At 54.2% G+C, this 143,046-nt stretch overlaps 2 protein-coding genes across 7 annotated transcripts; one reads left to right on the top strand and one right to left on the bottom strand.

Annotated features, from left to right (window-relative positions):
- The first annotated feature begins 51,161 nt into the window (after nucleotides 1-51,161).
- RPL31 (ribosomal protein L31) lies at nucleotides 51,162-56,285 on the top strand. The gene is made up of 5 exons (XM_084900530.1): nucleotides 51,162-51,244; nucleotides 51,539-51,645; nucleotides 54,421-54,546; nucleotides 56,025-56,137; nucleotides 56,217-56,285. The coding sequence occupies exons 2-5, from the start codon at nucleotides 51,539-51,541 to the stop codon at nucleotides 56,246-56,248; spliced, it is 378 nt and encodes a 125-aa protein (XP_084756656.1). The 5' UTR covers nucleotides 51,162-51,244; the 3' UTR covers nucleotides 56,249-56,285.
- Nucleotides 56,286-57,024: 739 nt separating this feature from the next.
- On the bottom strand, nucleotides 57,025-142,836 carry TBC1D8 (TBC1 domain family member 8). Of its 6 annotated transcripts, none has more exons than XM_084900493.1 (20): nucleotides 142,594-142,836; nucleotides 108,781-108,891; nucleotides 100,488-100,642; nucleotides 95,352-95,580; nucleotides 92,699-92,939; nucleotides 88,468-88,675; nucleotides 87,066-87,260; nucleotides 85,788-85,913; nucleotides 84,727-84,880; nucleotides 82,520-82,734; nucleotides 81,825-81,942; nucleotides 78,961-79,240; nucleotides 78,313-78,442; nucleotides 78,114-78,209; nucleotides 77,253-77,321; nucleotides 71,307-71,547; nucleotides 70,833-70,898; nucleotides 59,166-59,255; nucleotides 58,829-58,926; nucleotides 57,025-58,120 (listed from the first exon to the last, which is right to left on the bottom strand). In XM_084900493.1, exons 1-20 carry the CDS (start codon nucleotides 142,715-142,717, stop codon nucleotides 57,671-57,673), a joined length of 3,396 nt encoding a protein of 1,131 aa, XP_084756619.1. In that variant the 5' UTR covers nucleotides 142,718-142,836; the 3' UTR covers nucleotides 57,025-57,670. The 6 variants fall into 6 exon arrangements, with proteins under 6 accessions (XP_084756619.1, XP_084756618.1, XP_084756620.1 ...); XM_084900492.1 differs by having other exon boundaries at nucleotides 78,114-78,212; nucleotides 142,594-142,835; XM_084900494.1 differs by having other exon boundaries at nucleotides 78,114-78,212; nucleotides 100,524-100,642; nucleotides 142,594-142,835.
- Nucleotides 142,837-143,046: the final 210 nt, after the last annotated feature.

The following is a 143,046-nucleotide window of genomic DNA, read 5'->3' as shown; positions in this document are numbered from 1 at the left end:
TCTTTCTATATTTCAATGGTATTCTGCCTTGTATAACACACTTTTACCACTCTAGTCTCCTTTAAGTAAAGAATATAGGATTCATACACTGTTTCATGTGATCTTAACTCGAAGTAAGGATATCCCGGATCTTAGCTACCTTTTCTACACTAAGAACTGACTTCGGGAATCTCTTTGAGCTGTTCTAAACAAGTTTTCATCTGTTTACAGTCATTTTCTCTGAATTATCCATGTTTTCATGTAGTTTCCTATATTCTGCCGAAGGTCCAAGTATAAGCTTTGCCCACTTTATCAAACAAGTTCCTACACACTGTTATGAACTGTGGCAGCTCGGGAACATTGTCCCTCAACTGTGTTATAGAGTGTAGTACTACATTTCAGTTAAGTGTAAGGATTTCCAAAGCTGCCGAACGTGTTTCTTTCTCTATTTCAATGGTATTCTGCCTTGTATAACACACATTTACCACTCTAGTCTCCTTTAAGTAAAGAATATAGGATTCAAACACTGTTTCATGTGATCTTAACTCGAATTAAGGATTTCCCGGATCTTAGCTACCTTTTCTACACTAAGAACTGACTTGGAGAATCTCTTTGAGCTGTTCTAAACAAGTTCTCGTCTGTTTACAGTCATTTTCTCTGCATTATCCATGTTTTCATGTGGTTTCCTATATTCTGCCTTCTGGTCCAAGTATAAGCTTTGCCCACTTTATCAAACAACTTCCTACACACTGTTATGAACTGAGCCAGCTCGGGAACATTGTCTCTCAACCGTGTTATAGAGTGTAGTACTACATTTCAGTGAAGTGTAAGGCTTTCCAAAGCTGCCGAACGTGTTTCTTTCTCTATTTCAATGGTATTCTGCCTTGTATAACACACATTTACCACTCTAGTCTCCTTTAAGTAAAGAATATTGGATTCATACAGTGTTTCATGTGATCTTAACTCGAATTAAGGATTTCCCGGATCTTAGCTACCTTTTCTACACTAAGAACTGACTTGTAGAATCTCTTTGAGCTGCTCTAAACAAGTTCTCCTCTCTTTATAGTCATTTTCTCTGAATTATCCATGTTTTCATGTAGTTTCCTATATTCTGCCGAAGGTCCAAGTATAAGCTTTGCCCACTTTATCAAACAAGTTCCTACACACTGTTATGAACTGTGGCAGCTCGGGAACATTGTCCCTCAACTGTGTTATAGAGTGTAGTACTACATTTCAGTTAAGTGTAAGGATTTCCAAAGCTGCCGAACGTGTTTCTTTCTCTATTTCAATGGTATTCTGCCTTGTATAACACACATTTACCACTCTAGTCTCCTTTAAGTAAAGAATATAGGATTCATACAGTGTTTCATGTGATATTAATTCAAATAAAGGATTTCCCGGATCTTAGCTACCTTTTCTACACTAAGAACTGACTTCGAGAATCTCTTTGAGCTGTTCTAAACAAGTTTTCATCTGTTTACAGTCATTTTCTCTGAATTATCCATGTTTTCATGTAGTTTCCTATATTCTGCCGAAGGTCCAAGTATAAGCTTTGCCCACTTTATCAAACAAGTTCCTACACACTGTTATGAACTGTGGCAGCTCGGGAACATTGTCCCTCAACTGTGTTATAGAGTGTAGTACTACATTTCAGTTAAGTGTAAGGATTTCCAAAGCTGCCGAACGTGTTTCTTTCTCTATTTCAATGGTATTCTGCCTTGTATAACACACATTTACCACTCTAGTCTCCTTTAAGTAAAGAATATAGGATTCAAACACTGTTTCATGTGATCTTAACTCGAATTAAGGATTTCCCGGATCTTAGCTACCTTTTCTACACTAAGAACTGACTTGGAGAATCTCTTTGAGCTGTTCTAAACAAGTTCTCGTCTGTTTACAGTCATTTTCTCTGCATTATCCATGTTTTCATGTGGTTTCCTATATTCTGCCTTCTGGTCCAAGTATAAGCTTTGCCCACTATATCAAAAAACTTCCTACACACTGTTATGAACTGAGGCAGCTCGGGAACATTGTCTCTCAACTGTGTTATAGAGTGTAGTACTACATTTCAGTGAACTGTAAGGCTTTCCAAAGCTGCCGAACGTGTTTCTTTCTCTATATCAATGGTATTCTGCCTTGTATAACACACTTTTACCACTCTAGTCTCCTTTAAGTAAAGAATAAAGGATTCAAACACTGTTTCATGTGATCTTAACTCGAATTAAGGATTTCTCGGATCTTAGCTACCTTTTCTACACTAAGAACTGACTTGGAGAATCTCTTGGAGCTGTTCTAAACAAGTTCTCATCTGTTTAAAGTCATTTTCTCTGAATTATCCAAGTTTTCATGTAGTTTCCAATATTCTGCCTTCTGGTCCAAGTATAAGCTTTGCCCACTTTATCAAACAAGTTCCTACACACTGTTATGAACTGAGCCAGCTCGGGAACATTGTCTCTCAACTGTGTTATAGAGTGTAGTACTACATTTCAGTGAAGTGTAAGGCTTTCCAAAGCTGCCGAACGTGTTTCTTTCTCTATTTCAATGGTATTCTGCCTTGTATAACACACATTTACCACTCTAGTCTCCTTTAAGTAAAGAATATTGGATTCATACAGTGTTTCATGTGATCTTAACTCGAATTAAGGATTTCCCGGATCTTAGCTACCTTTTCTACACTAAGAACTGACTTGTAGAATCTCTTTGAGCTGCTCTAAACAAGTTCTCCTCTCTTTATAGTCATTTTCTATGAATTATCCATGTTTTCATGTAGTTTCCTATATTCTGCCTTCTGGTCCAAGTATAAGCTTTGCCCAGTTTATCAAACAACTTCCTACACACTGTTATGAACTGAGGCAGCTCGGGAACATTGTCCCTCAACTGTGTTATAGAGTGTAGTACTACATTTCAGTTAAGTGTAAGGATTTCCAAAGCTGCCGAACGTGTTTCTTTCTCTATTTCAATGGTATTCTGCCTTGTATAACACACTTTTACCACTCTAGTCTCCTTTAAGTAAAGAATATACGATTCATACACTGTTTCATGTGATCTTAACTCGAATTAAGGATTTCCCGGATCTTAGCTACCTTTTCTACACTAAGAACTGACTTCGAGAATCTCTTTGAGCTGTTCTAAACAAGTTTTCATCTGTTTACAGTCATTTTCTCTGAATTATCCATGTTTTCATGTAGTTTCCTATATTCTGCCGAAGGTCCAAGTATAAGCTTTGCCCACTTTATCAAACAAGTTCCTACACACTGTTATGAACTGTGGCAGCTCGGGAACATTGTCCCTCAACTGTGTTATAGAGTGTAGTACTACATTTCAGTTAAGTGTAAGGATTTCCAAAGCTGCCGAACGTGTTTCTTTCTCTATTTCAATGGTATTCTGCCTTGTATAACACACATTTACCACTCTAGTCTCCTTTAAGTAAAGAATATAGGATTCAAACACTGTTTCATGTGATCTTAACTCGAATTAAGGATTTCCCGGATCTTAGCTACCTTTTCTACACTAAGAACTGACTTGGAGAATCTCTTTGAGCTGTTCTAAACAAGTTCTCGTCTGTTTACAGTCATTTTCTCTGCATTATCCATGTTTTCATGTGGTTTCCTATATTCTGCCTTCTGGTCCAAGTATAAGCTTTGCCCACTATATCAAACAACTTCCTACACACTGTTATGAACTGAGGCAGCTCGGGAACATTGTCTCTCAACTATGTTATAGAGTGTAGTACTACATTTCAGTGAACTGTAAGGCTTTCCAAAGCTGCCGAACGTGTTTCTTTCTCTATATCAATGGTATTCTGCCTTGTATAACACACTTTTACCACTCTAGTCTCCTTTAAGTAAAGAATAAAGGATTCAAACACTGTTTCATGTGATCTTAACTCGAATTAAGGATTTCTCGGATCTTAGCTACCTTTTCTACACTAAGAACTGGCTTTGAGAATCTCTTTGAGCTGTTCTAAACAAGTTCTCATCTGTTTACAGTCATTTTCTCTGAATTATCCAAGTTTTCATGTAGTTTCCTATATTCTGCCTTCTGGTCCAAGTATAAGCTTTGCCCACTTTATCAAACAACTTCCTACACACTGTTATGAACTGAGCCAGCTCGGGAACATTGTCTCTCAACCGTGTTATAGAGTGTAGTACTACATTTCAGTGAAGTGTAAGGCTTTCCAAAGCTGCCGAACGTGTTTCTTTCTCTATTTCAATGGTATTCTGCCTTGTATAACACACATTTACCACTCTAGTCTCCTTTAAGTAAAGAATATTGGATTCATACAGTGTTTCATGTGATCTTAACTCGAATTAAGGATTTCCCGGATCTTAGCTACCTTTTCTACACTAAGAACTGACTTGTAGAATCTCTTTGAGCTGCTCTAAACAAGTTCTCCTCTCTTTATAGTCATTTTCTATGAATTATCCATGTGTTCATGTAGTTTCCTATATTCTGCCTTCTGTTCCAAGTATAAGCTTTGCCCAGTTTATCAAACAACTTCCTACACACTGTTATGAACTGAGGCAGCTCGGGAACATTGTCCCTCAACTGTGTTATAGAGTGTAGTACTACATTTCAGTTAAGTGTAAGGATTTCCAAAGCTGCCGAACGTGTTTCTTTCTCTATTTCAATGGTATTCTGCCTTGTATAACACACTTTTACCACTCTAGTCTCCTTTAAATAAAGAATATAGGATTCATACACTGTTTCATGTGATCTTAACTCGAATTAAGGATTTCCTGGATCTTAGCTACCTTTTCTACACTAAGAACTGACTTCGAGAATCTCTTTGAGCTGTTCTAAACAAGTTTTCATTTGTTTACAGTCATTTTCTCTGAATTATCCATGTTTTCATGTAGTTTCCTATATTCTGCCGAAGGTCCAAGTATAAGCTTTGCCCACTTTATCAAACAAGTTCCTACACACTGTTATGAACTGTGGCAGCTCGGGAACATTGTCCCTCAACTGTGTTATAGAGTGTAGTACTACATTTCAGTTAAGTGTAAGGATTTCCAAAGCTGCCGAACGTGTTTCTTTCTCTATTTCAATGGTATTCTGCCTTGTATAACACACTTTTACCACTCTAGTCTCCTTTAAGTAAAGAATATAGGATTCAAACACTGTTTCATGTGATCTTAACTCGAATTAAGGATTTCCCGGATCTTAGCTACCTTTTCTACACTAAGAACTCTCTTGGAGAATCTCTTTGAGCTGCTCTAAACAAGTTCTCATCTCTTTACAGTCATTTTCTATGAATTATCCATGTTTTCATGTAGTTTCCTATATTCTGCCTTCTGGTCCATGTATAAGCTTTGCCCAGTTTATCAAACAACTTCCTACACACTGTTATGAACTGAGGCAGCTCGGGAACATTGTCCCTCAACTGTGTTATAGAGTGTAGTACTACATTTCAGTGAAGTGTAAGGATTTCCAAAGCTGCCGAACGTGTTTCTTTCTCTATTTCAATGGTATTCTGCCTTGTATAACACACATTTACCACTCTAGTGTCCTTTAAGTAAAGAATATAGGATTCATACAGTGTTTCATGTGATCTTAACTCGAATTAAGGATTTCCCGGATCTTAGCTACCTTTTCTACACTAAGAACTGACTTGGAGAATCTCTTGGAGCTGTTCTAAACAAGTTCTCATCTGTTTAAAGTCATTTTCTCTGAATTATCCAAATTTTCATGTAGTTTCCAATATTCTGCCTTCGGGTCCAAGTATAAGTTATGTCCACTTTATCAAACAACTTCCTACACACTGTTATGAACTGAGGCAGCTCGGAAACATTGTCTCTCAACTGTGTTATAGAGTGTAGTATACATTTCAGTTAAGTGTAAGGATTTCCAAAGCTGCCGAACGTGTTTCTTTCTCTATTTCAATGGTATTCTGCCTTGTATAACACACTTTTACCACTCTAGTCTCCTTTAAGTAAAGAATATAGGATTCATACACTGTTTCATGTGATCTTAACTCGAAGTAAGGATTTCCCGGATCTTAGCTACCTTTTCTACACTAAGAACTGACTTCGAGAATCTCTTTGAGCTGTTCTAAACAAGTTTTCATCTGTTTACAGTCATTTTCTCTGAATTATCCATGTTTTCATGTAGTTTCCTATATTCTGACGAAGGTCCAAGTATAACCTTTGCCCACTTTATCAAACAAGTTCCTACACACTGTTATGAACTGTGGCAGCTCGGGAACATTGTCCCTCAACTGTGTTATAGAGTGTAGTACTACATTTCAGTTAAGTGTAAGGATTTCCAAAGCTGCCGAACGTGTTTCTTTCTCTATTTCAATGGTATTCTGCCTTGTATAACACACATTTACCACTCTAGTCTCCTTTAAGTAAAGAATATAGGATTCAAACACTGTTTCATGTGATCTTAACTCGAATTAAGGATTTCCCGGATCTTAGCTACCTTTTCTACACTAAGAACTGACTTGGAGAATCTCTTTGAGCTGTTCTAAACAAGTTCTCATCTGTTTACAGTCATTTTCTCTGAATTATCCAAGTTTTCATGTAGTTTCCTATATTCTGCCTTCTGGTCCAAATATAAGCTTTGCCCACTTAATCAAACAACTTCCTACACACTGTAATGAACTTAGGCAGCTCGGGAACATTGTCTCTCAACTGTGTTATAGAGTGTAGTACTACATTTCAGTGAAGTGTAAGGCTTTCCAAAGCTGCCGAACGTGTTTCTTTCTCTGTTTCAATGGTATTCTGCCTTGTATAACACACATTTACCACTCTAGTCTCCTTTAAGTAAAGAATATAGGATTCATACAGTGTTTCATGTGATCTTAACTCGAATGAAGGATTTCCCGGATCTTAACTACCTTTTCTACACTAAGAACTGACTTGTAGAATCTCTTTGAGCTGCTCTAAACAAGTTCTCCTCTCTTTATAGTCATTTTCTATGAATTATCCATGTTTTCATGTAGTTTCCTATATTCTGCCTTCTGGTCCAAGTATAAGCTTTGCCCAGTTTATCAAACAACTTCCTACACACTGTTATGAACTGAGGCAGCTCGGGAACATTGTCCCTCAACTGTGTTATAGAGTGTAGTACTACATTTCAGTTAAGTGTAAGGATTTCCAAAGCTGCCGAACGTGTTTCTTTCTCTATTTCAATGGTATTCTGCCTTGTATAACACACTTTTACCACTCTAGTCTCCTTTAAGTAAAGAATATACGATTCATACACTGTTTCATGTGATCTTAACTCGAATTAAGGATTTCCCGGATCTTAGCTACCTTTTCTACACTAAGAACTGACTTCGAGAATCTCTTTGAGCTGTTCTAAACAAGTTTTCATCTGTTTACAGTCATTTTCTCTGAATTATCCATGTTTTCATGTAGTTTCCTATATTCTGCCGAAGGTCCAAGTATAAGCTTTGCCCACTTTATCAAACAAGTTCCTACACACTGTTATGAACTGTGGCAGCTCGGGAACATTGTCCCTCAACTGTGTTATAGAGTGTAGTACTACATTTCAGTTAAGTGTAAGGATTTCCAAAGCTGCCGAACGTGTTTCTTTCTCTATTTCAATGGTATTCTGCCTTGTATAACACACATTTACCACTCTAGTCTCCTTTAAGTAAAGAATATAGGATTCAAACACTGTTTCATGTGATCTTAACTCGAATTAAGGATTTCCCGGATCTTAGCTACCTTTTCTACACTAAGAACTGACTTGGAGAATCTCTTTGAGCTGTTCTAAACAAGTTCTCGTCTGTTTACAGTCATTTTCTCTGCATTATCCATGTTTTCATGTGGTTTCCTATATTCTGCCTTCTGGTCCAAGTATAAGCTTTGCCCACTATATCAAACAACTTCCTACACACTGTTATGAACTGAGGCAGCTCGGGAACATTGTCTCTCAACTGTGTTATAGAGTGTAGTACTACATTTCAGTGAACTGTAAGGCTTTCCAAAGCTGCCGAACGTGTATCTTTCTCTATATCAATGGTATTCTGCCTTGTATAACACACTTTTACCACTCTAGTCTCCTTTAAGTAAAGAATAAAGGATTCAAACACTGTTTCATGTGATCTTAACTCGAATTAAGGATTTCTCGGATCTTAGCTACCTTTTCTACACTAAGAACTGGCTTTGAGAATCTCTTTGAGCTGTTCTAAACAAGTTCTCATCTGTTTACAGTCATTTTCTCTGAATTATCCAAGTTTTCATGTAGTTTCCTATATTCTGCCTTCTGGTCCAAGTATAAGCTTTGCCCACTTTATCAAACAACTTCCTACACACTGTTATGAACTGAGCCAGCTCGGGAACATTGTCTCTCAACCGTGTTATAGAGTGTAGTACTACATTTCAGTGAAGTGTAAGGCTTTCCAAAGCTGCCGAACGTGTTTCTTTCTCTATTTCAATGGTATTCTGCCTTGTATAACACACATTTACCACTCTAGTCTCCTTTAAGTAAAGAATATTGGATTCATACAGTGTTTCATGTGATCTTAACTCGAATTAAGGATTTCCCGGATCTTAGCTACCTTTTCTACACTAAGAACTGACTTGTAGAATCTCTTTGAGCTGCTCTAAACAAGTTCTCCTCTCTTTATAGTCATTTTCTATGAATTATCCATGTGTTCATGTAGTTTCCTATATTCTGCCTTCTGTTCCAAGTATAAGCTTTGCCCAGTTTATCAAACAACTTCCTACACACTGTTATGAACTGAGGCAGCTCGGGAACATTGTCCCTCAACTGTGTTATAGAGTGTAGTACTACATTTCAGTTAAGTGTAAGGATTTCCAAAGCTGCCGAACGTGTTTCTTTCTCTATTTCAATGGTATTCTGCCTTGTATAACACACTTTTACCACTCTAGTCTCCTTTAAATAAAGAATATAGGATTCATACACTGTTTCATGTGATCTTAACTCGAATTAAGGATTTCCTGGATCTTAGCTACCTTTTCTACACTAAGAACTGACTTCGAGAATCTCTTTGAGCTGTTCTAAACAAGTTTTCATTTGTTTACAGTCATTTTCTCTGAATTATCCATGTTTTCATGTAGTTTCCTATATTCTGCCGAAGGTCCAAGTATAAGCTTTGCCCACTTTATCAAACAAGTTCCTACACACTGTTATGAACTGTGGCAGCTCGGGAACATTGTCCCTCAACTGTGTTATAGAGTGTAGTACTACATTTCAGTTAAGTGTAAGGATTTCCAAAGCTGCCGAACGTGTTTCTTTCTCTATTTCAATGGTATTCTGCCTTGTATAACACACTTTTACCACTCTAGTCTCCTTTAAGTAAAGAATATAGGATTCAAACACTGTTTCATGTGATCTTAACTCGAATTAAGGATTTCCCGGATCTTAGCTACCTTTTCTACACTAAGAACTCTCTTGGAGAATCTCTTTGAGCTGCTCTAAACAAGTTCTCATCTCTTTACAGTCATTTTCTATGAATTATCCATGTTTTCATGTAGTTTCCTATATTCTGCCTTCTGGTCCATGTATAAGCTTTGCCCAGTTTATCAAACAACTTCCTACACACTGTTATGAACTGAGGCAGCTCGGGAACATTGTCCCTCAACTGTGTTATAGAGTGTAGTACTACATTTCAGTGAAGTGTAAGGATTTCCAAAGCTGCCGAACGTGTTTCTTTCTCTATTTCAATGGTATTCTGCCTTGTATAACACACATTTACCACTCTAGTGTCCTTTAAGTAAAGAATATAGGATTCATACAGTGTTTCATGTGATCTTAACTCGAATTAAGGATTTCCCGGATCTTAGCTACCTTTTCTACACTAAGAACTGACTTGGAGAATCTCTTGGAGCTGTTCTAAACAAGTTCTCATCTGTTTAAAGTCATTTTCTCTGAATTATCCAAATTTTCATGTAGTTTCCAATATTCTGCCTTCGGGTCCAAGTATAAGTTATGTCCACTTTATCAAACAACTTCCTACACACTGTTATGAACTGAGGCAGCTCGGAAACATTGTCTCTCAACTGTGTTATAGAGTGTAGTATACATTTCAGTTAAGTGTAAGGATTTCCAAAGCTGCCGAACGTGTTTCTTTCTCTATTTCAATGGTATTCTGCCTTGTATAACACACTTTTACCACTCTAGTCTCCTTTAAGTAAAGAATATAGGATTCATACACTGTTTCATGTGATCTTAACTCGAAGTAAGGATTTCCCGGATCTTAGCTACCTTTTCTACACTAAGAACTGACTTCGAGAATCTCTTTGAGCTGTTCTAAACAAGTTTTCATCTGTTTACAGTCATTTTCTCTGAATTATCCATGTTTTCATGTAGTTTCCTATATTCTGACGAAGGTCCAAGTATAACCTTTGCCCACTTTATCAAACAAGTTCCTACACACTGTTATGAACTGTGGCAGCTCGGGAACATTGTCCCTCAACTGTGTTATAGAGTGTAGTACTACATTTCAGTTAAGTGTAAGGATTTCCAAAGCTGCCGAACGTGTTTCTTTCTCTATTTCAATGGTATTCTGCCTTGTATAACACACATTTACCACTCTAGTCTCCTTTAAGTAAAGAATATAGGATTCAAACACTGTTTCATGTGATCTTAACTCGAATTAAGGATTTCCCGGATCTTAGCTACCTTTTCTACACTAAGAACTGACTTGGAGAATCTCTTTGAGCTGTTCTAAACAAGTTCTCATCTGTTTACAGTCATTTTCTCTGAATTATCCAAGTTTTCATGTAGTTTCCTATATTCTGCCTTCTGGTCCAAATATAAGCTTTGCCCACTTAATCAAACAACTTCCTACACACTGTAATGAACTTAGGCAGCTCGGGAACATTGTCTCTCAACTGTGTTATAGAGTGTAGTACTACATTTCAGTGAAGTGTAAGGCTTTCCAAAGCTGCCGAACGTGTTTCTTTCTCTGTTTCAATGGTATTCTGCCTTGTATAACACACATTTACCACTCTAGTCTCCTTTAAGTAAAGAATATAGGATTCATACAGTGTTTCATGTGATCTTAACTCGAATGAAGGATTTCCCGGATCTTAGCTACCTTTTCTACACTAAGAACTGACTTGGAGAATCTCTTGGAGCTGTTCTAAACAAGTTCTCATCTGTTTAAAGACATTTTCTCTGAATTATCCAAGTTTTCATGTAGTTTCCAATATTCTGCCTTCTGGTCCAAGTATAAGCTTTGCCCACTTTATCAAACAACTTCCTACACACTGTTATGAACTGAGGCAGCTCGGGAACATTGTCTCTCAACTGTGTTATAGAGTGTAGTACTACATTTCAGTTAAGTATAAGTCTTTCCAAAGCTACCGAACGTGTTTCTTTCTCTATTTCAATGGTATTCTGCCTTGTATAACACACATTTACCACTCTAGTCTCCTTTAAGTAAAGAATATAGGATTCATACAGTGTTTCATGTGATATTAACTCGAATAAAGGATGTCCCGGATCTTAGCTACCTTTTCTACACTAAGAACTGGCTTTGAGAATCTCTTTGAGCTGTTCTAAACAAGTTCTTATCTGTTTACAGTCATTTTCTCTGAATTATCCAAGTTTTCATGTAGTTTCCTATATTCTGCCTTCTGGTCCAAGTATAAGCTTTGCCCACTTTATCAAACAACTTCCTACACACTGTTATGAACTGAGGCAGCTCGGGAACATTGTCTCTCAACTGTGTTATAGATTGTAGTACTACATTTCAGTGAAGTGTAAGGCTTTCCAAATCTGCCGAACGTGTTTCTTTCTCTATTTCAATGGTATTCTGCCTTGTATAACACACATTTACCACTCTAGTCTCCTTTAAGTAAAGAATATTGGATTCATACAGTGTTTCATGTGATCTTAACTCGAATTAAGGATTTCCCGGATCTTAGCTACCTTTTCTACACTAAGAACTGACTTGTAGAATCTCTTTGAGCTGCTCTAAACAAGTTCTCCTCTCTTTATAGTCATTTTCTATGAATTATCCATGTTTTCATGTAGTTTCTTATATTCTGCCGTCTGGTCAGAATATATAAGTATAAGCTTTGCCCACTTTATCAAACAAGTTCCTACACACCGTTATGAACTGTGGCAGCTCGGGAACATTGTCTCTCAACTGTGTTAAAGAGTGTAGTACTACATTTCAGTGAAGTGTAAGGCTTTCCAAAACTGCCAAACGTGTTTCTTTCTCTATTTCAATGGTATTCTGCCTTGTATAACACACATTTACCACTCTAGTCTCCTTTAAGTAAAGAATATAGGATTCAAACACGGTTTTATGTGATCTGAACTAGAATTAAGGATTTCCCGGTTCTTAGCTACCTTTTCTACACTAAGAACTGACTTCGAGAATCTCTTTGAGCTGTTCTAAACAAGTTTTCATCTGTTTACAGTCATTTTCTCTGAATTATCCATGTTTTCATGTAGTTTCCTATATTCTGCCGAAGGTCCAAGTATAAGCTTTGCCCACTTTATCAAACAAGTTCCTACACACTGTTATGAACTGTGGCAGCTCGGGAACATTGTCCCTCAACTGTGATATAGAGTGTAGTACTACATTTCAGTTAAGTGTAAGGATTTCCAAAGCTGCCGAACGTGTTTCTTTCTCTATTTCAATGGTATTCTGCCTTGTATAACACACTTTTACCACTCTAGTCTCCTTTAAGTAAAGAATATAGGATTCATACACTGTTTCATGTGATCTTAACTCGAAGTATGGATTTCCCGGATCTTAGCTACCTTTTCTACACTAAGAACTGACTTCGAGAATCTCTTTGAGCAGTTCTAAACAAGTTTTCATCTGTTTACAGTCATTTTCTCTGAATTATCCATGTTTTCATGTAGTTTCCTATATTCTGCCGAAGGTCCAAGTATAAGCTTTGCCCACTTTATCAAACAAGTTCCTACACACTGTTATGAACTGTGGCAGCTCGGGAACATTGTCCCTCAACTGTGTTATAGAGTGTAGTACTACATTTCAGTTAAGTGTAAGGATTTCCAAAGCTGCCGAACGTGTTTCTTTCTCTATTTCAATGGTATTCTGCCTTGTATAACACACATTTACCATTCTAGTCTCCTTTAAATAAAGAATATAGGATTCATACAGTGTTTCATGTGATCTTAACTCGAATTAAGGATTTCCCAGATCTTAGCTACCTTTTCTACACTAAGAACTGACTTTGAGAATCTCTTTGAGCTGTTCTAAACAAGTTCTCATCTGTTTACAGTCATTTTCTCTGAATTATCCATGTTTTCATGTAGTTTCTTATATTCTGCCGTCTGGTCAGAATATATAAGTATAAGCTTTGCCCACTTTATCAAACAAGTTCCTACACACCGTTATGAACTGTGGCAGCTCGGGAACATTGTCTCTCAACTGTGTTATAGAGTGTAGTACTACATTTCAGTGAAGTGTAAGGCTTTCCAAAGCTGCCAAACGTGTTTCTTTCTCTATTTCAATGGTATTCTGCCTTGTATAACACACATTTACCACTCTAGTCTCCTTTAAGTAAAGAATATAGGATTCAAACACGGTTTTATGTGATCTGAACTAGAATTAAGGATTTCCCGGTTCTTAGCTACCTTTTCTACACTAAGAACTGACTTCGAGAATCTCTTTGAGCTGTTCTAAACAAGTTTTCATCTGTTTACAGTCATTTTCTCTGAATTATCCATGTTTTCATGTAGTTTCCTATATTCTGCCGAAGGTCCAAGTATAAGCTTTGCCCACTTTATCAAACAAGTTCCTACACACTGTTATGAACTGTGGCAGCTCGGGAACATTGTCCCTCAACTGTGTTATAGAGTGTAGTACTACATTTCAGTTAAGTGTAAGGATTTCCAAAGCTGCCGAACGTGTTTCTTTCTCTATTTCAATGGTATTCTGCCTTGTATAACACACATTTACCACTCTAGTCTCCTTTAAGTAAAGAATATAGGTTTCAAACACTGTTTCATGTGATCTTAACTCGAATTAAGGATTTCCCGGATCTTAGCTACCTTTTCTACACTAAGAACTGACTTGGAGAATCTCTTTGAGCTGTTCTAAACAAGTTCTCATCTGTTTACAGTCATTTTCTCTGAATTATCCAAGTTTTCATGTAGTTTCCTATATTTTGCCTTCTGGTCCAAATATAAGCTTTGCCCACTTAATCAAACAACTTCCTACACACTGTAATGAACTTAGGCAGCTCGGGAACATTGTCTCTCAACTGTGTTATAGAGTGTAGTACTACATTTCAGTGAAGTGTAAGGATTTCCAAAGCTGCCGAATGTGTTTCTTTCTCTGTTTCAATGGTATTCTGCCTTGTATAACACACATTTATCACTCTAGTCTCCTTTAAGTAAAGAATATAGGATTCATACAGTGTTTCATGTGATCTTAACTCGAATGAAGGATTTCCCGGATCTTAGCTACCTTTTCTACACTAAGAACTGGCTTTGAGAATCTCTTTGAGCTGTTCTAAACAAGTTCTCATCTGTTTACAGTCATTTTCTCTGAATTATCCAAGTTTTCATGTTGTTTCCTATATTCTGCCTTCTGGTCCAAGTATAAGCTTTGCCCACTTTATCAAACAACTTCCTACACACTGTTATGAACTGAGCCAGCTCGGGAACATTGTCTCTCAACTGTGTTATAGAGTGTAGTACTACATTTCAGTGAAGTGTAAGGCTTTCCAAAGCTGCAGAACGTGTTTCTTTCTCTATTTCAATGGTATTCTGCCTTGTATAACACACATTTACCACTCTAGTCTCCTTTAAGTAAAGAATATTGGATTCATACAGTGTTTCATGTGATCTTAACACGAATTAAGGATTTCCCGGATCTTAGCTACCTTTTCTACACTAAGAACTAACTTGTAGAATCTCTTTGAGCTGCTCTAAACAAGTTCTCCTCTCTTTATAGTCATTTTCTATGAATTATCCATGTTTTCATGTAGTTTCCTATATTCTGCCTTCTGGTCCAAGTATAAGCTTTGCCCAGTTTATCAAACAACTTCCTACACACTGTTATGAACTGAGGCAGCTCGGGAACATTGTCCCTCAACTGTGTTATAGAGTGTAGTACTACATTTCAGTTAAGTGTAAGGATTTCCAAAGCTGCCGAACGTGTTTCTTTCTCTATTTCAATGGTATTCTGCCTTGTATAACACACTTTTACCACTCTAGTCTCCTTTAAGTAAAGAATATAGGATTCATACACTGTTTCATGTGATCTTAACTCGAAGTAAGGATTTCCCGGATCTTAGCTACCTTTTCTACACTAAGAACTGACTTCGAGAATCTCTTTGAGCAGTTCTAAACAAGTTTTCATCTGTTTACAGTCATTTTCTCTGAATTATCCATGTTTTCATGTAGTTTCCTATATTCTGCCGAAGGTCCAAGTATAAGCTTTGCCCACTTTATCAAACAAGTTCCTACACACTGTTATGAACTGTGGCAGCTCGGGAACATTGTCCCTCAACTGTGTTATAGAGTGTAGTACTACATTTCAGTTAAGTGTAAGGATTTCCAAAGCTGCCGAACGTGTTTCTTTCTCTATTTCAATGGTATTCTGCCTTGTATAACACACATTTACCACTCTAGTCTCCTTTAAGTAAAGAATATAGGATTCAAACACTGTTTCATGTGATCTTAACTCGAATTAAGGATTTCCCGGATCTTAGCTACCTTTTCTACACTAAAAACTGACTTGGAGAATCTCTTTGAGCTGTTCTAAACAAGTTCTCATCTGTTTACAGTCATTTTCTCTGAATTATCCATGTTTTCATGTAGTTTCCTATATTCTGCCTTCTGGTCCAAATATAAGCTTTGCCCACTTAATCAAACAATTTCCTACACACTGTAATGAACTTAGGCAGCTCGGGAACATTGTCTCTCAACTGTGTTATAGAGTGTAGTACTACATTTCAGTGAAGTGTAAGGCTTTCCAAAGCTGCCGAACGTGTTTCTTTCTCTGTTTCAATGGTATTCTGCCTTGTATAACACACATTTACCACTCTAGTCTCCTTTAAGTAAAGAATATAGGATTCATACAGTGTTTCATGTGATCTTAACTCGAATGAAGGATTTCCCGGATCTTAGCTACCTTTTCTACACTAAGAACTGACTTGTAGAATCTCTTTGAGCTGCTCTAAACAAGTTCTCATCTCTTTACAGTCATTTTCTATGAAATATCCATGTTTTCATGTAGTTTCCTATATTCTGCCTTCTGGTCCATGTATAAGCTTTGCCCAGTTTATCAAACAACTTCCTACACACTGTTATGAACTGAGGCAGCTCGGGAACATTTTCCCTCAACTGTGTTATAGAGTGTAGTACTACATTTCAGTGAAGTGTAAGGATTTCCAAAGCTGCCGAACGTGTGTCTTTCTCTATTTCAATGGTATTCTGCCTTGTATAACACACATTTACCACTCTAGTGTCCTTTAAGTAAAGAATATAGGATTCATACAGTGTTTCATGTGATCTTAACTCGAATTAAGGATTTCCCGGATTTTAGCTACCTTTTCTACACTAAGAACTGACTTGGAAAATCTCTTGGAGCTGTTCTAAACAAGTTCTCATCTGTTTAAAGTCATTTTGTCTGAATTATCCAAATTTTCATGTAGTTTCCAATATTCTGCCTTCTGGTCCAAATATAAGTTATGTCCACTTTATCATACAACTTCCTACACACTTTTATGAACTGAGGCAACTCGGAAACATTGTCTCTCAACTGTGTTATAGAGTGTAGTACTACATTTCAGTTAAGTGTAAGGATTTCCAAAGCTGCCGAACGTGTTTCTTTCTCTATTTCAATGGTATTCTGCCTTGTATAACACACATTTACCACTCTAGTCTCCTTTAAGTAAAGAATATTGGATTCATACAGTGTTTCATGTGATCTTAACTCGAATTAAGGATTTCCCGGATCTTAACTACCTTTTCTACACTAAGAACTGACTTGTAGAATCTCTTTGAGCTGCTCTAAACAAGTTCTCCTCTCTTTATAGTCATTTTCTATGAATTATCCATGTTTTCATGTAGTTTCCTATATTCTGCCTTCTGGTCCAAGTATAAGCTTTGCCCAGTTTATCAAACAACTTCCTACACACTGTTATGAACTGAGGCAGCTCGGGAACATTGTCCCTCAACTGTGTTATAGAGTGTAGTACTACATTTCAGTTAAGTGTAAGGATTTCCAAAGCTGCCGAACGTGTTTCTTTCTCTATTTCAATGGTATTCTGCCTTGTATAACACACTTTTACCACTCTAGTCTCCTTTAAGTAAAGAATATAGGATTCATACACTGTTTCATGTGATCTTAACTCGAAGTAAGGATTTCCCGGATCTTAGCTACCTTTTCTACACTAAGAACTGACTTCGAGAATCTCTTTGAGCAGTTCTAAACAAGTTTTCATCTGTTTACAGTCATTTTCTCTGAATTATCCATGTTTTCATGTAGTTTCCTATATTCTGCCGAAGGTCCAAGTATAAGCTTTGCCCACTTTATCAAACAAGTTCCTACACACTGTTATGAACTGTGGCAGCTCGGGAACATTGTCCCTCAACTGTGTTATAGAGTGTAGTACTACATTTCAGTTAAGTGTAAGGATTTCCAAAGCTGCCGAACGTGTTTCTTTCTCTATTTCAATGGTATTCTGCCTTGTATAACACACATTTACCACTCTAGTCTCCTTTAAGTAAAGCATATTGGATTCATACAGTGTTTCATGTGATCTTAACTCGAATTAAGGATTTCCCGGATCTTAGCTACCTTTTCTACACTAAGAACTGACTTGTAGAATCTCTTTGAGCTGCTCTAAACAAGTTCTCCTCTCTTTATAGTCATTTTCTATGAATTATCCATATTTTCATGTAGTTTCCTATATTCTGCCTTCTGGTCCAAGTATAAGCTTTGCCCAGTTTATCAAACAACTTCCTACACACTGTTATGAACTGAGGCAGCTCGGGAACATTGTCCCTCAACTGTGTTATAGAGTGTAGTACTACATTTCAGTTAAGTGTAAGCATTTCCAAAGCTGCCGAACGTGTTTCTTTCTCTATTTCAATGGTATTCTGCCTTGTATAACACACTTTTACCACTCTAGTCTCCTTTAAGTAAAGAATATAGGATTCATACACTGTTTCATGTGATCTTAACTCGAAGTAAGGATTTCCCGGATCTTAGCTACCTTTTCTACACTAAGAACTGACTTTGAGAATCTCTTTGAGCAGTTCTAAACAAGTTTTCATCTGTTTACAGTCATTTTCTCTGAATTATCCATGTTTTCATGTAGTTTCCTATATTCTGCCGAAGGTCCAAGTATAAGCTTTGCCCACTTTATCAAACAAGTTCCTACACACTGTTATGAACTGTGGCAGCTCGGGAACATTGTCCCTCAACTGTGTTATAGAGTGTAGTACTACATTTCAGTGAAGTGTAAGGATTTCCAAAGCTACCGAACGTGTTTCTTGCTCTATTTCAATGGTATTCTGCCTTGTATAACACACATTTACCACTCTAGTCTCCTTTAAGTAAAGAATATAGGATTCATACAGTGTTTCATGTGATCTTAACTCGAATTAAGGATTTCCCGGATCTTAGCTACCTTTTCTACACTAAGAACTGACTTGGAGAATCTCTTGGAGCTGTTCCAAACAAGTTCTCATCTGTTTAAAGTCATATTCTCTGAATTATCCAAGTTTTCATGTAGTTTCCAATATTCTGCCTTCTGGTCCATGTATAAGCTTTGCCCAGTTTATCAAACAACTTCCTACACACTGTTATGAACTGAGGCAGCTCGGGAACATTGTCCCTCAACTGTGTTATAGAGTGTAGTACTACATTTCAGTTAAGTGTAAGGATTTCCAAAGCTGCCGAACGTGTTTCTTTCTCTATTTCAATGGTATTCTGCCTTGTATAACACACATTTACCACTCTAGTCTCCTTTAAGTAAAGAATATAGGATTCAAACACTGTTTCATGTGATCTTAACTCGAATTAAGGATTTCCCGGATCTTAGCTACCTTTTCTACACTAAAAACTGACTTGGAGAATCTCTTTGAGCTGTTCTAAACAAGTTCTCATCTGTTTACAGTCATTTTCTCTGAATTATCCATGTTTTCATGTAGTTTCCTATATTCTGCCTTCTGGTCCAAATATAAGCTTTGCCCACTTAATCAAACAACTTCCTACACACTGTAATGAACTTAGGCAGCTCGGGAACATTGTCTCTCAACTGTGGTATAGAGTGTAGTACTACATTTCAGTGAAGTGTAAGGCTTTCCAAAGCTGCCGAACGTGTTTCTTTCTCTGTTTCAATGGTATTCTGCCTTGTATAACACACATTTACCACTCTAGTCTCCTTTAAGTAAAGAATATATGATTCATACAGTGTTTCCTGTGATCTTAACTCGAATTAAGGATTTTCCGAATCTTAGATACCTTTGCTACACTAAGAACTGACTTGGAGAATCTCTTTGAGCTGTTCTAAACAAGTTCTCATCTCTTTACAGTCATTTTCTCTGAAGTATCCAAGTTTTCATGTAGTTTCCTATATTCTGCCTTCTGGTCCAAATATAAGCTTTGCCCACTTAATCAAACAACTTCCTACACACTGTAATGAACTTAGGCAGCTCGGGAACATTGTCCCTCAACTGTGTTATAGAGTGTAGTACTACATTTCAGTTAAGTGTAAGGATTTCCAAAGCTGCCGAACGTGTTTCTTTCTCTATTTCAATGGTATTCTGCCTTGTATAACACACATTTACCATTCTAGTCTCCTTTAAGTAAAGAATATAGGATTCATACAGTGTTTCATGTGATCTTAACTCGAATTAAGGATTTCCCGGATCTTAGCTACCTTTTCTACACTAAGAACTGACTTTGAGAATCTCTTTGAGCTGTTCTAAACAAGTTCTCATCTGTTTACAGTCATTTTCTCTGATTTATTCATGTTTTCATGTAGTTTCCTATATTCTGCCGTCTGGTCCAAGTATAAGCTTTGCCCACTTTATCAAACAAGTTCCTACACACTGTTATAAACTGTGGCAGCTCGGGAACATTGTCTCTCAACTGTGTTATAGAGTGTAGTACTACATTTCAGTGAAGTGTAAGGGTTTCCAAAGCTGCCAAACGTGTTTCTTTCTCTATTTCAATGGTATTCTGCCTTGTATAACACATATTTACCACTCTAGTCTCCTTTAAGTAAAGAATATAGGATTCAAACACTGTTTCATGTGATCTTAACTCGAATTAAGGATTTCCCGGTTCTTAGCTACCTTTTCTACACTAAGAACTGACTTGGAGAATCTCTTTGAGCTGTTCTAAACAAGTTCTCATCTGTTTACAGTCATTTTCTCTGAATTATCCAAGTTTTCATGTAGTTTCCTATATTCTGCCTTCTGGTCCAAGTATAAGCTTTGCCCACTTTATCAAACAACTTCCTACTCACTGTAATGAACTGAGGCAGCTCGGGAACATTGTCCCTCAACTGTGTTATAGAGTGTAGTACTACATTTCAGTGAAGTGTAAGGCTTTCCAAAGCTGCCGAACGTGTTTCTTTCTCTATTTCAATGGTATTCTGCCTTGTATAACACACATTTACCACTCTAGTCTCCTTTAAGTAAAGAATATAGGATTCATACAGTGTTTCATGTGATCTTAACTCGGATGAAGGATTTCCCGGATCTTAGCTACCTTTTCTACACTAAGAACTGACTTGTCGAATCTGTTGAGCTGCTCTAAACAAGTTCTCATCTCTTTACAGTCATTTTCTATGAATTATCCATGTTTTCATGTAGTTTCCTATATTCTGCCTTCTGGTCCAAGTATAAGCTTTGCCCAGTTTATCAAACAACTTCCTACACACTGTTATGAACTGAGGCAGCTCGGGAACATTGTCCCTCAACTGTGTTATAGAGTGTAGTACTACATTTCAGTTAAGTGTAAGGATTTCCAAAGCTGCCGAACGTGTTTCTTTCTCTATTTCAATGGTATTCTGCCTTGTATAACACACATTTACCACTCTAGTGTCCTTTAAGTAAAGAATATAGGATTCATACAGTGTTTCATGTGATCTTAACTCGAATTAAGGATTTCCGGGATCTTAGCTACATTTTCTACACTAAGTACTGACTTGGAGAATCTCTTTGAGCTGCTCTAAACAAGTTCTAATCTCTTTACAGTCATTTTCTCTGAATTATCCATGTTTTCATGTAGTTTCCTATATTCTCCTTCTGGTCCAAGTATAAGCTTTTCCCAGTTTATCAAACAACTTCCTACACACTGTTATGAACTGAGGCAGCTCCGGAACATTGTCCCTCAACTGTGTTATAGAGTGTAGTACTACATTTCAGTGAAGTGTAAGGATTTCCAAAGCTGCCGAACGTGTTTCTTTCTCTATTTCAATGGTATTCTGCCTTGTATAACACACATTTACCACTCTAGTCTCCTTTAAGTAAAAAATATAGGATTCATACAATGTTTCATGTGATCTTAACTCGAATTAAGGATATTCCGGATCTTAGCTACCTTTTCTACAGGAAGAACTGACTTGGAGAATCTCTTTGAGCTGTTCTAAACAAGTTGTAATCTCTTTACAGTCATTTTCTCTGAATTTGCCATGTTTTCATGTAGTTTCCTATATTCTGCCTTCTGGTCCAAGTATAAGCTTTGCCCACTTTATCAAACAATTTCCTACACACTGTTATGAACTGAGGCAGCTCGGGAACATTGTCTCTCAACTGTGTTATAGCGTGTAGTACTACATTTCAGTGAAGTGTATGGCTTTCCAAAGCTGCCGATCGTGTTTCTTTCTCTATTTCAATGGTATTTTGCCTTGTATAACACACTTTTACCACTCAAGTCTCCTTTAACTTACCTGCAGACCCCTCAGGGCTTTGGACCCCCAGCCTACCTGCACACCCCCCCCACCCCCCCACCCCCCCCACCCCCCCCACCACTCCCCCCCACACACACACCGCCCCAGCCCCCCACAAACACTCCAACTTTTCCAACTCAGCTTTCCCCGACGGCACGGGACTGCTCCCCGTCCTCGCCACCAGGGTCCCGGCGTTCAGGAGAGAGCAGAGTTGGACCTGTGTCTGCCTGATGGGCTGAGTGTCCTGGCAAAGCCATTGTGTCCTCCTGGGCCTTCCCGGGGACCCTACGGACACACGAGGGAGGGATGATGCGAGAAACCATTTTCTGGAGACCTGGGCAGGCGTCTCTGACTGACAACCCGCCAGCCCTGCGGGCGGTGGGACGTGTGCCTGATGGGATGCAGACGCTGGGAGGCGACCAAAGTCCAAGACGGGCTTGGCTGCGGCCTGAACGGCCACTTCAAACAGACAGGCCCGGCTCTCAGCACCCACCGCGATCCTGGCCCTGTCCCAGCGCTCTGGGCCCCCTTGAGAAGTGTCCACCCGTACCCTTCGTAGGTCCATAGGTCCGAGGGAGAAACCAAGGCAAGGGAGAGGTGTGAGCGCCGGTCCGAGCCACCTGACCTTCCGCGGTCTCCCGGGACATGTGGCATCAGGCCTCGGGCTTGCCCTGGGCCTCCGCGGTGGGCGGCCTCCGCCGGCACCGGCCCTGGCCCCTGCCTTGGCACGTGCCCTTGTTTGGGCCACCACTAAGCCTTTCCCCACTGACTGGCTTCCCCACAAGCAGAGGCTGCCCTGGGGATGTGAAGAGGAGGAGGAACCCCTAGGGGAGCCCGGTTGGGGAGGGCACCCCCTGCCGGCTACCCGGCACATCGCACCCCCACGGGCGGAGGGCGCTGGGCGGGCGGGCGGGCGCGCGCTGCCCTCTGCCACCTCGCCTCTCCCTGAAGGTCAGAAGGGAGGCGGGCGGGCGGGCGGCAGCTGAGGGCTCAGCAGGGAGAGATGTGGTCCCTGCGAGAGGGCGGGCAGGGCGGAGGGTGGAGGGCGCTGAGGGCGCTGAGGGCGCTGAGGGCGCTGAGGGAGCTGAGCCCCAGGCCAGCCTGGGGGTGGCCCCGGCGTGAGCTCTTGAGGCTCCCGGAGGCCGGCTCCCACGTCTACGGCCATACCACCCTGAACGCGCCCGATCTCGTCTGATCTCGGAAGCTAAGCAGGGTCGGGCCTGGTTAGTACTTGGATGGGAGACCGCCTGGGAATACCGGGTGCTGTAGGCTTTTGCTGTGGCTTTTGCTTTGGCTCGGGGGAGCAGCCGCACTTTTGCAGCCAGCCCCAGCCTCCCTTCGGCGGCCTGCGTGGCTGGGTCGGGGGAACCCCCCTTCGGAACTCAGCCCCCCGCCCCGGGACTGGGCGCGCGCACGCGCTCGCGCACACACACACACACACACACACACACACACACACACACACCCCGCGCCCCGTCCGCCCTCCAAAGTTAGGAAAAGGGCGCTCGCTCGCTCGCTCGCTCGCTCGCTCCCGCCTTCCACGCCGCAGCACCCCGCCATCGCAGGCTCGCGTGTGCCCCATTCTCCCGCACAGCTGGAAGCCCCCGGCGCTCCTGGGGACTGGGGGGTGCGGTGGGGAGCAACAGGGATGAGTCTGACACACTGACAGGGGCTGAACGGGCTCCAGCGGGTTTGGCGCAGTGGACCGAGCGCAGGCCTGTGGAGGGAAGGGTCGCGGCTTCCATTGGGCTCAAGGGCACTTACCGCCCTTGCAGGCTGGATCCCTCCCTGCCCCCCTCAGGGCGCCTGCGGGAGGCAACCAATCCAAGTGTCTCCCTCACATCCATGTTTCTCTCTGCCTCTCCGGGGCCTCTTCCACAAGCCCTGAGAATCAATGGAAATAAACCCTGCCAGAGGATTCAGATAGATGATTGAATGAATGAATGAATGAATGAATGAGGAACAGCTGCACACTCTAGTGGAAATCTGACAGACATCTGGCTCTCCTTGGTCATCTTCATCCCATGGGCACACAGCGCCCTCCGTACCCACCCTCAACTCTGGGCCCACTCTGACTGCCCGGGTCCGGTCTCTAGGAAGAAGTTGGACTGGTCCAGCTGAGTCTCCCCGGGGGGAGCTCTGAGAGGCAACGCCTGGAGTCCGGGCCCTTAGCCAAAACTGCCTGGGTCTGCCCCCGGCAGGAAAACCCCCCGTAAAGCCATTTCCCCTCATCTGGTGGCGCACAGGGTTGTCTGAATAGACTTGCAGCCACGAAGGAATGAAATGAGCCGGGGACGCCTAGGATTTCCACAGGGTAGGGGCGCTTGGGCCCCAGCACTCACTTCCCCTTGTGCCCACCAGGACCTCCCCTAGCAAACCAGCCCTCCTGCAGTCTCTTCCACTCCAGCACACACTGCCACACGCACACGCACACGCACACGCACACGCACGCACACAGTGGCAAGGACGGATCGGATGCCCCCAAGTGCTCCTGGCTGCGGCCTCCCTGGGATTGGCCTGCGCTAGGCTGGCATAGGTTACCTGAGGCTACTCACTGCTGAGTGACAGCAGGCCTCAGAGGGGAGACCAGAGCCACTGTGTGCGGTGAGCGAGACAGCTTCTGCGGTAAGCTCTTCCACAGACACCCCCTGACACCACCTGAGGACCAGAGGAGGACGCGCTGCTGTCTCCCAGGTCTGCGGCCAAGTGAGGGGAGAGGGGCCTGTGTCCGGAACGCGGGTGCCCGGTGACCAGAGTTCTAGATTCCGTTCTGTCCTGTGACTGAGCAAGTGACATCAAGTGTGCAAGGTGCCGAGGCCTGTATGCTTTCCTTTAGGCAGGCTTACCTGCAGACCCCTCAGGGCTTTGGACCCCCAGCCTACCTGCACACCCCCCCCACCCCCCCACCCCCCCCACCCCCCCCACCACTCCCCCCCACACACACACCGCCCCAGCCCCCCACAAACACTCCAACTTTTCCAACTCAGCTTTCCCCGACGGCACGGGACTGCTCCCCGTCCTCGCCACCAGGGTCCCGGCGTTCAGGAGAGAGCAGAGTTGGACCTGTGTCTGCCTGATGGGCTGAGTGTCCTGGCAAAGCCATTGTGTCCTCCTGGGCCTTCCCGGGGACCCTACGGACACACGAGGGAGGGATGATGCGAGAAACCATTTTCTGGAGACCTGGGCAGGCGTCTCTGACTGACAACCCGCCAGCCCTGCGGGCGGTGGGACGTGTGCCTGATGGGATGCAGACGCTGGGAGGCGACCAAAGTCCAAGACGGGCTTGGCTGCGGCCTGAACGGCCACTTCAAACAGACAGGCCCGGCTCTCAGCACCCACCGCGATCCTGGCCCTGTCCCAGCGCTCTGGGCCCCCTTGAGAAGTGTCCACCCGTACCCTTCGTAGGTCCATAGGTCCGAGGGAGAAACCAAGGCAAGGGAGAGGTGTGAGCGCCGGTCCGAGCCACCTGACCTTCCGCGGTCTCCCGGGACATGTGGCATCAGGCCTCGGGCTTGCCCTGGGCCTCCGCGGTGGGCGGCCTCCGCCGGCACCGGCCCTGGCCCCTGCCTTGGCACGTGCCCTTGTTTGGGCCACCACTAAGCCTTTCCCCACTGACTGGCTTCCCCACAAGCAGAGGCTGCCCTGGGGATGTGAAGAGGAGGAGGAACCCCTAGGGGAGCCCGGTTGGGGAGGGCACCCCCTGCCGGCTACCCGGCACATCGCACCCCCACGGGCGGAGGGCGCTGGGCGGGCGGGCGGGCGCGCGCTGCCCTCTGCCACCTCGCCTCTCCCTGAAGGTCAGAAGGGAGGCGGGCGGGCGGGCGGCAGCTGAGGGCTCAGCAGGGAGAGATGTGGTCCCTGCGAGAGGGCGGGCAGGGCGGAGGGTGGAGGGCGCTGAGGGCGCTGAGGGCGCTGAGGGCGCTGAGGGAGCTGAGCCCCAGGCCAGCCTGGGGGTGGCCCCGGCGTGAGCTCTTGAGGCTCCCGGAGGCCGGCTCCCACGTCTACGGCCATACCACCCTGAACGCGCCCGATCTCGTCTGATCTCGGAAGCTAAGCAGGGTCGGGCCTGGTTAGTACTTGGATGGGAGACCGCCTGGGAATACCGGGTGCTGTAGGCTTTTGCTGTGGCTTTTGCTTTGGCTCGGGGGAGCAGCCGCACTTTTGCAGCCAGCCCCAGCCTCCCTTCGGCGGCCTGCGTGGCTGGGTCGGGGGAACCCCCCTTCGGAACTCAGCCCCCCGCCCCGGGACTGGGCGCGCGCACGCGCTCGCGCACACACACACACACACACACACACACACACACACACACACCCCGCGCCCCGTCCGCCCTCCAAAGTTAGGAAAAGGGCGCTCGCTCGCTCGCTCGCTCGCTCGCTCCCGCCTTCCACGCCGCAGCACCCCGCCATCGCAGGCTCGCGTGTGCCCCATTCTCCCGCACAGCTGGAAGCCCCCGGCGCTCCTGGGGACTGGGGGGTGCGGTGGGGAGCAACAGGGATGAGTCTGACACACTGACAGGGGCTGAACGGGCTCCAGCGGGTTTGGCGCAGTGGACCGAGCGCAGGCCTGTGGAGGGAAGGGTCGCGGCTTCCATTGGGCTCAAGGGCACTTACCGCCCTTGCAGGCTGGATCCCTCCCTGCCCCCCTCAGGGCGCCTGCGGGAGGCAACCAATCCAAGTGTCTCCCTCACATCCATGTTTCTCTCTGCCTCTCCGGGGCCTCTTCCACAAGCCCTGAGAATCAATGGAAATAAACCCTGCCAGAGGATTCAGATAGATGATTGAATGAATGAATGAATGAATGAATGAGGAACAGCTGCACACTCTAGTGGAAATCTGACAGACATCTGGCTCTCCTTGGTCATCTTCATCCCATGGGCACACAGCGCCCTCCGTACCCACCCTCAACTCTGGGCCCACTCTGACTGCCCGGGTCCGGTCTCTAGGAAGAAGTTGGACTGGTCCAGCTGAGTCTCCCCGGGGGGAGCTCTGAGAGGCAACGCCTGGAGTCCGGGCCCTTAGCCAAAACTGCCTGGGTCTGCCCCCGGCAGGAAAACCCCCCGTAAAGCCATTTCCCCTCATCTGGTGGCGCACAGGGTTGTCTGAATAGACTTGCAGCCACGAAGGAATGAAATGAGCCGGGGACGCCTAGGATTTCCACAGGGTAGGGGCGCTTGGGCCCCAGCACTCACTTCCCCTTGTGCCCACCAGGACCTCCCCTAGCAAACCAGCCCTCCTGCAGTCTCTTCCACTCCAGCACACACTGCCACACGCACACGCACACGCACACGCACACGCACGCACACAGTGGCAAGGACGGATCGGATGCCCCCAAGTGCTCCTGGCTGCGGCCTCCCTGGGATTGGCCTGCGCTAGGCTGGCATAGGTTACCTGAGGCTACTCACTGCTGAGTGACAGCAGGCCTCAGAGGGGAGACCAGAGCCACTGTGTGCGGTGAGCGAGACAGCTTCTGCGGTAAGCTCTTCCACAGACACCCCCTGACACCACCTGAGGACCAGAGGAGGACGCGCTGCTGTCTCCCAGGTCTGCGGCCAAGTGAGGGGAGAGGGGCCTGTGTCCGGAACGCGGGTGCCCGGTGACCAGAGTTCTAGATTCCGTTCTGTCCTGTGACTGAGCAAGTGACATCAAGTGTGCAAGGTGCCGAGGCCTGTATGCTTTCCTTTAGGCAGGCTTACCTGCAGACCCCTCAGGGCTTTGGACCCCCAGCCTACCTGCACACCCCCCCCACCCCCCCACCCCCCCCACCCCCCCCACCACTCCCCCCCACACACACACCGCCCCAGCCCCCCACAAACACTCCAACTTTTCCAACTCAGCTTTCCCCGACGGCACGGGACTGCTCCCCGTCCTCGCCACCAGGGTCCCGGCGTTCAGGAGAGAGCAGAGTTGGACCTGTGTCTGCCTGATGGGCTGAGTGTCCTGGCAAAGCCATTGTGTCCTCCTGGGCCTTCCCGGGGACCCTACGGACACACGAGGGAGGGATGATGCGAGAAACCATTTTCTGGAGACCTGGGCAGGCGTCTCTGACTGACAACCCGCCAGCCCTGCGGGCGGTGGGACGTGTGCCTGATGGGATGCAGACGCTGGGAGGCGACCAAAGTCCAAGACGGGCTTGGCTGCGGCCTGAACGGCCACTTCAAACAGACAGGCCCGGCTCTCAGCACCCACCGCGATCCTGGCCCTGTCCCAGCGCTCTGGGCCCCCTTGAGAAGTGTCCACCCGTACCCTTCGTAGGTCCATAGGTCCGAGGGAGAAACCAAGGCAAGGGAGAGGTGTGAGCGCCGGTCCGAGCCACCTGACCTTCCGCGGTCTCCCGGGACATGTGGCATCAGGCCTCGGGCTTGCCCTGGGCCTCCGCGGTGGGCGGCCTCCGCCGGCACCGGCCCTGGCCCCTGCCTTGGCACGTGCCCTTGTTTGGGCCACCACTAAGCCTTTCCCCACTGACTGGCTTCCCCACAAGCAGAGGCTGCCCTGGGGATGTGAAGAGGAGGAGGAACCCCTAGGGGAGCCCGGTTGGGGAGGGCACCCCCTGCCGGCTACCCGGCACATCGCACCCCCACGGGCGGAGGGCGCTGGGCGGGCGGGCGGGCGCGCGCTGCCCTCTGCCACCTCGCCTCTCCCTGAAGGTCAGAAGGGAGGCGGGCGGGCGGGCGGCAGCTGAGGGCTCAGCAGGGAGAGATGTGGTCCCTGCGAGAGGGCGGGCAGGGCGGAGGGTGGAGGGCGCTGAGGGCGCTGAGGGCGCTGAGGGCGCTGAGGGAGCTGAGCCCCAGGCCAGCCTGGGGGTGGCCCCGGCGTGAGCTCTTGAGGCTCCCGGAGGCCGGCTCCCACGTCTACGGCCATACCACCCTGAACGCGCCCGATCTCGTCTGATCTCGGAAGCTAAGCAGGGTCGGGCCTGGTTAGTACTTGGATGGGAGACCGCCTGGGAATACCGGGTGCTGTAGGCTTTTGCTGTGGCTTTTGCTTTGGCTCGGGGGAGCAGCCGCACTTTTGCAGCCAGCCCCAGCCTCCCTTCGGCGGCCTGCGTGGCTGGGTCGGGGGAACCCCCCTTCGGAACTCAGCCCCCCGCCCCGGGACTGGGCGCGCGCACGCGCTCGCGCACACACACACACACACACACACACACACACACACACACACCCCGCGCCCCGTCCGCCCTCCAAAGTTAGGAAAAGGGCGCTCGCTCGCTCGCTCGCTCGCTCGCTCCCGCCTTCCACGCCGCAGCACCCCGCCATCGCAGGCTCGCGTGTGCCCCATTCTCCCGCACAGCTGGAAGCCCCCGGCGCTCCTGGGGACTGGGGGGTGCGGTGGGGAGCAACAGGGATGAGTCTGACACACTGACAGGGGCTGAACGGGCTCCAGCGGGTTTGGCGCAGTGGACCGAGCGCAGGCCTGTGGAGGGAAGGGTCGCGGCTTCCATTGGGCTCAAGGGCACTTACCGCCCTTGCAGGCTGGATCCCTCCCTGCCCCCCTCAGGGCGCCTGCGGGAGGCAACCAATCCAAGTGTCTCCCTCACATCCATGTTTCTCTCTGCCTCTCCGGGGCCTCTTCCACAAGCCCTGAGAATCAATGGAAATAAACCCTGCCAGAGGATTCAGATAGATGATTGAATGAATGAATGAATGAATGAATGAGGAACAGCTGCACACTCTAGTGGAAATCTGACAGACATCTGGCTCTCCTTGGTCATCTTCATCCCATGGGCACACAGCGCCCTCCGTACCCACCCTCAACTCTGGGCCCACTCTGACTGCCCGGGTCCGGTCTCTAGGAAGAAGTTGGACTGGTCCAGCTGAGTCTCCCCGGGGGGAGCTCTGAGAGGCAACGCCTGGAGTCCGGGCCCTTAGCCAAAACTGCCTGGGTCTGCCCCCGGCAGGAAAACCCCCCGTAAAGCCATTTCCCCTCATCTGGTGGCGCACAGGGTTGTCTGAATAGACTTGCAGCCACGAAGGAATGAAATGAGCCGGGGACGCCTAGGATTTCCACAGGGTAGGGGCGCTTGGGCCCCAGCACTCACTTCCCCTTGTGCCCACCAGGACCTCCCCTAGCAAACCAGCCCTCCTGCAGTCTCTTCCACTCCAGCACACACTGCCACACGCACACGCACACGCACACGCACACGCACGCACACAGTGGCAAGGACGGATCGGATGCCCCCAAGTGCTCCTGGCTGCGGCCTCCCTGGGATTGGCCTGCGCTAGGCTGGCATAGGTTACCTGAGGCTACTCACTGCTGAGTGACAGCAGGCCTCAGAGGGGAGACCAGAGCCACTGTGTGCGGTGAGCGAGACAGCTTCTGCGGTAAGCTCTTCCACAGACACCCCCTGACACCACCTGAGGACCAGAGGAGGACGCGCTGCTGTCTCCCAGGTCTGCGGCCAAGTGAGGGGAGAGGGGCCTGTGTCCGGAACGCGGGTGCCCGGTGACCAGAGTTCTAGATTCCGTTCTGTCCTGTGACTGAGCAAGTGACATCAAGTGTGCAAGGTGCCGAGGCCTGTATGCTTTCCTTTAGGCAGGCTTACCTGCAGACCCCTCAGGGCTTTGGACCCCCAGCCTACCTGCACACCCCCCCCACCCCCCCACCCCCCCCACCCCCCCCACCACTCCCCCCCACACACACACCGCCCCAGCCCCCCACAAACACTCCAACTTTTCCAACTCAGCTTTCCCCGACGGCACGGGACTGCTCCCCGTCCTCGCCACCAGGGTCCCGGCGTTCAGGAGAGAGCAGAGTTGGACCTGTGTCTGCCTGATGGGCTGAGTGTCCTGGCAAAGCCATTGTGTCCTCCTGGGCCTTCCCGGGGACCCTACGGACACACGAGGGAGGGATGATGCGAGAAACCATTTTCTGGAGACCTGGGCAGGCGTCTCTGACTGACAACCCGCCAGCCCTGCGGGCGGTGGGACGTGTGCCTGATGGGATGCAGACGCTGGGAGGCGACCAAAGTCCAAGACGGGCTTGGCTGCGGCCTGAACGGCCACTTCAAACAGACAGGCCCGGCTCTCAGCACCCACCGCGATCCTGGCCCTGTCCCAGCGCTCTGGGCCCCCTTGAGAAGTGTCCACCCGTACCCTTCGTAGGTCCATAGGTCCGAGGGAGAAACCAAGGCAAGGGAGAGGTGTGAGCGCCGGTCCGAGCCACCTGACCTTCCGCGGTCTCCCGGGACATGTGGCATCAGGCCTCGGGCTTGCCCTGGGCCTCCGCGGTGGGCGGCCTCCGCCGGCACCGGCCCTGGCCCCTGCCTTGGCACGTGCCCTTGTTTGGGCCACCACTAAGCCTTTCCCCACTGACTGGCTTCCCCACAAGCAGAGGCTGCCCTGGGGATGTGAAGAGGAGGAGGAACCCCTAGGGGAGCCCGGTTGGGGAGGGCACCCCCTGCCGGCTACCCGGCACATCGCACCCCCACGGGCGGAGGGCGCTGGGCGGGCGGGCGGGCGCGCGCTGCCCTCTGCCACCTCGCCTCTCCCTGAAGGTCAGAAGGGAGGCGGGCGGGCGGGCGGCAGCTGAGGGCTCAGCAGGGAGAGATGTGGTCCCTGCGAGAGGGCGGGCAGGGCGGAGGGTGGAGGGCGCTGAGGGCGCTGAGGGCGCTGAGGGCGCTGAGGGAGCTGAGCCCCAGGCCAGCCTGGGGGTGGCCCCGGCGTGAGCTCTTGAGGCTCCCGGAGGCCGGCTCCCACGTCTACGGCCATACCACCCTGAACGCGCCCGATCTCGTCTGATCTCGGAAGCTAAGCAGGGTCGGGCCTGGTTAGTACTTGGATGGGAGACCGCCTGGGAATACCGGGTGCTGTAGGCTTTTGCTGTGGCTTTTGCTTTGGCTCGGGGGAGCAGCCGCACTTTTGCAGCCAGCCCCAGCCTCCCTTCGGCGGCCTGCGTGGCTGGGTCGGGGGAACCCCCCTTCGGAACTCAGCCCCCCGCCCCGGGACTGGGCGCGCGCACGCGCTCGCGCACACACACACACACACACACACACACACACACACACACACACCCGCGCCCCGTCCGCCCTCCAAAGTTAGGAAAAGGGCGCTCGCTCGCTCGCTCGCTCGCTCGCTCCCGCCTTCCACGCCGCAGCACCCCGCCATCGCAGGCTCGCGTGTGCCCCATTCTCCCGCACAGCTGGAAGCCCCCGGCGCTCCTGGGGACTGGGGGGTGCGGTGGGGAGCAACAGGGATGAGTCTGACACACTGACAGGGGCTGAACGGGCTCCAGCGGGTTTGGCGCAGTGGACCGAGCGCAGGCCTGTGGAGGGAAGGGTCGCGGCTTCCATTGGGCTCAAGGGCACTTACCGCCCTTGCAGGCTGGATCCCTCCCTGCCCCCCTCAGGGCGCCTGCGGGAGGCAACCAATCCAAGTGTCTCCCTCACATCCATGTTTCTCTCTGCCTCTCCGGGGCCTCTTCCACAAGCCCTGAGAATCAATGGAAATAAACCCTGCCAGAGGATTCAGATAGATGATTGAATGAATGAATGAATGAATGAATGAGGAACAGCTGCACACTCTAGTGGAAATCTGACAGACATCTGGCTCTCCTTGGTCATCTTCATCCCATGGGCACACAGCGCCCTCCGTACCCACCCTCAACTCTGGGCCCACTCTGACTGCCCGGGTCCGGTCTCTAGGAAGAAGTTGGACTGGTCCAGCTGAGTCTCCCCGGGGGGAGCTCTGAGAGGCAACGCCTGGAGTCCGGGCCCTTAGCCAAAACTGCCTGGGTCTGCCCCCGGCAGGAAAACCCCCCGTAAAGCCATTTCCCCTCATCTGGTGGCGCACAGGGTTGTCTGAATAGACTTGCAGCCACGAAGGAATGAAATGAGCCGGGGACGCCTAGGATTTCCACAGGGTAGGGGCGCTTGGGCCCCAGCACTCACTTCCCCTTGTGCCCACCAGGACCTCCCCTAGCAAACCAGCCCTCCTGCAGTCTCTTCCACTCCAGCACACACTGCCACACGCACACGCACACGCACACGCACACGCACGCACACAGTGGCAAGGACGGATCGGATGCCCCCAAGTGCTCCTGGCTGCGGCCTCCCTGGGATTGGCCTGCGCTAGGCTGGCATAGGTTACCTGAGGCTACTCACTGCTGAGTGACAGCAGGCCTCAGAGGGGAGACCAGAGCCACTGTGTGCGGTGAGCGAGACAGCTTCTGCGGTAAGCTCTTCCACAGACACCCCCTGACACCACCTGAGGACCAGAGGAGGACGCGCTGCTGTCTCCCAGGTCTGCGGCCAAGTGAGGGGAGAGGGGCCTGTGTCCGGAACGCGGGTGCCCGGTGACCAGAGTTCTAGATTCCGTTCTGTCCTGTGACTGAGCAAGTGACATCAAGTGTGCAAGGTGCCGAGGCCTGTATGCTTTCCTTTAGGCAGGCTTACCTGCAGACCCCTCAGGGCTTTGGACCCCCAGCCTACCTGCACACCCCCCCCACCCCCCCACCCCCCCCACCCCCCCCACCACTCCCCCCCACACACACACCGCCCCAGCCCCCCACAAACACTCCAACTTTTCCAACTCAGCTTTCCCCGACGGCACGGGACTGCTCCCCGTCCTCGCCACCAGGGTCCCGGCGTTCAGGAGAGAGCAGAGTTGGACCTGTGTCTGCCTGATGGGCTGAGTGTCCTGGCAAAGCCATTGTGTCCTCCTGGGCCTTCCCGGGGACCCTACGGACACACGAGGGAGGGATGATGCGAGAAACCATTTTCTGGAGACCTGGGCAGGCGTCTCTGACTGACAACCCGCCAGCCCTGCGGGCGGTGGGACGTGTGCCTGATGGGATGCAGACGCTGGGAGGCGACCAAAGTCCAAGACGGGCTTGGCTGCGGCCTGAACGGCCACTTCAAACAGACAGGCCCGGCTCTCAGCACCCACCGCGATCCTGGCCCTGTCCCAGCGCTCTGGGCCCCCTTGAGAAGTGTCCACCCGTACCCTTCGTAGGTCCATAGGTCCGAGGGAGAAACCAAGGCAAGGGAGAGGTGTGAGCGCCGGTCCGAGCCACCTGACCTTCCGCGGTCTCCCGGGACATGTGGCATCAGGCCTCGGGCTTGCCCTGGGCCTCCGCGGTGGGCGGCCTCCGCCGGCACCGGCCCTGGCCCCTGCCTTGGCACGTGCCCTTGTTTGGGCCACCACTAAGCCTTTCCCCACTGACTGGCTTCCCCACAAGCAGAGGCTGCCCTGGGGATGTGAAGAGGAGGAGGAACCCCTAGGGGAGCCCGGTTGGGGAGGGCACCCCCTGCCGGCTACCCGGCACATCGCACCCCCACGGGCGGAGGGCGCTGGGCGGGCGGGCGGGCGCGCGCTGCCCTCTGCCACCTCGCCTCTCCCTGAAGGTCAGAAGGGAGGCGGGCGGGCGGGCGGCAGCTGAGGGCTCAGCAGGGAGAGATGTGGTCCCTGCGAGAGGGCGGGCAGGGCGGAGGGTGGAGGGCGCTGAGGGCGCTGAGGGCGCTGAGGGCGCTGAGGGAGCTGAGCCCCAGGCCAGCCTGGGGGTGGCCCCGGCGTGAGCTCTTGAGGCTCCCGGAGGCCGGCTCCCACGTCTACGGCCATACCACCCTGAACGCGCCCGATCTCGTCTGATCTCGGAAGCTAAGCAGGGTCGGGCCTGGTTAGTACTTGGATGGGAGACCGCCTGGGAATACCGGGTGCTGTAGGCTTTTGCTGTGGCTTTTGCTTTGGCTCGGGGGAGCAGCCGCACTTTTGCAGCCAGCCCCAGCCTCCCTTCGGCGGCCTGCGTGGCTGGGTCGGGGGAACCCCCCTTCGGAACTCAGCCCCCCGCCCCGGGACTGGGCGCGCGCACGCGCTCGCGCACACACACACACACACACACACACACACAGACACACACACCCCGCGCCCCGTCCGCCCTCCAAAGTTAGGAAAAGGGCGCTCGCTCGCTCGCTCGCTCGCTCGCTCCCGCCTTCCACGCCGCAGCACCCCGCCATCGCAGGCTCGCGTGTGCCCCATTCTCCCGCACAGCTGGAAGCCCCCGGCGCTCCTGGGGACTGGGGGGTGCGGTGGGGAGCAACAGGGATGAGTCTGACACACTGACAGGGGCTGAACGGGCTCCAGCGGGTTTGGCGCAGTGGACCGAGCGCAGGCCTGTGGAGGGAAGGGTCGCGGCTTCCATTGGGCTCAAGGGCACTTACCGCCCTTGCAGGCTGGATCCCTCCCTGCCCCCCTCAGGGCGCCTGCGGGAGGCAACCAATCCAAGTGTCTCCCTCACATCCATGTTTCTCTCTGCCTCTCCGGGGCCTCTTCCACAAGCCCTGAGAATCAATGGAAATAAACCCTGCCAGAGGATTCAGATAGATGATTGAATGAATGAATGAATGAATGAATGAGGAACAGCTGCACACTCTAGTGGAAATCTGACAGACATCTGGCTCTCCTTGGTCATCTTCATCCCATGGGCACACAGCGCCCTCCGTACCCACCCTCAACTCTGGGCCCACTCTGACTGCCCGGGTCCGGTCTCTAGGAAGAAGTTGGACTGGTCCAGCTGAGTCTCCCCGGGGGGAGCTCTGAGAGGCAACGCCTGGAGTCCGGGCCCTTAGCCAAAACTGCCTGGGTCTGCCCCCGGCAGGAAAACCCCCCGTAAAGCCATTTCCCCTCATCTGGTGGCGCACAGGGTTGTCTGAATAGACTTGCAGCCACGAAGGAATGAAATGAGCCGGGGACGCCTAGGATTTCCACAGGGTAGGGGCGCTTGGGCCCCAGCACTCACTTCCCCTTGTGCCCACCAGGACCTCCCCTAGCAAACCAGCCCTCCTGCAGTCTCTTCCACTCCAGCACACACTGCCACACGCACACGCACACGCACACGCACACGCACGCACACAGTGGCAAGGACGGATCGGATGCCCCCAAGTGCTCCTGGCTGCGGCCTCCCTGGGATTGGCCTGCGCTAGGCTGGCATAGGTTACCTGAGGCTACTCACTGCTGAGTGACAGCAGGCCTCAGAGGGGAGACCAGAGCCACTGTGTGCGGTGAGCGAGACAGCTTCTGCGGTAAGCTCTTCCACAGACACCCCCTGACACCACCTGAGGACCAGAGGAGGACGCGCTGCTGTCTCCCAGGTCTGCGGCCAAGTGAGGGGAGAGGGGCCTGTGTCCGGAACGCGGGTGCCCGGTGACCAGAGTTCTAGATTCCGTTCTGTCCTGTGACTGAGCAAGTGACATCAAGTGTGCAAGGTGCCGAGGCCTGTATGCTTTCCTTTAGGCAGGCTTACCTGCAGACCCCTCAGGGCTTTGGACCCCCAGCCTACCTGCACACCCCCCCCACCCCCCCACCCCCCCCACCCCCCCCACCACTCCCCCCCACACACACACCGCCCCAGCCCCCCACAAACACTCCAACTTTTCCAACTCAGCTTTCCCCGACGGCACGGGACTGCTCCCCGTCCTCGCCACCAGGGTCCCGGCGTTCAGGAGAGAGCAGAGTTGGACCTGTGTCTGCCTGATGGGCTGAGTGTCCTGGCAAAGCCATTGTGTCCTCCTGGGCCTTCCCGGGGACCCTACGGACACACGAGGGAGGGATGATGCGAGAAACCATTTTCTGGAGACCTGGGCAGGCGTCTCTGACTGACAACCCGCCAGCCCTGCGGGCGGTGGGACGTGTGCCTGATGGGATGCAGACGCTGGGAGGCGACCAAAGTCCAAGACGGGCTTGGCTGCGGCCTGAACGGCCACTTCAAACAGACAGGCCCGGCTCTCAGCACCCACCGCGATCCTGGCCCTGTCCCAGCGCTCTGGGCCCCCTTGAGAAGTGTCCACCCGTACCCTTCGTAGGTCCATAGGTCCGAGGGAGAAACCAAGGCAAGGGAGAGGTGTGAGCGCCGGTCCGAGCCACCTGACCTTCCGCGGTCTCCCGGGACATGTGGCATCAGGCCTCGGGCTTGCCCTGGGCCTCCGCGGTGGGCGGCCTCCGCCGGCACCGGCCCTGGCCCCTGCCTTGGCACGTGCCCTTGTTTGGGCCACCACTAAGCCTTTCCCCACTGACTGGCTTCCCCACAAGCAGAGGCTGCCCTGGGGATGTGAAGAGGAGGAGGAACCCCTAGGGGAGCCCGGTTGGGGAGGGCACCCCCTGCCGGCTACCCGGCACATCGCACCCCCACGGGCGGAGGGCGCTGGGCGGGCGGGCGGGCGCGCGCTGCCCTCTGCCACCTCGCCTCTCCCTGAAGGTCAGAAGGGAGGCGGGCGGGCGGGCGGCAGCTGAGGGCTCAGCAGGGAGAGATGTGGTCCCTGCGAGAGGGCGGGCAGGGCGGAGGGTGGAGGGCGCTGAGGGCGCTGAGGGCGCTGAGGGCGCTGAGGGAGCTGAGCCCCAGGCCAGCCTGGGGGTGGCCCCGGCGTGAGCTCTTGAGGCTCCCGGAGGCCGGCTCCCACGTCTACGGCCATACCACCCTGAACGCGCCCGATCTCGTCTGATCTCGGAAGCTAAGCAGGGTCGGGCCTGGTTAGTACTTGGATGGGAGACCGCCTGGGAATACCGGGTGCTGTAGGCTTTTGCTGTGGCTTTTGCTTTGGCTCGGGGGAGCAGCCGCACTTTTGCAGCCAGCCCCAGCCTCCCTTCGGCGGCCTGCGTGGCTGGGTCGGGGGAACCCCCCTTCGGAACTCAGCCCCCCGCCCCGGGACTGGGCGCGCGCACGCGCTCGCGCACACACACACACACACACACACACACACACACACACACACCCCGCGCCCCGTCCGCCCTCCAAAGTTAGGAAAAGGGCGCTCGCTCGCTCGCTCGCTCGCTCGCTCCCGCCTTCCACGCCGCAGCACCCCGCCATCGCAGGCTCGCGTGTGCCCCATTCTCCCGCACAGCTGGAAGCCCCCGGCGCTCCTGGGGACTGGGGGGTGCGGTGGGGAGCAACAGGGATGAGTCTGACACACTGACAGGGGCTGAACGGGCTCCAGCGGGTTTGGCGCAGTGGACCGAGCGCAGGCCTGTGGAGGGAAGGGTCGCGGCTTCCATTGGGCTCAAGGGCACTTACCGCCCTTGCAGGCTGGATCCCTCCCTGCCCCCCTCAGGGCGCCTGCGGGAGGCAACCAATCCAAGTGTCTCCCTCACATCCATGTTTCTCTCTGCCTCTCCGGGGCCTCTTCCACAAGCCCTGAGAATCAATGGAAATAAACCCTGCCAGAGGATTCAGATAGATGATTGAATGAATGAATGAATGAATGAATGAGGAACAGCTGCACACTCTAGTGGAAATCTGACAGACATCTGGCTCTCCTTGGTCATCTTCATCCCATGGGCACACAGCGCCCTCCGTACCCACCCTCAACTCTGGGCCCACTCTGACTGCCCGGGTCCGGTCTCTAGGAAGAAGTTGGACTGGTCCAGCTGAGTCTCCCCGGGGGGAGCTCTGAGAGGCAACGCCTGGAGTCCGGGCCCTTAGCCAAAACTGCCTGGGTCTGCCCCCGGCAGGAAAACCCCCCGTAAAGCCATTTCCCCTCATCTGGTGGCGCACAGGGTTGTCTGAATAGACTTGCAGCCACGAAGGAATGAAATGAGCCGGGGACGCCTAGGATTTCCACAGGGTAGGGGCGCTTGGGCCCCAGCACTCACTTCCCCTTGTGCCCACCAGGACCTCCCCTAGCAAACCAGCCCTCCTGCAGTCTCTTCCACTCCAGCACACACTGCCACACGCACACGCACACGCACACGCACACGCACGCACACAGTGGCAAGGACGGATCGGATGCCCCCAAGTGCTCCTGGCTGCGGCCTCCCTGGGATTGGCCTGCGCTAGGCTGGCATAGGTTACCTGAGGCTACTCACTGCTGAGTGACAGCAGGCCTCAGAGGGGAGACCAGAGCCACTGTGTGCGGTGAGCGAGACAGCTTCTGCGGTAAGCTCTTCCACAGACACCCCCTGACACCACCTGAGGACCAGAGGAGGACGCGCTGCTGTCTCCCAGGTCTGCGGCCAAGTGAGGGGAGAGGGGCCTGTGTCCGGAACGCGGGTGCCCGGTGACCAGAGTTCTAGATTCCGTTCTGTCCTGTGACTGAGCAAGTGACATCAAGTGTGCAAGGTGCCGAGGCCTGTATGCTTTCCTTTAGGCAGGCTTACCTGCAGACCCCTCAGGGCTTTGGACCCCCAGCCTACCTGCACACCCCCCCCACCCCCCCACCCCCCCCACCCCCCCCACCACTCCCCCCCACACACACACCGCCCCAGCCCCCCACAAACACTCCAACTTTTCCAACTCAGCTTTCCCCGACGGCACGGGACTGCTCCCCGTCCTCGCCACCAGGGTCCCGGCGTTCAGGAGAGAGCAGAGTTGGACCTGTGTCTGCCTGATGGGCTGAGTGTCCTGGCAAAGCCATTGTGTCCTCCTGGGCCTTCCCGGGGACCCTACGGACACACGAGGGAGGGATGATGCGAGAAACCATTTTCTGGAGACCTGGGCAGGCGTCTCTGACTGACAACCCGCCAGCCCTGCGGGCGGTGGGACGTGTGCCTGATGGGATGCAGACGCTGGGAGGCGACCAAAGTCCAAGACGGGCTTGGCTGCGGCCTGAACGGCCACTTCAAACAGACAGGCCCGGCTCTCAGCACCCACCGCGATCCTGGCCCTGTCCCAGCGCTCTGGGCCCCCTTGAGAAGTGTCCACCCGTACCCTTCGTAGGTCCATAGGTCCGAGGGAGAAACCAAGGCAAGGGAGAGGTGTGAGCGCCGGTCCGAGCCACCTGACCTTCCGCGGTCTCCCGGGACATGTGGCATCAGGCCTCGGGCTTGCCCTGGGCCTCCGCGGTGGGCGGCCTCCGCCGGCACCGGCCCTGGCCCCTGCCTTGGCACGTGCCCTTGTTTGGGCCACCACTAAGCCTTTCCCCACTGACTGGCTTCCCCACAAGCAGAGGCTGCCCTGGGGATGTGAAGAGGAGGAGGAACCCCTAGGGGAGCCCGGTTGGGGAGGGCACCCCCTGCCGGCTACCCGGCACATCGCACCCCCACGGGCGGAGGGCGCTGGGCGGGCGGGCGGGCGCGCGCTGCCCTCTGCCACCTCGCCTCTCCCTGAAGGTCAGAAGGGAGGCGGGCGGGCGGGCGGCAGCTGAGGGCTCAGCAGGGAGAGATGTGGTCCCTGCGAGAGGGCGGGCAGGGCGGAGGGTGGAGGGCGCTGAGGGCGCTGAGGGCGCTGAGGGCGCTGAGGGAGCTGAGCCCCAGGCCAGCCTGGGGGTGGCCCCGGCGTGAGCTCTTGAGGCTCCCGGAGGCCGGCTCCCACGTCTACGGCCATACCACCCTGAACGCGCCCGATCTCGTCTGATCTCGGAAGCTAAGCAGGGTCGGGCCTGGTTAGTACTTGGATGGGAGACCGCCTGGGAATACCGGGTGCTGTAGGCTTTTGCTGTGGCTTTTGCTTTGGCTCGGGGGAGCAGCCGCACTTTTGCAGCCAGCCCCAGCCTCCCTTCGGCGGCCTGCGTGGCTGGGTCGGGGGAACCCCCCTTCGGAACTCAGCCCCCCGCCCCGGGACTGGGCGCGCGCACGCGCTCGCGCACACACACACACACACACACACACACACACACACACACACCCCGCGCCCCGTCCGCCCTCCAAAGTTAGGAAAAGGGCGCTCGCTCGCTCGCTCGCTCGCTCGCTCCCGCCTTCCACGCCGCAGCACCCCGCCATCGCAGGCTCGCGTGTGCCCCATTCTCCCGCACAGCTGGAAGCCCCCGGCGCTCCTGGGGACTGGGGGGTGCGGTGGGGAGCAACAGGGATGAGTCTGACACACTGACAGGGGCTGAACGGGCTCCAGCGGGTTTGGCGCAGTGGACCGAGCGCAGGCCTGTGGAGGGAAGGGTCGCGGCTTCCATTGGGCTCAAGGGCACTTACCGCCCTTGCAGGCTGGATCCCTCCCTGCCCCCCTCAGGGCGCCTGCGGGAGGCAACCAATCCAAGTGTCTCCCTCACATCCATGTTTCTCTCTGCCTCTCCGGGGCCTCTTCCACAAGCCCTGAGAATCAATGGAAATAAACCCTGCCAGAGGATTCAGATAGATGATTGAATGAATGAATGAATGAATGAATGAGGAACAGCTGCACACTCTAGTGGAAATCTGACAGACATCTGGCTCTCCTTGGTCATCTTCATCCCATGGGCACACAGCGCCCTCCGTACCCACCCTCAACTCTGGGCCCACTCTGACTGCCCGGGTCCGGTCTCTAGGAAGAAGTTGGACTGGTCCAGCTGAGTCTCCCCGGGGGGAGCTCTGAGAGGCAACGCCTGGAGTCCGGGCCCTTAGCCAAAACTGCCTGGGTCTGCCCCCGGCAGGAAAACCCCCCGTAAAGCCATTTCCCCTCATCTGGTGGCGCACAGGGTTGTCTGAATAGACTTGCAGCCACGAAGGAATGAAATGAGCCGGGGACGCCTAGGATTTCCACAGGGTAGGGGCGCTTGGGCCCCAGCACTCACTTCCCCTTGTGCCCACCAGGACCTCCCCTAGCAAACCAGCCCTCCTGCAGTCTCTTCCACTCCAGCACACACTGCCACACGCACACGCACACGCACACGCACACGCACGCACACAGTGGCAAGGACGGATCGGATGCCCCCAAGTGCTCCTGGCTGCGGCCTCCCTGGGATTGGCCTGCGCTAGGCTGGCATAGGTTACCTGAGGCTACTCACTGCTGAGTGACAGCAGGCCTCAGAGGGGAGACCAGAGCCACTGTGTGCGGTGAGCGAGACAGCTTCTGCGGTAAGCTCTTCCACAGACACCCCCTGACACCACCTGAGGACCAGAGGAGGACGCGCTGCTGTCTCCCAGGTCTGCGGCCAAGTGAGGGGAGAGGGGCCTGTGTCCGGAACGCGGGTGCCCGGTGACCAGAGTTCTAGATTCCGTTCTGTCCTGTGACTGAGCAAGTGACATCAAGTGTGCAAGGTGCCGAGGCCTGTATGCTTTCCTTTAGGCAGGCTTACCTGCAGACCCCTCAGGGCTTTGGACCCCCAGCCTACCTGCACACCCCCCCCACCCCCCCACCCCCCCCACCCCCCCCACCACTCCCCCCCACACACACACCGCCCCAGCCCCCCACAAACACTCCAACTTTTCCAACTCAGCTTTCCCCGACGGCACGGGACTGCTCCCCGTCCTCGCCACCAGGGTCCCGGCGTTCAGGAGAGAGCAGAGTTGGACCTGTGTCTGCCTGATGGGCTGAGTGTCCTGGCAAAGCCATTGTGTCCTCCTGGGCCTTCCCGGGGACCCTACGGACACACGAGGGAGGGATGATGCGAGAAACCATTTTCTGGAGACCTGGGCAGGCGTCTCTGACTGACAACCCGCCAGCCCTGCGGGCGGTGGGACGTGTGCCTGATGGGATGCAGACGCTGGGAGGCGACCAAAGTCCAAGACGGGCTTGGCTGCGGCCTGAACGGCCACTTCAAACAGACAGGCCCGGCTCTCAGCACCCACCGCGATCCTGGCCCTGTCCCAGCGCTCTGGGCCCCCTTGAGAAGTGTCCACCCGTACCCTTCGTAGGTCCATAGGTCCGAGGGAGAAACCAAGGCAAGGGAGAGGTGTGAGCGCCGGTCCGAGCCACCTGACCTTCCGCGGTCTCCCGGGACATGTGGCATCAGGCCTCGGGCTTGCCCTGGGCCTCCGCGGTGGGCGGCCTCCGCCGGCACCGGCCCTGGCCCCTGCCTTGGCACGTGCCCTTGTTTGGGCCACCACTAAGCCTTTCCCCACTGACTGGCTTCCCCACAAGCAGAGGCTGCCCTGGGGATGTGAAGAGGAGGAGGAACCCCTAGGGGAGCCCGGTTGGGGAGGGCACCCCCTGCCGGCTACCCGGCACATCGCACCCCCACGGGCGGAGGGCGCTGGGCGGGCGGGCGGGCGCGCGCTGCCCTCTGCCACCTCGCCTCTCCCTGAAGGTCAGAAGGGAGGCGGGCGGGCGGGCGGCAGCTGAGGGCTCAGCAGGGAGAGATGTGGTCCCTGCGAGAGGGCGGGCAGGGCGGAGGGTGGAGGGCGCTGAGGGCGCTGAGGGCGCTGAGGGCGCTGAGGGAGCTGAGCCCCAGGCCAGCCTGGGGGTGGCCCCGGCGTGAGCTCTTGAGGCTCCCGGAGGCCGGCTCCCACGTCTACGGCCATACCACCCTGAACGCGCCCGATCTCGTCTGATCTCGGAAGCTAAGCAGGGTCGGGCCTGGTTAGTACTTGGATGGGAGACCGCCTGGGAATACCGGGTGCTGTAGGCTTTTGCTGTGGCTTTTGCTTTGGCTCGGGGGAGCAGCCGCACTTTTGCAGCCAGCCCCAGCCTCCCTTCGGCGGCCTGCGTGGCTGGGTCGGGGGAACCCCCCTTCGGAACTCAGCCCCCCGCCCCGGGACTGGGCGCGCGCACGCGCTCGCGCACACACACACACACACACACACACACACACACACACACACACCCCGCGCCCCGTCCGCCCTCCAAAGTTAGGAAAAGGGCGCTCGCTCGCTCGCTCGCTCGCTCGCTCCCGCCTTCCACGCCGCAGCACCCCGCCATCGCAGGCTCGCGTGTGCCCCATTCTCCCGCACAGCTGGAAGCCCCCGGCGCTCCTGGGGACTGGGGGGTGCGGTGGGGAGCAACAGGGATGAGTCTGACACACTGACAGGGGCTGAACGGGCTCCAGCGGGTTTGGCGCAGTGGACCGAGCGCAGGCCTGTGGAGGGAAGGGTCGCGGCTTCCATTGGGCTCAAGGGCACTTACCGCCCTTGCAGGCTGGATCCCTCCCTGCCCCCCTCAGGGCGCCTGCGGGAGGCAACCAATCCAAGTGTCTCCCTCACATCCATGTTTCTCTCTGCCTCTCCGGGGCCTCTTCCACAAGCCCTGAGAATCAATGGAAATAAACCCTGCCAGAGGATTCAGATAGATGATTGAATGAATGAATGAATGAATGAATGAGGAACAGCTGCACACTCTAGTGGAAATCTGACAGACATCTGGCTCTCCTTGGTCATCTTCATCCCATGGGCACACAGCGCCCTCCGTACCCACCCTCAACTCTGGGCCCACTCTGACTGCCCGGGTCCGGTCTCTAGGAAGAAGTTGGACTGGTCCAGCTGAGTCTCCCCGGGGGGAGCTCTGAGAGGCAACGCCTGGAGTCCGGGCCCTTAGCCAAAACTGCCTGGGTCTGCCCCCGGCAGGAAAACCCCCCGTAAAGCCATTTCCCCTCATCTGGTGGCGCACAGGGTTGTCTGAATAGACTTGCAGCCACGAAGGAATGAAATGAGCCGGGGACGCCTAGGATTTCCACAGGGTAGGGGCGCTTGGGCCCCAGCACTCACTTCCCCTTGTGCCCACCAGGACCTCCCCTAGCAAACCAGCCCTCCTGCAGTCTCTTCCACTCCAGCACACACTGCCACACGCACACGCACACGCACACGCACACGCACACGCACACGCACGCACACAGTGGCAAGGACGGATCGGATGCCCCCAAGTGCTCCTGGCTGCGGCCTCCCTGGGATTGGCCTGCGCTAGGCTGGCATAGGTTACCTGAGGCTACTCACTGCTGAGTGACAGCAGGCCTCAGAGGGGAGACCAGAGCCACTGTGTGCGGTGAGCGAGACAGCTTCTGCGGTAAGCTCTTCCACAGACACCCCCTGACACCACCTGAGGACCAGAGGAGGACGCGCTGCTGTCTCCCAGGTCTGCGGCCAAGTGAGGGGAGAGGGGCCTGTGTCCGGAACGCGGGTGCCCGGTGACCAGAGTTCTAGATTCCGTTCTGTCCTGTGACTGAGCAAGTGACATCAAGTGTGCAAGGTGCCGAGGCCTGTATGCTTTCCTTTAGGCAGGCTTACCTGCAGACCCCTCAGGGCTTTGGACCCCCAGCCTACCTGCACACCCCCCCCACCCCCCCCACCACTCCCCCACACACACACACCGCCCCAGCCCCCCACAAACACTCCAACTTTTCCAACTCAGCTTTCCCCGACGGCACGGGACTGCTCCCCGTCCTCGCCACCAGGGTCCCGGCGTTCAGGAGAGAGCAGAGTTGGACCTGTGTCTGCCTGATGGGCTGAGTGTCCTGGCAAAGCCATTGTGTCCTCCTGGGCCTTCCCGGGGACCCTACGGACACACGAGGGAGGGATGATGCGAGAAACCATTTTCTGGAGACCTGGGCAGGCGTCTCTGACTGACAACCCGCCAGCCCTGCGGGCGGTGGGACGTGTGCCTGATGGGATGCAGACGCTGGGAGGCGACCAAAGTCCAAGACGGGCTTGGCTGCGGCCTGAACGGCCACTTCAAACAGACAGGCCCGGCTCTCAGCACCCACCGCGATCCTGGCCCTGTCCCAGCGCTCTGGGCCCCCTTGAGAAGTGTCCACCCGTACCCTTCGTAGGTCCATAGGTCCGAGGGAGAAACCAAGGCAAGGGAGAGGTGTGAGCGCCGGTCCGAGCCACCTGACCTTCCGCGGTCTCCCGGGACATGTGGCATCAGGCCTCGGGCTTGCCCTGGGCCTCCGCGGTGGGCGGCCTCCGCCGGCACCGGCCCTGGCCCCTGCCTTGGCACGTGCCCTTGTTTGGGCCACCACTAAGCCTTTCCCCACTGACTGGCTTCCCCACAAGCAGAGGCTGCCCTGGGGATGTGAAGAGGAGGAGGAACCCCTAGGGGAGCCCGGTTGGGGAGGGCACCCCCTGCCGGCTACCCGGCACATCGCACCCCCACGGGCGGAGGGCGCTGGGCGGGCGGGCGGGCGCGCGCTGCCCTCTGCCACCTCGCCTCTCCCTGAAGGTCAGAAGGGAGGCGGGCGGGCGGGCGGCAGCTGAGGGCTCAGCAGGGAGAGATGTGGTCCCTGCGAGAGGGCGGGCAGGGCGGAGGGTGGAGGGCGCTGAGGGCGCTGAGGGCGCTGAGGGCGCTGAGGGAGCTGAGCCCCAGGCCAGCCTGGGGGTGGCCCCGGCGTGAGCTCTTGAGGCTCCCGGAGGCCGGCTCCCACGTCTACGGCCATACCACCCTGAACGCGCCCGATCTCGTCTGATCTCGGAAGCTAAGCAGGGTCGGGCCTGGTTAGTACTTGGATGGGAGACCGCCTGGGAATACCGGGTGCTGTAGGCTTTTGCTGTGGCTTTTGCTTTGGCTCGGGGGAGCAGCCGCACTTTTGCAGCCAGCCCCAGCCTCCCTTCGGCGGCCTGCGTGGCTGGGTCGGGGGAACCCCCCTTCGGAACTCAGCCCCCCGCCCCGGGACTGGGCGCGCGCACGCGCTCGCGCACACACACACACACACACACACACACACACACACACACACACCCCGCGCCCCGTCCGCCCTCCAAAGTTAGGAAAAGGGCGCTCGCTCGCTCGCTCGCTCGCTCGCTCCCGCCTTCCACGCCGCAGCACCCCGCCATCGCAGGCTCGCGTGTGCCCCATTCTCCCGCACAGCTGGAAGCCCCCGGCGCTCCTGGGGACTGGGGGGTGCGGTGGGGAGCAACAGGGATGAGTCTGACACACTGACAGGGGCTGAACGGGCTCCAGCGGGTTTGGCGCAGTGGACCGAGCGCAGGCCTGTGGAGGGAAGGGTCGCGGCTTCCATTGGGCTCAAGGGCACTTACCGCCCTTGCAGGCTGGATCCCTCCCTGCCCCCCTCAGGGCGCCTGCGGGAGGCAACCAATCCAAGTGTCTCCCTCACATCCATGTTTCTCTCTGCCTCTCCGGGGCCTCTTCCACAAGCCCTGAGAATCAATGGAAATAAACCCTGCCAGAGGATTCAGATAGATGATTGAATGAATGAATGAATGAATGAATGAGGAACAGCTGCACACTCTAGTGGAAATCTGACAGACATCTGGCTCTCCTTGGTCATCTTCATCCCATGGGCACACAGCGCCCTCCGTACCCACCCTCAACTCTGGGCCCACTCTGACTGCCCGGGTCCGGTCTCTAGGAAGAAGTTGGACTGGTCCAGCTGAGTCTCCCCGGGGGGAGCTCTGAGAGGCAACGCCTGGAGTCCGGGCCCTTAGCCAAAACTGCCTGGGTCTGCCCCCGGCAGGAAAACCCCCCGTAAAGCCATTTCCCCTCATCTGGTGGCGCACAGGGTTGTCTGAATAGACTTGCAGCCACGAAGGAATGAAATGAGCCGGGGACGCCTAGGATTTCCACAGGGTAGGGGCGCTTGGGCCCCAGCACTCACTTCCCCTTGTGCCCACCAGGACCTCCCCTAGCAAACCAGCCCTCCTGCAGTCTCTTCCACTCCAGCACACACTGCCACACGCACACGCACACGCACACGCACACGCACACGCACACGCACGCACACAGTGGCAAGGACGGATCGGATGCCCCCAAGTGCTCCTGGCTGCGGCCTCCCTGGGATTGGCCTGCGCTAGGCTGGCATAGGTTACCTGAGGCTACTCACTGCTGAGTGACAGCAGGCCTCAGAGGGGAGACCAGAGCCACTGTGTGCGGTGAGCGAGACAGCTTCTGCGGTAAGCTCTTCCACAGACACCCCCTGACACCACCTGAGGACCAGAGGAGGACGCGCTGCTGTCTCCCAGGTCTGCGGCCAAGTGAGGGGAGAGGGGCCTGTGTCCGGAACGCGGGTGCCCGGTGACCAGAGTTCTAGATTCCGTTCTGTCCTGTGACTGAGCAAGTGACATCAAGTGTGCAAGGTGCCGAGGCCTGTATGCTTTCCTTTAGGCAGGCTTACCTGCAGACCCCTCAGGGCTTTGGACCCCCAGCCTACCTGCACACCCCCCCCACCCCCCCCACCACTCCCCCACACACACACACCGCCCCAGCCCCCCACAAACACTCCAACTTTTCCAACTCAGCTTTCCCCGACGGCACGGGACTGCTCCCCGTCCTCGCCACCAGGGTCCCGGCGTTCAGGAGAGAGCAGAGTTGGACCTGTGTCTGCCTGATGGGCTGAGTGTCCTGGCAAAGCCATTGTGTCCTCCTGGGCCTTCCCGGGGACCCTACGGACACACGAGGGAGGGATGATGCGAGAAACCATTTTCTGGAGACCTGGGCAGGCGTCTCTGACTGACAACCCGCCAGCCCTGCGGGCGGTGGGACGTGTGCCTGATGGGATGCAGACGCTGGGAGGCGACCAAAGTCCAAGACCGGCTTGGCTGCGGCCTGAACGGCCACTTCAAACAGACAGGCCCGGCTCTCAGCACCCACCGCGATCCTGGCCCTGTCCCAGCGCTCTGGGCCCCCTTGAGAAGTGTCCACCCGTACCCTTCGTAGGTCCATAGGTCCGAGGGAGAAACCAAGGCAAGGGAGAGGTGTGAGCGCCGGTCCGAGCCACCTGACCTTCCGCGGTCTCCCGGGACATGTGGCATCAGGCCTCGGGCTTGCCCTGGGCCTCCGCGGTGGGCGGCCTCCGCCGGCACCGGCCCTGGCCCCTGCCTTGGCACGTGCCCTTGTTTGGGCCACCACTAAGCCTTTCCCCACTGACTGGCTTCCCCACAAGCAGAGGCTGCCCTGGGGATGTGAAGAGGAGGAGGAACCCCTAGGGGAGCCCGGTTGGGGAGGGCACCCCCTGCCGGCTACCCGGCACATCGCACCCCCACGGGCGGAGGGCGCTGGGCGGGCGGGCGGGCGGGCGCGCGCTGCCCTCTGCCACCTCGCCTCTCCCTGAAGGTCAGAAGGGAGGCGGGCGGGCGGGCGGCAGCTGAGGGCTCAGCAGGGAGAGATGTGGTCCCTGCGAGAGGGCGGGCAGGGCGGAGGGTGGAGGGCGCTGAGGGCGCTGAGGGCGCTGAGGGAGCTGAGCCCCAGGCCAGCCTGGGGGTGGCCCCGGCGTGAGCTCTTGAGGCTCCCGGAGGCCGGCTCCCACGTCTACGGCCATACCACCCTGAACGCGCCCGATCTCGTCTGATCTCGGAAGCTAAGCAGGGTCGGGCCTGGTTAGTACTTGGATGGGAGACCGCCTGGGAATACCGGGTGCTGCAGGCTTTTGCTGTGGCTTTTGCTTTGGCTCGGGGGAGCAGCCGCACTTTTGCAGCCAGCCCCAGCCTCCCTTCGGCGGCCTGCGTGGCTGGGTCGGGGGAACCCCCCTTCGGAACTCAGCCCCCCGCCCCGGGTCTGGGCGCGCGCACGCGCTCGCGCACACACACACACACACACACACACACACACACACACACACACCCCGCGCCCCGTCCGCCCTCCAAAGTTAGGAAAAGGGCGCTCGCTCGCTCGCTCGCTCGCTCGCTCCCGCCTTCCACGCCGCAGCACCCCGCCATCGCAGGCTCGCGTGTGCCCCATTCTCCCGCACAGCTGGAAGCCCCCGGCGCTCCTGGGGACTGGGGGGTGCGGTGGGGAGCAACAGGGATGAGTCTGACACACTGACAGGGGCTGAACGGGCTCCAGCGGGTTTGGCGCAGTGGACCGAGCGCAGGCCTGTGGAGGGAAGGGTCGCGGCTTCCATTGGGCTCAAGGGCACTTACCGCCCTTGCAGGCTGGATCCCTCCCTGACCCCCTCAGGGCGCCTGCGGGAGGCAACCAATCCAAGTGTCTCCCTCACATCCATGTTTCTCTCTGCCTCTCCGGGGCCTCTTCCACAAGCCCTGAGAATCAATGGAAATAAACCCTGCCAGAGGATTCAGATAGATGATTGAATGAATGAATGAATGAATGAATGAGGAACAGCTGCACACTCTAGTGGAAATCTGACAGACATCTGGCTCTCCTTGGTCATCTTCATCCCATGGGCACACAGCGCCCTCCGTACCCACCCTCAACTCTGGGCCCACTCTGACTGCCCGGGTCCGGTCTCTAGGAAGAAGTTGGACTGGTCCAGCTGAGTCTCCCCGGGGGGAGCTCTGAGAGGCAACGCCTGGAGTCCGGGCCCTTAGCCAAAACTGCCTGGGTCTGCCCCCGGCAGGAAAACCCCCCGTAAAGCCATTCCCCCTCATCTGGTGGCGCACAGGGGTGTCTGAGTAGACTGGCAGCTCCGAAGGGTAGCTAAGATCTCTCATGGCATAGTGATGGTTGAAAGCCGTGGTTCGGTTTTGTGTTGGTGTCATCTGCCACAGCAGCTGCCTTGGAGGGTCTGGAAAGTTCTGACATTTTAGCAGTATGCTACCCTGGATGCCAGACAACTAGAGCTAGGGTCTTGCCATGTCAGGCTGTGCTCGCTAAGGAAGCAATGACCACCTAGGCCTTCTTGGCCAGCCCTCCGGCAGTGGCCCTGAGCTAGTTGGTCTACCAGGTCCCCCCTTTTTGTTCACATTCAAGCATCAGGCTGGGCACAACCCTCCTTGGCCCCACAGTCCAGGACAACAGTGTTATAGCTGGTGAGAGGGCACCAGTGTCTGACCTGTTGGGTCACACCGGACCTGGGCTCAGCAACCTCGGTGTCCGTTTCTGGCTGGGAGAGAATTCCGAGCCAAGACTCTGACTGTAGGAAAAACATTTATTTGGAAAATCAGCGACCAAAGCAATTCCTAAAGGAAATGGGCTCAGGAAACAAGCTGTGGAGGTAAAAGACAGGCCCTTGGGGCTGGGGAGTGAGGAGGACATGGGAGCTCACCTTGGGGTCAGGGGAGGGAGGTAGAGGAAGAGGCAGGGTTCTGCTCCCTGGAGGGAGGCGCTGTGTCCTAAGAGCTGTAGGGGGCAGACTTTGGGGAGGTCCCAGGGAAGATCTCAGTAGGACAGTCCGCAGCTTTCCTAGTGTGTCCTTTCAGGGTCACGGTCTCCACCATGGTCAGCACCAGGGCGGGGGTCATCACCAGGGCAGGTCAGCACCAGGGCAGGGTTAGCACCAGGGCAGGGTCATCACAGGGCAGTGTCAGCACCAGGGCAGGGCTCAGCACCTGGGCAGGGGTCAGCACCAGGGCAGGGTCAGCACGAGGGCAGGGGTCACTTGTCTGGTTTTGCTGCTCTTCTGGGCCTGGAGCTGAACTACAACTGAGGCCCAGATGTTATCTCTGGGAGGAAGGTCAGGGGTCCAAACCACAGGACCAGCCACCTGCTGGGGAGGAAAGGTGGGGGGGGGGGGGTCCCTACAATTGATTGCTGATTCCCAGGACCTGAGCTTTCCCGCCCCGGTGACCAGTAGCTACCCATGTCCTGGCTCCGTTCACGCCCGTTCTGCTGTGCCCTTAGCCCTACCCCACTCCCTAGCCCATCCGCTGAGCGTCTGAGGGCCCCCCTCCGCCCCGCAGCCCCTCGGCGGGCCGCAGCCCGCACGCGGCCAGGAGGACGGTGCACAGGGAGCGCCTCCCGAGCCTGCCCGCCTCGGGGCCCAGGCAGGTGCGGCAGCCTTTCCTTGCCGCAACCTCGTCAGGAAGCCAGGTCCGCTACCGACAACTCCTCCCGGACGGCCACCCGCGGCACCCCCACCGGATGCGCCCGCCCGGAAGCCGCCCAGGCCGGCTCTCTTTGCCCGGCACGCACAGACGTCACTGCCCTGACTCTGGCTCCGCCTCTTCCCGACGACCCGGAAGTTGTACTTGCGATCCGGAGTTTCCTCTCCCACAATACCCTGCGGTCTTTCTTTCCATCTTGCAGGGCACGGTGCGTTTGTTCGCTCCTTGGTCTCCTCAATCGGGCTCCATCCTCACCCACGGCGGCGCCGCCCTGGCCGGCGGGCTCTCCTAGGCTGGGCCCGGGCATCGGAGTCCCGGAGGGGACCCCGCCCGGTGGGAGGGCTCGCAGCCTGGAAGAGGGGGCCTTGGGCCGGCGCGGGCTCTCGGTCGGGGGCGCGGTTGGGTGGAGGCTCAGCTCTGCCCGGCCTCGGGCTTCGGGCGCGCGGGGCGGGCGGACGTGGCCGTGCGCGCCCTCTGCTCAGCTTCCCTGTCCCCGCTGTAGATGGCTCCCGCAAAGAAGGGTGGCGAGAAGAAGAAGGGCCGCTCCGCCATCAACGAGGTGGTGACCAGGGAGTACACCATCAACATCCACAAGCGCATCCACGGCGTGTGAGTCCCCCCGCGGCGGGAAGGCCGGCTGGACCGGAGCTTTTCTTTAAAACTCGGTCTGCTCCAAGGGCCGCTTTGCGGCGCGAGGGTTAGGGTGTCCCGCCGGAGGGACGGCGGAGACGCGAGGTTGAGGACGGGTCCTGCGGGCGCCTTCGGGGAGCAGTGCTAATCGCCGCCTCCGACAGGCGCGGGCGGGCGGTGCGGTGCGAGAGAGGGAGTTTTTTAGAGCCTCGGATTCGGGGAAGTGGGCCGGCCGGGCGTGTGCGTCCGGAGCAGGGACCCTTGGCCGCGCCGTGCTGGTTCTGGCCCGCACACGGACGGGAATTGCTGCGCGAGGTGAGGGGAGGGAGCCGGGAGACGCGTGGCGGGACCTGCAGGACCGTGTCGGCGGGAGGACTCCTGCATTGTGGACTGGCCGTGTACTGGAATGTCGGGAGCGGTTTTTAATGTTTGACTTTATCCCCTGGGGGTTGGTTTAGTTCTCAGATTAGGAGGTTTTCCGCCTCCTGCTTACCGCTGGCAGTGGAGAGCAGGCTTGCATGCTGTTCCGGAGTGGATCTAAAAGCAGTTACAGGGCAGACAGAGGACTCGGGCACCAGCCTGTGGCGCAGGATTTCTTGCACTTGTCTGGGCAGCCTCGCTGGGAGAACGCATTTTTCCAGGGTCTCTCTCAGATGTGCGGCCTCGTGGGCACAGGGCAGCTGTCAGCACTGCACTCTCAGCCTAGGGGCACCCTGGCCTCTGTTCCCGGTCTCTAGATGGCTTCCCTGCCTTCTTGTGCATTGATGTTGCCTCTGAGTAACCGCGGGCCCGGCCCACCACCCCTTCACTCATTTTGAGCTTTATTCTTGCCAGGCTCTTGTGTGCTGGGCACTGCCAGCGGCCCTTGCAGGTTTAGCAGGGGACCCAAAGGCCCTACTTTCGCAGTCCCTTACAGAGGCTAGGCACTAATATTTGGGTGTAAATGGTGAAATGTGCAGAGTGAGAAGGGCTTTGCTCTGCAGGCCACCCCCGTAGGAGGACATTAGAAAAGTAAGGTGACCATTGCAGGTGAGCGAGTTTTTCAGGCATTTTGTGCTTTGTTACAAAAGTGGTACTAAACCCTTTCCTTCTCTAGCTGCTCCTCGGTCATTGTTGAGTCCCAGGACTCAGTCAGTCCCTCCGTCTGTACGTGGGTGTTGACATCGCAGACGCCATAGCCCAGCCCTCCCTGTTTCCCTGGCGGAGGCACATGCCTCCTGTGCTCTCCCTCCCCCTGACCCAGGGCCTGGGTCCGGCCACTCCTCTGTTCCTTGGTTTGCAGCGCCCTCTCCTGGTTCCCTTCACTGCCCTGGTGTGTCCTCACCTCCATTGACTCCCATCGGCCTCAGTGGAGTCCAAAGTGTTTGCTGTGGTTCCCTGTAGACTGCCACTTAGTTTCCTGGTCACACAGGTTGGGGGGCTGGCTTGTGTCGCCCCAGCCCATCCCAGCACTCTGCCTTTCCCTCGTCTACTTTCCTGTCACGCTTGACATCAGCAGGTGCACTGGAGGGTCAACCAAGTACATGATGTGGAGAAGGATTCTGCCGCTCGCTGATGGTTCTGGTGGTTAGGTTTGTAAGGGGGTGGGGCGAGCTTGCTTGTAGAAATAACCAGGAGCTGGTGAGCATGGAGGAAGGAGCGGAGACAGGGTCAAGCGGCTGTGGGGTGAGTGGGGAGCCGGGTTTTTTGTGGGTCACGGAGCTTACTGAAGGCTCCGTTTGCTGCTCTCACCCCATCCGGGACGTTTGCCTCATCTGCCAGGAAGGAGCGCCTCTCAGGCCGATGGGTTAGAGGCTAGCCATTGACAGGCCCCTCTGAGGGTCACGAAATGTTATTATTTCAGAGGGCCAGGGGGAGAGACAGAAACATCAGCAACTCTTACTGTTCCCTCTGCACCCCACTTGGAATGGCCCACACGTGTGTGACCACTTCTGCCTGTCGTAAAGTGTTGCTTTTTTCACGTCTTCAAGTAAAAGCATAACATTTAAATGGGTGCCTGCATCCTTATCTAAACAGCACCTGAAGGTGCCCAGGAGATGATGGTGCTGGCCCCTCCCGGGAGCTCCGCAGCATTGGTTCGCCTCAGGCACTTGGTAGGGCCCCTGCCCTGCAGGCCTCTGCTCGGCACAGACCAGGTCAGGGGAACTACATTCGTGGTGAGTGGGCTCCAAAAACATGCTCTGTGAAGGTGTGGCAATCTACTTACCATGTCCTGTGGTGTACAGTGTTATGTTTTATGTTCAAGTATGTTCCAATGGCATTCTTGGATTATAGTCTCCAGAAGGATGGAGTTTGGAGGTGCTTTTGCTTATCGGGAACGGGCTGGCCATTGTGATGTTAGTTAGCATTGTCCGGGTCCCGTGCAGAGCCCTCAGCCCGTCACTGAGGGGGCAGTTCCTGTTCCCCAGCCGCTGGGCACGAACGCTGGTGGGAAAGGATCTGCCTTGTTAAAGTTTGGTTTAGTTTTTTTGTTTTTTAATTGATTTTTTACAGAGAGGAAGGGAGAGAGAAAGTTAGAAACATCCATGAGAGAGTCATCGATCAGCTGCCTCCTGCACACCTCCCACTGGGGATGTGCCTGCAACCAAGGTACATGCCCTTGACCGGAATCGAACCCGGAACCCTTCAATCCGCAGACCACGCTCTGAGCTAAACCGGCCTCGGCAAAAGTTTGGTTTAGTTTTTATGAAGCTAGGACATGCGGTTTCATTTTGTGCCCCTTTAATTCACTTTTTACTTGTGTTTGAACCTAAGGGGCTTCAAGAAGCGTGCCCCCCGGGCCCTCAAGGAGATCCGGAAGTTCGCCATGAAGGAGATGGGAACCCCCGACGTGCGCATTGACACCAGGCTCAACAAAGCCGTGTGGGCCAAAGGAGTAAGGTGTGTCTCACCAGCTTAACCCACTCGCTCCACTCAGATCGCTGATCATATCCAATGTGGTGAGAGGGTCGTACGCAAATTGACCCTAATGGCTGAACGACCGCCTGACCAGTCACTGAGGCGCACTGACCACCTCAGTCCCTTTTCCCAGCCACAGGCTCCCATTACCTGGTGGCGGAAGGGAACCGGGGTCGGGGGTGGGCGGCGCCAGGGCGCCCTGCACAGAGGCAGGGCTGGCCAGCAGGCAGGAACAGCCCACCTCCTGGTTTCTCCCGCCAGCAGGCTCAGCTCCCAGTGGCCATCGGAGAGGCGTGGGGTCGGCTCCAGGCAGCTGGGGGAGATGGCCCTGGTCACAGGCCAAGCACGGATTTCGTGGCTGGGCCTCTAGTGGAATTACAAAGAAAGAGCGTGGCAGCAATTCAGGAGGGCGGTTACTGCAGAGAAGCCTTAGGATGTGGCATTTGTAATGAGACCCATGGGCGGCAGTGCGGGTGGTCAGAGCATCGCACAGATGTGTGATCTGGGAACAGGCTGATGGAGGTAGAAGTCAGACGGGCAGGAGGCGGATCAGGGGAGTCTTGTGGGTCATGGCAAAGGGTGGCTTTGTCTCTAGAACCCACTGGAGCCCTGGTCTTCAACCCTGGTCTCCCCGTCCCGGGCACATAGTTGGTATCACTGGTGGGGCTGCCATAGGCCAAGGGTTCTGGAAACACCCTAAAATGCACACTGCAGCCCCCACAAGTCACCCAGCCCCCACGTCAGGAGATCTTAGGTTGAGAAACCCTGCTTATAAGCAGGAGGACGTTTCGCTGTGAAGGAGGATGGAGGTGCCAGTGTGGGATGGGACCAGCCAAAGTCAGTGAAGTGGCAGGGGCTGGTCTGTGCTAGGAGTTGGTGGAGGACGGGGTGGCGTCTGGGTTGCGTTTGAGTGGGTGACAACCCCTGAGAGCAGCCTGCAGGGGGCGCAGTTAATAGTTCAGCAGAAATGTATCTACCCGTGTTTCCCTGAAAATAAGACCTAGCGCATGGAAAGATAAGACATCCCCTGAAAATAAGACCTAGTGCAACTTTGGGAGAAAAAATTAATATAAGACACTTATTTTCGTGGAAACAGGGTAACAGGAGCTGCCAATGACGGCTCCTTTGAGATAAGTGCGGAGTAATGTCTTAGCAGCAAGGGAGTCCCAGGTTTGAGGACCCTCACATCCCCAGAACAGTGAGAGGAGGGACTGCATGCCCGAGCAGGCAACGCACATTTGCAACCCTCCTGTGTCAGTGCAGACCGCGGGGGGTGGTGTTCTCCAGATTTACGTCTTAGACAAAGCCCGTCACTGCGCCGTCTGTGCTGGTGGCCGAGGACCTGGCAGGCTGGCTCATTTCCGCGTTGGTCTGGTGTCCCTGCCGGCTCCCTGTCAGATTGGAAGCATGTTACAGAAATGTCATGACAGCGTTGACCTGACCAACATGTTTCTTATTAGGAATGTCCCATATCGTATCCGGGTACGTTTGTCTAGAAAACGTAATGAGGATGAAGATTCACCAAACAAGCTGTATACATTGGTCACCTATGTGCCTGTCACCACTTTCAAAAGTAAGTCTCGCGCCAAGCGACCACGCTGCCCGTGGGGAAGCCTGGGAGGTGGAAGGTGACCTCTTCTCTCCTTTTGCAGATCTACAGACCGTTAATGTGGACGAGAACTAGTGCTGATGGTCGAATAAAGTTATACAACTGCCTTGGAGGTTGGCTTTCTGTTTCTGACGGCAACGCGATGTTTGTAATCATAAAGTGGTCCCCAGTGACCGGGTCTTTGGATAGTTTCTTTAATGCTGTCTCTGCCCCTTTCCCAGCCCTGGAGTTTACGAGTGTTCAGACAGGCCTACACAGGGTTTTCTAGGTATTCTGCCGTGTAGCCTGGCTTTAGGACCCTGCAGGTAGTTGGACATTGGAGGTGCAATGGTTAGTGCTTTTATGGGCATGTTTCATTGATTCTAAAAGAAACATTTTCCCAGAAACTGGCATGTAGAAGAACTCAATTGCCATTGGCCACTTTTCAACAAACTGAAATGATGCAATTCATAGCCTCTTAGGTATAATAATGTGTATTGATAAGATATAATTGTCAAGAAGTACAGAATTGTCTTCTAGAATGATATTCTGATGGGGTCAGGTTTATGTTTAATTTAATGTTCAATTAATGTTTTTGCTCACTTGTAACGGCCCCAGGAGATGTTTTTAGTTCCAGTTTACATGGGCTAAAGCTCACCCAGCCCCAAATCTGAATTTGGCTGAGAGCAGTGTTGCAGGGATGATACTGCATTACTGTGTGTAGCACTGCAAGGGTTAAAGACCCCACTGTGGTGCACGGCTTAGACCACCAGGTGTTGGGGGCAGGAGGGGCGCGCCATCTGCCTGTCTCTAGCCTCTGTTCACTGCACGACCCAGACCAGAACTCACAAGTGCGAGGTATAAACAAGGAGCAAAGTTGATACAAAAATTTATTTAAAAACTTGGAGGCCAACATTAATAGCATGGTTTGTACACATTTTTGTAAGCAAAGGGAATACAACCAAATGTATTAAATGGTTTCAATTACCAGCATTGAAACATTTGTGCAAAGAAAAAGCCAAATGCAATTGTAGACAGTGGCTCTTAGATCTTAAAAGTGAGTTTGACTGTAGACGTCCCACTATCTACGTGAAAAAAGAGCATGGGCGTTTCTAGTCTGGGGTAGCATAGTGCATTGGACCCGGGTCCTGTCAATGAGAGCATCGCAGCAGCAGTAAATCTTACGGTCGAACAGCCTGGCCTGGCCGCTCCGCTCGGTCGGAGCGGCACCCTGCGCTCCGGAAGGCTGCAGGTTTGATTCCCAATCCGGGCACACGACTTAGGGCGCAGGTCCCATCCCCGGCCACGCTGTGTATGGGAGGCAGCCGGCATCGGTGTCGCTCCCTCTTAAAAAAGAACACAGTGATGTTGAGGATTGCATCAGTTCTCCGGGCCACAGTTGGCGGTCAGGTTGCTCACCTGCACGCCCAGACTGTAGGCTGTCCTCAGGCTGAAGGACTCGGAGCTGGGCTCATGGGCTGACAGCCCACATGGTGGTACTGCTCTGTCATGGCCAGCTCATCCCACCAAGTCACTGTCTGGCTGAAGTTCAGGCACTAACTGGCTGCTCATCTCAGAAGTTCTGAGGCTATACTGATTGACCTTGGCATTTTCAAGTTTGGATTTAACGTCCAGTGGCTTTTCAAAAAAGTTTACTAATGACTGTTCAGTCAGAAGTGAAGCTAAAATGTGTTCAAAGGAGACTGTCCAGTCGCCTTCAGCCTCTTGGGGAAATGCCCGGGGAGCCATCGCAGCGTCTGTGTCCGCAGACACAGAGTCCCGCTCGGGAGGAGGGGCTGAGGCCCCCGGCCCCGCCCCGCTGTCCGGGGAGCAGCTCCCGCGCTGCCCCACCTCCCCGATCTGCAGCAGCAGCGTGGTCACCGTGGCGATGGCTTGGTACAGGGCGTTCTCCTCGGGGTCTTCGTGGAACATGCTGTACAGAGTCTTACAGAACTGGATGAATTCTCTCTGCAATACAGAAAAAGTGCATAGCAGCACAACCAGGATGGAAATATAATGCATTCTTAAAAGAATTTTATACTTTGTAGTACTCAGAGAAAGTGAAATAAAACCTTTTTGAAGTAAAATAGGAGAAAAAGCATTCTCTGCCCTTTGCCTCCAGGGAATTTCAGCACTCAGAAGCGTGTGCACACCTTTCAACCCACAAGTGCTGGAACGCGGTATAAGAACAGTGCTGTCTGCTACAGGTGTTGAAGCACCTGGAGCATACTAATTTTCCAGGGAAGACAATGACTCATCACCACCTGGGTAAATGGGTGATAGAAGAACCTTTTAAAGACATGAACCAGCCCTAGCTGGTTTGCCTCAGTGGATAGAGCCTTAGCTTGTGGGCTGAAGTGTCCTGGGTTTAATAACGGTCAATGGCACATGCCTGGGTTGTGGGTAAGGGGTGTGCAGGAGGCAGCTGGTCCGTGATTCCCTCATTGATGTTTCCTTTGAAATCAAGAAAAATATTTAAAAAGATGAAGCAGTGCCTGTTTTTAAGACCTTTGAATATATAAATGGACCACATTTTCCCATTTAATTGCCACAATGTCCAGCTCCCGGAAGTATAAAACCCTTTGATTATGGCTTTGGTGGTAAAGGGGCTCAGCTTAATTATTAGCTTCTGAACAGATTGACAAAAGTTAATTCTTCACACAATACAGTCCATACCTGGCTCATTTGGGGCAACTCAGTCTCAGATTTAGCTTTTTCTTTGGCTAAATCCTTAATCATCTGCTTTAGCTGTTTCTGATAATCAGAGGCATCATCTGAGACAAAGGAAACAATATGTAGTTTAAATAGTTCCAGTAAAAGTAAATATACAGAAGGGGAGATGAGCCCAGGAAACGGGAGAGCAGCTGACCAGGAGGGGTATGTGCTGCTGGGGGCCTTGCTGGTAGAGGACTGCGGGGTCCTGGTCTTGGGAAGCGGGGCGCTCTGCTGATTCTTGGGGGGTGGGGGGTAACGAGAGCCACTGTCCTGGCTCCTGACAGTGAAAGGTACGTACCATTTGGTTTCCCAAAAACCAGGGGTCTGGATGTGGACAGCAGAGGGTTCTTCAGTGGTGACTGGCTGTCTTGGTCATCCTCAGTGAGGGCTGAAAAAGAGATTGAACAAGTTATTTCAACCAAAATCCAAGCTTTTTAGGTAAAGAAACTAATAGGCAAGTGAGCTAAGCCAGCAGCCTCACCCTCGGCTGTACATTGTAGGGTCTGCGGAGCCTGGTGTGCACCTGCACTGGGTCCACAGCACAGTGATCCTGTCCCTGGTGCGACTCCCGCCACCATTAACGGCATGCCCGTTCACAGACCAACAGGCACTGGACAGAGCATGTGGACTAAGATCCATTGAGTTCATGTACTACGTACAAATTTTACACAAAATCTTTTTTTCTTTTACATTTTTTATTAAATTATTACCTGTGTACATATTTTAACATTGCCCCCCCCCCCCCATACATACCCTCCCTCTCCAGAGTTTTGTGTCCATTGGTTGTACTTATATGCATGTATACAAGTCCTTCGGTTGATCTCTTATCTCCCCCAGATCTCCCTACCCTCCCCGCTGTAATTTAACAGTCAGCTTGTTGCTTTACTGTCTCTCTATCTTTTGGTTCATCAGTCTATAATGCTCTTTATCATCCATAAATGAGTGAGGTCATGTGGTGTTTCTCCTTCATTGACTGGCTCATTTCACTCAGCATGATGTTTTCCAATTCCATCCAGGTTGCTGCAAATGATGAGAATTCCTTCTTTTTTATGGCAGCATAGTATTCCATTGTGTACATGTACCATAGTTTTTGGATCCAATCATCTGCTGACGGGCACCTAGGCTGTTTCCAAATTCTAGCTATTGTAGATTGTGCTGCTATGAACATAGGGGTGCATATATCCTTTCGGATTGGTGTTTCTAGTTTCTTGGGCTATATTCCTAGGAGTGGGATTACTGGGTCAAATGGGAGTTCCATTTTCAGTTTTTTGAGAAAACTCCACACTGTTCTCCACTGTGGTTGCACCAGTCTGCATTTCCACCAGCCGTGCATGAGGGTTCCTTTTTCTCCGCAACCTTGCCAACACTTGTTGATTGTTGATTTGTTGATGTTGGCCATTCTGACAGGTGTGAGATGGTACCGCATTGTTGTTTTGATTTGCATCTCACAAAATCTTGAGATGGGACAATTAAACTCCCCATGTTATTTTTCTCTGAGCACATAATGCTATATAGTTCCTAACAAATTGCAAAAAGCTTTATTACGAGTTTTGAATTGCACAAAGGTCCAGTTATATCAGAACCCTAATGCACTGATGATGGAATAGAAGGTGTTACTGCCCTTTGAGAAAGAGACAATTCCTTAAAAAGTTAAATTACTATTCAACTTTCCCAAAATTCCAGTAGGCAGGTAGGTATACACCAAATGGGAATGGAAAAGTCAACTCAAAAACGTGTACACTGATGTCTGGAACAACGTTGTCCCCAAGAATTGGTAAACGGACCACTGATGGCATGCCCGTGAACCTGAGGACCACATTCAGCCACACGCTACCACACTGGTGAGCCGTGAAAGCAGCCAGGCAAAAAGCAAACTGCATGAGTCCCTTCCTATGAAATACTGGACAAGGCAAGTCTAGAGACACCAGAGGACAATGGATGGACTGGGGTAAAGCTGCACGGTCTGGGCTTCTTGGGGTGATGACGTTCTAAATACACTAAAAGCTACTGGCTGCACACTTCACATGAGTTATAGATTAATAAAGCTTGTCGGGATTATGGACAAAGGATCCTCATTTTGAAGGTTGAAGCTTACTACCATGTTTCCCCGAAAATAAGGCCTAGCGCAACTTTGGGAGAAAAAATATAAGACACTCTTATTTTCGGGTAAACGGTAGTAAACCATTCACTGAGAAATCACTCAGTTGTGATGGAACAAATGTCCATAAGATAGTACCAAAGCCTTGATAAGCTACCTTCTTGAAAGATAGGTTTCTGTTTTTTTTTTTTTTTTTAAATCAATCTTTATTATTCATATTATTACAAAGGTTCCTCATTTCTTCCCCCCTCCACCAGGTTCCCACCCCACCCTCTGCCCCCTCCCCATCCCCCATTGTCCTCATCCATAGGTGCACAGTTTATGTTCAGTCTCTTCCTCCCTTTCCCCGATAGTAAATCCCTTTTCAGATAGTAAATCTGTTACTTAGCATTTTCTCATATCAATAATACCTCCACATGCCCAATGATACATTTCACACAAAAGACATTTCCAAATAGGTCAACCAGCCTCATCCAGGCCCCACCCAAGGCACTCACAGATCAACACCCCAGCGCTATACTAACTCAACACATCCAGATCTAAGCCTTCATCACTTGATTCAGCAGACCCTCAAGTTCCCGCAAAAGTTTCCAGCCATGTCTGAGAGGCAGCCGTGGGCAGGGACAGGCGAGGAGCGAGCTGTTTCGGGCCTGGCTGCTCCGGGCCTGGCCTCTGTTGCTCTGGTTCGTTCCACAACCAGCTGCTCCGGGTCTGGTCACTGCCGCTCCCGACCTAGTTGCTCTGGACTTGGCTGTTGCTGCTACAGGCCTGGCCGCACCCAACCCAGCTGCTCTGGGCCCGGTTGCTCCGGTCCCGGCCGCTCCCAGCCTGGCAGCCGCTTCTCCGGGCCTGGCCACACCAGACCCGGCTGCTCCGGGCCTGGCCACTCCCAGCCTGGCAGCCGCTGCTCCGGGCCAGGCCACACCAGACCCAGCTGCTCCGGGCCTGGCCGCTCCCAGCCTGGCAGCTGCTGCTCCGGGCCTGGCCACACCAGACCCGGTTGCTCCGGGCCTGGCCGCTCCCAGCCTGGCAGCTGTTGCTCTGGGCCTGGCTGTTCCCAGCCTGGCAGCCGCTGCTCCTGGCCTGGCCGCACACGACCCGGTTGCTCCGGGCCTGGCCGCTCCCAGCCTGGCAGCCGCTTCTCCAGGCCTGGCCACTCCCAGCCTGGCAGCCACTGCTCCGGGCCTGGCCGCACCAGACCTGGCTGCTCCGGGCCTGGCCGCTCCCAGCCTGGATGCTCCGTGCTTGGCTACTGCTGTTCTGGGCCTGGCTGCTCCCAACCCGGCTGCTCTGGGCCCGGCTTCTCCAGGCCCGGCCACTCCGTGTCTGGGTGTTCCTGGACTGGCCACCCTGGGCTTGGCCGCCTCTGCCTCAGGCCTGGCTGCCACTGCCCCAGGTCTGGCTGCTCCAGTGCTGGCCGTTGATGCTCTTGTTCTGGCTGCTGCTGCTCTGGGGCCTGGCCACTGCTGCTCCGGGCCCAGCTGCCACTGCCTTGTGCCTGGCCACTCTAGGCCTGGTCGCCGCTGTTCCAACATTCTGTCCCTTTTTTTTTTTTTCTTTTTTTAAAAAAAAACAAAAAACAACGCATTTATGTTGCCATGTTGGCTGGTGCGTTGAGTTCTGACTTAGTCTTTGATTTTTCAAGATCTTCTTTGTATTCTTTCTTAAGTAATTTTACTATCATTTGCTCTCACTTGATTTCTTCACATTGAGAACTTCTTTGGTTTCTTCCTCCTTGTCCTGGGAGCTCAGCAGGTTGGCCTGTGGCACCCCTTTGTTCTCCGCAGGCTCCTGCGCTGCTTCAGCCTGTTACCGGGGTCGGCGCCCGCCCAGGAAGCAGCCCCCGTCCTTGGCTCCGTTGCCCGCGCTCAGCAGTCGAAGGCTCAGGGGCACCCCCCCGCTGGGGGCCCTGTCGCCCGGCTCCTTGCTGGCGCCGGGCTGGCCGGTGTCCGGCAGGGGCTCCTGCTCGTCGCGTTCCTCCAGTCTGGAACTTTCTTTCTCCCTCCCATTAGGGGAGTCCAGGATCAGAGTCAACAGACTGTCCTCTGCGCGCAGTGTGCGCGACTCCGGGGGCTTGGCCTTTCGCCGCGCTCCCAGGACTCCACCTCACAGCCCAGTCTCCCCCTGCCCGAGCCTGGGTCCCCAGGGACTGGCCCAGACCTGGAGTTCCGGGCGGTCTGGACTGAGGCTCAGAGCTGCCGCCGGAGGCTTTGTTTCTTCCCGCTAGGGTAATCCAGCATCAGAGTCAACATTCAGTCCTCTGCGCGCCATGTGCGCGAGACTCCAGGAGCCCCGCCTTTCGCCATCCCCCGGAATTCCGCCTCACAGCCCCGTCTCCCCCTGCCGGAGCCTGGGTCCCCAGGGTCTGGCCCATAACTTGGGGCTCAGCGCTGCCGGTTCGGGGGTTCAGCCCAGGCTGGGGGTTCTATTTCCTTCCTGCTAGGGAACGCCAGGCAGCACCCAGCCCTCTCCTCCTCTCCGGCTGCGACCTCTCCGCGCGCGCGTACGTGCGAGCGCGCAGCATGTCTCGGTACCTTAGGCTTTTTTTCAGCTCCTCTGATTTTCCTTCTGGTTTTCTCCCTCCTTCCTATTGTAGAGTTTTCAGTCAGTCGACTACCTGTAGCTCTGGGCAATGTCCACTCTACATTTTAGTTGTATTCCATTGAAATTGTTGTGAGCTGCTGCGGCTAGGTGTCTACCCGAGCAGCCATCTTGGATCCTCCGATAGGTTTCTGTTTTTTCCCCCCCTTAATTTCTTCTCTTACAAAGTTACAGACATTCTCTCCCAACTTTGCCTAAGACAAATTTTACACTACACAGCGAGAAGCCACTCAGACTGAAGAGGAAAATGGTTAACAACACATGGGGTGGCTCTAGGGCTAGCATGATGAAAGTGGGCTTCCTGGGACAGTCACTGAGGGCAATGGGACACGGCCCCTGTCCTCAGAGCTTGGTATATGAGACGAGCCCATTCACAAGTCACAACTGCCTCAACGCAAGAACCAGTGAACACAAATGTCATGGGAGCCTAGAGCAGGAAGATTCAAGTGGTGGGCAGTGTCCAGAAAAGGCAATAGTGACCTGGAACCAGAAAGGCAGCAACCACAGAGCAGGGCTTCTAACCTCTCCAGTCTTGGCACAGGCACTAGGACATGATACTTTAGGGAAGAGAGGCAACACTGAGCTTATGTACAATCCTTGTGTACTTGCAGCCTTTTAATGAACTTCCATTATAAATGTAACCTTATTTTTGTAATCCATTCCTATCTAATAAAGAGAATATGCTAATTGACCATCATTCTATCAAAAGATGGCTGCACCCACAGCGGAGGCCACGTTCCCACAAGGAGCCTTAACCAGCAATCAGCAGGGACCTGAGGCTACGCCCTCCCCTGCCCTGTGGGGCTTGACAGGGGACCTCAGGCCACACCCCCACCTGGCGGGGCTTGACAGGGGACCTCAGGCTGTGCCTCCCGCCCCAGTGCCAGGCTGGGGTACCTCAGACCGCACCCCCTACCTGGTAGAGTTTGACAAGGGACCTCAGGCTGTGTCTGCCACCCGGTGTGGCTTGACGGGACTTCAAGGTTCACCCTGAGTGCTGAGTCAGAGGAACTCCAGCCATGTCCCCGCTCAGCTGGGCTTGATGGGGGACCTGAGTCTGCACCCCTCTCCTGGTGCTGGTCCGGGGAACTGAGGCTGCACCCCCCTGAGACGCATGTGGGTGGGCAGGGACTTGACTCTGGGTCCCGTGGTGTGCCCCAGACTCTGATAGTAAGAAGGTTTTCATGCCGAAACTGGTTTGGCTCAGTGGTAGAGCATCAGTCTGTGGACTGAAGGGTCCCAGGTTCGATTCCGGTCAGGGGCAGGTACATTGGTTGTGGGCACATCCCCGGTGGGGGGGGTGCAAGAGGCAGCTGGTCGATGTTTCTCTCTTATCGACATTTCTAGCTCTCTATCTCTCTCCCTTCCTCTCTGTAAAAAATCAATAAAATATATATATATAAAAGATTTTCATTTACATTTTACTAAGTTTCTTTCATCTCTGACACTTCTATTATAGAAAAAGGGCAAATAGCAATACTAAATTACTTCTAATTAATTCCCTTTTAATGTGCATGAATTTCGTGCACCGGGCCACTAGTTTGTTTATATATATATATATATATATATATATATATATATATATATATATATATATATATATATATATATATATATTTCATAATTTAAGACTATAAAGGAAGTAAACATTTAAGGTTTTCATTGTCTCACTTCAAGGACTGCACAAGTTAAAATCTGGTGAATGATTTACATTTGGTTATCTGAATCTCCTTTATCTCTTATATCTGCTTTCAATACAATTTTGCCTCCAGATGCATTTGCAATATTAGTCATCAAAATACCATTCTCTGCCCTAACCGTTTTGGTAGCCTGTGGACTGAAAGGGGTCCCTGCCTGATTGAAGAAGGTGCAGGCTGGGCTGAGGGAACCCCCCTCCGTGCATGAATTTTGTGCACTGGCCCACTAGTTTAGTGATAAACTATGTATGTGTGCCTTTGCGTCAGTCCTGGTTTTTTTGTTTGGGACTCTGGGAGCTTCTTGGAATTGTGTGACTGTTTTCTTCCCTATATCATTGAACTTTTCTGTCATTATTTCTTCAAACAGGTTTTCCATTCCTTGCTCAGTTTCCTCCTGTTCTGGGACCTAATTACTCGAATTTTGTTTTGTTTTTTGTTGTCCCATAGTTCCCTTAGGATCTCCTCCTGCTTTTAAATTTTTTTTTTTTCTAGATGCTGCTCTGCTTCAGTGTTTTTTCCTACCCTGTCTTCTAGCTTACTGATGCAGACCTCCACTTTTAGTCTACTGTTCATGCTTTCTATTGAGCTATTTATTGCAGTGATGTCATTTTTCATTTCTTCTTGGTTCTTCTTCATTTCCTCTTGGTTCTTACACATATTTTTAAATTTGTTTTTCAAACTTTTTAGCGACCTTATTTCCATTTCTATAAATTCTTTCTCTGACATATTGCTTTCCTCCATTTAGTTTACTTTCTTTTCTGGTGATGCCTCCTTTTCTTTTGTATGCAGGCTGTTTCTTTTTTTCCCCATGATCGATCTTCTCAGGGTGTCTGACTATGTAGCTCTCTCCTGCATTTACTAAAGGCACAGAATACAACACAACAAGGCACACATACAAAGCATTGAACACAAATGTATTCACAATACTAATAACCACCAATAAAGGTGACCACCAGAAAAAAGAGAATTAGTAAAGGTGACCACCAGAAAAAAGAGAATTAGAGGGTTTAAAATAAAGAAGAGTGCAAAAATGATATTTAGGAAATGAAAAAAAGTAAGAGAAAAGAGAGAATAAAAAAGAAGGGGAAAACTATTTATATGGGGAGAAAACTTCAGTAGAACAACTAATCCAAAAACAACTAACACCCAGATTTGAATGCAAACTACAAACAACTAATAACAAGAATGTAGAGGAAAATCAGAAGAAAAAAAGAGAGAAACAAACACAAACAAAAAAACCAATCTAATCAACAAACAACAATAGGGGAGAGAATGAGGGGAAAATAAAACAAGAAAATTAAAAAAAAAAAAAAATGGAAGAGAAAAAATTTTGGATAGTGAAGTGAGAAAAGTGTGAATAGACTTGAAGCAGGGGATTGGAAATTAGATATATAAGTAGGATGAATTTTTAATAGGGTAAAAAGAAGAAATAGAGAAAATCTAAAGCAGGAGTAGATAAGAGAAACAGGACAACAAAAGCAGAAAAGGAAGGAAGGGTGTTGGCTAAAGGTAAAGTTGAGATAGAGTAAAATGATGCTAAAAGAGCCGAAACCGATTTGGCTCAATGGATAGAGCTTCGGCTTGGGGACTGAAGGGACCCGGGTTCGATTCCGGCCAAGGGCATGTACCTTGGTTGTGGGCATATCCCCAGTGGGGGGTGTGCAAGAGGCAGCTGATCGATGACTCTCTCTCATTGATGTTTCTAGCTCTCTATCTCTCTCCCTTCCTCTCTGTTATTTAAAAAAAAAAATGATGCTAAAAGAAAAATGAAAATAGAGCATAGAACGCAAATACCATAATAGAGAAAATGAAATTAAAAAGGTAAAATACTAATAGTAATAATACTGATTAAAAATAATTAAAGCCGGGACCGGTTTGGCTCAATGGCTAGAGCGTCGGCTTGGGGACTGAAAGGTCCGGGTTCGATTCCGGTCAAGGGCATGTACCTTGGTTGCGGGCATATCCCCAGTAGGGGGTGTGCAAGAGGCAGCTGATCGATGACTCTCTCTCATTGATGTTTCTGACTCTCTATCTCTCTCCCTTCCTCTCTGTACAAAATCAATAAAATATATATTTTTTAAAAATAAATAATTAAAAAGGTAAAATTAAGTGAGAAACAAATTCAGTTTCTTAAAAGATAAAAAATAAAAATAGGTAGTGGTGAAGGTCATTCACTTCCCTAATGCTCAGTTTGGCATGCCTGTTTCCTGTCAGGTAGTCAGGACAGAACTGACCTTCCCTGTGTTCCACAGCTCCTCAGTGTCTTAAGCCACAATCCTGTTTCAAGCAGGCAGTATTTCTTTGTTTCTCAGCCTGCCTGTAGTTGTATTTACATGAGTCAATCTGTGATTCAAGCCCTGGGTGGCAGTGTTTCTGTATTGACATCTGGGGCTATAATTCCTCTCTATCCAGTATTTGGATTTTGTTTTCCCTGCCACATTCAATACTGGGTGTGGATTGCCCCACAGCCAGTCCTTTGATCGCCTCTTCCTGCTCCGATCCCCAGGTTCCACAAAAACAATTTCCCTGAAGCCTCTGGGAGAGTCCCGCTTTGGGTGATCCCATGTACTGGGCTTAGTAATCACACGAAAGGATTTAAAGAGAAAAAAGAAGCATGCCAACTTGCAACTTTTTTGCCCTGGCACTGCACACGACTCTGCGTGTCTTTTCCCCCTGGCACAGTGTAGCCGATATACTGGCAAAACTAATGGCTGCCTTTCCGTGTCCAGCCCAGCCACGGGTCAACCTCTAGAGTTCCCTTGTGCCAGCAGCTCTGTGAACCCCTTCCACATTCTCAGACTTTGCTGGTTCACCTCGGATTTTGTGGGGTGCAGACTTCCTCTGAACCTCTCAATCCTGCTGCACACGTTTCTCCCTCCAGCCTGGATCGCAGACCTCACCTATCTCTGGGCAAAATCCGACCTTTCCGTGAGAAGGTGCAGAGCTCGTCTGAGTCCGTATATTCCTGCTGCTCGAGACCCGGTGTTCATGGGTTCGCAGCTAGTCCCTGGGTGCTGTGGTTGTGGGATCCTGGGAAGTATCCAATTCTTCCTGGTTGAAAGTAAAGCCACTCTCCCCTTCAAGATGGCGTGGTCGCTCGGGAGAGATTTCAGCAGCAGTGGAGGCTGCCCAGTCAGGGGGCCTGGTCCGGCAGTCCCCAACAGTCCCCTGGAGTGTAGCTGTCCCTCACCCACAAATAGCCACTCCCTGTACGTACACACACTCCCCTTTCCTCTCTCATGCACACTCTGACTTGTAGCCTGCCTTCCCATCGGCAGTCATCTTCTCTCTCAAAAATTAAATCTGTTTAAATGAGAATACTTAAATGTATTGTGAAAAAAAAAAAAGAAAAAAAAATGTATTGTGGATCTTCATGGCCTTAGCAAATTGATGTGTTTAAATGCAGTTTTAGGGTCTGCATTCTTAAGACTTAAAAACTGCATAAAAATTAAAATATTAAATATAGCTAAATCAAATCTATTTAACAATTTAAACTCAGAGTCACACAGTAAAAGTTTTACAACCATATATATTCAGAACATTTTTCAAAATTTGATTTCCTGAAGCCATAAAGGTCTTAAATGGAGTAAGGTAGTTAAAATATGTCTTTTAGAAATAAAGTTGTAATTTGGAAATAATAATTCAATATGAAGTTGTATTGAGAAGCAAATATCAATCTCAAATGATAATTTCAAAAAACTAATAAATTTAAAGCTATATCAAGAATGAGATCTATATGCTCTTTGTACTTTTCTATAAAGCTAAAATTATCACAAGATAGTTATTTAAAACTCAAGATGAAATAATTGAATAAAATTAAGTCAATCGTGTCCTATTTAGCAATATCAGATAGAATGATTATGAAAAGATGGTAGTGACAATCTACATGAATAAAAGAGAAAGATACAAATTGACCGTTCCTTCATGACACCCACCAGCCTATCAGGAGTGAGTATGCAAAATAACATTCCGGAGCCCTAGCCGCTCAAGGCCTCTGGGCAGCGTGGAAAGGCGGGGCTGGGGCTGAAAGGTGGTGCTGGCTGCCAGGGAAAGGAGGCCCATTCTTTTTATTTTATTTTAATTTTATTGATTTTTTTTTACAGAGAGGAAGGGAGAGAGATAGAGAGCTAGAAACATCCATGAGAGAGAAACATCGACCAGCTGCCTCCTGCAAACCTACTGGGGATGTGCCCGCAACCAAGGTATATGCCCTTGACTGGAATCGAACCCGGAACCCCTCAGTCTGTAGGCTGATGCTCTATACACAGAGCCAAACCGGCAGCAAGGCCTATTCTTGCACGAATCTTCGTGCATCGGGCTTCTAATGATGATAATAAAGGTATAACTATGAGTGTCTTCTAAGGAAACATTTTGAAAAATAAGGGCAAATTATGTTGGCATAAATGGCAAAGAATTTCACTGATTCTGTTCACAGAGAAGCAGCAGTGAAGTGCCACAGGTGGCCGAGTGGTGGAGCGACGGCCACCGCGCAGCCTGGAGGTTAATGTACACGATGTCATACCTCAGCCCAGCAATGCCAACCTCAAGACATGGCCCGAGCCCACAGCGACACGGCGTTTCCCATGCTGTACAGGCGTCAGTGCCGAGAGCACCCGTCTGGCGGGCCGGGAGGCCCCCACGGCACCTGGGCCTGGTGTGGAGGCCGGAGACCGAGTTCCTAACCCGCCCCCGACTGCAGAGGCCAGGCAGCACCTGGAGGTTACCGCCACGTCTGACCCCGGGGATTTCAATCGCTTCCTCTGTTCCTGGCTACCTCTGCTTTGACTTACAGGAAGCGAGGCCTCACACGTTGGAAAACTGGAGTGGTCCTTCAGAAGCAGTAGCATAGGAGCCACCTGCTGCGGCCACCAGGCCTGGCTTCCCCACACGTCTCCCGGCCAGCAGTTCCACAGTGTGGTCCTCGGACCAGCGGGCCAGAAGCCAGGCGTCGGGCAGGGGTGCTGGCCAATCCTGAAGGCTTCTGCTGCCCACTCGAGTCAGAGCCACGGCCATCGGCCACAGCGTGGCACTCAAAATTACCGTCAGAAACCCTAAGTCAGAAACATCATGCCTGGCCAGTGTGGCTCAGTGGCTGAGCATCAGCCTAAGCCAGAAGGTCATGGTCGGATTCCCAGTCGGGACACATGCCCGAGTTGTGGGCTCAATCCCCAGTGTGGGGCATGAAGGAAGACTGCTGATCAATGATTCTCATCAGTGATGTTTCTCTCTCTCCTCCCTTCCTCTCTGAAATCAATAAAAATATGTTTTCTAAAAAAGAAATATTGGTTGCTTCCAGGCTAAATGAAATTCAAAACGAACTCGAGGCCCTGACCATGTGGCTCAGTTGGTAGAGTACCATCCCCTCCACAGAAAGGTCACAGAGTAAGTTCCCGGTCAGGGTGCCTACCAGCTAGGGTGCCTACGGCAGACAACCACTGATGTCTTTCTCTCAAACAGATGTTTCTCTCCCTCTCTCTAAATCAATAAAATAAAAAGAACTTGTGTGTTGTGCACAAAGTTGGTCAATGTCAAGGCAGAGCAGAGCCCAGTGTGTCTCAGGGTTTCTCACCTGGAGGAATATGAAGCCTGTAGAGCAGTTTGATCTTCTCATTCATTTCTCCATTGCACATCGTGTCTGGGGAAAGAGCGATGCCAACGTTCAGGCACCCCGTCCTGAGCAGCGTCCTTCCCGCTCCCAGGCCCTGGCGCGCGAGCGGCGGAGGGTGGTGGCAAAGGGACGCCTCGGAGGTGGCTGCCGAGCTGCGACAGCCTCTGCCTTCCGGGGAGGAGGGCTCTCTTGTACGTGGACGCATCAGGGACAGGCTCTAGCAGGCCCCCCCCTGCCGGGGCTGTTCCCACGGAGAACAGCTCAGTGACCTGGTGCCGAGAGCTCGCCCTCTCCCCTTCCGAAAGCATGCTGACCTCCTGGGAGGAGTGATGCCGAGAATCACAAACTGTCAGACAGTCACAGGACAGTCTGCGCGCAGCGCCCGCGCACTGTGCTCCGTCACCCCCAAAGCAACGCGCCGCGGCCGCGTCCTACCGAGGCAGGCGGCAAACGCTCGGAACGCGATGAGGTGGTCCATGCTGTCGTCCAGCAGCCGGAAGGTCCTCTCGGCAAGGATCCCCGTGTGCTCCCCGCAGGTCCATGGCGAGACCAGCTGAAACAGGCGTGCAAACTGCCGGCTGTCGATGCGGTACTGCTCGGCGTAGGGCCGGCTGGGGTCGTGGCGGGCGGGCCCGGGTTGGGGCTGCTCCCAGTAGCAGCTCATCATGTGCTCCCGCTGGAAGAGAGGCCGCAGGCCGCTCACATGGCTGCGGCTGCTCCGCACACCTGCCTTGTCAATCATTGCTGCTGAATACGCAGCATCATAACCAGCAGGTGGAAAAGTTAAGCCACAGTCTCGCCATCTAACCAGACATGTGGAGTTTTCCGTTGCTATCACATGAAAATGTAATTTGGACACCCTTTTTTATTAAGTTTTTTTTCTTGGAAGTAAACATATTTGATAAAATTTATCATTTTAACCATTTTAAAATGTACAGTTCAGCTACTATAGTTTTAACTATAGAGGACATGCAGTGTTTAATTTGGTGTTTATGTAGCCAAAGCTACAGGATACAGGAGCCAGCAGCACTTGGTTACCTGCCGGAGGGAAGATGGGGGTGGGGAACCAGATGTGGGAAGAAGTCGTCTTACTGCGTACTTGTTTTATATGTTCTTAATTTTCAGTCACATGAATAATGAACAGTTCAAAAGTTCAAAGCAAGAAACAGCAGTATGCAAGTCTTGTTAACAGATTAAAACTAAAGCAGTCAGACTGGCCCAGGCATGGACCCCCTCCTCCCAGCTACGGCCCTCCTGGACATCTCAGCTCACAGTGGGCCCCAAACGTGCCAGCACCACACTGCCAGCCTACTCCATTTGGATAGAACCCAAACTGCCATTTACCATGTGGCTGTCACATCCACTGCGACCGTGTTCCTTCAGCAACCTTTGCAGAATCTCGGCAAGTAGCTCGAAGGTCTAATCCAGTTCCACCCCTGAAAGCCCTGGGCACACCGAGCAGCCGCTCTGCCCGCGGAGCCTGCCCGGAGAGCACGCTATGGGAGCCCAGGACTAGCCCGCCTGCCGGCACAGAACCCACGGAGCCGGCTACAAAAGCGGCCAGGGGATGGGAGCACCCGAGCCGCCCTGCTGAGCACACAGGTGCCCGCGGAGAAAGTGCGGTTCCTGCGGACGGCCGTGCTCAGCCTGCGCAGCAGTGAGTGCGGAGGGGCGGCCGCAGGAGTGGGCACGCCAGACCTGGGGTGGACTTGGCGTCCCAGCTCAAAGCCCTGCCGCTGCCTGGCCTGGGGCCTGAGCCCTGTGGGCGGCGTCTGGGCGTGTCCCCGGCAGCCTGCACAGAGCAGCAAACATGAGACAAACGTCCTGAGCGAGGTCCGTCCGCCCTGCAGTGAAGGGTGCAGCCATCTTAAAAACAAGGAGGAAGAGCTGTAGCTAGTGATTCAGAACAATGTTCGTGACTGCCGGCCGGTGTGCCTCAGTGGTCGAGCGCCAACCTATGAACCAGGTCTTGGTTTGATTTTTGGTCAGGGCACAGGCCCGGGTTGTGGGCTCGATCCCCAGTGTGGGGTGTGCAGGAGGCAGCCAATCAGTGATTCTCTCTCATCATTGATGTTTCTATCTCTCCCTCTCTGAAATTAGTTATATATATATATATATATATATGAAAAATATTCATGACAAAAAATTGCAGGCCATAATGTGCCCATAATCTTGCTTTTGTGTGGAAAAGGAAGAGCCTGTGTGTTTGCAGAGTGATGGTCTGAGGCTAAAACCAGGAAGGGACTGGCCGAATCCCGAAGAGTCCTTCCTGGACAGGCCCAGACTGCAGGTGCAGATAGGGTAAACCCTTTTTTTTTCCCCCTGAAAACTTTTATTTATGTTTTGTCAATGGTGAAAGTAGGTATACCTTTACTGCCTTTATTTTAGTTTTTATTGAATTTTGAAAAGTTTACCAGAACATGATTTAAAAGACTAACTGCTCTCTTGGGCCTAATAATTCAGCAACAGTGAACGGATGGAACTGATGTTAAGAGGAGCAGGGGGAGGGGGCCAAGGCCTGTCAGGTCGCGGGCTCCCAGGAGCGGCCCAGGACACCAAGCGTGTCTGACGTGGCCACACGTGCCAGGGGAGACGAGACTCCCGGAGCAGTTCTCTGCCCGAAAGGACTGGAGGCGCATGTCAGACCCGAACGTGTGTGACTGGAAAGACTGCTTCACCCAGCGAGGGGCCGAGACGGCATGGTGCCAAGTGAAGTAAGTCGGACAGAGAAAGACAAATACCATGTGATCTCACTCATATGTGAATCTAAAAAACAAAAGCAGCAATGAACAACAGAAACATAGTCACAGAAAAAGAGTGCAGGTTGTGATACTGGTGGGGTCAGTGGAGCAATTGGTGAGGGGTCAAAGGGCACACTGTCAGTTACAAGTGAACACTGGGAGGTAATTACTGTTTAGAGACTGTATAGCACTCTGTGAGGTATATTTGAAAGTTGCTAAAAGAATAGATCCTAAAAGTTCTCATCATAAGGGAAAACATAGTTTTCTTGCACGCGTGTGTGTGTATGTATATGTGTTCCTATGAGAAAGTGTTAACTAAACTTACTTTGGTGATCCCTTCCCAGTACGTGTAAGTCAAGTCCTTCTGCTGTATGCCTGTTCATGTCAATCTAGAAGTGTCCCTCCAACCATACAACCGATCGCTATGATGTGCACTGACCACCAGGGGGCAGATGCTCAAGCAGGAGCTGCCGTGACATGCACTGGCCATCACCACAGACCTGGCACCAACAAAGCAACACTCTGCTTCCCCCAGGTGGGACACAGTTCCCGCCACCAACCCAATCGCAGCCGACGCTGCCAAGACCACATGGTGCAGAATGCCCAGGCCGGAAACAGGCACTGTGGGTGCCAGGTAATGACATCATGTAGCAACACCTGGCTTCCTCTCCTTAGCAGTTTCTTCAGCCCAGAAACCCAACTGCAAACATTTTACTGTTTAACCAAATGTTTGTGAAGCATTTTCATCTACCTCATCTCATTTGATGCTCACAGAAACCCTGAAGTAGGTAGATAGGAGACTGGGTAGAATCCTATTTTCTTCTCATTAGCCAGAAAACCAAGATTTAGAAAGTTTAGAAAGTTGACCCGACTGAAAAGAAAAAATGGTGGACTTTGAAAATGACTTCAGGTTTTGTCACTGTGTAGAATATAGTCAAACACTGCTGTAGTTAAATATTTTACCCTTTGTTCTCCCTGCATGATTACAATAACCAGTTTCGTGTTGATATTTATGGCTGTGTTGCTGACAATTACCTGAAAGGGAAGTTGGGGTGCTTCACTGGGCTGGAAGAAGTTTAGCTACATCAGAAAGTAAATTTATTCTATATACCAGAGGCCCAATGCACAAAATTTGTGCACGGGAGGGGGGTGTCCCTCAGCCCAGCCTGTACCCTAAGTGGGATCGGACCTAAATGGGCAATTGGACACCCCTCTCACAATCCAGGACTGCTGGCTCCCAACCACTCTCCTACCTCTGCCTGATTGCCCCTAACCTCTTCTGCCTGCCACCCTGATCACCCCCTGATCACTCCCCTGCCAGCCTGATCAACGCCTAACTGACCTCCCTGCTGGCCTGATTGCCCACAACTGCTCTCCCTGCAGGCCTGGTCTTCCCCCAACTTCCCTCCCCTGCTGGCCTAGTCTCCCCCAACTGCTATCCTCTGCTGGGCCAGTCACCCCTAACTGCCCTCCCTGCTGGCCTGGTCCCCCACAATTGTCCTCTCCTGCAGGCCTGGACCCCTAAACTGCCCTCCCCTGCAGGCCTGCCCCCCAACTGCTCTCCCCTGCAGGCCTGGACCCCCCAGCTGCCCTCCCCTGATAGCCTGGTCACCTCTAACTGCCCTCCACTGCTGGCCTGATTGCTCACAGCTGCCCTCCCATGCAGGCCATCTTGTGGTGGCCATCTTGTGTCCACATGGGGGCAGCCATTTTTGACCACATGGGGGAGGCCATCTTGTGTCTTGGAGTGACAGTCCATTTGCATGTTACTCTTTTATTAGATAGGATATAAAAGTTGACTTGCGCATGCACGATACATATAAAGCTTACACTGGTACCAATAGCACATGTGTGTTTCGATCTGTCATTGTCAATTGTGAATTTGGTTGACACTTCTATTATTGAGAAAGGGCGAATACTTATATTAAGATATTTCTTCTAATTAATTTCCTTTCAATGTGCACGAATCTGTGCACTGGACCACTAGTATCTCAATAAAAATGAAAGGAAGAACCAGACTTGCCTAAGGGGATAAAAAGATTGCTTCAAATTAACAATAAAAATAGATTTCATTAAGTACCAATCACACTGCTCAACTTTAATAGGAAACAGTACGTAAGGATGTCACACAATGGTCGCACGAGCACCTCCCAGGCTCAGGGAGGGGGCCGTCCATGATGCCGGGCAAGGGCTCCTGACCCTCTCCTCAAGGCCTTTCCCTCAACAAAAGAAAAGTCTGACTCACAGACAAGAGGGGCATGCAAAATCCAACCACAGGACAAGCACTGACACATGAGAAGTCTGCGAAAGCCAAGGATATTCAGGTCAGACGAGGGGAGAGCAACGCTGAGGGCTGCGATGAGGAGCGGATGCTGCCCGGGGTGGCCGGAGGCTGGAGGGAAATAGGAGGCACCAGGTTGTGCCTGTGACAGGACGCTTTCATTGGCATTTCCTTCGGAGGCACATTTCCAAAATTATTTTAAGTTTCTATTTGTAATTAGTCTTACAAAAATGAAAGACTTTTAGGGCTAATATGAAAATGAATTTCATTAAATACCAATCACATCATTCACAGGAAATACGGAAAGAGGAAACAAGAAATAGTCAGCTCTATCTCCTTTAAAAACTCTTTAAAGATGAATGACATTAGTACTTAGTGAAATGTAAGTTTAGAGCAATCTTTTACATTACATAAATCTGGACCTGTGGTCTCACATGTTCTCTCACATTGAGAATAGCTGACCCTGAATAGATGGAAGACTGGATACGCTAAACTGCACAGTTGCTTCCTGCTTTTTAAAAATATATATATATGTTATTGATTTTTTTTACAGAGAGGAAGAGAGAGGGATAGAGAGTTAGGGACACTGATGAGAGAAACATAGGTCAGCTGCGTCTGCACCCCCACAACTGGGGATGTGCCCGCAACCAAGGTGGTACCGTGCGGGCCAGAGGCGGCGGCACAGACACCCTTGCCCTGGCCTGCGAGCCCCTAGACCAGTGGTCAGCAAACTGCGGTGCAAACTGTGGCTCGCGAGCCACATGCAGCTCTTTGGCCCCTTGAGTGTGGCTCTTCCACAAAACACCACGGCCTGGATGAGCCTGTGTTGAAGAAGTGGCGTTAGAAATGTGGCTCTCCAAAGACATTTACTCTCTCCTCCCCCCCTCCCCCCACCTCTCAAATAAATAAAAAACATATTTAACAACAAAAAATACGTTCTTTGTAGCATAAGTAGCAACACCTGAGAATCTACCTAAATAACCAAATATTAGAAACATAGTTTAGCATATTATTACAAATACGATAGGTTATAAAGTTATTAAAAACATTAAGACTATGTGGCATGCATACCAGCTACATAAACACAGGAAGAGGTGCAGATGTAGGAACATGTGAGGTGAGGTGTGCGTAATGGGATCCTGTACGAAGCAGTGGTTTCTGTGGATGCCTGCTCTGTCAGGTGGGACGGGGAACCGGTGTAGAGGAGTGGGGCAGGCGAGGGGGGCAGGGAGGTGGGCAGCAGGCAGGTGGCCACAGCCTCTGCTGTCCCAGGTCAGCTCCCACAGGCCACCCGGGCAGGCTGAGCACAGAGGCGGCCTGGCTCGGGCCTGTCCCTCCCACCCCTTCCCGGACCTGCACCTTGAACAAGTCGTAGAGCTCCTCCAGGTCGCCAAGGGGGAAGGAGACTTCAGGGCTGACCACGCGGAGCTGCAGGAGAGCAGACAGCAAAGGGTGAGCAGGCCTGCACCCCCCACCCCTTCCAGACACAGACCCTGAGGGCGGCGACCCCCCACCAAGGTGACCTCGTGGAGTCCCATCCTGGCCCGGCCGGACGGCGGGGCAGACGGCCTCCGTCCGTGGTCAGCAAAGTCAGCAGTCCACAGAGCCAAATATCAACAGTACAACGATGGAGAGCCAAATTTTTCAAACTTAAACTTCTTCTAATGCCACTTCTTAACATAGACTCGCCCAGGCCGTGGTGTTTTGTGGAAGAGCCACACTCGAGGGGCCAAAGAGCCGCATGCGGCTCGTGAGCCGCGGTTTGCCGACCACGGGGCTAGGGGCACGCAGGCCAGGGCAGGGATGTCTGTGCCGCCTCCTCCGGCCCCCACGGTGCCCGCTCCAGGGACTGAGGCTCCAGCGGGCCCTCTGCTCCCGTCCGTCTGACCGACACCCACACCGGCTCAGCACGCCCCTCCACGAAGGGGAAGAGCTGGCACCTTTTTTTAAATCCTTACTCAAAACATGGTTATTGATCTGAGAGAGAGAGAAACACCAATGTGAAGTTTCTGATTGATCAGGTGCCTCCGCTAAGCACCCCAATAGGGACTGAACCATTAACCTGATACGTGCCCTGATGGTATCGAAGCGGGCACCTTTCGGTTCATAGGCCGATGGCTCCAACCAGCCGACACGGGCCAGGGCAGAGAGCTGGGGTTCTTGCTGGAGGCCAACAGGGAGCCGAGGGCACCCCCCTGCGCCCCAGGCGGCCTCACTCACCACGTTCTGCTTGGTGGTGCCCTCGTGGCCCTGCAGGACCCGGATCCTGTGCCTGCAGCGCATGCGCTCGATCTGCTCCACAGACTGGGGCCCGAACTTCTGTGGGGAGACGTCCCTCCTGGGCACGGGGCACAGCCTGCCGCCGGGCCGGCCCGTCCCAGCCCCAGTGACGCCCGAGGGGGGACGGGTAGGGCCGTACCTCGTAGGAGTCCCGGATCAGGTCCCCGATGTCCATCACCGGAGGGGGCTCCTGGCCGTCGGAGAGAAGGGCGTGGTGGCCGCCGGCGGGGAGCCCGGGGCTGTCCTCGCTCTGGATGTGATCTAGGAACCTGAGCACCCAGCGTGAGCAGCTGCCTCGCCCGTCTGCACCGCACCGGCTCCTTCCCGGTGGGAAGAGGCAGGCGGCTCCGGAGCCGCTCCGGTTGCAGGGCTCTGCACTCCGGTGACGGTCAGGCTGACACTTTCCGAAGGGGATCTGCCAGCTGTGCCCCTCAGCTCCGGGGAGCCCCTGCCCGCGGCCCAGCCAGGCCACGAGGGTCCCAGCCGCACTCAGACCTGAATCTCCTGGGGAAGCAGTGGGCCCTTTCCCCGCCCGACCCCCCTGGGCCACGGAGAGGGAGGGGAGACACCCCGTCACACGGTCCACAGTGCCACCAGGGGCCTGGGTGGCAAAGGGCCGAGGGCACAGCCTCCAGGCGTAGCCCTTGCCCACAGCGGTGCCCGCCGCCCCACGCAGCGGTGCCCGCCGCCCCGCACAGCCCGCAGCGGTGCCCGCCGCCCCGCGCAGCGGTGCCCGCCTCCCCGTGCAGCGGTGCCCACCGCCCCACACAGCCCGCAGCGGGCGCACCTGCTGAGGAGCATGAGGGCCTGGCCGTCGTCCCGGCTGCTGCTCAGGGCGCGGGCGTTGGCGGCCAGCACGGCCAGCCCCAGCTGGAGGACGGCCGCGATGCCGTCGAAGAAGAAGCAGTCGAGCACGCGCACGGCGCTGCCCAGGGGCATGGCGCTGAGGAAGAGCGTCAGGAACCAGGACAGCGACAGCGACGCCAGGGCCGACGGGAGGCGCTCGGCCAGCTCGGGCAGCCGCTCGCGGAGCAGCTCCTCGAACACGGACTGGTCCACCTGGGCGCCTGGAGGGCGGGCGGGAGGCCTGTCAGCCTGAGCCGGCCTCCGGGCGCCCCGGGCTGACTGGGCGTCGCACTCGCCCCGGACGGGGTGCCCTGGGCGTGAGCTGCGGGGAACACTGTGCGGCCTCCGGGCGGGAAGGCTTCCACGAGCTCAACCCGCCGCAGACAACAGGCGGGCAGGCCTGGGCGTGGGAGTGGGTGGAGGGAGCCCATGGGGGCAGGAACGTCGGTAATACTTTCAACAATAAAGATAAATTAAAAAAAAAGAAAATAAGGAAAAAGACAAAATTTCTTAGCACACACAAGTGTTAGTCATAGAAAAGTTATAAGTTGGACTCAACATGAGAGATGTTCTTCAAAAGATGGCACGGAAACAAACTGCAAACGCGGAGGGAGCCATGCGCAGTGCTCCTGCGCGGACAGCCGCCCGCTCTTAGGACAGGCGCTCCGGAGACGCTCGGCAACGGCCGGCGAGACAGACCCGTGTGCTCACACCACTCACCGCCAGGGAAACGCGAGCTCAAGCCGGGGCACACCACCCGCACACGCACGGCCGAGGGACAGGCTGCTCCAGTGCCGGCGGGCCGGGGCGGGACCGCCTGCACCGCACACGCGGAGAAACGAGCGCTGCTTATAAGTGAAACCACCACTAACCTAGGACCCGGCACTGCCACTCCTGGAAAACCGACAACGGAGTATCCACACAAAAGCTGAATGCTCATACAACTTTATTCGGTTTAAAAACTGGAAACAACTCCAGTATCCACCAGGCTGAGGCAGACAAATGGCCGCAGGCGCTCAGCGAGGACAGGCCCGCTGCGCCGCGGGCGGGGAGCCAGGGCTGGGGTCCCCCAGAGCAGCCCCTCCGCTGGGCGATGCCCGGGGTGCGAGGCCGTGCGGCGGGGAGCCTCCACCTGCCCAGCCTGGCCGGGGCGCGGGGCGGCTGCCGGGAGCCGGCTAGCAGGTGCGGCCCAGCCGTCCGGAGGACACCGAAGACTGACGGCCTCCTGGACGCCAGGACTCTACCAGTGCTGCTCCGCCAGGCCACGCGGCCTCCCCAGTGCCGAGTGCGAGGGGGCCGGCCAGGGAGCGGCCGGCACAGGAAGGACCGCCGGGCCCTCCCCGCTGCCTCCCTCTCCGGGGTGTCCGCAGCCGTTCCTCCCCCGCCCGCCCTCTGTCACGGCCGCCTCGCTGTCGCCTGCCCCCTCTGCACAGGACTCTGCCCCGCCACCTCCACCGGCGTGACTGGGAGGTGCCCTAGGGCGTGACCAAAGGCAGCTTTGGCGTCATGCTCTCCACCGGACAGACAGTGCACTCTGCCGGCTCCGGTGCTCAGGCAGAGCGTGCGAGCTCCCCCCCGCCAGGAAGGGGGCTCCAGGCCGCCCCAGGCCGGGCTTATGGGCGGCTTCCCTGCATTCTTCCTTGCCTCCTCCTCTCCTGCTCCCGCCCCACACTATGGGAGACACCTCTCTGCTTTCCATCCTTCAACTGTTTCCATGTTTTTTATTCATGATCTGTGCTTGTAGGTGACCTTATTCCACCCTTTTGCCAAAACTGCAGGGAATCACCCCAGTGAGCCACAACCGTGAGCCACACCAGTTACACCAGTGAGCCACACCAGTTACACCAGTTACACCAGTGAACCACACCAGTTACACCCGTGAGCCACACCAGTGACACCAGTGAGCCACACCAGTTACACCCGTGAGCCACACCAGTGAGCCACACCAGTTACACCCGTGAGACACACCAGTGAGCCACACCAGTTACACCAGTTACACCAGTGAGCCACACCAGTTACACCCGTGAGCCACACCAGTGAGCCACACCAGTTACACCAGTTACACCAGTGAGCCACACCAGTTACACCCATGAGCCACACCAGTGACACCGGTGAGCCACACCAGTTACACCAGTGAGCCACACCAGTGACACCGGTGAGCCACACCAGTTACACCAGTTACACCAGTGAGCCACACCAGTGAGCCACACCAGTTACACCCGTGAGACACACCAGTGAGCCACACCAGTTACACCAGTTACACCAGTGAGCCACACCAGTTACACCCGTGAGCCACACCAGTGAGCCACACCAGTTACACCAGTTACACCCATGAGCCACACCAGTGACACCGGTGAGCCACACCAGTTACACCAGTGAGCCACACCAGTTACACCCGTGAGCCACACCAGTGACACCGGTGAGCCACACCAGTTACACCAGTTACACCAGTGAGCCACACCAGTTACACCCGTGAGCCACACCAGTGAGCCACACCAGTTACACCCGTGAGCCACACCAGTGACACCGGTGAGCCACACCAGTGACACCGGTGAGCCACACCAGTTACACCAGTTACACCAGTGAGCCACACCAGTTACACCCGTGAGCCACACCAGTGAGCCACACCAGTTACACCAGTTACACCAGTGAGCCACACCAGTTACACCCGTGAGCCACACCCATGAACCACACCTGTGAGCTTTGCAAACCCAGGAGCCCTACGGTGGGTGCAGAGGGCTGAGGTTCAGACCCTGGGCCAGGACTGGGAGAGCTGCGAGGCACCGGCGAGGGGGGGGGGCTTACCCAGCACGCGGTGGTTGAAGTAGTCGGGGAGCATGCGCTCGCATACCGCCACCAGCAGCCAGAAGGCGTCCTCCTCGGGGGCGTAGAGCAGCAGCACGGAGGCCAGGATGTTCATGGACTGCGGCCACAGGGGCGGCACTGAGCGGCCATGGCCTCAGGCACTGAAGCTCACGTGTCCACACCCACAGCTCAGGCCAGCCCCATGCCCGGCGGTGGGGTGCCCGCGTGGCTGTCAGTGTGGTCAGCCACCGTCTCACCCCTCCACAGTGGGACGCCTCTCGGTCCCCACAGTGGTCAGCCGCCCTCTCGGTCCCCCAGCATTGCGGGACCCGCTGTGGTGCCCCTCAGGTTCACACAGGCACACACATTGCAGCCATGTCTTGCTTATTCCCAGGAAAACAATGTTTAAGATCTCGTATCTGAGTGTCAGGAGCTTCCCTAGTCCTGCGGGGGGTCTGTGCGTCTGCACATGGAAGGCCACCCAGCCGAGTCCTCGGGCAGCCGGCACTGCCCACCGCATGAGGACGTGACCCCCACCATCTCCTCCCCGAAGCACCGTCACGTGGCGCTGCCCCTGCCGTTCCAGGGGAAGGCCTCGCTGCCGAGGGCTGCCCGGCGCCTGCCTGCCTCTGTCACGCCCGGGGCTGCCCGGCGCCTGCCTGCCTCCGTCACGCCCGGGGCTGCCCGCGCCTCACCTGGCAGTAGCCGATCCGGGGGTTGTGGTGGGCGTAGGCCGTCAGGACCCTCCGCAGGGCGGCGATGCCCGTCTCCGTCTGAAAGGCTGGGTGCTCCGGCAGGGACCGGTGCAGGTCCCGCTCGATCTCCTCCGTGGCCAGGCAGCACCTCCCCAGGGACTCCTGCACCAGGCGCCCGTAGTAGCCCGGGTGCGAGGCGAGGTCGGTCATGGCATCTGGCGATGAAAGGCGTTTCGCGGAGGCGGGTTCCCAGGACAGGGCCCGCGGGCATCAGACTTGCCTGTCGGAGAACCTCAGCGGGGTCTCCTGAAACATTCTGAGACTACACACAACCCAAACGACTCATTTCTGCCCCAAACAGAAAACAGCGAGGCCTTTCTTAGAATAACCACACAGAAAGGGGAAAAGTTCCTACAATAAGTGCTTATTAACGTGCTCCTCCAAGTTATATTCCCTAGCGACAGAAAGAGTGAATGTGTGCGTGCACACACACACACGCATACTTACACACACACACACACCTCTCATGCGTTAACTCAACAAGAGAGAACTGAGTGCCCACATGTCGACAGGAGAAGGTGTGACTATAGTGAAGCAACAGCAACAACTATCAAGGGAGCCACTGCTGCACACACAGACAATGCACATGACACGCACACGGACATTACACATGACAATAACACAGACAATGCACCGGCACGCACACGAACAATGCACCGGCATGCACACGGACAATGCACTGGCACCCACATGGACAATACATATGACAATCACACAAACAATGCACCGGCATGTACACGGACAATGCACCGGCATGCACACGAACAGCTGCACTCACTGAGAACAGCATCAACACCTCAGCAGCCCTTTTGACTGCTGAGGTCACAGCCCTCGTGAACTGGCTGGCAGTCGGTTCTTTAACACGGTGATTGTGTGAACAGTCCCAGGACCCTACAACCACCACAGCCCATGCTGTTCAAGGCCCAGGCCTGCACAGGACCGAGGCCGCATGGGACTACGGCAGGGTCGGCTGCTATCTCCAGGCCCTGGGGTGGGCGCCGAGCTGGGCAGGGGACAACGTCAAACATCCCCACCCCCCCGCCCGAATGTTTTCAATGTGCTGGTTGAATCCACACATGGAGCCCCAGAGACAGGGGAGAGAGCCACACAGGTGTGTCCCAGGCCCGCTGCCCGGCAGCGGAGCGGCCTGTGCCCCGAAGGCGGCCCGTCTGGGAGGCGACCGACCATGTCCCCGCTCCTGTCTCTCCCAACCAATACACACGTCCTCAGTGTGTATTGGTTGGGATGGACACAACATTGAAATTAGGTAAAATGAAAAAATAAAAATAGAAATAAATTTCTTCATTAAAACACCTGGACGACCATTCACCTAGACCGCTTCAGAGGACCAGAGGAAAAGTAACACTCCCTTCTTTGCAACATGAATATAGACTGTTTCTATTAAATATAAAAACACAGAAGGCATTTTTAATTTTAAAAGAAATTTAGGCAGGAGCACAGAGACATCATGACAGGCCTGGGAAGTGCACCTAGAGTGGCCCTGTCCCCGGCCCTGCCCTCGGCCCTGCCCCCCCCCCCCCCAAGGTTCTGGCAGGGGCGTGGCTGGGGGAGTGGCTGCCGGGAGAGGGAGAAGTGAGCAGTGAGGGGGAGTGCACACCCATCTCGGCACTGGCTGCCCAGAGCACAGCAGGCCTGGCTCCCATGGCCTCCCACCGAGCCTGGCCTCCTTGGGGGGAAGAACGGCTCCTGTCAACCTGGCCACGAGGCATCCTGCTGGGGAGTCCCAGCCCAGCCCCCACCATGAGTCCCAGCACCCACAGCAGCTGTGGGGGGGGGGGGGGGGGGCCTGGGTCTGCGCCAGCGCCGGGCGCGCAGGCAGGGGAGCAGGCAGAGGCCCAGGCGGAGCCCAGGAGCCAGCACTCAGGGTGATGGCAGCGCCGCCAGCAGCCGCCTGGGCACTGGGGGCAGCCCGCTGAGGGCTCAACCCTGAAAGGCCCTTTGCTGCGGGCGGCCCCTCACAGGCCCCAGGACAGGACGGACTCCAGCCCCTACAGCCTCGCTGCCGTCCCATCATGCCAGCCCCACACGGGGCCACGGAGGAGGCCCACCCTGCCCCTCACACCCACGCCCAGCCTGCCGTCACGCCGTCACTCGCCCCTGAGGCCCAGGCCGGAGCCGGCGCTCACCTGAGAAGAGCAGCCAGAGCCGGCCGCGCAGGCTCCAGGGGAGGCCCGTGGCCACCAGACGCCGGGTCGTGTCCGTGCGGAACATGCACACGGTCCTGCCGTGCTCCCCGAGGTGGTCCCTCCACAGGCGCATCTTCTCCTCCTCCCCCCGGGGCTGGAACGGGAGCACGTCAGCTACAGAGAAGCCCCCCCTCCCCTCCCTCCCTCCGGCCTCCCCCCTTCCCTCCCCAGGCCTCCCCCAGCCAGGCGCCGCTTCTGGCAAACTGGCCAACTGGCCGGAAGAAAATGCCTGTCCCAACACCCACGTGACCAGCGCAGACGGAGGGGGAGGGGGAAGGGAGGGGTAGAGGTAGGGGGGCAGGGTGGAGGGCAAAAGGGAGGGGTCGATCCCACCCTGCCCTGAGCCCCTGCCGCTGAGCAGACACCGCGTGGCTCCAGCCTGAGCTACCGAGGCCGGCAGCCCTCTTTCCACGGAGACGCGGATGGATGCCCTAACCCTCAGCCCCATGCGGGAGCTCTCACACACACGTGCACACATGCACACCGCACACACACCACGAGCGCGCGCGCACACACATACAGGTGCACGTACACGCACGCACACACACACCAGTACACACAGTGCACTTGGGCGCGCGCACACACTATTTCCCCCGCTTCGTGCACCAGTGGCCGAGGCCTCCGTGTGCAGCCCAGGGACGCCATGTGGGCGGGCGAGCGGGCGGCACAGCTGGAGGAGCCGTGGCCGCAGAGCCGCCAGGGACGCCTCAGAGCTCGGCCTCCTGCACCTCACCCCGCGTCGCTCCCCTCCGGCTCTCCGGCTCTCCCCGCTGGAAGACACTGCTGAGGCAGCACCTGCTGCCGCTCCAAACCAGCCCCGGAGCCAGGGGAGCGGTGCTGGGCCCACAGGCTGCCAGGCCAGAGGAAGGCGTGTGGGGAGCCCCAGGGCACTGCGCCCTGCCCCAGGCCGGGCGGGCAGGCAGCCTCCTCCGTGGGCCGCCCTGCACGCCCCGAGGCTGCTCCGTGCCCCCGGGAGCGCCCGCCAGCGAGCCTGCACCCACCGCGGGCGGGACGGCGCCCGGAGCCTCGGGACGCGGGCTCTCCTCGCTGCTCAGAGACGACACCATTCCCAGGTCCCCAAACGTGTGGCCACTGCACGTGCTGGTGGCCCGGAGTGCCGGCGGCGTCTGCGTGGGAGGAGGGAGCATCACCGCCTGGCACAGGGTGCCCGGGTGCCCGGGTGAGCGCGCGAACTCAGACCTGCGGGCGGACCCCAGGAGCACACGCCCCAGGCCCCGGGCCGGCACTCAGGGGAGGGGTCCCCGGGCTGCCTGGGGCCTGCTGTGGCCTCCAGAGCGCTGAGCACTGGCTCCGGCCCTCCCTCTGCTGGGGGGACGGAGACCAGACTCTGTCTGCAGCCCACGCTCAGGGCCATGAGGTGACACGCCCCCGCATGCCCCCACCCTCCACCTGAGGACACGGCCCAGGACCCAGAGACAGCGACAGCCACAGGCCGAGCCCGAGAGGCCCATGGGTGCTCCCTCCGGACACCCCCACCCTCCGGACACACCTCCCTCCGGACACCCCCACCCTCCGACACACCTCCCTCCGGACACCCCCACCCTCCGGACACACCTCCCTCCGGACACCCCCCCCTCCGGACACACCTCCCTCCGGACACCCCCACCCTCCGGACACACCTCCCTCCGGACACCCCCACCCTCCGGACACACCTCCCTCCGGACACCCCCACCCTCCGGACACACCTCCCTCCGGACACCCCCACCCTCCGGACACACCTCCCTCCGGACACCCCCACCCTCCGGACACACCTCCCTCCGGACACACCTCCCTCCGGACACCCCCACCCTCCGGACACACCTCCCTCCGGACACCCCCACCCTCCGGACACACCTCCCTCCGGACACACCTCCCTCCGGACACCCCCACCCTCCGGACACACCTCCCTCTGGACACCCCCACCCTCCGGACACACCTCCCTCCGGACACCCCCACCCTCCGGACACACCTCCCTCTCTCCGGACACACCTCCCTCCCTCCGGACACACCCTCCCTCCCTCCGGACACACCTCCCTCCGGACACACCCTCCCTCCCTCCGGACACACCTCCCTCCAGACACACCTCCCTCCGGACACACCCTCCCTCCGGACACACCTCCCTCCGGACACACCCTCCCTCCCTCCGGACACACCCTCTCTCCCTCCGGACACACCCTCCCTCCCTCCGGACACACCTCCCTCCCTCTGGGTACTCCCTCCCTCTGGACACCGTGGCCCGACGGGGGACCAGAGGTGCGCGGACCCTGCGGCGGGCGCACCCTGTCGTGGGCCCGCGAGGCACTGGGGTGCGTGGGGCGGTTGGCCTGCACCCGCCGCAGCTGGCCCAGCAGCACCTCCACCAGCGCGTCCCTGTCCTTCAGCTCGATGAACTGGAAGGCCATCTGGCCCCGGACGCTGACGAGGACCGGGCTGGGCAGCAGGCTCGTGTCCTCCATCCTCTCGATGCTCAGCACCTGCATGAAGGGGAGGAGCGTTCACACCTTTCGGAATGTCCCAGGACCAGACGCACCTTCTCCACAGCAGGCAGGGCAGCCAGCGCGGCCGCACACAGGTGCATGCTGGCACAGGCGGGCGGACGGGCCCGACACCGCGGAGAGCAATGGGCGTCGCCAAGGGAAGCTGGGACGAGGAGGAGGTGGCGGTGGTGGTGCCGGGGCTGCGGGGTGTGTGTGTGTTGCTCGAGGAGCCGAAAGGAGAGCTCTGCAGGCGGCAGCAAACAGCAGGAATTCTCCGTGGAGACAAGCAGCTGCTGTGCACAGACTCATCCCTGAGCCCACACATGCACAGGCAACCACAGCTTCCTGCTCCCGCCTGGCGGGGAGGGCACTTGTAAAATGAAGGACTGCAAGGGGCAGACGGGGGGACGTGGGGGTCTGAGGGGGCAGACGGGGGGACGTGGGGGTTTGAGGGGTGAAGACGGGGGGACGTGGGGGTCTGAGGTGTAAAGACAGGCTGAGCCCCTGGGAAGCGGGCTCAGGGGCCCCGCAGGCCGGCCTACCTCACAAGGGATCAGCAGACATCACCTCTGCAGTGGGAGGGGACTGGCCCTTGTGCCAGGAAGCGATTTTCAAGTTTAACTAAAGTGCCAGGAGGTTATATAGCCATTCGACTGTACCCACCTCAGGCCAGCTCCCTGGGGGCCCAGCTCCCTCTGCTCCGTCCCCCTGGAGGCCCAGCTCCCTCTGCTCCATCCCCCTGGAGGCCCAGCTCCCTCTGCTCCATCCCCCTGGGGCCCAGCTCCCTCTGCTCCATCCCCCTGGGGCCCAGCTCCCTCTGCTCCGTCCCCCTGAGGGCCCAGCTCCCTCTGCTCCATCCCCCTGGGGGCCCAGCTCCCTCTGCTCCATCCCCCTGGGGCCCAGCTCCCTCTGCTCCGTCCCCCTGGGGGCCCAGCTCCCTCTGCTCCATCCCCCTGGGGCCCAGCTCCCTCTGCTCCATCCCCCTGGGGCCCAGCTCCCTCTGCTCCATCCCCCTGGGGCCCAGCTCCCTCTGCTCCGTCCCCCTGGGGGCCCAGCTCCCTCTGCTCCGTCCCCCTGGGGGCCCAGCTCCCTCTGCTCCATCCCCCTGGGGCCCAGCTCCCTCTGCTCCATCCCCCTGGGGGCCCAGCTCCCTCTGCTCCGTCCCCCTGGGGGCCCAGCTCCCCGCTCCATCCCGCGGGCCCACCTCTCGCAGCGGGATGATGACGCGGCAGCAGCCCTCCTCTGTGCTTGTGAAGCAGACGTAGCGGTCGGAGGTGAACAGGCGCCCGGCGGTGTGGCGGCGGCTGAAGGGCGTCCACAGGGAGCAGTCCCGCACGGTGTGCAGCCTCTCCCGCCGCGGCAGCCTGAAGGCGGCCCGGAACAGCTCGCTCTGCGCTCGGGCTTCCAGGTCCCTAGGGAAGCAGAGGGATGACGGAGGCAGGAGCGGTGCCCGAGCCTCAACCACACGGAGCACGCGCAGCACGCCAGCCCGGCCGGTAGCGGGTACAGAAAGGGGCCGCCGCCCGCAGGCTCAGCCACGCTTCGCCGAGCGGGCGCCTCTGCCCAGCCTCAGGAAAGGACCCCAGACCACGCGCTCCTGTCCGGGCTGACAACATGGGATTTCACAGCCACTGGGGCAGCCAGTCCCCAAGCCCGCCTCGCAGGCCGCGCCGTGCCCGCGGAAGTGACCTGCGGCCCCTCCGAGGGTCGGGCCGAGTCCAGTGGCCCAGCAACCGCCCTCGGGCTGAACGGAACGCGTACGTCACGGGAGCGACGTTATCCGCCGCAGCCCGCGCCGCGAGCAACCACCTGCCACCCGCCGAGCCCGGCAAAGGGCCGCCCCTCACCATGAGCGAGCCCCGACAACTGCGCTAAGGCGAAGAGCCCAGGCACAAAAGACCACACGGGCCTGACTCCCTTTTACGAAATTTCCAGAATAAGCAGATCTCTAAAGACAGAAGCTAGCCTGGTGACTGTGTAGGCAGCATGGGGCTTGGTTTGCGGCTGCTTCCGGTGGCGGCAATGTTCCCACGCTAATTGTGTGGCCACGGCAGGTCTCTGATAAACTGAAACCCTTCAGTGTGCGCTCTGAAGGGCAAGCTGGGTCCTCCCCCACAGGAGCTTGTCCTGCACCCCCACACCCCACAGGGCTCGCCCAGGGAGCAGCGGGCAGCTCCTCCACTCACCCCCAGCTTGTCCCCGAGGCCCTCCTCTGACTTCCCCGCGAGCCGAGCAGCCCGCAGCCCGCAGGCCTCTGCCTCCAGGCCTCCCTGCCTCCTTGTCCGGATGAGGCTCTGCCGCGGCCAGTGCCAGTGCGCCCTCGCTTGCTTTTCCAGGACAAACACACAACGACAGAGGTGCCTGCACGGTCCCTGCACTCACCCTCAAAAACTCCGAGCGGTGTGTGACCTTGGGCCCAAGCCAGGGCAGGGCGCCCACACGGCCTGGTACGGCCCGGCCTGGGCACAGCCCAGCACGGCCCGGCCTGGGCACAGCCCAGCACGGCCCGGCCTGGGCACAGCACGGCCCGGCCTGGGCACAGCACGGCCCGGCACGGCCTGGGCACAGCACAGCCCGGCACGGCCTGGGCACAGCACGGCCCGGCCTGGCCCAGCACGGCCTGGCACGGCCTGGCACGGCCCGGCACGGGGAAGGTGCAGGTCAGCCTCCCTCGCACTTGCCCCCTGTGAATGGGCTGCTCCTCAGAAGCTGGAGCAGGAACCACCCGTGTGCTGAGCTGACATACGTGGGCAGTCACACCTGACAACACGCAGTGAGCGCTAGGCGATGCGCACACACTTCAAATCAGGGGACCCCAAACCCAGGGGTGGGCAGTGCTGTTTCTCCACAAGCCCAGCACTAGTGCCTCGTCCACATTAGGTGAGGAGGAATCAAAGCCAGGCTCCCGCGCTCTCCCCGCCCCAGGCGCAGGGAGGATGTCGGGCTCGCCCTGAGGGACGGAGAGTGGGTGCTGGGACTGACGAGGGACGCGTGGAGCCAGGCGGGCACAGGCAGCTCTTCCCTCACCCGGGCGGGGTCGCTTCGGTGCTGGCTGGAGCCTGGCCCCACGCCCGCCCTGGGGTGGCTAAGTCCCTGCAGCCAGTTCACCTCGTTAGCACACACACCACGCTCTGGCTGCTGTGGCTCCGAGGACAGAGCGTCTCCTGCGGACTGAAGGGTCCCGGGTTCGATTCTCGATCGGGGCACAGGCCCGGGCTGCGGGCTCCATCCCCAGTGGGGGGTGCAGGAGGCAGCCGATCAATGGTTCTCTCTCTTCACTGACGTTTCTCTCTCTCCCTGCCTCTCTGAAATCAATAAAAACATATTTTAAAAATTAAAAGTAAATAAACACACACAGATTTCCAGTCTCTTGTCAGGCGCCCGCCAGGCACAAGCAGGAGGGCTAGATGCGTTTCCTAAAAGCCCCGTGTGCACATGGAGCCCTCCCGCGCCCGCTCCCAGCTTCCTCTGCGCGGGCTCCACCGAGGCAGCGGGCGGCAGCGGGTGGCAGCACCAAGGTGCCCGCAGGCCCCGCCGCCTTTGGAAACCCGCCCAGAGCCCGAGGGAGCAGAGGGGGCAGCAGGACACGTTCACCCACAGGCTCTCCTCCTCCGTCCTCGCGCCGGCCGCCCGGAGAGCGAGGCCCCGGGCACGCCGCAGGCGGAGGCTGCCCTGCGAGGCGGGCGGGGCACAGGGGCCGCAGGAGCCTGGACCCCCGTGGGCGCAGCCGCGGGCCGGGCGAGAGGCTGAGGATGGCCTGAAACGCAGGAGCTGCTTAGTCCCCTGCTTCCTTTCTTTTTAAAAATGGTTTTGATTATTCTATATCATGGTACACAGCTTGAGGCTAGTGAAACACACTATTTCTAGATGAGCATCTGCGAAGGACCATGAAGCTGTTTGGAGCGAGTGAACGCGGACACGGGAGCACGCACCGCTGAGACACATGGCCGCAGACGCCAGTGCAGACGAGGCCCTGGCAGCGAGACCCGTCGCAGGACAGCAATCCGGGCACTTGGGCCCACTCCTAAGTGAGGTCAGCTGCAAGGCTGGCACCAAAGCAACAGGGAAGGGACCCCACTGGCCACGCCCTGCCCGCAGGCTGCCCGCTGGCACCTTGGCACCGGGAGGGGAGCAAACGGCACCCAGGCCGCACCCTCCCGGCCGCCCACGGCCCAGTCCTGCAGCCGCTTGCTGGGCTACAGTGCGTGTTTCGTGTTCTGAGGCCGCGTGAGCTCTGGCTGGCTGGGAGCTTCCCTTTGTCCCTGGGACGGGCCAGGGCGGTTCTGGGCCAAGGCCACGCGGCCCACTTGCTCACTGCCTGTGTGCGTGCTTTTTCAGAAAGAAAGAAAGAAAGAGAGAGAGAGAGAGAGAGAGAGAGAGAGAGAGAGAGAGAGAGAGAAAGCTCACAAAAAAAGGAAGTAGATAGTGCTGCCACTGAGCTCCTGGCTAGGCTGCCAGGAGCAGCCCCCTCCCCCCGACCTCTGCAGCAGCAGGTGAGGGACTTAGTGGAGCTGGGCCGCCTTCCCCGCCCTCTCAGAGGTCTCACATTCTGGCGAGGAGAGCACAGAGCATCGGGCTGGAGGTTCAGGTGCTCGGCCAGGAGTGGGACGCCATTCCAGAGGAAGAGCCACGAAAATGGCTCTTCACTTAAGCCCATTCCTGCCCCCGCTGAGGAGTGACCTGAGGCTCCTGTCCCCGCTGAGGAGTGACCTGAGGTCACGAGATGTGGAGCTTCTTTAATGGGACAAGTACCTCAAGCAACCACCTCACAAGGCTCCCTGACAAAGATCAATTTGGGGCAACAAATCAGAGGGTGCAGACACTCTTAGCACATTTCTAATAAGTTGGTGAGAACATAACCCTGCTGTCCTGAAAACGTTTTCTACAAAGTAATTTAATATGAAAATGTAAATTTTCTTAATGTTCATTAATAAAGCCCAATGCTGAATAGAATTCTAGCTTGAGGCTACATATTACATTTTCTGGAAGTATTTTTTTAAATATATTTTATTGATTTTTCAGAGAGGAAGAGAGAGGGATAGAGTTAGAAACAACGATGAGAGAGGATCATCGACCAGCTGCCTCTTGCACACCCCCCATTGGGTATGTGCCTGCAACCAAGGTACATGCCCTTGCCCGGAATTGAACCTGGGACCTTTCAGTCCGCAGCCCAACACTCTATCCACTGAGCCAAACCAGTCCCGGCTGGAAGTATTTTTTATGAAAATCAATTTTGAAATAACATCTGAACAAAGGAGCTGAACCCGGAAATCCAGCCTATGGCATAAAGGACATGAATGACCGTTGCTATCAGTGACTGCGCTCTGGTGATTGACAGCTCGGCGGTGGGCTCTGCTGAGGGCAGGGAGGCTCACACCGCTGGGCCAGGCCGCGTGCACGTGGCGGCTGGCGGCTGGCGGCCGGCCGGAGCTCACCTCTTGGTGATCTGGCTCGGCTCCTGCAGCGGGGGGTCCAGGTCGAAGCCCTCGTTGTCCAGCAGCCTGCGCAGCGTCACGTCGGCCAGCTGCTCCATGACCCGCAGCGCCTCCTCCAGGTCCAGGAACATGGAGAAGTCCCGCTCCTTGCCGGGCGTGCTGACGCGGACGGCGGCCGTCAAGAAGGCGTTGGACGTCTTCTCTAACTTCTGGATGTCCACCCACGGGATCACGAGTTTGACTGGAAGAAAACACAGCAAACACACATTTCACCCACAGCATGCCCCAACGTGCCCGTGCTGGCCTCGCGCCGGAGGCGCAGGGAGGGCGGCCAGGACAGCCTGCGGCAGCGGCTGCCGGACCGGCTCCGTGGGCGGTGCTCGCTAGGGTGCAAGTGGGACGACCCGAGGTGCTGGCCAACACTGGGGCGAGGAACACATTCTGAAACAGCAAGTGAACATTCTCTCAAGAATATTTCAACTTCAATTTTTGCAAAAGATGCAGCAATTTTTCAATCCGCATAAATGCTGGTTTCGAGCGCTGCAGGAGCTACGGAAGCGCGCACAGGGTTCTTGGTGACCTCGGCGAGGGGAACGGCTGGCTCAGACTGTGTCCAGGACAGCGGACAGCCTTCGAGGAGGGCGCAGCCGTGCCTGAGCCTGGCACAGCGATCGGCTCCGCCCGCCTCAGGACAGTGTCTGTCCGTCTCGGAGCCGGGCGAGGCGTGCTGCCGAGCACGGGGACACACAGTCACAACTTAAAGTAACAACTCTCACCAATACGGGAGCCTTTACTTCCTCCAAATCTCATCTCCCTAACAGTCTCAGAGCTAGTGACAAGGACGGGTCAGTACTGGGAAGGACTCGTTCTCCTTTCCAATGAAGAGGGGATGGTTAAGTGTTTTCCTCTCTACTAGCTCCTTCCTTTTAGTTTGCAATAATGCCTTCCATGCATTAATAATTCCAAAGGCTGCATTTCCACATGAGGCTGGAGCAGCGAATTCGCCTTTTCTACCTCATGGCACACACACAGTGATTCCCAAAGTTCTGTAGCAAACCCTGAACTACAGATTTCTGCCGATCTGACCACAAAACCAGGGGTAGTTCTGGTTCCCTCACCAGGCAGCGGGGTTGGCTGGTGTGTCTGTTTTACTGTTACAGTCTAAGGGAGAAGAGCACAGTGCCCGCTGAGGGGCGGACGGGGCATGTTTCAGAAGTGCCGGCGGCCACGGAGGACCGCGGGGAGGAGGGCTCTTCAGCGGCTTCCTTCCCTGTCTGCGCCGCCCCCTCGCCCAGCTGCTGCGGGAAAGGCCCTCCTGCAGGAGCTCGTCGGCGGGGACGGACGTGCGAGCAGGTGAGCTCCAGGGAGTGGCAGAGCCCAGGGAACCGCAGACTGGGTTCGGGTGCCCAGGCCCAGGGCGGCCCCTGGAGGGTCTTGAAGGATGACAGGCGTTTGCACACGGACACGAGAGCGGGAAGACGGCTAACTGACAGCCGTCCAGCGGAAGAACAGCCAGGCCAGGCCAGAGCACATCGCAGGAGGGGCTGAGGCTGCGCCGACGGGGCACGTGGACCAGGCGGGGCTTTTCCCACCAATTTGGTTTGTTTGTTTTGGGTAATTTAACATCACTCGCTGGCCACACAGAAGTATCAGCTTAAGCATCAGCCGCTCTATTTTGTCGAACATTTAATGAACTCACCCCAACGCCTGGGCAGGGCCAGCCCACACGAATCCCCAGGCCTCACATGGACAGCGGCCAGAGCCCGCCCCGGACCACGGCGTGGGGGTGGAGGCTGCCGTGGGGGATGGAGTGACGGCAGATGCAGGACCCAAGAGGCACCCTCCACCCCCAGGTTCAAGTTGAAACATAGACCGAAACGCAGGAATAAAAAGGAATATAGAACAACACAGACTGATGAACAAGAACAGACCCAGAGATAAGGAGGCATGGATCAGACTGAGGGACTCAAAGGGAGGGTGGGGATAAAAGGAAGAGGTCAACCAAAGGACTTATGTGCATCCATATGAGCCTAACCAGGGGTCAGGGACAATAGGGGGGTGGGGGCATGAGTGGGGGGAGTAGGGGATTGGAATGGGGGGTTGAGGACTAATATGTGATACCTTAATCAATAAAGAAATTAATAAAACTAAAAAAGAGAGGAATGTTTTCGTGTGCAGGTACACACACACACACACACACACACACACACGACACTGCCTGGCACATGGAGCAATGTTTGGTTCCAGAAGTTCCAAGGAGAATAACTTATATACGACTGATGTCTGTGGGCCGTGGCTCCAGCTGGTGGGGACGTGGGCGGAGCCGCACCTGAACCCCAAGCCAGGGCAGAGCCACCGGCTGACCGGCCCAGCTTCCGAGGGCTGGCAGCGGGCCACGCCCCTCAGGCCAGCAAGCTGAGCTGCACAGAAACGTCCCGAAGGCGGAGGACACGGCTCCCGAAGGCGAATCCCTTAGTGGGACCACGTGATTAAACAGCAAATGTAAGCAAATGTCCCCCTTTTTGCAAAAGTTATCAGGGGGACATAGATCAAATATCACCTGTTATCATCTCACGGCTGCCTAAGCCCGCTGTGGGGACTCCTCTCGCTAACGACCCAGGGGTCCTGGCCGCCGGGCGCAGCCCCCACTTACGCTCCCTGCCCAGGAGGAAGGAGTAGAAGCAGAGGTGGTTGGCGCTGAGGTAGAGCCAGCCCTGGCGGGGCACGCGGCCCTTCCAGCAGCAGCACGAGTAGTAGGTGACAAGCTTCTCCGCCTCCGGGAAGTTGAACCTGGACGCAAACTTGACCCAGGCCTCTCGGAACTTCTCGGGCTCCTCCTCCTGCTCCGCCAGCCGGCTGCTGGTCTCCTCTGCGATCAGGGCCTGACAGGGACACAACACTCCTTTAGGGAGAAGCGGGCGGGCGGGGAGCCCTGGTGCTCAGCCTCAGACCCCCTCCCTCTCCCGAAACCCTCTCCCTTCCTCCAGACACTCTCCCCTCCCCCAGACGCCCGCCTCCCCCAGACGCCCCCCTTCCCCAGACATCCCCCCTTCCCCAGACACCCCCTTCCCCCAGACATCCCCCCTTCCCCAGACGCCCCCCGCCCCCCTTCCCCAGACACCTCCCCTCCCCCAGACACCCCCTTCCCCAGACACCCCCTTCCCCCAGACATCCCCCCTCCCCCAGACACCCCCTTCCCCCAGACATCCCCCCTCCCCCAGACGCCCCCCTTCCTCAGACGCCCCCCTCCCCCAGACACCCCCTTCCCCCAGACATCCCCCCTCCCCCAGACGCCCCCCTTCCCCAGACGCCCCCCTTCCCCAGACACCTCCCCTCCCCCAGACATCCCCCCTCCCCCAGACGCCCCCCTTCCCCAGACGCCCCCCTTCCCCAGACATCCCCCTTCCCCAGACGCCCGCCTCCCCCAGACGCCCCCCTTCCCCAGACGCCCGCCCTCCCCCAGACGCCCCCCTTCCCCAGACACCTCCCCTCCCCCAGACATCCCCCTTCCCCAGACGCCCGCCTCCCCCAGACGCCCCCCTTCCCCAGACATCCCCCCTTCCCCAGACGCCCCCCTTCCCCAGACACCTCCCCTCCCCCAGACGCCCGCCTCCCCCAGACGCCCCCCTTCCCCAGACATCCCCCCTTCCCCAGACACCTCCCCTCCCCCAGACGCCCCCCTTCCCCAGACGCCCCCCTTCCCCAGACGCCCCCCTTCCCCAGACACCTCCCCTCCCCCAGACATCCCCCCTTCCCCAGACGCCCCCCCTTCCCCAGACACCTCCCCTCCCCCAGACGCCCCCCTTCCCCAGACGCCCCCCTCCCCCAGACGCCCCCCTTCCCCAGACACCTCCCCTCCCCCAGACGCCCCCCTCCCCCAGACGCCCCCCCTTCCCCAGACGCCCCCCTTCCCCAGACGCCCTCTCCCTCCTGGTCAAGGGCCCAATGTCATCTACAGGCTGGGTCCTGGGCCACATGCAGGAGGCAGCCAATCAGTGTGTCCCTCTCATCGATGTTTCTCCCTGTCTCTCCCTCTCCCCCCCCTCCCCCAAAATAAAAATCAATGGAAGTGTAAAGCTGTGACTGCTAACTGTGTGCTGCGAGCACGCTGCATACATGTTCTAGTCTCCAAAGCAGAAGGGAGCGTGACGGCTGAGGCTCCTGTGGTCCAAACACCCCCAAAGCCGCCGGGAGCAGCTCAGACTGCCCGCCCCAGACAGCTGAGCCCCCCCCCCCCGGCTTCCTGCCGTGGGTCCCTCCCCACATCGGCCCCTCATGCAGACACCCCTGTGCCGGCCCCACCCTGCGGCTAGATGCCCCAGCCCCGCTCCTGCACCCCTCTGAGTTCCTGGCCCTGCGCCCCGTGTGCCGTGTGAGGCCCCGTGTGATGGCCCTGTGTGCCGTGTGACAACCCCCGCATGCCGTGTGCCGGCCCCGTGTGCCGTGTGAGGCCCCATGTGCCGTGTGCCGGCCCCCGTGTGCCGGCCCCCGTGTGCCGTGTGCCAGCCCCCGCGTGCCGTGTGAGGCCCCATGTGCTGTGTGCCGGCCCCCGTGTGCCGTGCGAGGCCCCGTGTGCCGTGTGAGGCCCCATGTGCCGTGTGCTGGCCCCCATGTGCTGTCTGCCGGTCCTGTGTGCCATGTGAGGCCCCGTGTGATGGCCCTGTGTGCCGTGTGACGACCCCCGCGTGCCGTGTGAGGCCCCGTGTGCCATGTGAGGCCCCATGTGCCGTGTGACAGCCCCCGTGTGCCGGCCCCATGTGCCGTGTGCCAGCCCCCGCGTGCCATGTGAGGCCCCATGTGCCGTGTGCCGGCCCCCATGTGCTGTCTGCCGGCCCTGTGTGCCATGTGAGGCCCCGTGTGCCGTGTGCCAGCCCCGTGTGCCGTGTGAGGCCCCGTGTGCCATGTGAGGACCCATGTGCCGTGTGCCGGCCCCGTGTGCCGTGTGAGGCCCCGTGTGCCATGTCAGGCCCCATGTGCCATGTGCCGGCCCCCGTGTGCCGTGTGCCGGCCCCCATGTGCCGTCTGCCGGCCCTGTGTGCCGTGTGAGGCCCCGTGTGCCGTGTGCCGGCCCCCGTGTGCCGGCCCCCGTGTGCCGTGTGCCAGCCCCCGCGTGCCGTGTGAGGCCCCATGTGCTGTGTGCCGGCCCCCGTGTGCCGTGCGAGGCCCCGTGTGCCGTGTGAGGCCCCATGTGCCGTGTGCCGGCCCCCATGTGCTGTCTGCCGGCCCTGTGTGCCATGTGAGGCCCCGTGTGCCGTGTGCCGGCCCCGTGTGCCGTGTGAGGCCCCGTGTGCCATGTGAGGACCCATGTGCCGTGTGCCGGCCCCGTGTGCCGTGTGAGGCCCCGTGTGCCATGTAAGGCCCCATGTGCCATGTGCCGGCCCCCGTGTGCCGTGTGCCGGCCCCCATGTGCCATCTGCCGGCCCTGTGTGCCGTGTGAGGCCCCATGTGCCGGCCCCTGTGTGCCGTGTGAGGCCCCGTGTGCCGTGTGCCGGCCCCTGTGTGTCGTGTGCCATGTGCCGGCCCTGTGTGCCGTGTGAGGCCCCGTGTGCCGTCTGCCGGCCCTGCGTGCCGTGTGAGGCCCCGTGTGCCGTGTGCCGGCCCCTGTGTGTCGTGTGCCACGTGCCGGCCCCGTGTGCCGTGTGATGGCGCTGGGACAGTTTCTCCCGTTCCTCTGACTGTCGGTGTAACTTCTGGGGCCGCCGCAGAGCCGAGAAGGGCAGAGGCCGGTCTCCTCCCTCAGAACCCCACAGCCACAGGCCCGAGGCTAGCGCCCTCCGCACCGAGCAGGAAACCGGCACAGCCGTCAGACCAGGAAGAAGGGGAAGACGGCGGGAAGCGGCCTTCCTGCAGCTGAGCCTCACTGCGCTGCTGGTCCCCAGGTCAGTCTTTACCGGCCAGGCTGAGTGCAGCCTGCTGGCACCACCACCGCCTCCTGCCTGCTCGCCCGGCGGCCACCAGCCGCACAGCACCTCCCGCTGGATCGGATCTGTTTCCGACCCGACCCCACAGGCAGCCCCGCCCCTGTCCTGTCCCTTTAACTCACACTTCACTCAGCACCCCCGGGAGCTGGGAGCCGGAGCTGGTCTGTGGGAAAACCACCGGCAGAATCCCTGGTCTGAGGGCTCCCCCTAATGGAGGTGCCGGTCCTGCTGCGACTGAGCAGCCTTTAACAGGGGGACATGTGGCCCTCGCCAGTGCGGCTCAGGGGATAGAGCGTCGCCTGTGGACTGAAAGGTCCTGGGTTCGATTCTGGTCAAGGGCACATGCCCAGTTTGTGGGCTTAATCCCCAGTAGGGGCGAGCAGGAGGCAGCCGATCCCTGATTCTCTCTCATCACTGATGTTTCTATCTCCCTCTCCCTTCCTCTCTGAAATCAATAAAAACGTACTTTCTAAAAAAGAGTAGAATTTTGAATAAGAAGCAGCATCTGTCTGCTGGCGGGTCATTACACAGTGGCTGCCGGCCGCGTCGTGCGGGCAGAGGCTGAGGACCCGTGGGAGACAGGACGGAGCGCCCCCAGCAGGCCCATCCTCTGCTCCGCAGTTTTCAGAGTGAGTGTCCATTTTAAAAGGAGGGCAATGTGAGGGCCAACAAAACAGTCACAAGATGTCACAACTACAAAAACGTTGGGAATAACTAATTTTAAAAGTGAAATAACATTGCTGTTCTGCAAAAACAAATATGACTATTTTCTTTTCTAGGACAAAAAAGGCTGCGCGTCTGTTCAGGACAGCAAACACTCAGGCCCGAGAATGAGCTCTTTCTACGTTTTACATGTATTTCCCCGAGCCGAACAGTGACAAGCCGGCAGGGCCTCCCCGTGTTCGGCCAGGTGAGCAGTCCCAGCGAGAGAACCAGAGGAAATTCAATGCGTGTGCACACTGCACGGAGGCACTGGGCGTGGGGGTCAGCCCACACCTCCTCCCTTCCCGCAGGAAGCTGAGGGGGGGGCAGTCAGCACGCACCTCCCTTCCCGTAGGAAGCTGAGGGGGGCGGTCAGCACGCACCTCCCTTCCCACAGGAAGCTGAGGGGGGGGGGTCAGAACGCACCTCCCTTCCCGCAGGAAGCTGAGGGGGGCGGTCAGCACGCACCTCCCTTCCCGCAAGAAGCTGAGGGGGGGAGGTCAGAACGCACCTCCCTTCCCGCAAGAAGCTGAGGGGGGGGGGGTCAGCACGCACCTCCCTTCCCGCAGGAAGCTGAGGGAGGGGTCCAGCACGCACCTCCCTTCCCGCAGGAAGCTGAGGGGGGGGTCAGCACGCACCTCCCTTCCCGCAGGAAGGGGGGGGGGGTCAGCACTCACCTCCCTTCCCACCGGAAGCTGGGGGGGGGGGTCAGAACGCACCTCCCTTCCCGCAGGAAGCTGAGGGAGGGGTCCAGCACACACCTCCCTTCCCGCAGGAAGGGGGGGGGTCAGCACGCACCTCCCTTCCCGCAGGAAGCTGAGGGGGGGGTCAGCACTCACCTCCCTTCCCGCAGGAAGCTGAGGGGGGGGTCAGCACACACCTCCCTTCCCGCAGGAAGGGGGGGGGTCAGCACGCACCTCCCTTCCCGCAGGAAGCTGGGGGGGGGGGTCAGCACGCACCTCCCTTCCCGCAGGAAGCTGGGGGGGGGGTCCAGCACGCACCTCCCTTCCCGCAGGAAGCTGGGGGGGGGGGTCCAGCACGCACCTCCCTTCCCGCAGGAAGGGGGGGGGTCAGCACGCACCTCCCTTCCCGCAGGAAGCTGGGGGGGGGGGTCAGCACGCACCTCCCTTCCCGCAGGAAGCTGGGGGGGGGGGTCCAGCACGCACCTCCCTTCCCGCAGGAAGCGGGTCAGCAGCACCCACCTTCACCTTCCCGGTGACGAAGCTGGCCAGGTCGTCGGCGCTGTCGAAGACAGCCAGGGAGGGCAGCAGGTTCTGCTCCAGCCAGGCCCAGTGCCGCTCCGCCTCCTCCAGCGTGGCCCCTGGGCGGGACGGGGAGGAAGAGTCACCCCAACGAGGACGCGGGCCCCTCCGTGTGCACGGAGCTCCTCCATCCCGGGCCCCCGGCCTGACCCTCTGCCGTGCCTCCCTCACACGGGCGTGCCGGCTCACACGGTGACAGGAACATCGAGGCACCGCACTGGCCAGGCGGCCGAACGCGCCCGCTCCCAGCCTCCCCCCGCACACCGAGCCGCAGCCCGCCGAGCCCGGCCAGGGCACCTGCACGGCCGCTCCCTGCCGAGGCCCGAGCGGGAGGCAGCGGTCACGTCCTCTCCCTCACCGCCTATTTCTTTCTGAAAGCACCGGGAAATCCTCAGAGAGGGTTCACAACAAAACAGAGGCTTCCTAGCACATGTTAAAGCAAAGACACTGCAGTGTGTGAGTTAATTTCTTCCAAAGGCGGCAACAGCAAACCATGCTGTTTGCGAGGCATGAAGCAAGGCTGCTTCCCAGAAGCTTAGTCGTGTTGGCTGTGAGCTGTGTGAGCCCGTGTTAGCTGTGTGAGCCGTGTCGGCCGTGTGATCCATGTCAGCCGTGTCAGCAGTGTGATCCATGTCAGCTGTGTGAGCCCATGTTAGCTGTGTGAGCCGTGTCAGCTGTGTGAGCCATGTGAGCCATGTGGGCCGTGTGAGCCGCGTAAGCCATGTCAGCCATGTGCACCGTGAGAGCCGTGTGCACCGTGTCAGCCGTGTGAACTGTGTGGGCCATGTGCGCTGTGTCAGCCATGTGAACCATGTGGGCCGTGTGAGCCGTGTGAGCCGTGTGAGCCGTGTAAGCCATGTCAGCAGTGTGAGCCGAGCGAGCCGTGTCAGTTGTCTGTATTCCCTCTCAGGGAGCGTCCTCATCCTCGTTGCTGGACAGTGACCTGGGCTGTGCCCGCACCATGGAGGCTGGCAGGAGCAGAGGCTCAGCGACGTCCTGGGCATGGAGGCCGGTGCTGGACGGGAGAGGCTGGGGCACCGCTGTGTCCAGGGCGGATACAGGCGGATGTAGAGCCGGAGCTCCAGCCATCCAGGAGCGATGGGCACCAGGCAAACCACAGGGAAGGGAAGCAGAGGCAGGAGGCATGAACAACAGGCCCCACCCATCAACACGGCTCCGCCCACTAAGGCCACACCCAACACGGCCCCACCCACTAACAGGCCCTGCCCACCAACACAGGCCACACTCAATTACACAGGGCCACATGCCACTAACACCACACCCAACTAACACAGGTCACATGACACTAACACAGGCCACGCCCCCTATTAGGTCACACCCCACTAACACACACCACACCCCATTAACAGCCAGGTCCTCATTCTAACCCTGAATCTTCCCCCCAGAGTTCCAGGCACGGGAGACCTTATAACACCCACTCATATAGGCCCCAAGGTGGCCTCTCCCCAAGGTGGCCTCTCCCCACGGTGGCCTCTCCCCACGGTGACCTCCCCACGGTGGCCTCTCCCCAAGGTGGCCTCTCCCCACGGTGGCCTCTCCCCACGGTGGCCTCTCCCCACGGTGGCCTCTCACTAGGTGGCCTCTCCCCACGGTGGCCTCTCCCCACGGTGGCCTCTCCCCACGGTGGCCTCTCCCCATGGTGACCTCTCCCCACGGTGGCCTCTCCCCACGGTGGCCTCTCACTAGGTGGCCTCTCCCCACGGTGGCCTCTCCCCACGGTGGCCTCTCCCCACGGTGGCCTCTCCCCATGGTGACCTCTCCCCACGGTGGCCTCTCCCCACGGTGACCTCTCCCCACGGTGGCCTCTCCCCACGGTGGGCCTGTGATGGAACTTTCCACCGCACTATCTCCGTTTCCTATGAAAGCCGCCGAACGGCAGGGACCTTCCTCACTCTGATCCTCTGCAGGGGAGTCTCACAATGACGTCACAAACACCGCGGGGAAGGGCAGCCGACCGCGACCCTGCCGCCGGGACAGGCCCGTCCATGTGCGCGACGCCGGGCGTGTCCCCAGCCGCGAGGCGGCCTCGGACCCGCTCTGAGGACACAGACCGAGGAGGAGGCGATGCCCACACTCCCAGGTGCCGCTGGCCGTGCCCTGCCCTCCGCCGTCTGCCACGTGGATGTGCTGTCTGTGGCCGTGGTCAAAGCCAAGTCACGTGACGCGGCGGGAGATGGGAGGGAAGAGGAGAAAGACAGCGTCTGTCACACACTGCGGAGGCAGGAGGAGAACAAGGCTGCAGATGAACTCGACTCAAGTGCAGCTCCCCAGCGGGACCCCAAGACCAGGCTGCTGCCGGGCACAGGGTGGAGCCGGGCCAGGAGGATGGTGTCCTCGTGACAGGTGGCACCACATCAGGACAACGAGTGCCCTCCCGCCGCCCAGCCCGGCGGAAGCGTCTCTGCGCGGCCGCGGCTGCGGCCGCGGCGCTGGGCCTGGAGGCCAGCAGCTCTGAGTCAGCACTGCGGTGCGCCGTGGGGTCCACATGTCAGAATCGCACTTGGTTTTATGAAGACCCCTAATTTTGCAGAACAAGACTTTTCTATTTTCTAAGAAATTAAAGTTCAGTCATCTTAAACATGACCCATGCAGGAGTAAACGTCAGATTTATAAATCTCTAGGCAAAACTAAAACAGCCTGAGAAACCTAAGTCCACAGTCACACACTGATCATCTGGACGAGACTCGCGAAGCCAGCGGAGCCGGAGCGGAGGTGCCTCTGCTGCGGCCCCGGTCCCCTGCGGGGAGTGTCCCATTGGCCCTGGGGACAGCCGCGCAGACGCCCTGCCAGCCGGGCCTTCTGGTTCCTCTGTGATCTCTGTGGAGACCACGCACACACACACACACATACACACACACAGCACCTGAGTTGCTTAGAAACTCACACAAATATTTATTCTCTTCGCTTCTCCCAGAGGTCCTTTCAGGAAATAAAACAAACACCATATTAGCCACACCTACAGCTTCTGCACAGCCATAGTCTGATCCAAGCGTCACTTTCAAAAAGCAAGTCTCTGCACGTCCGATTGAACGGAACACCTCTCCGGCACTGAGATCCGGGTCCACAGCAACGGCACCACATCTCCTCCTCAGACCGGCTCCTTCGCGATACAGGAGCATTTCTGTCCAACACCAACAGCCAGTGTCTGATGCGGCGAATTAAAGGTGTGACCAGTCCTGCCGGTGTGGCTCAGTGGGTAGAGCGTCGCCCTGTGCACTGAAGGATCTGGATTCGATTCCAGTCAAGGGCACGGACCTCAGTTGCAGACTTGATCCCCAGGCCTGGTCGGGGTGTGTGTGGGAGGCAACAAATCAGTGTATCTTTCACACTGATGTTTCTCTCTGTGTGTCTTTCCCTCTCTCTTCCACTCTCTCTAGAAAGTCAATGGGAAAATACCCTCGGAGAGGATTAACAATTAATTAATAAAATACACCATGCTTTCTAAAAAAAATAAAAACTAACGTGTAAGTAACTGTCAAGGCCCTGTCACTCCTAAATGCCACTCGACCCTCCTCACAGTTACTCAGAGGCTGTGGCAGCGACGGTGAAGGGCCGGGCCAGGCCACGTCCAAGGCCCCACCCGCCTGAAGGAACTCGGGGCACAGCCTCCTCGGTGACAGTCTCCTCGGGGAACAGCCTCCTCGGGGGACAGCCTCCTCGGGAACAGTCTCCTCAGTGACAGTCTCCTCGGGGAACAGCCTCCTCAGTGACAGTCTCCTCGGGGAACAGCCTCCTCGGGGGACAGCCTCCTCGGGAACAGTCTCCTCAGTGACAGCCTCCTCGGGGACAGCCTCCTCGGGGAACAGCCTCCTCGGGGACAGCCTCCTCGGGGAACAGCCTCCTCGGGGGACAGCCTCCTCGGGAACAGCCTCCTCAGTGACAGTCTCCTCGGGAACAGCCTCCTCAGTGACAGCCTCCTCGGGGCACAGCCTCCTCGGGGACAGCCTCCTCGGGGAACAGCCTCCTCGGGGACAGCCTCCTCGGGGCACAGCCTCCTCGGGGACAGCCTCCTCGGGGAACAGCCTCCTCGGGGACAGCCTCCTCAGTGACAGCCTCCTCGGGGACAGCCTCCTCGGGGAACAGCCTCCTCGGGGACAGCCTCCTCGGGGACAGCCTCCTCGGGGACAGCCTCCTCGGGGACAGCCTCCTCGGGGACAGCCTCCTCGGGGAACAGCCTCCTCAGTGACAGCCTCCTCGGGGACGGCCTCCTCGGGGACAGCCTCCTCGGGGACAGCCTCCTCGGGGACAGTCTCCTCGGGAAACAGCCTCCTCGGGGCACAGCCTCCTCGGGGCACAGCCTCCTCGGGGACAGTCTCCTCGGGGACAGCCTCCTCGGGGACGGCCTCCTCGGGGACAGTCTCCTCGGGGACAGTCTCCTCGGGGACAGCCTCCTCGGGAACAGCCTCCTCGGGGACAGCCTCCTCGGGGACAGCCTCCTCGGGGAACAGCCTCCTCGGGGACAGCCTCCTCGGGGACAGTCTCCTCAGTGACAGTCTCCTCGGGGACAGCCTCCTCGGGGACAGCCTCCTCGGGGAACAGCCTCCTCGGGGGACAGCCTCCTCGGGAACAGCCTCCTCAGTGACAGTCTCCTCGGGAACAGCCTCCTCAGTGACAGCCTCCTCGGGGCACAGCCTCCTCGGGGACAGCCTCCTCGGGGACAGCCTCCTCGGGGACAGTCTCCTCGGGGACAGCCTCCTCGGGGACAGCCTCCTTGGGGACAGCCTCCTCAGTGACAGTCTCCTCGGGGACAGCCTCCTCGGGGACAGCCTCCTCGGGGACAGCCTCCTCAGTGACAGTCTCCTCGGGGACAGCCTCCTCGGGGACAGCCTCCTCGGGGACAGCCTCCTTGGGGACAGCCTCCTCAGTGACAGTCTCCTCGGGGACAGCCTCCTCGGGGACAGCCTCCTCGGGGACAGCCTCCTCAGTGACAGTCTCCTCGGGGACAGCCTCCTCGGGGACAGCCTCCTCGGGGACAGCCTCCTCGGGGACAGTCTCCTCGGGGGACAGCCTCCTCGGGGACAGCCTCCTCGGGGACAGTCTCCTCGGGGAACAGCCTTCTCGGGGAACAGCCTCCTCGGGGACAGCCTCCTCGGGGACAGCCTCCTCGGGGCCGGCAGCCTAATGTTAAATCTTCCTTTTTACATAATGGCCTGGCCTTGTGCCTTCAAGTATTAAAATGAGTCCTCCAAGTATTTACATAAGTGAAAACAGATAAACAACCTCCGTAACACTGAAAGGGAAATAGATTTTCCATTTCTAATTGAAACAGTCACTTAAATGCCCGTGTCTTGGTGCCGTTAGCTACACTTCTCAGAAACAGAAGCAGGGAGAGGAGCAAAGGTGCAGAGACTCGGATTTTCTCACCAGAAGAAACACCAGTCAATAGAAACAGGCCCAGAAATAGCAAGGACACAAAACGGCCACTCTGAGTGCACTCCCGGGTTCGAGAAGCAGCACAGCGAGACCGGAGCTGGCCTGAGGGCAGAGGGCAGGCCTGGAGTCGGTGTCCGGGTTAAAGGCCAGACGGCGAGGGGCAAGAGCAGAGGACTGGAGGCCACGGTGTAAAAACCACCCACAGCGGAAACAGGGCCAGGACGAACAGGAGCACCGAGCAGCACCCGGCACCGCACCGCGCCCTCACTGCTGGGCCCCGCAGCCCTTCCGTCCCCGCCGGGCCCACAGGCCGGGCCCACCTCCCCTCCGCGGGCACACGCCGCGGGCAAAGGCGGGAACGCACACACACCCACACACACACACACCACACACACACCACACACTCACACCACACACCACACACACACACACACACATTCACACCACACACCACACACCACACACACACTCACACACACCCACACACACACGACACACACACCACACACCACACACCACACTCACACCACACACTCACACACTCACTCACACACACACACACACACACCACACACACCACACACCACAGACACTCACACACACACCACACACTCACACACATCACACCACACAACACACACACACTCACACACATTCACACCACACACACATTCACACCACACACCACACACCACACACACACTCACACACTAACACTCACACACACACACCACACACACACCACACACTAACAAACTCACACACTCACACACACTCACACCACACACCACACACCACTCACACCACACACTCACACCACACACACACTCACACCACACACCACACACACACTCACACACACACCACACGCTCACACCACACACCACACACACACTCACACACTCACACCACACACACACTCACACCACACACCACACACTCACACACATTCACACCACACACCACACACACACTCACACACTCACACCACACACACATTCACACCACACACACACTCACACACTCACACCACACACACACTCACACCACACACCACGCACTCACACCACACACCACACACACAAAAACACCACACACTCACTCGCACACACACCGCACACACACCACACACACACCACACACACACACACACATTCACACCACACACCACACACACACCACACACTCACACCACACACCACACACTCACACCACACACACACTCACACCACACACCACACACACACACACACACCACACGCACACCACACACACACCACACACCACACACACACTCACACACACCACACACTCACACCACACACCACACACACACTCACACACATTCACACCACACACCACACACACTCACACACTCACATCACACACACACTCACACCACACACCACACACACACACACACACACCACACGCACACCACACACACCACACACCACACACACACTCACACACACACACACCACACACACACCACACACTCACACCACACACCACACACACACTCACACCACACACGCACTCACACCACACACCACACACACACTCACACACACACCACACACCACACACACACTCACACACACACCACACACTCACCACACACCACACACACACTCACACACATTCACACCACACACCACACACACACTCACACACTCACACCACACACACACTCACACCACACACCACACACACACACACCACACGCACACCACACACACCACACACACACTCACACACACACACACCACACACACACCACACTCACACCACACACCACACACACACACACATTCACACCACACACCACACACACACACACCACACACCACACGCACACCACACACACCACACACACACACACCACACACTCACACCACACACCACACACAAACTCACACAACACACCACACACACACACCACACACACCACACACACACACACACCACACAAACACACACCACACCACACACACACACACACCACATACACCACACCACACACACACACCACACACGAACATACCACACACATCACATACACACCACACACACTGACACCACACAATCACTCCACACACTGACACCACACACACCACACACACACACACACCACACACACACACACACACACACACACACAGATACCACACACACCACGCACTCACACACACACCACACAAACACACACCACACCACACACACACACACACCACATACACCACACCACACACACACACCACACACGAACATACCACACACATCACATACACACCACACACACTCACTGACACCACACAATCACTCCACACACTGACACCACACACACCACACACACCACACACACACACACTAACACACACAGATACCACACACACCCTCACACACACACCACGCACTCACACACACACCACGCACTCACACACACCACACACGAACACACTCACACACCACATACACACACTCACACACACACACACACACACACACACTCACACTGTATCACGCACACACACCTCTGCGTTTGGGTTTCAGACGTGAGGACGCCCGCCGGCGCTGGCCCGGGGCGGCACGGGCCTCGGACGGGACGGGAGGTGAGCCCGCGGCAGCAGCCGCCGCCCACGCGATCGCCCTCCGCGTTCGATGTGTGAAGACCCTTCGGAGGGCAGAGCAGGTGGGCCAGGCGCCTTCCCGCACACGCAGTGCTCGGCTGGGCCTGAGGTTGGACGGCCCGATGGAACAGACTCGCCCGGCCGGCCCAGCGAACATGGCCCCAACTCACCGCTGGCGATCTGGGAGCAGACCTGGGAGCCGGGCACCTGGAACAGGATCCGGAACGGGGCCACCCGTGCGCTGGAGTCCAGCACCGCGTCCAGCGCGCCCACCAGGCGGCCTGCGGAGACAGAACGGCGGCTGAGCAGGGGCCCGCCCGCTGCTGGGCCGGCGCGCAGGGAGGAGCCGCCCCTGCCGCGGGGCAGCGTCCATGCGCTGGGCCATTCCTGCTCACTGGCATGCCCAGGATGCAGGTTCAAGCCTGATTGATCGGGCGATTACCCAAATCAACCGACCGAAGTTTCTCACGTTGATGTTTCCTTCTTTCTTTCTTGCTCTCTCTCTCCCCACTTTGTTCTCTCTAAAATCAATTTTAAAAGATGTCCTTGGGTGAGGAATTAAAAAGTCGAAGCTCCTTTACCCCACACACAGCTTTCAAAAGCCCTTAATAATCTGCAATTCAAGAGCGAACCAGTAAGGAGGCAAAAACTAAGCAGCTAAGGAATCCCATCTAATAAAGAGCAGTATGCAAATTAACCATCATTCCACTACACCCACAAAGCTATGCCCACCAGCCAATTAGGAGCAACTATGCAAATTAACCCCAACCAAGATGGCTGCAGCCACAGATCAAGCAGGAGGGAGGCTTGGGTTTCCCCAGTGATGGAGAAAGCCAATCTTTACACACACCCTGGCGGGTCAGGCCTCCACTCAAGGTTACAAAGTTTCAATTATAGAAGATAAATAAATCCCAACAAAAATGGCGGCAGTCATGGAGCTGGAGAGAACAGGAGTCTTGGCTCTGCTCCAGGCTACAAAGTTTCAATTGTAGAAGGTAAATAAATTCCACATACCAGGGCCTCCGCTTGGATCGCCGGGGAGCATGGCAGGCCCCTTGCTTAGGCCGCCCCATGCCCCCAAGGGAACCCCCACCCTGATCCAGGACACCCTTCAGGGCAAACCAACTGGCCCCCACCCTCTATCCTATCTAATAAAAGAGTAATATGCAGATTGACCATCACTCCAACATACAAGATGGCTGCCCCCATGTGGTCAAAGATCCTGCCCCCATGTGGACAGAAGATGGCCACCTGTTGGGAGCCGAGTCCCCTGCCGACCTGAGAATCGGGGGATGGAGCAAGGGTAGGCAGCCCTGCCTGCTCTCCCCCAGGAGTCGGGTCACTTGGGGACGTGGCAAGCAACATTGTCCTTCGTTCTGCTGTGCGTGCAAAACTGGAATCTGCAAACATGTCCTTGAATTAACATAGCAGAGTACAGCTAGACGAAATATCCCAGGCAGCTATCTCCCTGCGTAGGTCTTAAGGAACTGGCACGTAGCCATCATGCCCTGAGAGAAGGCCATTTGGAGGAATGCCCAGCTTCAGTGTATAACAGAGTTTGTACCTTTAATAAACTTGCTGCAGTGCCATCCAGCATTCCAGCCCTCCTGAAGCCCTTCTCTCTCTTGTCTTTTATTTCTAAGCCTCCTAGCCTGATCTTCAGGACCTGCAGTACCGGCTGGATCCGGTAACCACCACAGCCGAAACTAGTTTGGCTCAGTGGATAGAGCGTCGGTCTGTGGACTGAAAGGTCCCAGGTCCGATTCCGGTCAAGGGCATGTACATTGGTTGCAGGCACATCCCCGGTAGGGGGTGTGCAAGAGGCAGTTGGTCAATGTTTCTAGCTCTCTATCCCTCATCAATGTTTCTAGCTCTCTATCCCTCTTCCTTCCTCTCTGTGGAAAATCAATAAAATATATATTTAAAAAAAAAAGATGGCCACCACAAGATGGCCAGCAGAGGAGGGCAGTTGGGAGGGACCAGGCCTGCAAGGGAGGGCAGTTGGGGGCAAACAGGCTAGCAGGGGAGCAGTTAGGTATTAAGCAGGCTGACAGGAGAGTGGTGTGTGTGTGTGGAGTAACTGTGTGGTGTCAGTGAGTGTGTGTGATGTGTGTGTGGTGTGTGTGTGTTCGTATGTGGTGTGTGTGTGTGAGTGTGTGAGTGTGTGGTGTGTGTGTGTGTGAGTTTGTATGTGTGGTTAGGGAGTGATCAGGCTGATAAGTAGAAGCGGTTAGGGACAATCAGGTAGGCAGGCAGGCGAGCAGTTGGGAGCTAGCAATCCTAGATTGTGACAGGGATGTCCGACTGTCCATTTAGGCCTGATCCCACCTAAACGGGCAGTCGGACATCTCTCGAGGGGTCCCAGATTGGAGAGGGTGCAGGCTGGGCTGTGGGACATCCCTTCCCCCGTGCACAAATTTCGTGCACCAGGCCCCTAGTAACTGTTATAAAAACCCACACCCCCTTCTTCTTGCTTTCCCTAAAGCCATGGATTGGACAGGGGGAAGGTGCTTCAGGCAGGGGCGTTAGGCCATGGGAGACGGGCAGCGAGGACGGACCTGCTGGGAGCTGTGCAGCCGCAGCAGAACAGGCCAGGTTCTCAGCAGGAGAGCAGGGAGAGGCGACCTGGGAAGAAGACTGGGGGGTTGGACAGTGGGGGACATACTGGGCACAGTGGGAGGCTCGCTCACTGTCATGTAGTAGAAGTGTACAAAAAGAAATGTGGACGTGTCCATGAACATGCCTGTCACTGACATGTACTAGTAAACATATGTGTGTACATGTGCACAGGCAGAGTGCCCAGCTCCGTCCACTGCGCGGTATCAGGAAAATAAACAAAAACTATGAACAACTTCATGCCCACAAATTTGATAACTTACATGGAATGGAATTGCCAAAATTCACACAGGAGAAATAAATCATTTGAATAAGCCTGTATCTATAAAGAAATCGAGTCAATGAATAACCTGCCAAAGAGGAAAGCACCAGGTCCAGATGGTTCACTGGTGAATTCTACTCAATGTTAAGGACTCATGAATATAATCTCCACAATCCCTTTAAAAAAAAAAAAAAAAGGCAGAGGAAACATGTCCTACTTTGTTCAATAAGACTACCATTATCCTAATACCAAAACCGGATAAAGATATTACAATAAAGGAACACTACAAACAAATATCAACCATGTAAAAATCCTCAACAAAATATTAGCAATGTGAATCCAACAACATACAAAATGAATGATACACCAGGAGAAATGTATTCTTTATTTCTGGTTGATCCCTTATTATTTCTTGTTGATCCCTTATTATTACTAGTTGATCCCTTTTCATACTTACTTGCATACTTTCATATCCCTTGCATACTTACTCCAGGTATGCAAGGCTGGTTCAATATCTGAAAATCACCCAATGTAATACACCACTTCAAGAGAATAAAGAAGAAAAAATCATATAACCACATCAACTGATGCAGAAAAAGCATTTAATAAAATCCAACATCTATACATACTTTTTAAAGAAAACTCTCCATAAACAAGGAATCAAGAACTTCTTTTTAAAAAAAATAAATCTTTATTGTTCATATTATTACAAATGTTCCTCATTTCCCGCCCCCCTCCATTGCTCCCTTCCACCAGGTTCCCACCCCACCCCCTGCCCTTTCCCCTCTCCCCATTGTCCTCATCCATAGGTGCACAGTTTATGTTCAGTCTCTTCCCACGCCCCCCTCTCCCCTTTTCCCCAAGAATCGTCAGTTCACTCCCCTTCCATACCTCTGATTCTACTATATTCACCAGTTAATATTGTTCAGCAGATTTTTTTAATTTCCTTGGTTTTTAGATTCACTTGTTGATAATTTTACGTATTTGTTGTTCATAATTTTTATCTTTGTTTACTTTCTCTTCTGAAAGAACCCCCTTCAGCAATTCATATAATTCTGGTTTGGTGGTGATGAACTCCTTTAGCTTTTTTTTATTAGTGAAGCTCTTTATCTGGCCTTCAATTCTGAGTGATAGCTTTGCTGGGTAGATTATTTTTGGCTGTAGGTTCTTGCTATTCATCACCTTGAATATTTCTTGCCATTCCCTTCTGGCCTGCATGGTTTCTGTTGAGAAGTCAGCTGACAATCGTATAGGTGCTCCTTTATAAGTTACTACCTTCTTTGCTCTTGCTTCTTTTAATATTCTCTCTTTGTCTTTTGCTCTTGGAATTTTAATAATGATGTGTCTCGGTGTGGTCCTCTTTGGATTCCTTTTGTTTGGGGTTCTGTGCGCTTCCTGGACTTGTAAGTCTAATTCTTTCACCAGGTGGGGGAAGTTTTCTGTCACTATTTCTTTCAGTATGTTTTCGATATCTTGCTCTCTCTCATCTTCTGGGACCCCCATAATTCTGATGTTGGTTCGCTTGAAGTTGTCCCAGAGGTTTCTTACATTATCTTCAATTTTCTGGATTCTCTTGCCTTCTAGCTTCTGTGGAGAAGTGTCTTCTGGCTCTTTATGTTTCAAATCTTTGACTTGATTCTTGCGATCTTCCCTTCTGTTTTTAGGACTCTGTAAAATATTTTTTATTTCAGACAATGTATTCTTTATTTCTTGTTGATCCCTTATCATTTCTTGTTGACTCCTTATTAATTCTAGTTGATCTCTTTTCATATCCTCCTGGGCCTTATTCCATCTTTTCTAGGAAATTCTTGAAAAACCTTATAAGTGTAGATTTGAACTCTATATCCAGACGCTTTTTTGTCCTCCATTTCTTTCGTTTGTGATCTATTTTGTTGTCGCATTTCGCAGTTACAGATGGGACGGGGTTTCAGGGTGGAGCCTGCAGCTTTGGCTTCCGTCAGCCCCGCCCTATGAGGGTCCTTCAGTGCTCGCTGCCGGCGCCTCTGAGAGAAAGGTGCCCTCGATTTTCGCCTGCTGCCAAACAGTCTATGCTCTCCCACAATGAGCCCGGTATTGGGGTTCAGTTCAGTTGGAAGTGAAGTTGGAGGTGGCGTTCACAGCAGTCTGGAGCCCCAGTCTCCTTCCCGTCAGGGCAATCCCACGGCACAGCCGACTGTCCCTTCTCTGGGGGCAGTGTGCATGCCTCCAGGACCTCCTTTCTCTGCTACCCCGGGGTTCCGACTTACAGCCCAGCTCCCTATGGCTGAGCCTGGGTCCCCAGGGTCTGGCCTAGAACTGGGTTCAGAGCAGTCGGGGGCCCAGCACAGTCGGAGTTTTATCTCCTTTCCGCTAGGGAACGCCCGCCAGGCACTCGGCCTCCCTCCACTCCGGCTCTGTCCTCTCCACGCGCGCCGCGTGTCTCTGTACCTTGGGCTTTTCCAGCTCCTCCGCGCCTCCTTCTGGTTTTCTCCTTACTTCTCGCTGTAGAATTTCCAGTCAGTCAACCTTCCTGTAGTTCTGGGCAATGTCCGTTTTATATTTTAGTTGTATTTTATTGAAATTGTTGTGTGCGGCTGCGGCTAGGTGTTCACCTGGGCGCAGCCATCTTGGATCCTCTCTTGATGCTTTTAATATTCTCTTTTTGTCTTTTGCTCTTGGAATTTTAATAATGATGTGTCTTGGTGTGGTCCTCTTTGGATTCCTTTTGTTTGGGGTTCTGTGCGCTTTCTGGACTTGTAAGTCTATTTCTTTCCCCAGGTGGGGGAAGTTTTCTGTCACTATTTCTTTCAGGATGTTTTTGGTATCTTGCTCTTTCTCCTCTTCTGGAACCCCCATAATTCTGATGTTGGTTCGCTTGAAGTTGTCCCAGAGGTTTCTTACATTATCTTCAATTTTCTGGATTCTCTTGTCTTCTTGCTTTTGCAGAGGAGTGTCCTCTGGTTCTTTGTCTTCCAAATCTTTGACTTGATACTTGTGATCTTCCATTTTGTTTTTAGGACTCTGTATAATATTTTTTATTTTAGACAATGTATTATTTATTTCTGGGATCCCTTATTATTTCTTGTTGATCCCTTATTATTTCTTGTTGATCCCTTATTATTACTAGTTGATCCCTTTTCATATCCTCATAGGTTTCCTTTATTTTATTGGCTTTTTCTAGGAAATTCTTGAAAAACCTTATAAGTGTGGTTTTGAACTCTATATCCAGTCGCTTTTTATCCTCCATTTCTTTCATTTGTGATCTGTTTCCTTATCTCAGCATTTTCGTAGCTTCCCTGTGTTGGTAGCCTTAAAAGTCTCTGTGTTCACTTTGGATGGGGCGGAGTTTCAGGGTGGAGCCTACAGTATTGGCTTCCGTCAGCCCCGCCCTATGAGGTTCCTGAGTCTCAGTGTTCCTCAGGGTCCTTCGGTACTCGCTGCAAGCACCTCTGAGAGAAAGGTGCCCTTGAGTTTCACCTGCTACCAAACAGTCTAGGCTCTTCCTCAATGAGCCCAGAATTGGGGTTCAGTTAAGTTGGAAGTGGGGTTGGAAGTGGGGTTCAGAGCACTCTGGAGCTTTTGTCTCGTACCCGCTAGGGCAATCCAGCGGCACAGTCAACTGTCCGTTCTCTGAGCGCCTCTGGGGCCTCCTTTCGCCGCTTGCCTGGGTTTCCGCCTTACAGCCCAGGCTCCCTCTGTATGAGCCTGGGTCCCCAGGGTCTGGCCTAGAACTGGGGTTCAGTGCTGTCGGATCTGGGGTTCATCACAGTACTGAGCTTTTATCTCCTTCCCACTAGGGAACGCCAGCCAGGCACTCAGCCTCCCCCTCCTCTCTGACTCCATCCTCTCTTTGCGCTCACAGTGTCTCCGTACCTTAGGCTTTTACAGCTCCTCTGATTTTCCTTTTGGTTTTCTCCTTCCTTCTTGTTTTAGAATTTCCAGTCAGTTGACTTTCCTGTAGTTCTGGGTAATGTCCATTTTGTATTTAGTTGTATTTTATTGAAATTGTTGTGTGAGGCTGCAGTTAGGTGTTTACCTATGCCGCCATCTTGGATTCTCCCAAGAACTTCTTTAACTTGACAAAGAACATCTACAAAGATCATACTTACTGATGAGAAGCTAAATGCTTTCATGCTAAGATGAGGACCTCCCGGGGCTGAGTATTCAACCCCGTGTGAAATAAGACAAGAGGACACAAAGGGGTGCGTATTGGGATGGAGGAAATAAAATGTTCACAGATGACATGCTTGTCTTTGGGAAAATCCCAAAAAGCCAGCAGCAACAACAAAAACTTATGGAATTAATAAGCAAGTACAACAAGACTGTAGTACACAACATTAATATGACTGCTGCTTTCCTATATTTCAGCAATGAACAACTGGAATTTGGGGGGGGGGGATGTAAATACCACTGACAGTAACAAATGGTATATTTTTTTAAAATTCCTTTCAGAGAGGAAGGAAGAGACAGAAACATCATCGATTGGTTGCTCCTAAGTGTGCAACCCAGGCATTGAACCCTGACCTCCTCGTTCATAGGTCGATACTCAACCACTGAACTATGCCAGCTGAGTGCAAATGCTAATTATGAAATATAAGAAGAAAAAAAAAAACCATACACACACACAAAAAAAAAAACAACCACCACCAAACAAAAGCCCAGGTCCTGACAGATTCACAGGGGAGATTTTCCAAATATTCAAAGAAAAAGTAGCACCTATACTCCTCAAACTATTTCAGAAAATCCAACAGAAAGGAACACTTCCAAAGTCTTTCTATGAGGCCAGCGTTATCCTAATTCCAAAACCAGATACAGACATGACAAAGAAAGAGAATTATAGGCCAATATCCCTGATAAACACAGATGCTAAAATCCTCAACAAAATATTAGCAAATCGCATTCAGCAATATATTAAAAATAACATAGACCATGATCAAATGGGACTTATTCCAGGGATGCAAAGATGGTACAATATCCTCAAATCAATGAATGTGATACATTACACAAACAAGTTGAAAGCAAAAGTCACATGATCATATCAATAGACACATAAAAAGCATTCAACAAAAATCCAACACCCATTTTTGATAAAAATTCTCAGCAAGGGAGCTACCTATGGGCTTGGACAGGGAAATCTCGCCATCTTGACAGGAAGATTGGATCATGTCAGAGGCCTGAATATCTACAGCCGCAGTGACCATCAAGCAGCTGTGACCCCTAGAACGTTGATCCCAGGTGGCACGAAAACTTGTACTCAAAGGAGTGCCCCACCTCATGGCAAAAAGGAGAGAGAGAAATACATAACCAGACATCCTGAAAAGAGAGATCATGGGGAGACAAAGAAACAGCCCGCGTATGAAAGAAAAGCAGGCATCACCAGAAAAGGAAGTAAACGAGTTAGAGGCAAGCAACCTACCAGAGCAAGAATTCAGAGTAATGATCATAAGATGGCTAAAAAGAATGGAAGACAAATTTGACAATATGAGTAAGAACCAAGAAGAAATGAAGAACCAAGAAGAAATGAAAAATGACATCGCTACTGTAAAGAACGCAATAGAAAGCATCAAGAGTAGACTAGAAGAAGCAGAGGACCGCATCAGTGAGCTAGAAGACAAGATGGAAAAAAATACCCAATTAGAGCAGCTTCTGGAAAAAAAAAAAATTAAAAAGCAGGAGGAGAGCCTAAGGCAGGGGTCTTCAAACTACAGCCCGCGGGCCACTACACATGCGGCCCGCAGAGGAGTCTGATCCTGCCCGCCAGGTTTTTTGGGCAGTGAGCGCAGCCGAGGTATTACAGTAGGAATTAGTAGTTCATATAGTCCGGCCCTCCAGCTCTCTGAGGGACCGTGATCTGGCCCCCGCTTTAAAAAGTTTGAGGACCCCTGGCCTAAGGGAACTTTGGGACAATACAAAACAAAACAATATTAGAATAATAGGGGTTCCAGAAGGAAAGGAAACTGAGGAAGATATGGAAAACGTATTTCAAGAAATAATGACAGAATACTTTACTGAGATAGAGAAGAAAAAAAACACACAAATCCAAGATGCTCGCAGAGTCCCAAGCAAAATGAACCCCAGAAGACCAACACTAAGGCACATTATAATTAAACTGGCAAACACCAATGACAAAATAAGAATCTTAAAAGCAGCCAGAGAGAGACAGAAAGTTACATATAAAGGAACCCCCATCAAACTAGCAACTGATTTCTCTACAGAAACTCATCAGGCCAGAAGGGAATGGATGAAATATACAAAGCCATGCAAAGAAAGGGTCTGAATCCAAGAATACTGTACCCAGCAAGGCTATCAATCAAAATTGAAGGTGAAATCAGGATCTTCACAGACAAAAACAGACTAAGGGAATTTATCACCACCCAACCAGCAATGCAAGAAATGCTAAAGGGTCTACTGTAAAAATAAAGAATTAGAAAGCAAAGAAGAACACTGGGGTATAGAATAAAAATGGCGTCAAACAAGTACCTATCACTAATAACTTTAAATGTAAATGGAATAAATGCTCCAATCAAAAGACATAGGGTAACAGATTGGATAAGAAAACAAGACCCATATATCTGTTGTCTACAAGAAATCCAGTTCAGAAAAAAAGATGCACACAGACTGAGGGTGAAGGGATGGAAAAAGGTTTTCCAGGCGAATGGAAATGAAAAAAGAGCTGGGGTAGCAATACTTATATCTGACAAACTAGATCTCAGAGTGAAGGACATAACAAGAGATAATGAAGGCCACTTCATAATACAAAAGGGAGCAACCCAACAAGAAGAAATAACCCTAGTAAATATATATGCACCCAATACGGGAGCACCCAAATACATAAAAACAAACAAACAAACAACAACAAAAAAAAAAACTGCTGGAGGACATTAAGGGAGAGATCAATAGCAATACAATCATAGTAGGAGATTTTAATACCCCACTGTCACCTTTGGACAAATCATCTAAACAAAAAATCAGAAAAGAAATATCAATCCGAAATGACTCACTAGACCAGATGGAATTAATCGACATCTTCAGAACATCCCACCCCAAAGCCACAGAATATACATTCTTCTCAAGTGCACATGGGTTATTTTCAAAGATAGACCACATGCTGGGACATAGGCAAAGTCTCTTCAAATTCAAGAAGATAGAAATCATATCAAGCATCTTCTCAGATCATAGAGGCATAAAACTGGAAATTAACTACAATAAAAATAATACAAAGAAATCAAACACATGGAGACAAAAGCAGCATGTTATTAAAAAGGACTGGGTTATCAGAGAAATCAAGGAAGAAATTAAAAACATCCTGGAAACAAATGACAATGAAAACACAACAATCCAAATCTATGGGACACAGCAAAAGCAGTTTTGAGAGGGAAGTTCATATCCCTACAAGCCTATTGAGAAAAAAAAAAACAACAAGAAAAAATGGTAACAAAATATCTAACTCTACAACTCGAAGAGTTAGAAAAAGAGCAACAAGAAAAGCCAGTGTAAATCAGAGTGGAGATAAACTACATAGAGACCAAAGAAACAATATATAAGATCAACAAAACCAAGAGCTGGTTCTTTGAAAGGATAAACAAGATTGATGAACCTCTAGCCAGGCTAACCAAGAAACAAAGAGAGAGGACTCAAATAAACAAATTCAGAAATGAAAGAGGTGAAATAACAACAGACCCAGCCGAACTACAAAGGATTGTTACAAAATACTACAAACAACTCTATTCCAACAAACTGAACAACCTGGAGGAAATGGACATATTCCTAGAAAAATACAACCTTCCAAAACTCAATCATTATGAATCTGAAAATCTCAATAGACCAGTGACTTGGGAAGAAATTGAAGCAGTCATCAAAAAGCTTCCAGCAAACAAAAGCCCAGGGCCAGATGGCTTCACAGGAGAATTTTACCAAACATTCAAGGAAGAACTAAAACCTATCCTCCTCAGACTATTCCAAAAAATTCAAGAGGAAGGAACACTTCCAAACTCCTTCTATGAAGCCAGCATCACCCTAATACCAAAACCAGATAAAGACAACTCAATGAAAGAGAATTACAGGCCAATATCCCTCATGAACTTAGATGCCAAAATCCTCAACAAAATTCTAGCAAATCGGCTCCAGCAGAACATCAGAAAGATCATACACCATGACCAAATAGGATTTATTCCAGGAATGCAAGGATGGTACAATATCCGCAAATCAATACACATGATATATCACATAAACAAATTGAGAGATAAAAATCATATAGTTATATCAATTGATGCAGAAAAAGCTTTTGATAAAATCCAACACCCTTTCCTGATAAAAACTCTCAAAGTGGGAGTACAAGGATCATACCTCAACATAATAAAAGCTATATATGATAAACCCACAGCCAACATCATACTCAATGGGCAAAAACTAAAACCATTCCCTCTAAGAACAGGAACAAGACAGGAATGCCCACTCTCGCCACTCCTGTTTGACATAGTACTGGAAGTACTAGCCATTGCAATTAGGAAGAGGAAATAAAAGGCATCCAAATTGGAAAAGAAGAAGTAAAGTTATCCTTATTTGCAGATGACATGATATTGTACATAAAAAAACCAAAAGACTCCATTAAAAAACTAATTGACTTAATAAATGAATTTGGCAATGTAGCAGAATACAAAATTAACGCCAAAAAATCTATGGCATTTCTATACACCAACAGTGAACTTACAGAAACAGAGACTAAAAAATCAATTCCATTTACCATCGCACCAAAAAAATTAAGATACCTAGGAATAATCTTAACTAAGGAGTATAGGACCTATATGCGGAAAACTACACGACACTGAAAAAAGAGATAGAGGAAGATGTAAACAGATGGAAGAACATACCATGTTCATGGATTGGTAGAATCAACATCATCAAAATGTCCATACTTCCCAAAGCAATCTATAGGTTCAATGCACTCCCCATTAAAATACCAACGGCATATTTCACTGACCTAGAAAGAACTCTCCAAAAGTTCATTTGGAACAATAAAAGACCCTGAATACCACAGCAATCCTGAGAAAGAAGAGTAAAGTAGGAGGGATCTCAATACCAGATTTCAAGCTTTATTACAAAGCCACTGTTCTCAAAACAGCCTAGTACTGGCACAATAACAGATATATAGATCAATGGAATAGAATCGAGAACCCAGATATCAACCCAAATCACTATGCTCAATTAATACCTGACAAAGGAGGCACGAATATACAATGGAGTCAAGACAGTCTCTTCAATAAATGGTGTTAGGAAAATTGGACAGATAAATGCAAAAGAATGAAACTAGATCACCAACTTACACCATACACAAAAATAAACTCAAAATGGATACAGGACTTAAACATAAGACGGGAACCCATAAAAATACTAGAGGCATCCACAGGCAGCAAAATCTCAGACATATGCCAAAAGAACTTCTTCACTGATACTGCCCCTAGGGCAATGGAAGCTAAAGAGAAAATAAACAAATGGGACTACATCAAAATAAAAAGCATTTTTACAGCAAAAGAAACCATCAACAAAACAACAAGAAAGCTATATTTACAAATGTTATCACTGATAAAGGTTTAATCTCCAACATCTACAGACAGCTTATACAACTAAATAAAAGGAAAATGAATGATCCAATTAAAAAATGGGCAGTGGAATAAAAAAAAAATTTTTTAAAAAGGGCAATGGACCTCAATAGAATATTTTCAAAAGAAGACAGAAGGCAGGCCAAGAGGCACATGAAAACATGCTCAAAGTCACTAATTATCTGAGAGATGCACATCAAAACAACAATGCGGTACCATCTCACACCTGTCAGCATGGCCAACATCAACAAATCAACAAACGACATGTGTTGGCGAGGTTGTGGAGAAAAAGGAACCCTCGTGCACTGCTGGTGGGAATACAGACTGGTGCAACCATTATGGAGAACAGTATGGAGTTTCCTCAAAAAACTGAAAATGGAACTCCCATTTGACCAAGTAATCCCACTCCTATGATTATATCCCAAGAAACTAGAAACACCAATCAGAAAGGATATATGCACCCATATGTTCATAGCAGCACAATCTACAATAGCTAGAATTTGAAAACAGACTAGGTGCCCGTCAGCAGATGATTGGATCAAAAAACTATGGTACATCTACACAATGGAATATTATGCTGCCATAAAAAAGAATAAATTCTCATCATTTGCAGTGACCTGGATGGAATTGGAGAACATCATGCTGAGTGAAATAAGCCAGTCAATGAAAGAGAAACACCATATGACCTCACTCATTTATGGATAATAAGAACATTGTAAACTGATGAACCAAAAGATAGATATAGACAGTAAAGCAACAAGCCAACTGTTAAATTACAGTGGGGAGGTTAGGGAGATCTGGGGGAGATAAGAGATCAACTGAAGGACTTGTATACATGCATATAAGTACAACCAATGGACACAAAACTCTGGGGAACGAGGGTATGTATGGGGGGGGGCAATGGTAAAATATGTACACAGATAATTTAATAAAAAATAAAAAATTTAAAAAAATTCTCAGCAAAGTTGGACTAGAGGGAACATATCTTAATATGATAAAGCCATATATGACAGACCTAGAGCCAACATCATACTCAATGGGCAAAAACTAAAACCATTTCCCCTAAGAACAGGAACAAGACAGGGATGTCCACTCTCACCACTCCTGTTCGACACAGTACTGCAAGTGCTAGCCACAGCAATCAGACAAGAAGAAGAAATAAAAGGCAAAAAAACTGGAAATGAAGAAGTGAAACTGTCCGTATTCGCAGATGACATGATAGTATACATAGAAAACCCTAAAGACTCCATCAAAAAACTACTATATTTAATAAATGAATTGGGCAACATAGCAGGATGCAAAATTAACACCCAGAAATCTATGGCTTTTTATAAACCAATAATGAACTCACAGAAAGAGAAACTAAAAGGACAATCCCACTTACCATTGCACCAAAAAAGTTAAGATACCTAGGGATAAACTGAATTATGGAGGTTCAAAAAGACAGAGGAAAACATAAGCAAATGGGAGAACATACTGTGTTCATGGATTGGCAGAGTCAATATCATTAAAATGTCCATAGTACCCAAAGCAATCTATAGATTCAATGCACTTCCAATTAAAATACCAATGGCATATTTTACAGACCTCGAAAGAACTCTCCAAAAATTCATCAGTGAATAAGCTCCTCACTCAGAGCGTCACCCATGAAGCAGTCACATCTCCATTCCCAGCCAGGGCACAGGCCCGGGGTGCAGGCTCGGGCCCCAGTAGGGGGCGTGCAGGAGGCAGCAGATCAATTATTCACTCACCCTGATGTTTCTATTTCTCTCTCCCACTTCCTTCCTCATGAAATCAATAAAAATATTTTAAATAAACAAACAAATACAGGTCACCAAAGAATGGGTTCGTGACATTTGTGTGTAAATTCACTTTCTCTGAGCAAAGGACATTTTCACGCCTGTTGGAGAAATAAGCCCGTGACGGATGCAGCATCATCCAAACAGCCGAGCAGCCTCCGGTCACCCCTCTGCCCCGTGCCCGTCCCTCCACCACGCTCAGCCCGCAGCTTGGGCCTGGCAGCCGGGGCCGCCGCGTGAGAGCTGCCAGTCCTCGGCCGCTGAGAGCAGCCAGAGGAGCCGCTACAGCAGTGTTTTTCAACCTTTTTTGGGCAAAGGCACACTTGTTTCATGAAAAAAATCACGAGGCACACCACCATTAGAAAATGTTAAAAAATTTAACTCTGTGCCTATATTGACTATATATAAAGTAATTCTCTTGAATAGGAATCAAATAAACACAAAGAAAGTATTTTATAATTACTTTATTATGAAATATTAAGTAAACAAAATAGTGAAAAATTATAAAATTCTTGTCTTGTCTGCACCTACGGCACACCAGGCAACATCTCGCGGCACACTAGTGTGCCCCGGAACAGCGGCTGAAAAACGCTGCGCTACAGGAAACGGGCAGAAAGCTTCCCATTTCCACGTCTCGCTCGCCCAGACCTGCACGCCATGCTGACAGACTCGCTGACCCCGCAGGCCGGAGCCGCGGCCGTGCCCACCGCGTGCTCCAGGAGTGTGCTCTCACAAAGCGCGGAGTCCAAGCTTCCAGAGCCTCGCTCCCTTTAGAACCTTCTTTCTGATGCAGAGAGCACTGCCTTTCCCCGCAGCCATGACACAGCCCGGAGGGTGAGGGGCACCGAGCACCCACTCAACCTCCCATCCTCACGCCCAGAGTCAGGCGGGGCACCCAACACGCACTCCTTCAATTCAGAGACATCCCACACTTCATGTGAAGGCACAGCTCTTCCTTCATCCAGCGAACACTTCAATTACTGGCATTAATTAAATTAATTAGCTAGAGCCGAAACCGGTTTGGCTCAGTGGATAGAGCGTTGGCATGTGGACTGAAGGGTCCCGGGTTCCATTCCGGTCAAGGGCATGTACCTTGGTTGTGGGCGCGTCCCCAGTGGGAGGTGTGCAAGAGGCAGCTGGTCAATGATTCTCTCTCATCGATGTTTCTAACACTCTATTCCTCTCTCTTCCTCTCTGTAAAAAAAATAAAATAAAAATAATAAAATAAAATTAATTAATTAACTAATTAGCTAGTTAATTACAGGTAACAAACTTAAACTAGTGCCCCTAAGGCCCTTCGGTTATAAAGCCTGCAGGGTCCGAATTCCCTCCACACGCAGCTCTGCTGAGCACACAGACTTCCGGGAATACTGGTGAACGTCACTATTCCCAACCGCTGGCAATCACATGACCTCCCCGATCAGCGCCGGGACAAACATGTGGTGCAGATGACACAGGCAGAGTGGACGCAAACACTACAAAAGCACAAGACACCGGCTGGCGTGCTCAGGGGCTGAGTGTTAGCATATGATGAACCAGGTCACAGCTCCATGCGGTCAGAGCACATGCCGTGATCCTCAGAGCAGGAGGCAAACAATGATTCTCTCTCACCATTCATGTTTCAATCTTTCTCTCCCTCTCCCTCCCTCTCTCTAAAGTCAACTAAAATATTTTTTAAATGAAGACTGGTAACTATACTATCTAATAAAAGAGTAATATGCAGACTGACCATCAGTACAACACATAAGATGGCTGCCCCCATTTGGTCAAAGATCCTGCCCCCGTGTGGACACAAGATGGCCAGCAGGGGAGGGCAGGGGGAGGGACCAGGCCTGCAAGAAAGGGCAGTTGGGGGCGACCAGGTCTGCAAGGGAGGGAAGTTAGGGGTGACTGGGCCAGCAGGGGAGGACAGGTGGGAGTGACCAGGCCTTCAGGGGAGGGCAATTAGGGGCAATTGGGCCAGCAGGATGGCAGTTTGGCATTGATCAGGCTGGCAGGGGAGTGGTTAGGGGGTGATCAGGCTGGTAGGCAGAAGCAGGTAGGGGCAATCAGGAAGGCAAGCAGGCAAGCAGTCGGGAGCCAGCAGTCCTGGATTGTGAGAGGGATCCCAGATTGGAGAGGGTGCAAGCTGGACTGAGGGATACCTCCCTCCTCTGTGCACAAATTTTGTGCACCAGGAGAGTTTGTGCTCTAGGAGAGTTAATGAGGGACAACCAAATGACTGAACAGCAGGCTGCATGGGGTGACCAGGCCGGCAGGGGTGTTAGTGAGGAGGGACCAAATGACCAAGCAGCAGGCTGTGTGGGCAACCATTTCAGCAGAGGGGGGTTTGTTGGGGGCAACTAGGCCAGCGGGAGGTGGGGGGTGGAAGGGGAGTTGGGGGGCAATCAGGCTGGCAGGCAGAGGCAGTTAGGGGTGATCAGGCCAACAGGCAGAGGTGGTTAGGGGTGATCAGGCTGGCAGGGGAGGGCAGTTAGGGGTAATCGGGCAGGCAGACAGGTGAGCAGTTAGGAGCCAGTGGTCCAGTATTGTGAGAGGGATGTCTGAGTGTCAGTTAAGGCCCTATCCCAGCAGTCAGACATTCCCTGAGGGGTCCTGGATTGGAGAAAGTGCAGGTTGGGCTGAGGGAACCCCCTCCCCTGTGCACAAATTTTGTGCACCAGGCCTCTAGTCTATATATATAAAAGCCTAAGCAACCAAAACAACCAAGCAGATGATCAAACAGGCTGCGTGGAGTGACCAGGCCGGTAGTGGGGGCAGTGAGGGGTAACCAGGCTGGCAGAGGGGAGCAGTGAGGGGCGACCAGGCTGACAGGGGTGGGGGGAGACACACAGTTGGAGGTGACCAGGCCAGCAGGGAGGGCAGTTAGGGATGATCAGGCAGGCAGGCAGGTGAGCAGTTAGGAGCCAGTGGTCCCAGATTGTGAGAGGGATGCCCGACTGTGGGATCAGGCCTAACATGGCAGTTGGACATCCCTTGAGGGGTCCTTGATTGAGAGGGTGCAGGTTGGGCTGAGGGGACCCTCCCCCATCCCATGCACGAATTTCGTGCAGCAGGCCTCTAGTAAGTAATAAAGACAGACAAGGTCAGTGTAGGCAGTGGCTAAGTCTTGAGGTGGGCGGAGTCGAAGACCTTGCTTATCCAGTTAATTATAGACAACTTCACTCTCCTGAGAAGCAAAGATTACACCCACAGCCCCTTCGCGCCTCCCTGCCTTCTCGCTCCTCTCTCAGGCTCGGGCGGGCGGCGGGAAAGCCTCCCATCCCCTTGCTGGGCGTGGCCAGCCCCAGGGACAGAAGGGCTTGGGGGTTTATCCCTCACAGGCATTTGGAATTCTTGGCTGGGCCAGAGACCGGTACCCAAGATGGTAACAAATCCTGAACCCAGCCTGGCCCTGAAGGAGACCCTGAAATGCCAGAAACCGTCACTCACTGAGGCGTGGCCGCCACCCACAGGAAGTCAGCCTGAGGTTGTGGACAAGAAAGGCTACCGTCAGGAGAAGACAGGCAGGGCGTGGGGTGGGCAAAGCGGGTGAAGGGGCCAGAAAGTACAACCTTGTAGTTAGAGAATAAAAAGCCAGGGGATCGAACGCATAGCTTGGCGACTGTAGTTAACAAAACTCTATTGTAGACATGGAAGTTGCTAAAAAAGTAAATCTTGTTTTCAAAAAAATATTGTTATTGATTTCAGAGAAGAGATAGAAACATCAACAAGAGACCATCATCGATCGGCTGCCTCCTGCAATGCCCCACACTGGGGACTGAGCCCACAACTCGGGCATGTGTCCTGACCGGGAATCCAACCATCACCTCTGGTTCACAGGTCGATGCTCAGCCACTGAGCCACACCAGCCGGGCAGAAAAAGCACTCATCACAAGAAAAAGATTTGTAACTATGCACGGTGATGGGTGTTAACTAGACTTACTGTGGCGATCATTTCACAATATAAACAGATATCATATCATTATTCTGCTGTATGTGTATTAGACGGCGATTTCTTAAAGAGGGAGACTAGTGCCTGGCTGAGCAGCGCAGTTGGTTAGAGCAGCGTCCCGCCCGCCCAGGGAGAGGAGGAGGAAGACGACACGAGGCACAAGCAGAGCCTTCGGCGGCGCTGGCCTGCAGAGCCACAGGAACCGCAGGCACAATGGTCTGAGCCCCGAGGAGGCTGGCGGCGGGTCACACGCTCTGGGGGCGGACTGCATCGGGGAGACGGGAGCCCAGAGTCCTGCTCCCAGCTCTGCCAGAGCAGCTGCTCCACCTTCGAAGCTGCGGACCGTCACCCCTCAGCCGCTCCAGGTGTTTACGTACCGGTGAGGGCACAGCCTCCAGCGCCCAGCACCGCGCGGACACTTTGGACCCCTCCCCGTTCCGGCCACACTCAGCGCCTGTCCATGAGGCGCTGCTCGCTGCATGTGAAGAAGAGGAGCCAGCCCAGCCCGCGTGGCTCAGTCACTGAGCACCGACCTAGGAACCAGGAGGTCACGTTCGATTCCCCGTCAGGGCACCTGCCTGGGTTGTGGACTCGATCCCCAGTGTGAGGTGTGCTGGAGGCAGCCGATCAGTGATTCCCTCTCATCATTGATGTTTCTATCTCTCCTTCCTCTCCCTTCCTCTCTGAAACCAATAAAGATATATATATATTTAAAAATAAGAAGAGAAAACTAAGGCCAAGGTCATACAATAAGAACAAGATTTCTTCACTTTCCTACCTCCTCAGTCCTATTATTTCCCCAACAACACTTAAAAGAAATCACACACAGACGCCATTGAGAACGTTAGAAAAACCCGCCAGAAACTAATTAACTCAGACATTCCACTGCCCGCAGCCCTGAAAGCAAACCCACATGGAATCCAAGAGAAACAGCGGTAAATCTGAACATGCCTCCAAGTCAGACCTCGTTTTTCTTCTTCTTTTACTGAGTTCAATGCCCTCTGAACAGCTTCTTTCCCTTCACTCCTCCACTCAGCCTCCGTGGGAAGAAGAGAGGATCCTGAGAGTGGCTGAGATGGCTAGGAAGCCAGGGGCCCAGGGCGAGGGTCTCCACTCAGCAAACTGGTGCAGTCCCAGCCAGGGCAGCCACAGGGGCCAGGAAGGGCGAGAATCAGTCCCCTCCAAAAGTTAACTACACAACTCACTGGCCCCGGCCCTCCTCTGGGCATGGCCACAGGGCTGGAGCAGAGGCTGAGGCGACATCTGCACCCAGGCCACCACTGCCAGCCTTACCAGAGTCCCTATGTCTTCTGGGAAAATTAGCACCCTGCTAATCTTAAAATGCTTTCACCAAGATCTGCTTATACTGTGGTTAAAATTAACAGGTTAATTTTTTTTTTAACTCACTGTTATTTTTAACAAATTTTGTCAACATAAACATATATTACACATGTACAACGATAGTCTACATATCTACATCCAAGAGTCACCGCTCGAAAACATGTCCCACAGCGATCAGCATGGATCATGCCGCGTGGGTGAGGCCTGGTCCCAAGGGGACCTCTGCAGGGTCTCCCCACAGGGGCTGGTGTTCCTACGCTAAGCCACGCCCAGCCATGCGCTTCTGTTTACTCGCAGTGACAGGTGAATGCACAGATTTACTAAACCTATTCAATATAAGTTTTAAATTACCCTCAACTCTTTAAAAACCAAGTTACAATCCAATTAAAAGCGGGCAGAGGCCCCGAATAGACATTTCTGCAGAGAGGACATACAGATGGCCAACAGATGTATGAAAAGATGCTCAGTGCCACCAGGCACCAGAGATGCAATTTAAACCAGTGAGATGCCACCTCCCCCTGGCAGAGCAAATCAACCAGCAAGTGCTGGCAAGGGTGTGAGGAAAAGGGAGCCTCGCCCACTGTGGGTGGGCCCGCACACTGGTGCAGCCTCTTTGGGAAACAGCATGGAAGTTCCTCAGAAAATTAAACACAGAACTACCTGTGCCACAACAATTTCATCTTGGGGTATTTGTCCAAAGTAATCCAAATCACTAGTTCGAGAAGATACACCCGCCCATGTTCATGCAGTGTCATTTATGATAACCATATATGGAAGCAACCTAAGTGCCCTTCAGTAGACAACTGGATAAAAATGTGGTCCATCTTTGTACATAATGGAATATTATTCACCATTTAAAGGGGGAAAAATCGACATTTTTCCCAGTGGTCAGAGCATCATCCTAAGTACCAAAGGGTCAAGAGTTCAATTCCCAGTCAAGGGCACATACCTTGGTTGTAGGCTCGATCCCCATCCAGTTGGGATGTATGAGGGAGGCAACCAATCTCTCTCTCTCTGTCCCTCTGTCCCTCTACCCTTCACCCTCTCTTCCTCCCTCACTCCCTCCCCCCACTACTCTATAAAAAAAAATTCAGTGGAAAAAATGTCCTTGGTTAAGGATTAATTTAAAAAAGGGAAAAAAAGGAAATCGTACCATTTTCAACAACATGGATGGATCTAGAGGATATTATGCTAAATGAAATAAGTCAGATGAGAAAAACAAATATCATATGATTTCCCTTATAAACAGAATCTAAAGAACAAAATTAATAAACATACAAAACAGCTGAAACTGGTTTGGCTCAGTAGATAGAGCGTCAGCCTTTGGACTGAAAGGTCCCAGGTTCGCACTGTGGAGAACAGTGTGGAGTATCCTCAAAAAACTGAAAATGGAACTCCCATTTGACCCAGTAATCCCACTCCTAGGAATATATCCCAAGAAACTAGAAACACCAACCAGAAAGGATATATGCACCCCTATGTTCATAGCAGCACAATCTACAATAGCTAGAATTTGAAAACAGACTAGGTGCCCGTCAGCAGATGATTGGATCAAAAAACTATGGTACATCTACACAATGGAATACTATGCTGCTATAAAAAAGAAGGAATTCTCATCATTTGCAGCGACCTGGATGGAATTGGAGAACATAATGCTGAGTGAAATAAGCCAGTCAATGAAAGAGAAACACCACATGACCTCACTCATTTATGGATAATAAAGAACATTATAAACTGATGAACCAAAAGATAGATATAGACAGTAAAGCAACAAGCTGACTGTTAAATTACAGCGGGGAGGGTAGGGAGATCTGGGGGAGATAAGAGATCAACTGAAGGACTTGTATACATGCAAGTCCTTCAATGGACACAAAACTCTGGGGAGGGAGGGTATGTGTGTGGGGGGGCAATGGTAAAATATGTACACAGATAATAATTTAATTTTTTAAAAAAGTAAAAAAAAATAAAAAGGTCCCAGGTTCAATTCTGGTGAAGGGCATGTACCTTGGTTGCGGGCACATCCCCAGTAGGGGGTGTGCAAGAGGCAGCTGATCGATGATTCTCTCTCATCAATGTTTCTAATTCTCTATCCCTCTCCCTTCCTCTCTGTGAAAAATCAATAAAATATATATATTTAAAAACATATAAAACAGAAGCAGACTTACAGATACAGAGAACAAATTGATGATTGTCAGATGGGAAGGGGGTTGGAGATAGGTTGAAAAAGGCGAAGGGGTTAAGAAGTACAAATAGGTAGTTACAAAATAGTATGGGCATAACAAAATATAGCAAAGGAAATCTACACTAATAAAAGAGAAAGATGCAAATTTACTGTCCCTCTGCTATGCCCACCAGCCAATCAGGAGTGAGTATGCACATTAACCCAACAAAGATGACAGTTAATTTGTATATGCAGGTGTGGAGCAAAGACTGAAGACCGTGTAGAAGGAAGCCAAGCGCTGTAGAAGGGAGAGAGGCAGCGGAGACAGAAGGTGGTAGCCAGAGTGAAGGCCTGGGTCCCAGGTGCCAGAGGAAAACCGGTGCCAGCCACCAGGGGAAGGAAGGCCTATTGCACGAATCTTTGTGCAATGGGCCTCTAGTGTAGTCAATGATATTGTAAGAACTATGTATGGTGTCGTGTGGGAACGAGACTTATGGGGCAACGCTCCGTAATTATATAAATGTCTAACTATCTTGTATACTTGAAACTAATATAAAATATTGAATGGAAACTGTAATTGAGGAATTAAATTAAAACCAGGTTTCAATAAGAAAAGCAAAAAGTAGGCAATTCAGACTCAATAGTTATGTTTCCTTCAGAAATTTCCTAAAAACTATAAAAGGTTAGGGCTGTTTTTTTGTTTGTTTGTTTGTTTTTTAATATATTTTATTGATTTTTTACAGAGAGAAGGAGAGAGGGATAGAGAGCTAGAAATGTCGATGGGAGAGAAACATCGACCAGCTGCCTCTTGCACACCCCCTACCGGGGATGTGCCCACAACCAATGTACATGCCCTTGACCAGAATCGAACCTGGGATCCTTCAGTCTGCAGACCAACGCTCTATCCACTGAGCCAAACCAGGCTCGGTTGGTTGGAGTGCTGCCCCATACACCAAAAGGCTGCAGGCTCAATTCCCGGTCAGACCATACTTAGGTTGTGGGTTCAATTCCTAGTTGGGTGTGTACAGGAGGCAACTGCTCTATGTTTCTCTCTCCCCTTCCTCTCTAAAATCAACAAAAACAAACCCTTGAGTGAGGATTAAAGTTATAAGCATACCAGCGGCCCAGTGCATGAATTCATGCATGAGTGGCCTGCAGAGATTGGGCCCCCAGCCTCGCAGCCCTGCAGCACCACCTGGCAACCACCTTGGCCTGGTGCCACCCGCTCACCTGCTCCACCAGCCCGCCACGGTCCCCCTCTCATTGGGCCCATCAGGCCGAGTGCCTCCACTGCTGCCCGCTGTCAGCGCCGCATCACTGACGCCCCCATGTTCCGTGCTGGCTCCTAGTGGTCAGTGCATGTCATAGTGAGCGGTCAAATGACTGCCCAAGGGGATAATTTGCATATTAGGCCTTTATTATATAGATTTTGTTTAGTTTAAAAAATACCTCTATCAATGTAAGTTTTTGTTCATTTAAGTTATTATTTTAAAATAATGTCAAGCTTTTAAAAATGTTTTTTTTTTTTTTTTTTTTTTTAATTTTTTACAGAACAATTAAAATAGGACCACTCACACACCCTTACTGCCCTGGCCACTGCGGCTCAGCTGGCTGGGCTCGTCCGAGTGGCAACTGATGGATGATTCTCTCTCTCTCTCTCCCTCCCTCCCTCTCCCTCTTTCTCCTTCTGCTCTCTAAAAATAAAAACAGACTTATCTATTGTAAATAGCTTGCCTCTCCTTTGCCATCTGCTTTCTCCCTTTCTCTCCTGATGTGATATCATATGAAGATGAAACTTTTTCCCTGAATAACTTGAAGAGAGGCCTATGCACAGGCACAGAGACTTCTTTCCAACACCAACAGCACAGCTGTCGACTGCACTACATTCACACACAGGCCTTCCCCGCTGTCTGTGTTCACTTCTCACCTTTATCCACTGCCGTCTGTGTTCACTTCTCACTGCTCAATCACTAAGGACCTTCCTCTGCACAGGGCCTGCTCCAGGGCGGGGCCAGGCTACGCTAGGTCTCTGTGGTTTCCGTCAGCCCACAGCCTTTCATTGTCTTTTGACGGACATTTTAAAAAATATATATTTTATTGATTTTTTACAGAGTGTTGTGGGCGACCCACGAATGACGACCACCAGTCAGCCAAATTGGAATTTAGGAAGCCTTTATTATGAACTCGAGTCCGGGCTCACGTCTCAACTGACACAGCAGCGAGCAACGAGAGCCCCGACCCACTCTAAGCATGCTACTTTTATCCCCGTCTTAGGAATGCCTGGCAGATTATGACTGGCTAAAGTTTTAACAAAGAAAGGTCAGTTATAAGCTATAGAAAATTCCACTAGTACAGTAACATTTAAAGTTTATACAACACCTGGGGTGGGGGTTTATTTTCAGCTTAAGCAGTCTCTGTTTGACCTGGTTTGGTCTGTTTGTTCTGCCTGGCGGCTACTGAAAACAGGACGTGCCTGCCTGGGGGTTGAGCCTTGCAACAGAACTATTTTATGGCTAACAGTTAAGTTTAGCTAAAGCATATCATGTTACATTCTTTGTTGTGGGTCTGGTCGCTAGTTCCTTCCCTGGCCTGGAGCCCTGCCTCGACAGGGTCCCGCTGGCCATCTGGAGCCCTGCCTCGACCGGGTCTTGCCGGCCACAACAAGAGGAAGGGAGTGGTATAGTTAGTTAGAATCATCGATGAGAGAGAAACATGGATCAGCTGCCTCCTACATGCCTCCTACTGGGGATGTGCCCGCAACCAAGGTTCATGCCCTTGACCAGAATCGAACCTGGGACCCTTCAGTCCACAGACCAATGCTCTATCCACTGAGCCAAACCAGTTAGGGCTTGACTGACATTTGAAGACAAAAGTTCCCATCCACACTTTTTATTTTGTTTTTGACAGCTTTGACCAACCAAGTTATTTTTAGTTTGTAATAAGCACATTCTGACATCTGAAATAGTATTGTTTTACTTAACTTCATAGACTTTTCTATAAATTGTAATAATTTGTTCTGTACTTAAAATGTATGGCACATCTCTCTGACACTGTAAGAAATGGGAAAATGGCCTAACGTACACAACTCTGATTTAAATAAGACTTTTCCGGAATGCACACAGCACAATAGAGCTTGTCCCCGAGCTCCTGGGATTATGATCGCTTCCTGTGCATCCATCAGCCAGGCCTCCGCAGGGCCCGCCCCCTCCCCTCCCCCACACGCTTCCTGATGGCCTTTCTGTGCGATGACCTCAGCTGGGGTTCGGGTCTGGAATCTCAGTGAGATGTCAGGCACCAACTCTGCAACCAGATCTCTGACTTTGTCAAGAGTTGAGATTTCTATAAAAATTTTAATTCGAAGAAAAAATATATATGTTTATTACTATTATATGATTCTACGTTAGCTGTTGTCTGTGAACAGAAGGCCCCAATCTGGCCTTCCTGGTGGAAAGAAAGTTAAACTCAAACACAGAGAACACTTGTACAGTGGGTCTTCCCGCAGAAAACACCGCAGCCGCCACGGGCTGCCCAACCCGGTTCTTCCCAAATGTGACGCTGGTTTGACAAACGACGGCAGCAAAGGACTGAGACAGCAACACCAGCCCCTGCAGAGCTTCCCGGAGCCGCTGAGCAGGACAGCCAACCCCATCGGCCACCTCCGCCCGCAGCCCCATCCCACACCCGCCCGCACCCCATCCCGCACCACATCCCACACCCCATCCCGCACCCCATCCCACACCCCATCGGCCACCTCCGCCCGCAGCCTCATCCCACACCCCATCCTGCACCCGCCCGCAGCCCCATCCCACACCCGCCCGCACCCCATCCAGCACCCCATCCCACACCCGCCCGCACCCCATCCCACACCCCATTGGCCACCTCCGCCCGCACCCCATCCCGCAGCCCCATCCCGCACCCCATCCCGCACCCTATCGGCCACCTCCACCCACACCCCATCCCGCAGCCCCATCCCGCACCCCCATCCCGCACCCCATTGGCCACCTCTGCCCGCACCCCATCCCGCACCCCATCCCGCACCCCATCCCACACCCCATTGGCCACCTCCGCCCGCACCCCATCCCGCAGCCCCATCCCGCACCCCATCCCACACCCCATTGGCCACCTCCGCCCGCACCCCATCCCGCAGCCCCATCCCGCACCCCATCCCACACCCCATTGGCCACCTCCGCCCGCACCCCATCCCGCAGCCCCATCCCGCACCCCATTGGCCACCTCCGCCCGCACCCCATCCCGCAGCCCCATCCCGCACCCCATCCCACACCCCATCGGCCACCTCCGCCCACAGCCCATCCCGCACCCCATCCCATACCCCATCCCACACCCCATCGGCCACCTCCGCCCGCACCCCATCCCGCACCCCATCCCACCCCGCACCCCACCTCACACCCCATCCCGCACCCCATCCCACACCCCATCGGCCACATCCGCCCGCACCCCATCCCGCACCCCATCCCACCCCGCACCCCACCTCACACCCCATCCCGCACCCCATCCCACACCCCATCGGCCACCTCCGCCCGCACCCCATCCAGCACCCCATCCCGCACCCCACCCCGCACCCATGCACGGGGTCACCCGCTCTGCTGAGCTGCAGGCCCCTCGCCGGGGCAGCGGATGCCCATTCCAGGTAACATGTCAGCTCACCGTGGGCAGTGCCAGCCCCACAGGGAACGCGCACAGGGCTCCCCCGGGCAGGGCAGCGCAGGGCTGGGGCGGGCGCTCTCGGAGGCCACGGCCAGGGGCTCCGGCAGCAGCCCCTGCTGATTCCAGGGTCATTTCTGCCTCCAGCAGTTGTCCTGCTGCTGCTTTTGGAATCTGCTCCCCCATTCCACTGGGGTTAAGCAGGTCTGGCTGAGACCTGAGTGAGCATCCGACCCTCACCGCAGGGTGGTCCACCTCAATCAAGGGCAGGCAGTTACACGGAAAGCACGGGGCGCTCAGAGGCCGCTGCCTGCAGGCCGGCTTCTCGGGGGCCGCAGAAGTGCTCAAGCCGGGCAGGCCAGCCCAGTGGAATGCTGCGGCCGGTCCCTCCCGGCAAACGCAGCCTCCGCCACACCGTCTGTCTGTCTGTCTGTCTGTCTGTCTCTAATCTGCACGGAAAGATATTTTCCTTTAAATTTAATTTATTTATTTTTGTGAATTCTCACCCAAAGATATTTTCCCATTGATTTTTAGAGACAGTGGAAGAGAGGGGGGAGACAGAAACATCGATGTGCGCGAGACACATCCATCAGCTGCCTCCCACACAAGCCCCAAGCAGGGCCCAGACCGGGAGGTGCCTGCAACCAAGGTCCGTGCCCTTGACCAGAATCAACCTGGGACCGCGGGCCGATGCTCTACCCACTGCGCCAACTGGCCAGGCCACACATGTGTCTCAGGCCCTGTCACATGGTCTCAGTAATTCAGGTGGTCAAACTTCCTGGCCAGCCTTTATACTGTATGGCAGTAAGATTTAACCTTATATTTTCTTTCTAGAAACACACTTTATTTTTTAATCCTGATAACATTATTTATAACCAGATGGCGCCCCCCACACAGGCTCTCCATGTGGCCGGGGTCCCGGGGCAGGGCCAGTGTTCAGCTGCCGTGGTCCCCTCACAGGCTCCTGCCAGGGACATGCCGTGTCCCGCTAAGTCGCGTCCCGGCTCCACCTGACAGCTGGCGCCCGGGGTGGCCACCCCGGCTCCCCGAGCAGCTCTTTCAGTGCTGGCAGTCGGCTCTTCCCCTGCAGACTCCTGGGAAATGCCTACGGCCCGCACCCGAGCCCATCCACCCCCACTGCCCACTCAGCACACCCACCCACTGCCCACTCAGCTCACCCACCCACTGCCCACTCAGCACACCCACCCACTGCCCACTCAGCTCACCCACCCACTGCCCACTCAGCTCACCCACCCACTGCCCACTCAGCTCACCCACCCACTGCCCACTCAGCTCACCCACCCACTGCCCACGGGCCGGCCGGCACAGAGCCGCTGTGGCTCAGGGTGTAGGTATCCCACAAGCCTTTCCCATTCCACTGGGCACAGCTGGTCCCTCCTCCCTATTGAATCTATTCTCCCTTCTGAGAAGATACATTCTGACTCCTCCTGCCCTGTCCCTCCGCAGCCCCTGTGGTGCCCGCCCCCGCGGGCCTTAGCGGCTCGCAGGCTCCCGCACCGCCTGGTCCCAAACAGACCCGGAGGCCACGGCTTTCGGCACGCGTGGCCCTTTCCCCGCTTCCGGACCCACTGCCTAACGGTGACCCTCTCACCCCTTCAGGCCTCGGCTGAGGCACAGGCCCTCGAGCATGCTCTCCGACATGCCCCCGTCACTCCCTCACCCGCCCTGCATACCCCTTCACAGGTCTGTCCTCTCCGGCTCAGTGCCACGCCCCACCTCCCGCACCGCCACTGCCTGGCCCGTGAGGTTCGGGGGAACACAGGGCCTGCACTGCTGACCTAAGCCTCCTTCTGCTTTCTTCCTCTTTAAATACAAATCACTAACCGGAACTTGCCAAGGTGTATGGAAAATAGTTCAGTTTGAAGTATAAATTCTTCCTCAAAGCAAAACCTGTTTGTAAATTATTATTGTTTTTAATGTTTTTCAGGTTAAGAAACTGAGGCCCCAGAAGGCATGGGTTACAGTCAGAGATTACAAAAGTCATAAATTTATGCCTAGCCGGCATGGCTCAGTGGTTAAGCATCAATCTATGAACCAGGAGGTCAGGGTTCAACTCCCAGTCAAGGCACACGCCGGGTTGAGGGCTGGATCTCCAGTGTGGGACGTGCAGGAGGCCGCTGATCACTGAGTCTCATCACTGATGTTTCTATCTTTCTCTCCCGCTTCCTCTCTAAAAGCAATAAAAATATATTGTTTAAAAAGTCATAAACTTGTAACTCTAGACTGATGGCCTCCCTGGGGAGAAAAGGAAGTCCAGAATAGATATATTTTAATTCCCAATAAATGCTTGGCTACATGAGATGCATTTCTGAAAATAGCTGTGGGGCCTCTGAGGCAGACACACCCGCGTGCTGGGCGTTCTAAAGGCCAAACAGGCCAGACCGGAGCCTCGCAGAGCCGGCGCCAGCCCTTCCTGCCCCCGCCCGCCCCCGCGGAGCTGGCAGCAGGGAGGCCACGGTCCCAAGGTTTCCATTCCACGTTCTTTTATCATTCCGTGGGCACACGACCTCGGCGCTCCTAAGAAACCCGCCGCCCCCCTCCGGTCCCGCGAGCACTCCCCACTCCTCGCTCCGCCTTGGCTGTCACCTCCAGAACCGGGGGTGCATCTCCTTCCATCACCTCATAGGCAGCAACTTTCGTTATTTAGATCCCTGTCAGAATTCACATTATGTGTAGGTAAACATTAGAGTTGGATTTTAGAGTAAAACCTTTCTTTTCCCTGGGATCGTGAGCTGAGGAGGCTTCCTATGCAACAACATGGCCCTCGGCTCCCTGGGCAGCGCCTCCTTCGCCGGCCAGGACCTGGTCTCATCACCTTCTCTTCTCTCAGGCTGTCCGTCTGGTCTGAGGGTCCCCAGCTGAGTCACACCCTAGAGACCCCCCTGCTACGGATTTTTCTTAAACAAATAACAAAAAAGCACAATCTAGTAAGAGAAAGACCGGCACATCTGACTGCAAGGTAATTAAGAATGTCGGTTCTTCAAAAATAAAAAGCCAAGTCATAAAGAGAATGCTAATATACATATAATTGAAAAATACAGAACACATACACACCTGTGCACACACACAACTCCCATGGGAAAAATGGGCAAAAGACACAAACATTTCTCAAAAGACAAAACAAACACTTAAGAAACACTAAAATTCTCATCCTGTGGACTAGGAAGAGAACTCTCATCTCGTGATAGTGGGGACAATTTGAATTCCTACGGGACGACAGGAACCGGGCTGCCGGGACTGGCGAGGGTGCCTCTGCGGGATCTGTCCACCCCGCTGCCGGCCTGCAGCCGGGCAGGTCCTTTGGAAGACACTTTGGAATGATCTAGAAAAGTGGGGCACACATCCGCAGGCCGGGGATGGGGCTCCTCACAGATGCCCCGCCCTCCTCGGCTCCAGCAGCGTGGAATGACAGGCCCCGTCTTCGCGGGTCACAGAGCCATGACTTGCTTTGGCCAATGTAACGGGAACAAAAAGAACAGGTGTCACTGCCACGCGGAAGCCCGAGAGCAGCGTGAGATTGGCCAAGGTGCCGTGCCCTCCCACTGGAGATCGGGGCACGTTAGGAACGGAGCCACCTTCGACCCGTCTTGGAGTGCCAACAAGGGGAGCTGCCTGCAGACCACGCCAGACAGACAGCACGAGGGACGCACAGCGTGGGGAATGGAAAAATAAGCTTCAGAAAAATATAAAAGGATGATTCTCCTTTTACAAAGTTATAAAAGCATAATAAACTAAACAATGTATTTCAGAGATACGTATCAGATGTTCAAACTACAAAGAAAAGCAAGGGAATCGCAACACCTAATCCAGGAGAGCAGTGTCCACAGGGAGCGGGGACTGTACCCAGCAAAACAGACAAGAGGGCGCTCAAGGCACTGGAGAGTCTAGTCTTCATTCATTTTGTTACTTACTAGAGGCCCTATGCACAAAATTCATGCACTGGAAGGAGTGGGGTCCCTCAGCACAGCCTGCACCCTCTCAAATCTGGGACCCCTTGGGGGATGTCCGATTGCTGGCTTAGGCCCAACTCCATCCTTCCCATCCTTCTTACAATCCAGGACTGCTGACTCCCAACCACTCACCTGCCTGCCAGCTTGATCATCCCCTAATCACTCCCCTGCTAGCCTGATCAATGCCTAACTGCTCTCCTGCCAGCCCAACTGTCCCCAACTGCCCTCCCCTGCTGGCCCGATTGCCCCCAACTGCCCTCTCCTGCTGGCTATCCTGAGATGACGTGGTGGGGCCATCTTGTGACACGAGGGTGTGAGGGTCAATTTGCATATTACCTCTTTATTATATAGGATTTCTGACAAACTATCATCCTATTTATTGTTTCAATGTCCATTCTCTATTAGTGAATATTTATTCATAATAAAACCAATCACAAAATACAGTACCTTTTACTAAGATCTTTTTAGGTGTGTCTATTTTCTTACTGATTTTTCATTTCTTTTTAAAAAGACAATAAAAGAAAACAAATCATAGAATCCGGTGGGATGGCAGACCCAGCTAATGTCCAAGAATCTCAGTGACTGGGAGTTACGAAGCTACACTGGCCGCAGCGCCGTCCTGGGGCCTCCTCCCAGGTCTGAAGGGCTATTTGCCCGGAGGTCACCGCGGGCTCTGACGTGGGCGTCACGGCGACACACCCCCTGGGCCTCACAGCCCGCGGGGGGGGGGGGGGGGGGGGGGGGGGGGGGGGCACGGCGGCGGCCACGCTCCGGTTCCCTGCTGCTGTTCTCTGACAATTTCTATCGCCACGACAACGACAGCACTCCTCCACCTCAGAGGCTCATGCCCATCAACCTGCTCAGACGTCCTCACGGTCACATGTACCAAGAGCATCCAGTGAGGACCGGACAGAGCCTGCGGCAGCGGCGAGCACTGACCAGGCCTCCCTGCGCTTGTCCGTGTGCTCCACACAGACCGCGCACAGGCAGTGGCAACAGCAATGCATGGTGAAGGAGAAGCAGGGGGAGAGGACGGGAGGCAGTGAAGGAGAAGCAGGGGGAGAGGACGGGAGGCGGTGAAGGAGAAGCAGGGGGAGAGGACGGGAGGCGGTGAAGGAGAGGGCGGGAGGCGGTGAAGGAGAAGCAGGGGGAGAGGACAGAAGGCGGTGAAGGAGAAGCAGGGGCAAGGGAGAGGACTGGGCAGAGGCCAGCGAGGGCCTCAGGAGAGAGCCTGGTGCGGGGCTTGTGCTGGGAGCAGGTGAGGCAGCAGCACCGGAACTGCTCAACTTTTAACACAGTCCGTTCAGGTTTCAGTAATGGAGAGGAACTCTGAGCTAAAAATATTATCTGTTACCATTTGCGTTTTAAACAAATTCCTCTTTTATCCAGGGCCACCAGAATGTTGTCAAACCATAAAGCCTTCCCAGCTAGCAGAGGAGCTGGTTAAAGCATAAGCCTCTCAGTCAGGCGCCCCTCCCCGTGCCCCGTGCCCGTCAGGGGGCTGGCTCCCCCCTCCAGAGGCTGGCACCGTGTGGAAGCCCAAGCTGCTGGTCTGAACCCTGAGAAGTGGGCGCTGCTGGGACATTCCCACGCCTGGAGGCACCAGGTGAGCAGCACAAGACCCTGTCTCCAGGGAGGAGGCCTGGGAGCGCTCTCTGGAAACACCCATGGCCTGTACCAGCCCCGGGGTTCTACCACCCCCAGCACACCCCCAGGATGGACTCCCCAGACCGGTCCAGCGGCAGGAAAGGGTCACCGGGGACGCTGGTCCTCAGAGGAGGATGTTAGAGACAGGAGGAGGGTCTGCTCCTACCACAGCCGCCCGCGGCCGGGGAGCCGGGGAGCCGGGGTGCTCTTGTCCCCGTAACCACAGCCTCCGGCGAAAGCGGGGCCTCCACAGCACCCACACTTAGGGGGAAGGGGTCCTTCACTCAGGCACCTGTCCGCCCCCTACTCACCCCGCAGGTGTCCGCTGAGGACAGACTGTGCGGGGGGCACCATACAGGTGAGTGCCGCCCGCATGCAGGACAGACCATTCAGTGGAGAGAAACAATGACACATCAGTATCCTGTACGCTAACACGTGAGGACAATACGGAGAAAAGCAGAGCTGTCCACAGGAAAGGTGAGAGAGGAGGACCAATGTGACCCCCGATGACACAGACCTGTATTTCTGAGGGTGGACAATTCGAAAGCTTGTTCTGTAACTGCCAGTGGGACCCATGTGTAAGTTCCTGCTACCAGTCACCAAGTCGGCCTGCGTTCTGTCCCGACCCCTGCGGCTGGCCCAGCCCCTCCAGCCTCCGCCCCCTGCTTCTCTCCGAGACACCAGGCACTGTCAGTGTGCCTCATGGCAGTGTCCGCTGTTCTAATCGAAAAGCTCAGCCTTAAACCTTTAAAATAAGTGGCTGAAAACGTGCCACGTTAGAATTCTGAAATTCCTGAAAATGGCCACCCACAGGGAGCCTCGCTCGGCAACGTCTGCTTTGCTCTGCAGCCTCCGGCGCCGGCCCAGTGCTCTGCCTGCGCTGCCTCCTCTGCCCCCGCTGCCCCCGCTGCCGGCCACCTGGCAGCCACAGGCGGGAGCACGGCCACGCCACGGGACACCACGGGCCGGGCTCGACGCCTGTCTCCCCGGGGAGGCCCCTGACCTCCGGGGCACCAGCCGGAGGCTTTGCTTCCATCCGAGCCGCCCCTCCTGCTGGGGGGACAATGCCCGCGCCCCGCCTCAGTGTGCAGCGCCCTGAGCGCCCGGAAGCCTCGCCTCCCACTGCAGACCCCCAGCCCTGCGCGCCCGTCTCTCCTCCGCCAAAGGACAGGCCGGCTGCGCTTCACAAAACAGACGCCTCTGGGAGGAAGGGGAGGAGGGATCCCGCCCCGCTTCCCACGCCTCCAGGGACTGCCGTGGAGGCCACCAAGCCCGCCGGCTCCCGCCTCCTCCTCCAGCTCCCGCCGAGCCTGAGCCCCCCGCAGCCCCGCTCCCAGGACAGCGCCCGCGCCCTCCCACCGCCAGCCCCTCCGACCCTCGGCGCCGCGGGCCCGCCTCCTCCAGTGCCGGCGCCCCTGCCCCGGTCCCGCTCTGCTCCCCGCTCCCCGCCCTGGGCGGGCGGGCCGGCGTGAGCGGGGGTCCCCGCCGGAGCCGGCGCCGCTGGCCGCCCGCACTGCTGCCCGGGCGGGGGGACGGGGACCCACTGAGCCGCCGCCGGAGGCGCGCCCTCCGCCCTGTCCGGAGCCCGCCGGGCGGTGAAGCGGCCGCCAGACGCGGGCTCTCCGGAGGTCCGGTACTCCGGGCCGGGCTTTGTTTGCACAAATGTCTCCTTCCTGAGGAGCAGGCGGGAGGCCCAGGACCCGAGCCCGCGCCGGCGCCCTGGGACTCCCGGGAGGCCCGGCCGCTCGGCACACCGGCCGCCCGGCCCCGCCCCCGCCGCGGCGGCTCCCGGGCGCTGGGGCGGCGGGAGGCGCCCTCGCCCTCCGTCCGTGCAGCGGCGCTTCCCGCGGCCCCGCGCCCGGCCCGCCTCCTGAGGGCACGGCCCGCGGCGGCACCTGCCTCGCCCGCAAGCCGCTCCGCCCAGCCCGCCGGGCTCGCAGGGGAAGGAAGGAAGCCCCGCCGCTCCCGCCCGCGTCCCCGAAGCCGCGGCCGCCCGCCCCGCGGGAGCTTACCGGTGAGGCGGCCGCCCGCGCCGTGCCCGCGGCGCCGCTGCAGGACGAAGTGGCCGCTGCTCCGCTGCGTCACCCACAGCCGCAGCGCGCTCCGCAGCGGCACCTCCTCGGGCGGGAGCCACATGGCCGCGCCGCTCACACCGCCCGCGGCGGCGGCTGCGGAGCACGGGCCCCCGAGCGTCCGGAGCGCGGCCCGCGCAGGTCCCCCCGCAGGCCCGGCCGGCCCGGCCCCGCGCCGCCCACGGCCGCCCCGCCCGCGCCCGCCCGGGTGCGGAGTCCGGCGCCTCAGCGCACGGCTCCGGGGCGGAGGGAAAAAAGGCTCCCCGCGGCCGCCCCGCCCCGGCCGCCCCCCGCCCCGGCCGCCCCCCGCCCTCCTAACCCCGCCCCTCCCGTCAAATCCCGCCCTCCCCGCCCTTCTAACCCCGCCCCTCCCATCAAATCCCGCCCCTCCCG

The sequence above is a fragment of the Pipistrellus hanaki genome (genome assembly GCF_964339955.1).
Source record: "Pipistrellus hanaki genome assembly, chromosome: 12".
Lineage (NCBI taxonomy): Eukaryota > Metazoa > Chordata > Mammalia > Chiroptera > Vespertilionidae > Pipistrellus > Pipistrellus hanaki.
This window is presented reverse-complemented; position numbering and strand designations above follow the sequence as displayed.

Coding starts and splice junctions, on each gene's coding strand:
- RPL31 (XM_084900530.1), top strand. CDS start 51,539: ATGGCTCCCGCAAAGAAGGGTGGCGAGAAGAAGAAGGGCCGCTCCGCC. Junction 54,547..56,024: donor GTGTGGGCCAAAGGAGTAAG/GTGTGTCTCACC, acceptor GTTTCTTATTAG/GAATGTCCCATATCGTATCC. Junction 56,138..56,216: donor GCCTGTCACCACTTTCAAAA/GTAAGTCTCGCG, acceptor CTCCTTTTGCAG/ATCTACAGACCGTTAATGTG.
- TBC1D8 (XM_084900492.1), bottom strand. CDS start 142,717: ATGTGGCTCCCGCCCGAGGAGGTGCCGCTGCGGAGCGCGCTGCGGCTG. Junction 87,261..88,467: donor TCATCATCCCGCTGCGAGAG/GTGGGCCCGCGG, acceptor CCCTTCATGCAG/GTGCTGAGCATCGAGAGGAT. Junction 78,443..78,960: donor GCCCTCATGCTCCTCAGCAG/GTGCGCCCGCTG, acceptor CTGGGTGCTCAG/GTTCCTAGATCACATCCAGA.